This window comes from Triticum aestivum, chromosome 3A (genome assembly GCF_018294505.1).
Source record: "Triticum aestivum cultivar Chinese Spring chromosome 3A, IWGSC CS RefSeq v2.1, whole genome shotgun sequence".
In the NCBI taxonomy this organism is placed as follows: domain Eukaryota; kingdom Viridiplantae; phylum Streptophyta; class Magnoliopsida; order Poales; family Poaceae; genus Triticum; species Triticum aestivum.
Window position 1 is genome coordinate 751,139,752 of NC_057800.1, and position 144,179 is coordinate 751,283,930.

The window sequence follows — 144,179 nt, forward strand, 5'->3', positions numbered from 1 at the left end:
GCTCCTTTTTAACTCTCACATACAAAGTACTCCTCCCCCCCCCCCAGACTCTCTACAAATTTTCAAGTACCAATCATGCAATCTTCGCATCATCGTTGATAGAGATCTTTCATCTTTGACGAGAGGCTTCCCGTACTCGTATCTTTGTATCTGGACCTCCATGAAATCATAATGTACATTGTCGGGCACGTAATCTCCAAGATTGCTATAACCGGGCACCATCCTTGGATCATTATTGACGATGTCGCTAGGCACCTTGAGCGGGGGGCACGATTGCTTCGCTTGTTCGCCGAGCTGTGCAATTTGTTTCCAGATCGTCGTTCTTTCAGCCTTTGAGCACTGACAGTACTTCCCGACCGCTCCGCTTCGACAAATTCCTTTCCAATAATGCGCTCATAGTTTCCTTTCGGCGGAGACTTGGGTGGTTTTGTCAGGGAAGCCAGAGTGCGCTTCACTTTCACCGGATCTACCTTCTCCTCCGGAGGTGGATGTTTCTTTGCTTTCACCCCTTCAAAGAAGTTCCTCACTTCTTCTCGCGCGATCTTGGCATTCTCCTCCGGGGTCCTCTCGTATGGTAACTTCTCTGGAGTCTTCAGAGAAGGACCGAATCTGTATGTCCTCCCGCCTCTGGCTGTACTGCTAGACGCCGGTAGAGCAGACGGAGCGGTTGTCTTCTGTACTTGCTTACAAGGCGGAGGAGAAGGACTACGACGCGTCGGAGCAGCCGGAGCGGCGGCAGGTCTCTTCCGCCCTTGCTGATGAGCCGGAGAAGGAGGAGGCTGGCTGCTCGGGCGCGCCGGTGCAGGCGGAGAAGGAGGCAGAGTGCCGCCATGCGCCATTGTCACTCGCCGGAGGAGGAGGCGGTGGAGGAGGCGGAGTGCCCTGACTTGCCGGAGGAGGAGGAGGAGGCGGAGGCGTCCAGTTCGGAAGGTTGATGAGCTCCTTCCGCCATAGGCATGGAGTCTTCAGAGCAGAACCCAGCCTAGTCTCCCCTTCACCGGTAGGGTGGTCAAGCTGGAGGTCCTCAAATCCCTCCGTTATTTCATCCACCATCACCCTAGCATATCCTTCTGGAATCGGCCGGCAGTGAAAAGTTGTGCCGGGTTCAGTAGGATAAACAGAGCCAACAACCGCCTTGACCTTCAAATTCATCCATTGCATCATAGGGTGGCAATTTTGAGACTCCATGATAGCATCCACGGGATAGCTGGCAGGAGCCGTCAAGGCATGGTCCGGCTGAAGCAGCTCGGTGGAAGCTATGCTGCTTCTCCGCTGAGATGGCGGGGTAGCTTCGCGGGAAGCTTCGGCAGTTTGTTTGCTGCGATTTGCTTCTCGTTCCTCTATCGCTTGTACCCTTGCTTGTAGCGCCTGCATTTGGGTCTGCTGCACTTTTTTCCTCCTCTCGTGGCATTTGTAACCGCCTGCGTCCAGAAACCCAACCTTCTACGGAATGGAGCCTGGCATGCCTCGTGTCCGTCCAAGGTGCTCAGGATTCCTGAGGGCCATTGTGAACTCGTCGTTCTCTCTGTCTGGAAAGAACGTCCCTTGCTGCGCTGCTTCAATATACTGCTGAAGCTTCTTGACTGGTATGTCCATTTGATTGTTCGTCCAAATGCACTTCCCTGATACAGGGTCCAAGGTTCCGCCAGCCCCGAAGAACCAAGTCCGACACCCGTCTGGCCAGTTAATTGTCTCTGGTTCGATCCCTTTATCAACCAGATCATTCTCAGTCTTGGCCCACTTAGACCGGGCTACGAGGTAGCCACCTGACCCCGTGCGATGGTGATGCTTCTTCTTCGCAGCATTTTGCTTGTTTGTCGCCGACATTTTCTTACTCTTTTTTTATGTCTTGTGGGCCACAAATGCGGGCCAGTGATCTCTGATCTTCTCATATCTGCCCTTGAATTCTGGTGTCTCTTTATTTTCGACAAACTTATTCAGCTCTTTCTTCCACCTCCTGAATAGTTCTGCCATCCTCTTAAGAGAAAAAGACTTGATTAATTGCTCTTTAACTGGCTTCTCCGGGTCATCCTCTGGTGGTAGGGTGAAATTTGACTTCAGCTCAGTCCAAAGATCATTTTTCTGCATATCATTGACATAAGACACCTCAGGGTCTTCTGTAGCCATCTTTAACCATTGCTGGATGCTGATCGGGATCTTGTCCCTAACCAAAACCCCGCACTGAGCAACAAATGTGCTCTTTGTCCGGAGGGGTTCAATCGGTTGGCCGTCGGGCGCGATTGCTATGATCTCAAACTTTTCATCCGAGCTCAACTTTTTCTTCAGGCCTCGTCTCTTTACCGAAGTTGTCCTCGATCCGGAGGGCTAGAAAAAAGAACAAAGACTTAATTAATATGTGTACATACCAAAACAATGAATGCATCAATTAGCTAGTCAGCAGAAGCTTAACTAATATATATACCTGGCCGGACTCGGTTCGGTCACCGGAGACGTCATCACGGTCTCCTTCTTGCACCAGCATTGGGTCACCGGAGCCATCCTCACGGTCTCCTTCTTGCACCGGCATTAGGTCACCGGAGCTATCATAATCATAGCCAGCTGCTTCCAGACCATCGGTGTCGTTGAGAAACAACGAGCAGACGGCATCACTTCCTCGTGCGATTATGTCCCCCAACAAGTCTTCTTGTACTTCGTCTCGGGCGGTGTCCATAGTTTCTACAAATATTGACAACATGGCAATTATTATTCAAACATGACAGATGGATATATTAGTGGCAAACGTAGAACTAATATTAATTAGTGGCCTCGATGCTGCTTCTCTACGGTTTGGGGTGGCCTCGATGCTGCTTCTCTAGGGTTTGGGGTGGCCTCGACAACGCTTCAAGGATAAAAAAGAAGAGGAAGAAGAAAAAAAAGAGGACAAGAAATAATAGAGGAGTAAGAACTCCTCTATTCTTTCTTCTCCTCTTTTTTTCTTCTTCTTCCTCTTTTTTTTATCGGGAACGAGGGTCATCGAGGGTCACTGAGCGGTAGAGGAAACCCTAAATAGCAAGTATCGTGGGTGTGAGATACATGTGGTCGTCGGTGTCGGACACTACATCCACGTCCCACATGTGACGTGGGCGCCGAAGCCCGCGTCACTTGTGGGACGTGGATGTAGTGTCCGACACCGACGGCCAAATGTATCTCACATCGACCGGCAGCTATGGTCCCGGTTCGTGGCATGAACCGGGACGAATGCCTACCTATGGTCCCGGTTTGTGCCACCAACCGGGACCAAAGGTCTCTTTTCAGCAGCCCAAAGGGAGGGAAACAGAGGCCTTTGGTCCCGGTTGGTGGCTCGAACCGGGACCATAGGTGGGCATTCATCCCGGTTCGTGCCACCAACCGGGACCAATGCCCCCCTATGGTCCTGGTTGGTGCTACCAACCGGGACCAAATGTCCTGTGCTGGCGCTGTGCGGTCATAAGTTTAGTCCCACCTCGCTAGTTGAGAGGGGCTCGAAGTGGTTTATAAGCGCTGCTACGCCCACCCACTTGAGCTCCTCTCAACTGCAGGCTTACGGGCCTAATCTGTGCACTGCTATGCCTGTTGGGCCTGCTGGGCCTTCTGCGGGCCTGAATCCTGGCCCATGGAAGGGTTTCTAGTCGTATTCAGGCCGTGGAGGCCTAGTAGGTGGCATTTTTTTGTTTTCTTCTTTTGTTTTCTTTTTTGCTTTTTATATTTTTATTTGTACTAAATACTTATAGTTTTTTAGTGATTTCTTTTTGCTTTTAGGTCACAAAAATTATAAACTTTCTGTTAGTGCCATTAGTTTTAAATTTTGATTTTTTTTCTTCTTTTGTTTTCTTTTTTGCTTTTTATTTTTTTATTTGTACTAAATACTTATAGTTTTTTAGTCATTTCTTTTTTCTTTTAGGTCAAAAACATTATAAACTTTCTGTTAGTGCCATTAGTTTTAAAATTTGCATTTTTTTGTTTTCTTCTTTTGTTTTCTTTTTTGCTTTTTTTTATTTGTACTAAATACTTATAGTTTTTTAGTGATTTCTTTTTTCTTTTAGGTCACAAAAATTATAAACTTTCTGTTAGTGCCATTAGTTTTAAAATTTGAATTTTTTTGTTTTCTTATTTTGTTTTCATTTTTGCTTTTTATTTTTTATTTGTACTAAATACTTATAGTTTTAAAATGTATGTGAATCACTAGTTTATGAATAACTTTACTATAAAGTTAGATTTTTGTGTGATTCTTTTTCCTGCTACTTAATAACTTTACTCTATTTGGTAATTTTACATTATTTTTAATATATGTTTTAATCCAAAACAAATTTTGTTATTTTTTGCTATTAAATTCTTTTTGCTATTAATGTGTTGAACAAAAAATACTTTCTGGATTTAAGTTGCATAAATTTTATATAAGTTTAGTTTCTAAAATACTAGAGGTTTATAAAAACTTTTTAGTTGATTCCTTTTGCTTTTTTGAGCTATAAGACCCTGAAATTGAAAAGCATTTCAAATGAACTCCGAAAAGGTTGAAAGTTGGCATGGTATCATCATTTCACCCACATAGCATGTGCAACAAAGTTGAGATGGTTACGGCAAAAACTGGATGCACATCGTGTACAAAACGGACAATCTCTTTCGAAGTATGAGGGTTTCGGACGAAAGATCATCTGTTACAAAGGGATTTCATTTTCTTAAACTTATTTGAACTCCATATTTTTTTTGTGATCAAAATGCACCACTAAAAGACACATCATCAATTTTCAACCCTTTCTGACTTCATTTGTTATTTTTCATGCATTTACTGATTTTTTTGACCTATAAGACCCTGAAATTGAAAAGCATTTCAAATGAATTCCAAATGAACTCCAAAAATTATAAACTTTCTGTTAGTGCCATTAGTTTTAGAAAAATTATAAACTTTTTGTTAGTGCCATTAGTTTTCAAATTTTAGTAGTTAAAATTTGAATTCTTTGAAATTTGTGTGAATCACAAGTTTGTGATTAACTTTACTAAAAAATGAACATAAATGAACCTATAGAGAAAATTCGACCTAAATTCATAGTTTTCAAATGAACTCTGAAAAAGTTGGCATAGCATACTCGTGTGTTACAAAGTTGGCATGCTATCATCATAATAGTTGCGGGAGAAAGTCTTCACTTTTTCTTCGCTTGTGTCATTTGCTTATTGCGCCGTAACCATGGATAATCTTCATCGTTTATCAGGATGCTTAGGTCAGCCTTGACATTGAAGGGAGGAATTTCATGAAACTTTTCATAATCTTCAGACATGTATGTCTTGCCGTCCACTCCCAGGATGTCCCTTTTTCCTGAAAGAACTATGTGGCGCTTTGGCTCATCGTATGATGTATTCGCTTCCTTATCTTTTCTTTTTCTCGGTTTGGTAGACATGTCCTTCACATAGATAACCTGTGCCACATCATTGGCTAGGACGAACGGTTCGTCAGTGTACCCAAGATTTTTCAGATCCACTGTTGTCATTCCGTACTGTGGGTCTACCTGTACCCCGCCGCCTGACAGATTGACCCATTTGCACTTAAACAAAGGGACCTTAAAATCAGGTCCGTAGTCAAGTTCCCATATGTCCACTATGTAACCATAATATGTGTCCTTTCCGCTCTCGGTTGCTGCATCAAAGCGGACACCGCTTTTTTGGTTGGTGCTCTTTTGATCTTGGGCGATCGTGTAAAATGTATTCCCATTTATCTCGTATCCTTTGTAAGTCAATACAGTCAAAGATGGTCCCATGGACAACAAGTACAACTCATCACAAACAGTGTTGTCACCTGTGAGACGTGTTTCCAACCAACTGCTGAAAGTCCTGATGTGTTCACATGTAATCCAGTCGTCGCACTGCTCCGGGTGTTTGGAGCGCAGACTGTTCTTGTGTTCATCGACATACGGGGTCACCAAGGTAGAGTTCTGTAGAACAGTGTAGTGTGCTTGAGACTAAGAATATCTGTCCCTGCATATTATTGAGTCACTTCCAAGAGTGCCTTTCCCAGTCAGTCTCCCCTCATACCGCGATTTAGGGAGACCTATCTTCTTAAGGCCAGGAATGAAGTCAACACAAAACCCGATAACATCCTCTGTTTGATGGCCCATGGAGATGCTTCCTTCTGGCCTAGCACGGTTACAGACATATTTCTTTAGGACTCCCATGAACCTCTCAAAGGGGAACATATTGTGTAGAAATACGGGCCCCAGGATGACAATCTCGTCGACTAGATGAACTAGGACCTGCATCACGATATTGAAGAAGGATGGTGGGAACACCAGCTCGAAACTGACAAGACATTGCGCCACATCACTCCTTAGCCTTGGTACGATTTCTGGATCGATCACCTTCTGAGAGATTGCATTGAGGAATGCACATAGCTTCACAATGGCTAATCGGACGTTTTCCGGTAGAAGCCCCCTCAATGCAACCGGAAGCAGTTGCGTCATAATCACGTGGCAGTCATGAGACTTTAGGTTCTGAAACTTTTTCTCTGGCATATTTATTATTCCCTTTATATTCGACGAGAAGCCAGTCGTGACCTTCATACTGAGCAGGCATTCAAAGAAGATTTCTTTCTCTTCTTTCGTAAGAGCGTAGCTGGCAGGACCTTTATACTGCTTCGGAGGCATGCCGTCTTTTTCGTGCAAACGTTGCAGGTCCTCCCGTGCCTCAGGTGTATCTTTTGTCTTCCCATACACGCCCAAGAAGCCTAGCAGGTTCACGCAAAGGTTCTTCGTCACGTGCATCACGTCGATTGAAGAGCGGACCTCTAGGTCTTTCCAGTAGGGTAGGTCCCAAAATATAGATTTCTTCTTCCACATGGGTGCGTGTCCCTCAGCGTCATTCGGAACAGCTAGTCCACCAGGACCCTTTCCAAAGATTACGTGTAAATCATTGACCATAGCAAGTACGTGATCACCGGTACGCATGGCGGGCTTCTTTCGGTGATCTGCCTCGCCTTTGAAATGCTTGCCTTTCTTTCGACATTGATGGTTGGTCGGAAGAAATCGACGATGGCCCAGGTACACATTCTTCCTGCATTTGTCCAGGTATATACTTTCAGTGTCATCTAAACAGTGCGTGCATGTGTGGTATCCTTTGTTTGTCTGTCCTGAAAGGTTACTGAGAGCGGGCCAATCGTTGATGGTCACGAACAGCAACGCCTTTAGGTTAAATTCCTCCTGTCTGTGCTCATCCCACGTACGTACACCGTTTCCATTCCACAGCTGTAAAAGTTCTTCAACTAATGGCCTTAGGTACACATCAATGTCGTTGCCGGGTTGCTTAGGGCCTTGGATGAGAACTGGCATCATAATGAACTTCCGCTTCATGCACATCCAAGGAGGAAGGTTATACATACATAGAGTCACGGGCCAGGTGCTGTGATTGCTGCTCTGCTCCCCGAAAGGATTAATGCCATCCGCGCTTAAAGCAAACCATACATTCCTTGGGTCCTTTGCAAACTCATCCCAGTACTTTCTCTCGATTTTTCTCCACTGCGACCCGTCAGCGGGTGCTCTCAACTTCCCATCTTTCTTTCGGTTCTCACTGTGCCATCGCATCAACTTGGCATGCTCTTCGTTTCTGAACAGACGTTTCAACCGTGGTATTATAGGAGCATACCACATCACCTTCGCAGGAACCCTCTTCCTGGGGGGCTCGCCGTCAACATCACCAGGGTCATCTCGTCTGATCTTATACCGCAATGCACCGCATACCGGGCATGCATCCAGATCCTTGTATGCACCGCGGTAGAGGATGCAGTCATTAGGGCATGCATGTATCTTCTCCACCTCCAATCCTAGAGGGCATACGACCTTCTTTGCTGCGTATGTACTGTCGGGCAATTCGTTATCCTTTGGAAGCTTCTTCTTCAATATTTTCAGTAGCTTCTCAAATCCTTTGTCAGCCACAGCATTCTCTGTCTTCCACTGCAGCAATTCCAGTACGGTACCGAGATTTGTGTTGCCATCTTCGTAATTGGGGTACAACCCTTTTTTGTGATCCTCTAACATGTGATCGAACTTCAGCTTCTCCTTTTGACTTTCGCATTGCGTCCTTGCATCGACAATGACCCGGCGGAGATCATCATCATCGGGCACATCGTCTGGTTCCTCTTGATCTTCAGCAGCTTCACCCGTTGCAGCATCATTGGGCACATCGTCTGGTTCCTCTTGATCTTCACCAGCTCCCCCCGTTGCAGCATCACCGTATTCAGGGGGCACATAGTTGTCATCGTACTCTTCTTCTTCGCCGTCTTCCATCATAACCCCTATTTCTCCGTGCCTCGTCCAAACATTATAGTGTGGCATGAAACCCTTGTAAAGTAGGTGGGAGTGAAGGATTTTCCGGTTAGAGTAAGACCTCGTATTCCCACATTCAGTGCATGGACAACACATAAAACCATTCTGCTTGTTTGCCTCAGCCGCATCGAGAAACTCATGCACGCCCTTAATGTACTCGCAGGTGTGTCTGTCACCGTACATCCATTGCCGGTTCATCTGCGTGCATTATATATAATTAAGTGTCCAAATTAATAGAAGTTCATCATCACATTAAAACCAAAGTGCATACATAGTTCTCATCTAACAACATATAGCTCTCCAGAGCATCTAATTAATTAAACCATACATTGAAACTATGTAAAACATTTCAATGCGAAAACAAATGCGATCATAATCGCAACCAAGGTAACAATTGATTCAACGGCATAATGATACCAAGCCTCGGTATGAATGGCATATTTTCTAATCTTTCTAATCTTCAAGCGCATTGCATCCATCTTGATCTTGTGATCATCGACGACATCCGCAACATGCAACTCCAATATCATCTTCTCCTCCTCAATTTTTTTATTTTTTCCTTCAACAAATTGTTTTCTTCTTCAACTAAATTTAACCTCTCGACAATAGGGTCGGTTGGCATTTCCGATTCACATACATCCTACATAAATAAAATCTATGTCACGTTGGTCGGCATAATTTTCATAAACGATAAATGAACCAATAGTTATAAAGATAATATATATACCACATCCGAATCATAGACAGGACGAGGGCCGACGGGGGCGGATACCAAAACCATCGCACTATATAAGATGCAATAATAAAAGTAAGAAAATAATACAAGTATCTATGTAAACATACAAGTAAGAATATTTTTCCTTTCAGAAAGAAGATAAGAACAAGAGGCTCGCCACGGTGGTGCCGGCGATGAGCTTGGCGCGGGTGATCGACGGCGGTGATGACGGGGATGGGGCGTGACGGACTGCTAAACCTAGACAAATATTATGGAAAATGGAGCTTGGAGGTCGAGCTTGGAGAGGAGAAAGCTTAAGTAGTGTGGCTCGGGCATTCCATCGAACACCTTGTGTGCATAGGAGGTGAGCTAGAGCACCACCAAGCCCTCTCCCCCTCGGCCAGAAAAAAACAGAGCAGTGTGCTCTGCTCTTACACGAGGGAGTATATATAGGCACCTCATTGGTCCCGGTTGGTGGCATGAACCGGGACTAAAGGGGAGCCTTTGGTCCCGGTTCAAGCCACCAACCGGGACCAATGGTGGTGGGCCAGGAGCGAGGCCCATTGGTCCCGGTTCGTCCCACCAACCGGGACCAAAAGGTCCAGATGAACTGGGACCAATGGCCCACGTGGCCCGGCCGGCCCCCTGGGCTCACGAACCGGGACCAATGCCCCCATTGGTCCCGGTTCTGGACTGAACCGGGACTAATGGGCTGACCCGGCCTGGACCAAAGCCCTGTTTTCTACTAGTGGTTGTTCCTCGGTCGTCGCAGCTGATAGCCTGCCCAGAGCAACCTCTGCATGGTCCAGAAGGCTCCCAGCCCGCAGCAGCCATCCGTGCATTGAATCAACCACATCACACAGAGGTTGAACCGCCTCCACCTTCTGTAAGGAAGCCATGCCTTGTAGTTCAGAGCATAACTGCTCGGCTTGCACAGCAAAAACACACTTAAGCGCCACCTCAACCGAGGTTGTAGAACCAGCAGAAGAAGAAATAACCAATGCCCAGGAGTCACGTCGGATGGCCTTGGATGGAAGCGTGGCATCAGACTGGGCATAACATGAAGGTGGATGAATATGATGGATGGTGTTCAGACGGGACAATGACAAAGCTGTACAGGGTTATCGAGCAAGGTCAGCAGACGCCAAGTGTTTCGACACTCACGGGCCCGATGGTTGTTCCCCAAGCAACGAGAGCACCGAGAGGGATCCCTGCACTCCACCACACCATGTCTAGTAACAAGGCACCTGCAGCATCGACCATGCAGCCACGCGGGGATGGGCTGAGGGGATGAAGCTGGAGCTGGAGACCCTCGGTTCAGGCCGGGTCAGCCCATTAGTCCCGGTTCAGTCTAAAACCGGGACCAATGTGGGCATTGGTCCCGGTTCGTGAGCCTAGGGGGCCGGCAGGGCCACGTGGGCCATTGGTCCCGGTTCATCTGGACCTTTTGGTCCCGGTTTGTGGGATGAACCGGGACCAATGGGCCTCGCTCCTGGCCCACCATCATTGGTCCCGGTTGGTGGCTTGAACCGGGACCAAAGGCTCCCCTTTAGTCCCGGCTCATATCACCAACCGGGACCAATGAGGTGCCTATATATACCCCCTCGCGCAAGAGCAGAGCACAATGCTCTGTTTTTTCTGGCCGAGGGGGAGAGGGCTTTGTGGTGCTCTAGCTCACCTCCTATGCACATGAGGTGTTCGATGGAATGCCCGAGCCACACTACTTAAGCTTTCTCCTCTCGAAGCTCGACCTCCAAGCTCCATTTTCCTCGAGATTTGTCTAGATTTAGCGGTCCGTCACGCCCCGTCCCCGTCTTCACCGCCGTCGATCACCCGCGCCGATCTCATCACCGACACCACCGTGGTGAGCCTCTTGTTCTTATCTTCTTTCTGAAAGGAAAATATTCTTACTTGTATGTTTAGATAGATACTTGTATCATTTTCTTACATTTATTATTGCATCTTATATAGTGCGATGGTTTTGGTATCCGCCCCCGTCGGCCCTCGTCCTGTCTATGATTCGGATTTGGTATGTATATTATCTTTATAACTATTGGTTCATTTATTGTTTATGAAAATTATGCCGACCAACGTGACATAGATTTTATTTATCTAGGATGTATGTGAATCGGAAATGCCAACCGACCCTATTGTCGAGAGGTTAAATTTAGTTGAAGAAGAAAACAATTTGTTGAAGGAAAAATAAAAAATTGAGGAGGAGAAGATGATATTGGAGTTGCATGTTGCGGATGTCGTCGATGATCACAAGATCAAGATGGATGCAATGCGCTTGAAGATTAGAAAGATTAGAAAATATGCCATTCATACCGAGGCTTGGTATCATTATGCCGTTGGATCAATTGTTACCTTGGTTGCGATTATGATCGCATTTGTTTTCGCATTGAAATGTTTTACATAGTTTCAATGTATGGTTTAATTAATTAGATGCTCTGGAGAGCTATATGTTGTTAGATGAGAACTATGTATGCACTTTGGTTTTAATGTGATGATGAACTTCTATTAATTTGGACACTTAATTATATATAATGCACGCAGATGAACCGGCAATGGATGTACGGTGACAGACACACCCGCGAGTACATTAAGGGCGTGCATGAGTTTCTCGATGCGGCTGAGGCAAGCAAGCAGAATGGTTTTATGTGTTGTCCATGCACTGAATGTGGGAATACGAGGTCTTACTCTAACCGGAAAATCCTTCACTCCCAACTGCTTTACAAGGGTTTCATGCCACACTATAATGTTTGGACGAGGCACGGAGAAATAGGGGTTATGATGGAAGACGGCGAAGAAGAAGAGTACGATGACAACTATGTGCCCCATGAATACGGTGATGCTGCAACGGGGGGAGCTAGTGAAGATCAAGAGGAACCAGACGATGTGCCCAATGATGCTGCAACGGGTGAAGCTGCTGAAGATCAAGAGGAACCAGACGATGTGCCTGATGATGATGATCTCCGCCGGGTCATTGTCGATGCAAGGACGCAATGCATTAGTCAAAAGGAGAAGCTGAAGTTCGATCGCATGTTAGAGGATCACAAAAAAGGGTTATACCCCAATTGCGAAGATGGCAACACAAAGCTCGGTACCGTACTGGAATTGCTGCAGTGGAAGGCAGAGAATGCTGTGGCTGACAAAGGATTTGAGAAGCTACTGAAAATATTGAAGAAGAAGCTTCCAAAGGATAACGAATTGCCCGACAGTACATACGCAGCAAAGAAGGTCGTATGCCCTCTAGGATTGGAGGTGGAGAAGATACATGCATGCCCTAATGACTGCATCCTCTACCGCGGTGCATACAAGGATCTGAACGCATGCCCGGTATGCGGTGCATTGCGGTATAAGATCAGACGAGATGACCCTGGTGATGTTGACGGCGAGCCCCCCCAGGAAGAGGGTTCCTGCGAAGGTGATGTGGTATGCTCCTATAATACCACGGTTGAAACGTCTGTTCAGAAACGAAGAGCATGCCAAGTTGATGCGATGGCACAGTGAGAACCGAAAGAAAGATGGGAAGTTGAGAGCACCCGCTGATGGGTCGCAGTGGAGAAAAATCGAGAGAAAGTACTGGGATGAGTTTGCAAAGGACCCAAGGAATGTATGGTTTGCTTTAAGCGCGGATGGCATTAATCCTTTCGGGGAGCAGAGCAGCAATCACAGCACCTGGCCCGTGACTCTATGTATGTATAACCTTCCTCCTTGGATGTGCATGAAGCGGAAGTTCATTATGATGCCAGTTCTCATCCAAGGCCCTAAGCAACCCGGCAACGACATTGATGTGTACCTAAGGCCATTAGTTGAAGAACTTTTACAGCTGTGGAATGGAAACGGTGTACGTACGTGGGATGAGCACAGACAGGAGGAATTTAACCTTAAGGCGTTGCTGTTCGTGACCATCAATGATTGGCCCGCTCTCAGTAACCTTTCAGGACAGACAAACAAAGGATACCACGCATGCACGCACTGTTTAGATGACACTGAAAGTATATACCTAGACAAATGCAGGAAGAATGTGTACCTGGGCCATCGTCGATTTCTTCCGACCAACCATCAATGTCGAAAGAAAGGCAAGCATTTCAAAGGCGAGGCAGATCACCGGAAGAAGCCCGCCATGCGCACCGGTGATCACGTGCTTGCTATGGTCAATGATTTACACTACGTAATCTTTGGAAAGGGTCCCGGTGGACTAGCTGTTCCGAATGACGCTGAGGGACACGCACCCATGTGGAAGAAGAAATCTATATTTTGGGACCTACCCTACTGGAAAGACCTAGAGGTCCGCTCCTCAATCGACGTGATGCACGTGACGAAGAACCTTTGCGTGAACCTGCTAGGCTTCTTGGGCGTGTATGGGAAGACAAAAGATACACCTGAGGCACGAGGAGGACCTGCAACGTTTGCACGAAAAAGACGGCATGCCTCCGAAGCAGTATAAAGGTCCTGCCAGCTACGCTCTTACGAAAGAAGAGAAAGAAATCTTCTTTGAATGCCTGCTCAGTATGAAGGTCACGACTGGCTTCTCGTCGAATATAAAGGGAATAATAAATATGCCAGAGAAAAAGTTTCAGAACCTAAAGTCTCATGACTGCCACGTGATTATGACGCAACTGCTTCCGGTTGCATTGAGGGGGCTTCTACCGGAAAACGTCCGATTAGCCATTGTGAAGCTATGTGCATTCCTCAATGCAATCTCTCAGAAGGTGATCGATCCAGAAATCGTACCAAGGCTAAGGAGTGATGTGGCGCAATGTCTTGTCAGTTTCGAGCTGGTGTTCCCACCATCCTTCTTCAATATCATGACGCACGTCCTAGTTCATCTAGTCGACGAGATTGTCATCCTGGGGCCCGTATTTCTACACAATATGTTCCCCTTTGAGAGGTTCATGGGAGTCCTAAAGAAATATGTCCGTAATCGCGCTAGGCCAGAAGGAAGCATCTCCATGGGCCATCAAACAGAGGATGTTATCGGGTTTTGTGTTGACTTCATTCCTGGCCTTAACAAGATAGGTCTCCCTAAATCGCGGTATGAGGGGAGACTGACTGGAAAAGGCACTCTTGGAAGAGACTCAATAATATGCAGGGACGGATATTCTTGGTCTCAAGCACACTACACAGTTCTACAGAACTCTACCTTGGTGACCCCGTATGTCGATGAACACAAGAACAGTCTGCGCTCCAAACACCCGGAGCAGTGCGACGACTGGATTACATGTGAACACATCAGGACTTTCAGCAGTTGGTTGGAAACACGTCTCAGAGGTGACAACACTGTTTGTGATGAGTTGTACTTGTTGTCCAGGGGACCATCTTTGACTGTATTGACTTACAAAGGATACGAGATAAATGGGAATACATTTTACACGATCGCCCAAGATCAAAAGAGCACCAACCAAAACAGCGGTGTCCGCTTTGATGCAGCAACCGAGAGCGGAAAGGATACATATTATGGTTACATAGTGGACATATGGGAACTTGACTACGGACCTGATTTTAAGGTCCCTTTGTTTAAGTGCAAATGGGTCAATCTGTTAGGCGGCGGGGTACAGGTAGACCCACAGTACGGAATGACAACAGTGGATCTGAAAAATCTTGGGTACACTGACGAACCGTTCGTCCTAGCCAATGATGTGGCACAGGTTATCTATGTGAAGGACATGTCTACCAAACCGAGAAAAAGAAAAGATAAGGAAGTGAATACATCATACGATGAGCCAAAGCGCCACATAGTTCTTTCAGGAAAAAGGGACATCCTGGGAGTGGACGGCAAGACAGACATGTCTGAAGATTATGAAAAGTTTCATGAAATTCCTCCCTTCAATGTCAAGGCTGACCCAAGCATCCTGATAAACAATGAAGATTATCCATGGTTACGGCGCAATAAGCAAATGACACAAGCGAAGAAAAAGTGAAATTATGATACCATCCAAATTTCAACTTTTTCAGAGTTCATTTGAAATGCTTCATGTCTTATGGTTCGAAACTTTGATACTTCGAAAGTGATTGTCCATTTTGTACACGAAGTGCATCAAGTTTTTGTCGTAACCCTCTCTACTTTTTGGAACATGCTATGTGGGTGAAATGATGATACCATGCCAACTTTCAACCTTTTTAGAGTTCATTTTGACATGCTTTCCAATTTCAGAGTCATTTAGCTCAAAGAATGAATTAATAGCAAACAGAATGAACTACAAAACTCTTATGAAAATAAAAACAATCAATTAAAATATTATGTTATGATCAACTAAATAAAACTATAATATTCTTCAATAGCAAAAGAATATAATTTTTGTGACCTAAAATCAAACTATAAGTATTTAATTGTAAGTATAAATAAAAAATAGATAGCAAAGAAGAAAAAAAATTCTTTTTATAGTAAAGTTATTCATAAACTAGTGATTCACACAAATTTTTAAAAATTCAAATTTAAACTATTCAAATTTTAAAACTAATGGTACTAACAGAAAGTTTATAATTTTTGTGACCCTAAAATAAAAAAGAAATCACTAAAAACTATAAGTATTTAGTTGTAAGTATAAATAAAAAATAAATAGAAAAAAATTCTATTTTTATAGTAAAGTTATTCATAACTAGTGATTCACACAAATTTTTAAAAATTCAAATTAAACTATTCAAAATTTAAAACTAATGGCACTAACAGAAAGTTTATAATTTTTGTGACCTAAAAGCAAAAAGAAATCACTAAAAAACTATAAGTATTTAGTTGTAAGCATAATAAAAAAATAAATAGAAAAAAAATTCTATTTTTATAGTAAGTTATTCACTAAACTAGTGATTCACACAAATTTTTAAAAATTCAAATTAAACTATTCAAAATTTAAACTAATGGCACTAACAGAAAGTTTATAATTTTTGTGACCTAAAAGCAAAAAGAAATCAACTAAAAAATGTAAGTATTTAGTTGTAAGTAGAAATAAAAAAATAAAAACCAAAAAAATGTAGAAATAAAAAAGAAAAAACCAAAAAAATGCTCTACTGGGCCTCCACGGCCTGAATACGACTAGAAACCTACATGGGCCAGGATTCAGGCCCGCAGAAAGGCCCAATAGGCCGCAGCAGTAGCAAGTTTAGGCCTGAAAGCCTGCATTAGAGGGAGCTCGAATGGGGAGGCACACCAGCGCTTATAAACAAGTGCCGGCACCCTTCAGCTAGCGATGGTGGGACTAAACTTTTGGGCGCGGGGCAGCACAAGGCCATTGGTCCCGGTTGGTGGCACCAACCGGGACTAAAGGGGGCATTGGTCCCGGTTCGTGGCACCAACCGTGACCAATGCCCCCCTTTAGTCCCGGTTGGTGCCACCAACCGGGACCAAAGGCCGCCGCTTCCCGCCCTTTGGGCTGCTGAAAATTGGCCTTTGGTCCCGGTTGGTGGCACCAACCGGGACTAAAGGGGCATTAGTCCCGGTTTGTGCCACGAACCGAGACCAATGCTCTTGCTACATATACAACACTTGTCAAAAATTTCATTCAGTTCCTCATCGTCGTCGTCCGCGCACTCGTCGCAGCCCCGTCGTCGCCCGCGCCCCGCGCCGCCCCGTCGTCGCCGCACCGCCCCGACGTCGTCGCCGCCCCGCCGTCGCCCGCGCCCCGCGCTGCCCCGAGCCCGCCGTCCTCGTCGCCCCTGCCCCGTCGCCCTAGGTGCCGCTCACCCGCGCCGCCCCGACGTCGTCGCCGCCCGCCGTCACCCGCGCCCCGCGCCGCCCCGAGCCCGCCGCCGTCGTCGCCCTCGCCGGCCGCCCCCGTTGTGAGCGCCGCCGTCGAGGCTCTGTTTTTATATATGTTTTTTCATATATGTATTAATTTTTTTGTTTATAGCTATATGATGAATGGGTGTGTCTATATATGTATGTATGAATATAATGTTCATAGCATTTTTTTTGTTTATATATGTTTTTTCATATATGTATTAATTTTTTATTTAGTTTGTTAGTAGATATCGATTTTAGGTTAGTATTTTAATTAGGTTAGTGTAGAGGAAAAAGTAAAATAAGGAAAAGGAAGAAAAGAGGAAGAAGGAAGAAGGAAGAAGAAGAAGAAGAAGAAGAAGAAGAAGAAAAGCAAGGAGTGGAAAAAGGAAAATAAGAAGAGGAAGACTTCTTTTTTTTCTTTGATCTTCTCCTCTATTTTGTTCATGGATATATGCTAAAGAAAACGAGGGGGTGATAGATGATGATGAGGGGTAGAGAGTGGGACGAGAGGTCGAGAGGTGTCGAGGGGAGAAAAAAAATGTTATCAGGGACGAGGGTCGTCGAGGGGTCGAGAGAGGGACGAGGGGTCGAGAGAACTAAATAAGAAGAAGAAGAGGAGAGGAAGAAGAGGAGAAATAAATAAGAAGAAGAAAAAAGAAGAAAAAGAAGAGGAGAAGAAGAAAGGAATAGTGGAGAAGAAGAAAAAATAGAACCACTATTCCTTTCTTCTTCTCCTCTTTTTTTTCTTCTTTTTTTTCTTCGATCTTCTCCTCTAGTTATTCCTTTCTTCTTCTCCTCTTTCTTCTTCTTCTTCTTCTTCTTCTTCTTAATTTTTATCGGGAACGAGGGTGTCGAGGATCGCCGAGGGGTCGAGGGTCGGGAACTAGGGTAGAGGGTCGAGGGTCGTTAAGGGGTCAAGGGTCGAGGGTTTCAGGGTCGAGGGTTCGAAGGTTCTATAGGGTCGAGGGTCGAGGGTTCCAGGGTCGTCTAGGGGTCGAGGGTTCCAGGGTCGTCGAGGGTTCCAGGGGTCGAGGATCGCCGAGGGGTCGAGAGAGGTTTCCTAGTGTCAAAGTATTGAAGAAATCCATGCCTTCATCATTAGCCGAAAGTAACCAGGGCATGTTGGTACGAAGTTCTGCAAAGTTGTTCTGGAATGGAGTCCCGGATAGAATAATCCGCCTTTTGGTACGAATTCAGCAAACGCCTTCCAAATAGCGATATTCGGAAGGCTCTTGCTGAACTTTGTACCAAAAAGCGAATTATCCTATCTGGGACTCCGTTCCAGAACAACTTTGAAGAGCTTCGTACCATCATGCACATGTTACTTTCGCCTAATGATGAAGACATGGTTTTGTTGAATCCTTTGACACTACGCAACCTCCCAACCCCTCGGCGATCCTCTGGAAAATGAGAGGAAGAAGAGGGTCGTCTAGGGGTCGAGGGTTCCAGGGTCGTCGAGGGTTCGAGGGTCGAGGATCGCCGAGGGGTCGAGAGAGGTTTCCTAGTGTCAAAGTATTGAAGAAATCCATGCCTTCATCATTAGCCGGAAGTAACCAGGGCATGTTGGTACGAAGTTCTGCAAAGTTGTTCTGGAATGGAGTCCCGGATAGGATAATCCGCCTTTTGGTACGAATTCAGCAAAGGCCTTCCAAATAGCGATATTCGGAAGGCTCTTGCTGAACTTTGTACCAAAAAGCGAATTATCCTATCTGGGACTCCGTTCCAGAACTACTTTGAAGAGCTTCATCATCATGCACATGTTACTTTCGCCTAATGATGAAGACATGGTTTTGTTGAATCCTTTGACACTAGGCAACCTCCCGACCCTCGGCGATCCTCTCGAACATGAGAGGAAGAAGAGGATAAAAAAAGAAGAGGAAGAAGAAAAAAAAAGAGGAGAAGAAAGAATAGAGGAGTTCTTCTCCTCTATTTCTTCTCCTCTATTTTTTTCTTCTTCCTCTTTTTTTATCGGGAACGAGGGTCGTCGAGGGACATAGATGTAGTGTCGTCGTTGTCGATATATACCCCGTCCCGATAGCTTACTATGATTAGGTAGCTAGTTATATGTTTGGCACTAATATATCCATCTGTCATGTTTGAATAATAATTGCCATGTTGTAAATATTTGTAGAAACTATGGACACCGCCCTAGACGAAGCAAAAGAAGCGTTGTTGAGGGACATAATCGCAGAAGGAAGTGATGTCGTCTCGTTTTTTCTCAACGAAACCGATGGTCTGGAAGGAGAGGGTGAACAAGCTGGCTACGGTGACCTAATGCCGGTGCAAGAAGAAGAACATGAGGACGGCTCCGGTGACCCAATGCCGGTGCAAGAAGGAGACCGTGATGACGGCTCTGGTGACCGAACCGAGTCCGGCCAGGTATATATATTAGTTAAGGCTGTGCTGACTAGCTGATTGATGCATTCATTGTTTTGGTATGTACACATATTAATTAAGTCTTTGTTCTTTTTTCTAGCCCTCCGGATCGAGCACAACTTCGGTAAAGAGACGAGGCCCGAAGAAAAAGTTGAGCTCGGATGAAAAGATTGAGATCATAGCAATCACGCCCGACGGCCAACCGATTGAACCCCTCCGGACAAAGAGCGCATTTGTTGCTCAGTGCGGGGTTCTGGTTAGGGACAAGATCCCGATAAGCATCCAGCAATAGTTTAAGCCGGCTATAGAAGACCCTGAGGTGTCTTATGTCAATGATATGCAGAAAAATGATCTTTGGACTGAGCTGAAGTCAAATTTCACCCTACCGCCAGAGGATAATCCAGAGAACCCAGTTAAAGAGAAATTAATCAAGTCTTTTGCTCTTAAGAGGATGGCAGAACTATTCAGGAGGTGGAAGAAAGAGCTGAATAAGTTTGTCGAAAATAATGAGACACCAGAATTCAAGGGCAGATATGAGAAGATCAGAGATCACTGGCCCGCATTTGTGGCCCACAAGACATCGGAAAAGAGTAAGAAGATGTTGGCGACAAACAAGCAAAATGCTGCGAAGAAGAAGCTTCACCATCGCACGGGGTCAGGTGGCTACCTCGTAGCCCGGCCTAAGTGGTCCAAGACTGAGAATGATCTGGTTGATAAAGGGATCGAACCAGAGACAATTAACTGGCTAGACCATTGCCGGACTTGGTTCTTCGGGGCTGGCGGAACCTTGGACCCTGTAACAGGGAAGTGCATTTGGACGAATGATCAAATGGACATACCAGTCAGGAAGCTTAAGCAGTATGTTGAAGCAGCGCAGGAAGGGACGTTCTTTCCTGACAGAGAGAACGACGAGCTCACAATGGCCCTCGGGAATCCTGAGCACCCTGGACGGACACAAGGCACGCCAGGCTCCATTCCGTGGAAGGTTGGGTTTCCGGACACAGGCGGTTACAAATCCCATGAGAGGAGGAAAAAAGTGCAGCAGACCCAAATGCAGGCGCTGCAAGCAAGGGTAGACGCGATAGAGGAACGAGAAGCAAATCGCAGCAAACGTACTGCCGAAGCCTCCCCCGAAGCTACCCCGCCATCTCAGCGCAGAAGCAGTGTGGCTTCCACCGAGCTGCTTCAGCCCGAGCATGCCTTGACGGCTCCTGCCAGCTATCCCATGGATGCTATCACAGAGTCTCAAAATTGCCACCTTATGACGCAATGGATGAATTTGAAGGTCAAGGCAGCTGTTGGCTCTGCTTATCCTACTAAACCCGGCGCAACTTTTCACTGCCGGCAGATTCCAGAAGGATATCCTAGGGTGATGGTGAAGGAAATATGCCCTAGAGGCAATAATTAAGTTATTATTTATTTCCTTATATCATGATAAATGTTTATTATTCATGCTAGAATTGTATTAACCGGAAACATAATACATGTGTGAATACATAGACAAACAGAGTGTCACTAGTATGCCTCTACTTGACTAGCTCGTTAATCAAAGATGGTTATGTTTCTTAACCATGGACAAAGAGTTGTCATTTGATTAACGGGATCACATCATTAGTTGAATGATCTGATTGACATGACCCATTCCATTAGCTTAGCACACGATCGTTTAGTATGTTGCTATTGCTTTCTTCCGTGTGCCGGAGGTTATGAGATTATGTAACTCCCGTGTGCCGAAGGAACACTTTGTGTGCTACCAAACATCACAACGTAACTGGGTGATTATAAAGGTGCTCTACAGGTGTCTCCAAAGGTACATGTTGGGTTGACGTATTTCGAGATTAGGATTTGTCACTCCGATCGTCAGAGAGGTATCTCTGGGCCCTCTCGGTAATGCACATCACTTAAGCCTTGCAAGCATTGCAACTAATGAGATAGTTGTGGGATGATGTATTACGGAACGACTAAAGAGACTTGCCGGTAACGAGATTGAACTAGGTATTGGATACCAACGATCGAATCTCGGGCAAGTAACATACCGATGACAAAGGGAACAACGTATGTTGTTATGCGGTCTGACCGATAAAAGATCTTTGTAGAATATGTGGGAACCAATATGAGCATCCAGGTTCTGCTATTGGTTATTGACCGGAGACATGTCTCGGTCATGTCTACATTGTTCTCGAACCCGTAGGGTCCGCACGCTTAAGGTTACGATGGCAGTTATATTATGAGTTTATGCATTTTGATGTACCGAAGTTTGTTCGGAGTCCCGGATGTGATCACGGACATGACGAGGAGTCTCGAAATGGTCTAGACATAAAGATTGATATATTGGAAGCCTATATTTGGATATCGGAAGTGTTCCGGGTGAAATCGGGATTTTACCGGAAAACCGGGAGGTTACCGGAACCCCCCGGGAGGTACATGGGCCTTAATGGGCCTTAGTGGAAGAAGAGGAGAGGCGGCCAGGACTGGGCCGCGCGCCCCTCCCCCTAGTCCGAATAGTACAAGGAGAGAGGGGGTCGGCGCCCCCCTCCTTCTCTCTCTCTGTTCCCACCTCGCGAATCCTATTCCAACTAGGATTGGGGGAGAAGTCCTACTCCCGGAGGGAGTAGGACTCCTCCTGGCGCGCCCTATGATGGCCGGCCGGCCTCCCCCTCTTGAACCTTTATATACGGAGGCAGGGGCACCCCTAGAGACACAAGTTGATCCACGTGATCATATTCTTAACCGTGTGCGGTGCTCCCTTCCACCATAATCCTCGATAATATTGTAGCGGTGCTTAGGCGAAGTCCTGCGACGATAGTACATCAAGATCGTCACCACGCCGTCGTGCTGACGGAACTCTTCCCCGACACTTTGCTGGATCGGAGTCCGGGGATCGTCATCGAGCTGAACGTGTGCTAGAACTCGGAGGTGCCGTAGTTTCGGTGCTTGATCGGTCGGGCCGTGGAGACGTACGACTACATCAACCAAACGCTTCTGTTGTCGATCTACAAGGGTACGTAGATCACACTCTCCCCTCTCGTTGCTATGCATCACCATGATCTTGCATGTGCGTAGGAAATTTTTTGAAATTACTACGTTCCCCAACAGTGGCATCAGAGCCAGGTTTTATGTGTTGATGTTATATGCACGAGTTGAACACAAGTGAGTTGTGGGCGATATAAGTCATACTGCTTACCAGCATGTCATACTTTGGTTCGGCGGTATTGTTGGACGAAGCGGCCCGGACCGACATTACGCGTACGCTTACGCGAGACCGGTTCTCCCGACGTGCTTTGCACATAGGTGGCTTGCGGGTGACAGTTTCTCCAACTTTAGTTGAACTGAGTGTGGCTACGCCCGGTCCTTGCGAAGGTTAAAACAGCACCAACTTGACAAACTATCGTTGTGGTTTTGATGCGTAGGTAAGATTGGTTCTTGCTTAAGCCCGTAGCAGCCACGTAAAACTTGCAACAACAAAGTAGAGGACGTCTAACTTGTTTTTGCAGGGCATGTTGTGATGTGATATGGTCAAGACATGATGCTAAATTTTATTGTATGAGATGATCATGTTTTGTAACCGAGTTATCGGCAACTGGCAGGAGCCATATGGTTGTCTCTTTATTGTATGCAATGCAATCGCGCTGTAATGCTTTACTTTATCACTAAGCGGTAGTGATAGTCAGGAAGCATAAGATTGGCGAGACGACAACGATGCTACAATGGAGATCAAGGTGTCGCGCCGGTGACGATGGTGATCATGACGGTGCTTCGGAGATGGAGATCACAAGCACAAGATGATGATGGCCATATCATATCACTTATATTGATTGCATGTGATGTTTATCTTTTATGCATCTTATCTTGCTTTGATTGACGGTAGCATTATAAGATGATCTCTCACTAAATTTCAAGATAAAGTGTTCTCCCTGAGTATGCACCGTTGCCAAAGTTCGTCGTGCCCAGACACCACGTGATGATCGGGTGTGATAAGCTCTACGTCCATCTACAACGGGTGCAAGCCAGTTTTGCACACGCAGAATACTCAGGTTAAACTTGACGAGCCTAGCATATGCAGATATGGCCTCGGAACACGGAGACCGAAAGGTCGAGCGTGAATCATATAGTAGATATGATCAACATAGTGATGTTCACCAATGAAACTGCTCCATCTCACGTGATGATCGGACATGGTTTAGTTGATTTGGATCACGTGATCACTTAGAGGATTAGAGGGATGTCTATCTAAGTGGGAGTTCTTAAGTAATATGATTAATTGAACTTAAATTTATCATGAACTTAGTCCTGGTAGTATTTTGCAAATTATGTTGTAGATCAATAGCTCGCATTGTTGCTTCCCTGTGTTTATTTTGATATGTTCCTAGAGAAAATTGTGTTCAAAGATGTTAGTAGCAATGATGCGGATTGGATCCGTGATTTGAGGTTTATCCTCATTGCTGCATAGAAGAATTATGTCCTTGATGCACCGCTAGGTGACAGACCTATTGCAGGAGCAGATGCAGATGTTATGAACATTTGGCTAGCTCAATATGATGACTACTTGATAGTTTAGTGCACCATGCTTAATGGCTTAGAATCGGGACTTCAAAGACGTTTTGAACGTCATGGACCATATGAGATGTTCCAGGAGTTGAAGTTAATATTTCAAGCAAATACCTGAGTTGAGAGATATGAAGTCTCCAACAAGTTCTATAGCTAAAAGATGGAGGAGAATAGCTCAAGCTAGTGAGCATGTGCTCAGATTGTCTGGGTACTACAATCATTTGAATCAAGTGGGAGTTGATCTTCCAGATAAAATAGTGATTGACAGAATTCTCTAGTCACCATCACCAAGTTAGTAGAATTTCGTGATGAACTATAATATGCAAGGGATAACGGAAACAATTCCCAAGCTCTTCGTGATGCTGAAATCGACGAAGGTAGAAATCAAGAAAAACATCAAGTGTTGATGGTTAACAAGACCACTAGTTTCAAGAAAAGGGCAAAGGGAAGAAGGGGAACTTCAAGAAGAACAGCAAGCAAGTTGCTGCTCAAGTGAAGAAGCCCAAGTCTGGTCCTAAGCCTGAGACTAAGTGCTTCTACTACAAAGGGACTGGTCACTGCACGTAGAACTGCCCCAAGTATTTGGCGGATAAGAAGGATGGCAAAGTGAACAAAAGTATATTTGATATACATGTTATTGATGTGTACTTTACTAGTGTTTATAGCAACCCCTCAGTATTTGATGCTAGTTCAGTTGCTAAGAGTAGTAATTCGAAACGGGAGTTGCAAAATGAACAGAGACTAGTTAAGGGTGAAGTGACGATGTGTGTTGGAAGTGGTTCCAAGATTGATATGATCATCATCGCACACTCCCTATACTTTCGGTATTAGTGTTGAACCTAAATAAGTGTTATTTGGTGTTTGCGTTGAGCATGAATATGATTTGATCATATTTATTGTAATACGGTTATTCATTTAAGTAAAAGAATAAATTGTTGTTCTGTTTACATGAATAAAACCTTATATGGTTACACACCCAATGAAAATGGTTCATTGGATCTCGATCGTAGTGATACACATATTCATAATATTGAAACCAAAAGATGTAAAGTTAATAATGATAGTGCAACTTATTTGTGGCACTCCCGTTTAGGTCATATTGGTGTAAAGCGCATGAAGAAACTCCATGCTGATGGGTTTTTGGAATCACTTGATTATGAATCAGTTGATGCTTGCGAACCATGCCTCATGGGCAAGATGACTAAAACGCCATTCTCCGGAACAATGGAGCGAGCAACTGACTTATTGGAAATAATACATACTAATGTATGCGATCCGATGAGTGTTGAGGCTCGCGGCAGGTATCGTTATTTTCTGACCTTCACAGATGATTTAAGTAGATATGGGTATATCTACTTGATGAAACATAAGTCTGAAACATTTGAACAGTTCAAAGAATTTCAGAGTGAAGTGGAAAATCATCGTGACAAGAAGATAAGGTTTCCATGATCTGATCGCGGAGACGAATATTTGAGTTACGAGTTTGGTCTTCAATTAAAACAATATGGAATAGTTTCACAAATTCATGCCACCTGGAACAACACAGCATAATGGTGTGTCTGAACGTCATAATCGTACTTTATTGGATATAGTGCAATCTATGATGTTTCTTACCGATTTACCACTATCATTTTGGGGTTATGCATTAAAGACAGTTGCATTCACGTTTAAAAGGGCACCATCTAAGTCCGTTGAGACGACACAATCTGAGCTGTGGTTTGGCAAGAAACCAAAGTTGTCGTTTCTTAAAGTTTGGGATTGTGATGCTTATATGAAAAGGTTTCATCCTGATAAGCTCAAAACCAAATCGGAGAAATATGTCTTCATAGGATACCCAAAGGAAACTGTTGGGTACACCTTCTATCACAGATCCGAAGGCAAGACATTCGTTGCTAAGAATGGATCCTTTCCAGAGAAGGAGTTTCTCTCGAAAGAAGTGAGTGGGAGGAAAGTAGAAAACTTGATAAGGTAATTGTACCTTCTCCCTTATTGGAAAGTAGTTCATCACAAAAATATGTTCTTGTGACTACTACACCAATTAGTGAGGAAGCTAATGATGATGATCATGTAACTTCGATCAAGTTACTACCGAATCTCGTAGGTAAACCAGAGTGAGATCCGCACCAGAGTGGTACGGTAATCCTGTTCTGGAAGTCATGTTACTAGACCATGACGAACTTGCGAACTATGAGGAAGCGATGATGAGCCCAGATTCCGCGAAATGGTTTGAGGCCATGAAATCTGAGATATGATCCATGTATGAGAACAAAGTTTGGACTTTGGTTAACTTGCCCAATGATCGGCAAGCAATTGAGAATAAATGGATCTTCAAGAGGAAGACGGACGCTGATAGTAGTGTTACTATCTACAAAGCTAGAATTGTCGCAAAAGGTTTTCGACAAGTTCAAGGTGTTGACTACGATGAGAGTTTCTCACTCGTATCTATGCTTGAGTCTGTCCGAATCATGTTAGTAATTGCTGCATTTTATGAAATATGGCAAATGGATAAACAAAATTGCATTCCTTAATGGATTTATTAAAGAAGAGTTGTATATGATGCAACCAGAAGGTTTTGTCAATCCGAAAGGTGCTAACAAAATGTGCAAGCTCCAGCGATCCATCTGTGGACTGGTGCAAGCATCTCGGAGTTGGAATATACGCTTTGATGAGTTGATCAAAGCATATAGTTTTATACAGACTTGCGGTGAAGCCTGTATTTACAAGAAAGTGAGTGGGAGCACTACAGCATTTTTGATAAGTATATGTGAATGACATATTGTTGATCAGAAATAATGTAGAATTATTCTGTAAAGCATAAAGGAGTGTTTGAAAGGAGTTTTACAAAGAAAGACTTCGGTGAAGCTGCTTACATATTGAGCTTCAAGATCTATAGAGATAGATCAAGACGCTTGATAAGTTTTTTCAATGAGTACATACCTTGACAAGATTTCGAAGTAGTTCAAAATGGAACAGTCAAGGAAAAAGTTTCTTGCCTGTGCTACAAGGTGTGAAGTTGAGTAAGACTCAAAGCCCGACCACGGCAGAAGATAGAAAGAGAATGAAAGTCATTCCCTATGCCTCAGTCATAGGTTCTATAAAGTATGCCATGCTGTGTACCAGATCTATTATATACCATACACTGTGTTAAGAGAGGGGGTACAATAGTGATCTAGGAGTAGATCAATGGACAGCGGTCAAAATTATCCTTACTGGAATAAGGATATGTTTCTCGATTACGGAGGTGACAAAAGGTTCGTCATAAAGGGTTACGTCGATGCAAGTTTTGACACTGATCCAGATGACTCTAAGTCTCAATCTGGATACATATTGAAAGTGGGAGCAATTAGCTAGAGTAGCTCCATGCAGAGCATTGTTGACATAGAAATTTGCAAAATACATGCGGATCTGAATGTGGCAGACCCGTTGACTAAACTTCTCTCACAAGCAAAACATGATCACTTTTTGGGTCTTAATCACATAGCGATGTGAACTAGATTATTGAATCTAGTAAACCCTTTGGGTGTTGGTCACATGGAGATGTGAACCAATCACATAAAGATGTGAACTATTGATGTTAAATCACATGGTGATGTGATCTAGATTATTGACTCTAGTGCAAGTGGGAGACTGAAGGAAATATGCCCTAGAGGCAATAATTAAGTTATTATTTATCTCCTTACATCATGATAAATGTTTATTATTCATGCTAGAATTGTATTAACCAGAAACATAATACATGTGTGAATACATAGACAAACAGAGTGTCACTAGTATGCCTCTACTTGACTAGCTCGTTAATCAAAGATGGTTATGTTTCCTAACCATGGACAAAGAGTTGTCATTTGATTAACGGGATCACATCATTAGTTGAATGATTTGATTGACATGACCCATTCCATTAGCTTAGCACATGATCGTTTAGTATGTTGCTATTGCTTTCTTCATGACTTATACATGTTCCTATGACTATGAGATTATGTAACTCCCGTGTGCCGGAGGAACACTTTGTGTGCTACCAAATGACACAACGTAACTGGGTGATTATAAAGGTGCTCTACAGGTGTCTCCAAAGGTACATGTTGGGTTGACGTATTTCGAGATTAGGATTTGTCACTCCGATCGTCAGAGAGGTATCTCTGGGCCCTCTCGGTAATGCACATCACTTAAGCCTTGCAAGCATTGCAACTAATGAGATAGTTGTGGGATGATGTATTACGGAACGAATAAAGAGACTTGCCGGTAATGAGATTGAACTAGGTATTGGATACCAACGATCGAATCTCGGGCAAGTAACATACCGATGACAAAGGGAACAACGTATGTTGTTATGCGGTCTGACCGATAAAAGATCTTCGTAGAATATGTGGGAACCAATATGAGCATCCAGGTTCTGCTATTGGTTATTGACCGGAGACATGTCTCGGTCATGTCTACATTGTTCTCGAACCCGTAGGGTCCGCACGCTTAAGGTTACGATGACAGTTATATTATGAGTTTATGCATTTTGATGTACCGAAGTTTGTTCGGAGTCCCGGATGTGATCACGGACATGACGAGGAGTCTCGAAATGGTCTAGACATAAAGATTGATATATTGGAAGCCTATATTTGGATATCGGAAGTGTTCCGGGTGAAATCGGGATTTTACCGGAAAACCGGGAGGTTACCGGAACCCCCCGGGAGGTACATGGGCCTTAATGGGCCTTAGTGGAAGAAGAGGAGAGGCGGCCAGGGCTGGGCCACGCGCCCCTCCCCCCTAGTCCGAATAGGACAAGGAGAGATGGGGCCGGCGCCCCCCTCCTTCTCTCTCTCTCTTTGTTCCCACCTCGCGAATCCTATTCCAACTAGGATTGGGGGAGAAGTCCTACTCCCGGAGGGAGTAGGACTCCTCCTGGCGCGCCCTATGATGGCCGGCCGGCCTTCCCCTCTTGAACCTTTATATACGGAGGCAGGGGCACCCCTAGAGACACAAGTTGATCCACGTGATCATATTCTTAACCGTGTGCGGTGCCCCCTTCCACCATAATCCTCGATAATATTGTAGCGGTGCTTAGGCGAAGCCCTGCGACGGTAGTACATCAAGATCGTCACCACGCCGTCTTGCTGACGGAACTCTTCCCTGACACTTTGCTGGATCGGAGTCCGGGGATCATCATCGAGCTGAACGTGTGCTATAACTCAGAGGTGCCGTAGTTTCGGTGCTTGATCGGTCGGGCCGTGGAGACGTACGACTACATCAACCAAACGCTTCCGTTGTCGATCTACAAGGGTACGTAGATCACACTCTCCCCTCTCGTTGCTATGCATCACCATGATCTTGCATGTGCGTAGGAAATTTTTTGAAATTACTACGTTCCCCAACAGATGGTGGATGAAATAACGGAGGGATTTGAGGACCTCCAGCTTGACCACCCTACTGGTGAAGGGGAGACTCGGCTGGGGTCTGCTCTGAAGACTCCATGCCTATGGCGGAAGGAGCTCATCAACCTTCCGAACTGGACGCCTCCGCCTCCTCCTCCTCCTCCGGCGAGTCAGGGCACTCCGCCTCCTCCACCGCCTCCTCCTCCGACGAGTGACGATCAGGGCCCTCGGCCGGCTCCTTCTCCAGCACGTGGCGGCACTCTGCCTCCTTCTCCGCCTGCGCCGACGTGCCCGAGCAGCCAGCCTCCTCCTTCTCCGCCTCGTCAGCAAGGGCGGAAGAGACCTGCCGCCGCTCCAGCTGCTCCGGCGTGTCGTAGTCCTTCTCCTCCGCCTCGTAAGCAAGTAAAGAAGACAACCGCTCCGTCTGCTCGGTCGGCGTCTAGCAGTACAACCAGAGGCGGGAGGACATACAGATTCGGTCCTTCTCTGAAGACTCTAGAGAAGTTACCATATGGGAGGACCCCGGAGGAGAACGCCGAGATCGCGCAAACCGAAGTGGATGACTGGTTTCAAGGGTTGAGAGCAAAGAGACATCCACCTCCGGACGAGAAGGTAGATCCGGTGAAAGTGAAGCGCACTCTGGCTGCCCTGACAAAACCACCGAAGTCTCCGCCGAAAGGAAACTATGAGCGCATTATTGGAAAGAAATTTGCCGAAGCGGAGCGGTCGGGAAGTACTGTCAGTGATCAAAGGCTGAAAGAATGATGAGCTGGGAAACAAATTGCCCAGCTCGGCGAACAAGCGAAGCAATCGTGCCCCCCGCTCAAGGTGCCTAGCCACAACGTCGCTAATGATCCGAGGATGGTGCTCGGTTATAGCAATCTTGCAGATTACCTGCCCGACGAAGTACATTATGAACCCATGGATGTGCAGATACAAAGATACGAGTACGGGAAGCCTCTCGTCAAAGATGAAAGATCTTTATCAACGATGATGCGAAGATTGCATGATTGGTACTTGAAAATTTGCAGAGACTCTGGGGGGAGGAGTACTTTGTATGTGAAAGTTAAAAAGGAGCATGACCTCGTTGGAATTGAACTGTTGCATGTTCCATTTGAGGAGTTCTATCAGTTTTTCAATCAATTGGCCCTCGATAAAACAACGGTCGCCTGCTACTGTCTGTAAGTAGTACTACTTCTGTCATTAAGTTTCTCTATATAGCTTAGCTCTTTTATTGCATGTATTTATAATCATCCTCGCTATATTATGCAGATTGAAGATCGCCGAATTGAAGAAAAGACAAGTCGGTGATATTGGGTTCATTAACACATATCTCATAGATGCAACTCAGGTTAAATTTCATGCCGCAGCTACCGAGGCCAACTTGCTACCATCGTTCGTAATAAATGAAAACAAACATATAATACTCTTTCCTTACAACTTCAAGTGAGTGTTACTGTCTTGTGCGTATTCGGTTTCCCTTATATATTAGTCAAGGTTATAGTAATGTAATTGATGAGTTATGCATGCGTGTGCAGTTTCCACTATATTCTCCTAGAGATTAAGCTTGAGCAGGGACTAGTAACCGTCTTAGACTCAAGACGAAAAGATCCCCAGGACTATGCAGACATGACTCAAATACTCGAGAAGTAAGTTAAATCGATCATTATCCACCATATCAGCAACTTTGTTCATTTCCTGATATATCAAGTAATTGTTTTCTTTGTCCGGCAGGGTTTGGAGAAAAATCACCAGAAAAGCTCCGGGACTGCCGAAGGAGCTGCAATTTAGACACCCGAAAGTAAGTACTATAGTAGCATTTTAAGCGCATCTACTAGTCATTTAAGCGCTAGTTTCATCAATACCATTTGGCATTCTTGCTTATCAGTTTGATTAACCTCTGTTTCTTGTAAAGTGGTTGTGGCAGGAACAAGGGAATGATTTCTGTGGATACTATGTTTGCGAGTCCATCCGCCACACGACCTGTGAGCGGGGCTACACTGACGAACAATATGAAGTACGTAAATAACAACATTCACAATTTTATTTTATTACCATCATTTGTGTTGAGTTTCATTCATTCATATATATATGTATTGACCTCCTTCTTTAAATTAGATGTTTCGGAAGCGGGATGAACTCCTAGCACCAGCTCGCATGCGAGCAATTCAAGAGGAATTGGCGGCATTCTTTCTTGACCACGTGATCCCTGAAGACGGAGAATTCTATGTGGACCCTGAGTCAATATGATTATATTTGTAAGAGATAATTATTGTATATATGTAGCCGGTAGTGTCAGATAGATATACGAGAACTTGTTGTTCGACCAATCTCTCAGAGAAGGAGAGGTGGTCGATATCACTTCTCTCTGTATGCATATATGTTCATGACGATCTTCTGTTTCCTTCGATTGCTTACTAGCTAGCTAGCGTGTCTAGTCCTCTCTATACGTATGTATAGTACGTAGCGTCGACCAAGCACCGACATAAGAGAGGACACTTCTCTCTATTAATTATAGCTAGCTAACACAATATATGAAATACCTAAATTAACCCCCCAAAACCCCCCAAACCCCCCCCCCCTTTAAAAAAAACAAAAACCCCAGCCACAGAAATGCTGACGCGTGGATGCCTATTGGTCCCGGTTGGTGCCACCAACCGGGACCAAAGGGTCTCCTGCCTGGGCTCTGCGCACTGCCCACGTGGAGGCCCATCAGTCCCGGTTCTGGATTGAACCGGGACTAAAGGGTCGGGGCATTAGTACCGACACTTTAGTCAGGAACCGGGACTAAAGGCCCTTACCAACCGGGACTATAGGCCCTTTTTCTACCAGTGGCTGCTCCCATCGTCATATTAAGCCGCTCTTCGTGATCCTTATTGACTCGCTGCAATGCAGAAGGAGTTCGACGCTCTTCAGCATAATCGCACATAGCAGCTCATTCCTCACCCCTTCACTCCAATGTCAACAGTGGCAATTGGTTTTTTCGCCACAACACTCGTCCCGACGGGTCTCTCGAGCGAAATAAGGCTCGTTGGGTGGTCCGTGGCTTTCGTCAGCGTGCCGGAGTTGATTTCACTGACACCTTCACTCCGGTTGTGAAACCGGGCACGACCCGCGCTGTTCTGTAGCTTGCCGTGTCACGAGTTAGGCCGGTGCATCAGATGGACGTTTCTAACGGTTTCTACATGGTCATCTTGCCGAACGGGTCTACTGTCAGTAGCCTACTGGGTTCGTCGATGCTGCTAATCTGGATCATGTGTGTCTACTCTCCCTCTCTTTGTACGGGTTGGGTAGGAGCCACGCGCATGGTACCAGCGCATCACCGTCTTTCCTCAGCAGCTTTGGTTTCGAGCTACTTGCTCCGACGCCTCACTATTTGTGTATCACCAGGGCCATGCGACTGCTACCTGCTCCTCAAAGTCGACGACGTCATCCGGACGGCCTCCTCGACCGAACTCATTCGCCAGCTCACCGCGTGTGTCAGCACCGAGTTCGCCATCAAGGATCTTGGTCCTTTGCACTACTTCCTCGGGATTGAGGTGGTGCACTGTGCCGATGGATTCTTCCTTCATCAACAGCAGCACGCGCAGGAACTGCTCAAGGGGGCAGGCATGCTTAATTGTAAGCCTGTCCCCATGCCTATCGACACGAAGGTCAAGGTCTCCGCACTTGATGGCTCACTGGCATCGGATGCCGCCTTCTACCGCTCCATCATCAGCGCTCTCCATTACCTGACGCTTACTCCGCCAGACTTGTAGTACACCGTCTAGCAGCTGTGCCTTCATATGCACTCCCCACGTGATATGCACTGGTACCTAGTGAAACGGATTATGTGGTACATCTGCGGTACTATGGCATGGGCCTCACGTTGCGACCTCGTCCTTCACCGACCTCGTCGCCTACTCAGATGCTGATTGGGTAGGCTATCTCGACACACGGCGCTCCACCTCCGGCTATTGCATCTACCTCGGGCCTTCTCTTATATGGTGGTCATCTAAATGATAACCCATGGTATCCCGCTCCAGCATCGAGGCCGAGTATCGCGCCGTGGCGAGCGCCGTCGCCGAGTGTTCCTGCCTTCGACAACTTCTCCAAGAGTTGCTACTTGACGTATCCAAGGCCACCATCGTCTACTGCGACAATTTCTCTGCCATCTACCTCTCCGCCCACCCCGTTCATCAACATCGCACGAACCATATTAAGCTCGATATTCACTTCGTGTTTGAGCAGGTGGCTCTTGGGCGTATCCGCGTTCTTCATGTCCCCACCGCTCAGCAGTTTGCCGATGTCATGACCAAGGGGCTACCAAGGACTACATTCAGAGAGTTTCGGTCCAATCTATGCGTCACAAGTGATGTACATATATATCGACGTATCATGACGTATCGACTGCCGATGCTTAGGATCTTTTCTGACGGCCCCGACTCTTATTTTCTTGTATAGTTGAGCCCGTGGGCTACTCTTGTACATATATATGTGTATTGTGCACCCGATTTATATCGTGTGTTGCATTGCCGAACTACAAGAACTACAATTGCGTTTTCCAGTAGCGCTGGCTTGGGGACAAGCCGATATACAAGGAAGGGAGAAATGTCACAGCTGACCAGCCGGACTCAGTGGAAGAATAGGCTAGTGAGGGTGGGACCACAACACACGAAACTGGGGAGAGGTCCTGTGTTTTGATTTTCGGCCGCAAAATGTGTATTTCGGCCGAATTTCGGCCATCTCGGCCTGAGGCGAAAAATATATTTAGGCCGAAATTGCTCAAATTTAGCAAATTTTGGACAAATTTAAGTCAAACTACAGTCAAAATTTGGTCAAATTTCAGCCGAAATTTTTAAAAATGGCCGAAATTCGGCCATCTCGGCCTAGGGCGAAAAAAAGCTCAAACCGAAAATCAAAACACAGGAGAGGTCAAGACCGAGTCGCGTGCTGGCTCCTGTGGTGTGTGTGTGAGGCGTGTGTGTGTGTGTGTGGCATTTATAGGCCAGCAAGGACCCAATTGTAAGGCATCCATCAAGACGAACAAAACATATCGGAGAGAAGTTCTTCCTCCGTAATTATCCCCTTCCTTCCACCCAACCTGCCTCCTACTTCTTTTCCTCCCTCAGATCGCTAGGGTAGATCACGTGCGTAACAGCAAGCTCCACAAGCAGAGGTGAATGGTGGTTCTTTAACCCATGTCTAGCTCACTCACGAGACGTTAAGCGCGAGGAAAAAAATTGTTTACTGATGTTCCAGAGATTAACTTTTTTTTAGAAAAGCTTGCTAGGCCGTTATTTATTAGCTAAAATGTTCATAGAAATTACAATCGGGTCATGCGAAGAACCCAACCACAAATGCCTCCCTATAGGGAGAGAAACACCAAACCTAGCAAGCCTATGAGCCTCATAATTCGACTCTCGAGGTTTAAAAGAAAAATTACACAACAAAAATAGCATAGATGTCTGTAAGATCTCTCTAATAATAGTGCTGTAGTCTCCTCCGACTCTTTGATGAATATGATGCACCACCTTCTTACAATCTGAAGAGATTTGAAGGCGATCCGTTCCAAGATCCTGCGCTAGGGATATCCCCTCTCTGCATGCAATCGCCTCAAGCGTCGTAGGGTCTATCATGCCATGAATGACCAGCAAAGATGAGCCCAAAAAAGTTCCAGCACGAGCTCGATCGACACACAGCAGCTGCCGTACCCACGTTCTAATCCGAAGATACTTCGGCATCTACATTGATTTTTACTAATCCTTTCGCTGGTGGCATCCACGTGAAATCTTGACGAGGTTGCTGTGGGACTGTCCTCAATTGTGGTGGTGACGCCGGATTCAATTGGTCTAACTCAGCTATGAAATTGAGAACAAACCTGTGTGTCATAGGGACTTAGGTGTATTCCTTCATGGATCAATTGCCTCCGAGCGTACCATATTGCCCGCAAACAACCTTGTCACCTCCCCATGGTTCAGACTTTTCATCATGGAAAACAACCAAGCTCGTGATGATGGTTCTGATAGCAATCATGTGATCAAGTAGGTCATGGTCTACAAGAGACCAAACACAACGAGCCATGTTGCACTCGAGAAGGCTATGTATCCAAGAATCCCGAGCTCCACACGCAAAACATTCTTCGTAGTGTGACATCTTCCTCTTGTTTCTCACATCTTCAGTTGGTAAGGAGTTTCTAGCCAAGCGCTAAAGAAAAAAATTTAGCTTCGCCGGCACCTGTACTTTCCATAAAGTTTCCCAGCAACGCTCATTATCTGCATTATTTGAGGGCCCCGCTCTATCCTCCAGCCAGTCCTCATGCCTACTTTTTGTTGCGACGATCATTCTGTCAACAGACCGGACAGAATAAATTCCATTCTTTTCGAAACCCCATGACCAAAAGTCCTCCATATTCCTAGTACAAACCGGGATCCTCAAGATTGCTGCTGCATTATATGGCAAGAACACCTGCTCAATCAGTGTAGTGTTCCAACATCCATTCTCATGGCCATTAATTCCGACACAAACTGAGCTGGATCAGCAGTTAATGCAATAATGGGCCTCATGTTTTCCTTCCAGAATAACCAATTCATGTTCCGGAGATTAACTGCAATTGTCATGCTTCATTAAGCGTTGGGGCCTACCAAGGCAGGTGTTGCCCACCGGTCAGCCCTGCACGTAAGGGCTTTATTACACAGGGCCGGCCGAAAAAAATTCAGGAATTTCAAAAAAAAATCATGAATTCGCAAAAACGCAATCAATTTGACAAATTTCCAAACAATTTTTGAAACTTTAAGCATTTTAATTTGTGAACAAAATCTGAAAAAGCAAACATTTTTTGAAACCGCGAACCTTTTGAAGAAAAATGCAACGTTACACTTTTTCATTTCTGTTTTTTTTCCTTTAGTTTCTGTTTTCTCTCTCTTATTTTGAAAAAAAATCATGACTTTTTCCAGTTTTGTGAATTTATTTCCATATTCTCATTCTCTTCCAATTTTCCATACTTTTTCAGTTTGCGGATCATTTGTTAAGTTGGGAACATCATTTTCAATATTGAACTTTTTCCAAAGTTGTATACTTTTTCAAATTCACAAACTTTTTTCAGGTTCATGAACTGCTTCCAAATTTTAAGAACTTTTCTCAAACTCATGAACTTTATTTTAAAATTTGAACATTTTTCAAAATCGTGAACTTTTTCCATATCCTAGAACTATTTCAATTTCATGTACTTTTTCCCATTTAAAAACGTTTTTCATGTCCTCGAGATGTTTTCAAATTTTATGAACCTTTTTTCAAATTCATGAACTTTTTAAAGTTGTGTAACTTCTTCCAAATTCATGAAACTTATTTCTAATTTATGACCCCTGTTTAATTTTTCCAAATTTACATGCCTTTTTCAGATTCAGGAGCTTTTTCATGTTTTGTAAAACTTTTCAATTTTTTTATTTTGTAGTTAGCGAGTTTTTTTAGACTATTTTCTATGTCAACGGTCAGCCTTCCAGCCAAGCGATGGAAGGACGGTGAGCGAGTGAGCTGCTCCCATAGCGAGGCGCGCGTGACTGCTTGGTTCAGCCGCACAACACTCAGAGCGCTGAATATGTAGGCGATTCCTAAACACCCCTTCTTCGCTATCGGCAATAACCACGACCACATACTTCCGATAGGAAGGCAATAACCCTGGTTTAGTTGGCGAACCCTGGTTTTAGGATGCTTCCAGAAGCTAACCGAATAGGTTTTTTCTAGTTCATTAGTCAGTTTTCCTGGCGGTTTTATTCGGTTTTCCTTTTTTTAATCTTTTTTAGTTATTTTATTTCTCATTCCTTTTTGTTTTCTTAAATGGTCAGAATATTTTTAGATACATGATTTTCTTTTGTTAAATTTGATGAAGTTTTTTCAAATTTGCAAACACTTTCTTTAATAGATGATTTTAAAAAAAGCATGAACTTTTTCTCAAAATTGATACACTTTTTTGCAATTCATGAACTTTAGTTTCAAAAATCGATGAACTCTTTTTCAAATTCGTAAACTTTTTCACAAAACCGATGATGTTTTTTAAAAATTAATAAGCTTTTTCAAAAAAATGTTCAACTATTTTTATATAGATAAACTTTTTGAAAAAAATTGATGATATTGTTCCAAAATCAATGAATCTTTTTAAATTGATGATTTTTTTAAGTTTGTAACGTTTTTCAAATTTGATGAACATTTTTAATTCATGAACTTCTCATTTTTTGCGGTTTTTTGGATATTGTTTCAAAACAATCATGTTTTGAAGTCAATGGTTGACTGGCCAACTAGTCAACTGTCGACCGGTCAACCATTGATCAATAGCCTATGTGCTGACGAAAAAAATGTCTACTAGCTAGGATTCGATCCGAAGAGCTCCTGTTGAGGACGGAACATAGCTGCCAGTCGAATGGAGACAATAGTAGTGAAATATTTGTAGAGCGAAGTATATAGAACAAAAGAGAAGTAGTATAACTCAACATTACCCAAATAATTTAAGAAACACATACAATTTATTAATTTCCATTTTATTTCTAAAATGTGAAAGAAAATTGAAAAGACGAACAATATTTGAACAAATTTTGGAGAACGAAAACAGAAAATTGGAATTCTGAACAAATTTCAAGAATACACAAAAAAATCGAAACTCCGACCTTTTTGAAAGGACGAATAAATTTAGAAATTACAAAAAAATAGAAACATGACCAAAATTTGAAACTCTAACCTTTTCTGAAAACGCGCTTTTTTTCTAAATACCAAACAGTTTTTTGAAAATATGAATTATTTTTTAAAACGTGAATAAAATTTTGAAATTCCAAACATTTTTTGACAGGATTTTCTTTGGAAATTCCAATTTTTTTTAACATTGCGAGCAGTTTTTAAAACTGTGCACAAAATTATAAAATTTTGAATGTTTTAATAACATAAATAAAATTCCAAAACTCCAAACATTTTTTGAAAAAATAAATATTCTAAAATTCCAAACACTTTTTGGAATTGCGAAAAAGTATTGAAAATGTGCAAAAAAATTGAAATTTTGAATTTCTTTTTCAATTGTAAATGAAGTTCACATTTTAAGACATGAACAAATTTTGGAAATGCGAACAAATTTTTAATTATGAACACTTATTGAAAATATGAACAAATTTTCAAACTAAACATATTTTAAAACATGACATCTTTTTGTGGTGAACAAATTTTGAAGCTCCGTACTTTTTTCAAATCATGAACAAATTTTGAAATTTTTTGGAAAAAAGGAAAAAATGAAAACACAAACAAAATTTGGAGTTTTTTACTCTTTTTTTAAAAAATGAACAATTTTGAGATTCAAGATTTTAGAAAAAGGAAAAATGTGAACTTGAAAACTAAAACAAAAAATGAAAACAAAGAAATGAAAAAAGAACAGAACAAAATGAAAAAAAGATATAAATAGAAAAACATAAACAAAAGAAAAGCATAAAACTGGTATAAAATAAAAACCGGTTCCAAAGAAGAAGGGAAAGACAGAATTCCATAGAAGAAAGGAACGTGACAGAAAAAGAAGAATACAAAATATCTAATTGTAGACTAGTATTACAAGTGTTTCGAAACATTGAGTTTGCTCACATACTTCCTCATGTACAGTCAAATCAAAAAATAGTCAAAAATATATTTCTGGCAACAATCAATGAAAAATGGTTTACATACTTAAAAATTCGTGGGAAAAGACATTTCTAATGCTCTACAAAAAATGATGCTCAAAAAACTATTTTTGAAAGCATTGATTTTGTTTTTGCCGCAACATTAGGGATGTTTTTTCTTCACAACAATGTGGACGCCCTATTCACCTTTGGTGCTAGATCTGTATGGTGGCAGGCAACGGCAGGCATCCGATCTGATCGGGGCCTCCACTACCTAGATACGGCCTACTGTAGTGCCAACCATGTGGTCGGCTCCATCCTGCAGCGGTATTTCTCCTTCGGACCTAACCGTGGCAGCACCAGCTGTTGGGGAACGTAGTAATTTCAAAAATTTCCTACGCACACGCAAGATCATGGTGATGCATAGCAACGAGGAGAGAGTGTGATCTACGTACCCTTGTAGATCGCAACGGAAGCGTTGACACAACGTAGAGGAAGTAGTCGTACGTCTTCTTTCCGATCCGACCGATCCAAGCACCGTTACTCTGGCACCTCCGAGTTCTTAGCACACGTTCAGCTCGATGACGATCCTCGGGCTCCGATCCAGCAAAGCGTCGAGGAAGAGTTCCGTCAGCACGACGGCGTGGTGACGATCTTGATGTTCTACCGACGCAGGGCTTCGCCTAAGCACTACAACGATATAACCGAGGTGGAATATGGTGGCAGGTGGCACCGCACACGGCTAAGGAACGATCACCAAGGATCAACTTGTGTGTCTAGAGGTGCCCCTTGCCTCTGTATATAAAGGAGCCAAGGGGGAAGGGGGCGCCGGCCAGGGAGAGGGCGCAGGAGGAGTCCTACTCCTACCGGGAGTAGGACTCCCCCCTCCAATCCTATTCCAACTAGGATTCCCAAGGGGGGAAAGAGAGAGAGGGGGGCCGGCCACCTCTCCTAGTCCTAATAGGACTAGGGAGGGGGGAGGCGCGCAGCCCTCCTTGGGCTTCCCTTTCTCCTTTCCACTAAGGTCCATGAAGGCCCATATGTCTCCCGGGGGGTTCCGGTAACCTCCCGGTAATCCGGTAAAATCCCTATTTCACCCGGAACACTTCCGATGTCCAAACATAGGCTTCCAATATATCAATCTTTACGTCTTGACCATTTCGAGACTCCTCGTCATGTCCGTGATCACATCCGGGACTCCGAACAACCTTCGTTACATTAAAATGTATAAACTCATAATAACTGTCATCGTAACGTTAAGCGTGCGGACCCTACGGTTCAAGAACAATGTAGACATGACCGAGACACGTCTCCGGTCAATAACCAATAGCGGGACCTGGATGCCCATATTGGCTCCTACATATTCTACGAAGATCTTTATCGGTCAGACCGCATAACAACATACGTTGTTCCCTTTGTCATCGGTATGTTACTTGCCCGAGATTCGATCGTCGGTATCCAATACCTAGTTCAATCTCGTTACCGGCAAGTCTCTTTACTCGTTCTGTAATACATCATCTCACAACTAACATCTTAGTTACAATGCTTGCAAGGCTTATGTGATGTGTATTGCCGAGAGGGCCCAGAGATACCTCTCCGACAATCGGAGTGACAAATCCTAATCTCGAAATACGCCAACCCAACATGTACATTTGGAAACACCTGTAATGCTCCTTTATAATCACCCAGTTACGTTGTGACGTTTGGTAGCACCCAAAGTGTTCCTCCGGTAAACGGGAGTTGCATAATCTCATAGTCATAGGAACATGTATAAGTCATGAAGAAAAGCAATAGCAACATACTAAACGATCGGGTGCTAAGCTAATGGAATGGGTCATGTCAATCAGATCATTCAACTAATGATGTGACCTCGTTAATCAAATAACAACTCTTTGTTCATGGTTAGGAAACATAACCATCTTTTATTAACAAGCTAGTCAAGTAGAGGCATACTAGTGACACTCTGTTTGTCTATGTATTCACACATGTATTATGTTTCCGGTTAATACAATTCTAGCATGAATAATAAACATTTATCATGATATAAGGAAATAAATAATAACTTTATTATTGCCTCTAGGGCATATTTCCTTCACCAGCTTGCCTCTAGAGCTACAGATTTTGGTGGCCACCATTGTGTCGTCGTGAGTATTCCTCCCTCCATATCTGATGGTTGCTGCTGGCGGCTCAGACTATCACGGTTGCGGGATGCAACCATGAGGCCCCTTTGTGGAGTTTGGCAGCTCTCAGTCCAGCAAGTTTGGCTTTGGCGGTGAGGCGCAATATATGGATGTCGGCTTTGACGTAGAGGGTATGGTTGTGTAGTTGCTAGGATCATGGAAAAGTGGTGGCTACAACACATGATTGACTTTGATTTGGTGGATCTTCTCGACTACCTGGTCTTGAGCTTCGGGGTGAAAATTCTAGGTCTGACCTGATTTGGTTATGCCCGGCAACAATAATGTTTTTGCGTCATTAACTTGTTGAAAGCATTGTTTGAATATAGTTTGATTTGTTATTCAAGGTCAAAACCCATAATCTCGCCCCCGGTAGTTGGATCTGATGGCGGTGGTGTTTGAGCATCGTTCCTTTCCTGAAGGTGTTGGTGTTGAAGAACCTCATTGTCTTTGTTGTGTCAAAAGATGGTTGGTATGGTTGTTCCTGTAGGTTGTCAATCATTATTTCGATCACTTCGGGGGTTTTTCTTCACTTAGGAATTACTTTGTTCTTTATTGACTTTGCTCTTTGCGGCGTGTTTATTTGTCTGTGCACACGCACATGTGTGCGAGTTGGTGCTTCCAGTGTGCATCTTCGTTATACAGAGCCCAGATGTGTAGTCATTGTGTTTATCCACTTAATGCTTCATTTTGAGTTAATAAAGTCCATTGTTAAAAAAGCTCAATGAAACAAAAATTGATGTCACTATGCAACATTCTAGGCGGACAAGGTTCTCTCCTAGTAGGTAGTTGGTGAGGTGGCGAGCTACTAAAATGTGATGACATTTAATACTAGATTTGATCATATCACATTTTATGGTGAAAACTCCCAAATTTATGTTGGCGTCGATATAAAAATATATAATTACATTAAACGGATACCATCTTAAAGATAGAACTAAATTGTGCAAACTAAGGATGATGATACGAGCATATCTTTTTGATACTTTTGACCATGTTTGCCCACTACCAGAGAACCCTTCGCTGAAGTGAGGCTACACAGACCATTCATACAGTTACGTGCATTAGTTGGGTCAAACCCCGTGATAAGAGAGTACCTTGGTGATGGGGGGGGGGGGGGGGGGGGGCTTTAATTGTATTATTGCCATAAGGAAAAAAATATAGTTGACTGACTACCTTAGTCGCGAGCTGACAGTAAAGATAATATACTATTTACAGTATGTGAATTTGCTTAATGCAATAGTATGTTTTTTTACTTAGTATTAGAGATGCATGCAACGGTCTTTGAGTGAAGTATTAGCTATAGATGAATGCAGACGGATGTTGGTCTACAGAATTATGGATGTACTGCCTACATAGTATCATGACTACGATTTAGTTATAAGAAAAAAAATCCTTTCATTATTTACATGTCTATATGCTTTTTAAATGATGTTTACATTTTTAGAGATGCTACTAGTGAAATTATGAATCCCAGTTTACTTTTCTTTGATAAGAACAACCTTGCTCTTTCATATACATTACCTTTAATTTTGTGCAATTAATTCTTCAAACACTTCAAACAACTCTAGAATTGGTGGTGACACAAGTCAAGTTTGTTAATAATGTGCAGGGAAGATCATTTGCTCGAATGCACTTTTCGTGAATTTGATATGTCTTAATTGAGGAAAAAATTGTTCACATTATGTATCCTTGTGCTTTTGGTCCCAATATCGTATAAGGCGGGCCATAGTGGCAGTAACTTAGCTTGTAACATAACGCACTCGAAGACAAGTTTGCTTATGTGGTAAGTAGTTAATGAGAAGAGAGGTGTTTGTGGTCACATAATATATTACTATAGCATAATGCATCCCAAGGCAAAATGAGTGTGCATCTAAATAAAGGAAGGCGTGCATGATATCATCCATACGGTACTACCCACTATAAAAATAATAACGCGGACTAGTAATATATGGATATTACTAACATAGTTTACTTCCCAATATGACTAGCCCAAGGATTAAGAAAAGCACGTGTATCTATAGTTACCTGTTGGTGTTAAACTACGCTGCACACCCTGACACCCAACAAGGTTGTCAGCCCCTTAAAAAAACAAGGTTGTCAGCCAGTGAGTAGTTGGTAGCCGCATAACTGTTAATTGAGTTGAAATGATCCACTATTTAATTAGGGGTTTAATTTCATCAGACATATTTACTGGTGCACGGTCTAGAGTATCTCCAAGGTTTATATTGCAATATATATGGGAAATATAATAGCATTAAATGGATATGATCTTGAAGATATAACCAGGGTGTACAAATTAAGGGCAATAATATAGTAAGATCTTTCCAATCTTCTTTCAATAAACCAAGAGTAAATATTCTCTAGCTACAAGTCTATATATAAAGATAACACTATGTATACTTCTCGACGTCCAAACATAAACGAGAAGAAGATTTGTGTTAAATCCTATGGAGGGGAAAACTATTCTTCTATGCCTTATGGTGCTTTTTCTGCTAGGAAATTCCACTCATGCTGGTACGAAATCGATCTCCCTATGTTTTCTTTCTCATGTCAACTAGGAGAGAGAATAACCTTGTCGATTGAAACTAAATTTTCCATGGAACTTTGTAAATTTGAACTTATTTTAATGATGTGTATTCATTATCTTGCCATATAGCATGCCAGAATTCCTGGGGACGTCACGCTAAGTCATCTTACTGTGTGGCCGTCAGTGTTACCCAACAGAATTGTAACTGCCTTGTATGTGACTAGAGTTGCACTCTGCTATCACGTCAAACAATGAAAAATGTTGGGATCCAGTAATAAAATCTTCTTGTAACATTCATGTGAGAATCTATATTGATTACAAATTTTGGATGTACTTATGATTTGATTTCATTTTGCCATGTGTAATCCATTATGTTTTGCACAGCCTCGTGATCATAAGTTTAGACATAACAATATAAAACTTGATCGAACCAAGTTTACTCTAGCTGAACTCCTAGCCATGGAGCTCCAAGAAAACGAGGTTTATTTCTATAAATCATGAACATTTCTTAAAAAATCTCAAGTTTTCTTTAAAATCATGAACCGTTCTGGAACGAAAATGAATTTTTTTAAAACTTCTTAACATTTTTAAAATCACTACGAAAATTGAAAATGTGAACTATTTTGAGATTCTTGATTATTTTTTGAAACACAAACATTTTAAAATTCTGAACATTATCATAAAATAAAGAAAATTAGAAAAATGTTATCTTTTTTGCAAAAAACAATGCTCTTTAAAAACATGACAACATTTTGAATATGAGAAAAAGATGATTTTTTTGAAATAGGAACATTTATTGAAGACCGGAACATTTTGCGTAATTCCTTGAACATTTTCTTAAAATGTGAAAACTTTTTGTTCTGCACAAACTTTGGAAACCATATTTTTTAAAAAAAATTGAACATCTGCTGGATATGTGAACGAATTTAGAAATTTCAATCATTTTAAAAAATAAAGAATTTTCTAAAAACCTGAAGAAACTTTAAAAAATGATTTTTGTGAAATCTAAAACAATTATTCAATGTTTGATTTTTATTTGAATTGATAATATTTGAAAAAAAAATAAAAATAGAAAAGGGAAGAAAATAAAAAATAAACCAAAAACTAATAAATATAAAACATATTCTAGGATTTCCAAAGTTGTTCCCATGTGCCTTAAATAGGCCAGCGCAACCTAGGACTCTCTGCATGCTATCGGACGTACATGTATCACTTCAAGAAATACACAACATTCATGGATCCTACCCCTGCGATGTACATCACCTGATGGGCCGGCCAACTCAGGTGATGATACCTTCCTATCATGAGCTTCTAATCGGCGCCTTCAGCGCCGATTTTCTTTTTTTAGCACAATACAATCAAAATCGCTCACATATACTAGCATATACTCACCCTATGAAGGGACGGCCCGCTGGTGCTCGCCTAGAGCGAGACGTCCTACCATCTTGCTGGATAGGAGAAATAGCTCTCGCGGCCTATAAATCTCTCACATGCCAACCCACTTGTGCGGCCTGGGCTCTAACTGGGCCAGGTCCCACTTTCTACCCCTCATAATATTCGCAAGACAAAAAACAATTGCTTAGAAATCATTGGCAGAGAGAACAAAATGCAACATACTCTTTTTGTGGACATGCGGTGCATAAATATCATTTAAGCACATCCATACAACAATAACGTTTTCTCTCTAGTTATAGGCTAAAACAATACACTAATTCGGCGTATTGTGTCATAAAAAGGTTCATGAATTTTAAAAAATGTTCATGGATTTCGACAAAATGTTTGTGAATTTTTTTAAAAAAAATTCTTGAATTCAAAAAATCTTCATGATTTTGAAAAAGGTTTATGACTTGTAAAACTGCAGACAAATTCGAAAAATTTCAAAATTTAAAAAGTTGTTCATGAAAAATTATTCACGAATTTGAAAGAATGTTCTCAGACTCAAAAATTGTTCAATATTTTGATTAAATGTTCACGATTACAAATTATGAGTTCCACGAAAAAATAAATTACTGGATGAGTAAGTTTTGGATACGGTGAACATATTTGAAATTAACGTTCATTTTGTTATATTTGATGAACAATTATTTAATAGTTTGAAGAAAATTATCGATGAACAAGTTTTTTTCTATGAACAAATTTATAATTGTATAAAAAATTAATTAGATGAACAAAATATGTTCATTATTTTAAACAAATGTTTACAATGAACTATGGGAAAAGGAACGAAAAAATAGAAAAAAGAATAAGGGAAATTAATTAATTAATAAACATAAGAAAATCAAATGAAAATGAAAATGCAAAAAAATAAATAGAAAAATAACAAAATGAAACAAAAAACAGTCTATGTAGGTTTTATAAACCTTCCTAAAACCGGAAGAGTGATCTGCACTACTTGAGCTGGCCCAAAACTGCGAGTTTGGTCAACACCTGTCGACCAGCGCGTTTGGCCCAAATTCACACCCTCAAAGCCCCACCCGAGCGCCGCCTGACTTGTGCAGTGCCCACATAACGTGCTCGTGACTTCTAGTTTTAGGAAGGCTCCGTTTCCTTCCTTGTTCTTTAGGGCATGTACAATGGTGTTATCTTAAGAATGCCACGTAGGATAAATAATAAGGTGGAGGAGAAAGAACTCATAAGAAAAGGCTTGTCTTCTCTTATTTAAGATAAGACAAGAGATGATCTCTTAGCATAATTTGTCTCGCCATGTTTTAAGAAATGGCTAGTTATTAAAGATAAGGCTAAGATATAACCCATTATAGACATATTTTTTTGTCATCTCTAAATTACATGCAAGACTTCAGATAAGACTATTTTATCAACCATTGTACATGCCCTTATTATTTCTTATTTTTTCCCTTTATATGTTTTTCTTTTTATTACTTTATTTATTTTATATTCTTGGTTATTTTGAAAATTACTTACATTTTTATAGTTCAAGATAATTTTCAAATTTGTGAAAATATTCTAGATTTCAAAAAAAATCTAAACTTGTGAATTGTTTTACAAATCCATGAATAGTTTCTGAAATCCAAGAATTGTTTTTTAAATTCAATTCAATTTTAAATTTATGAGTACTTTTTATTTCATGAACATTTTTCAATTTGACAAACAAATTTCAAATTCACAAACATATTTAAATTACTTAAAACAATTCCTGAATATTTTTAAAAGTTTATGAACACTTTTTTGAGGATTGAAAAACACTTTTAATTCCTAGACATTTTTAAATTTTAGATAACTTTTTAAATAGAAACCGGCTGAAGTAAATAACATGACCAAAAACCGATAAAACATCCAATGCACAGTACGCTGACAAGTCATGGGAGGGTATACCGGGCTAGCCTACTATCGTTGGCGCTGGTGAGGGGTTAGTGTTCCCTCGCCTCCCACCACAAAGCATGTGGACTAGGAGCAATCTATCTGGCGCCATCCTACAATCCACCTGTGCGGCCCGGGTTCTAACTCGGCAGGCCCCCCTCTTTACCTCTCGTCATGCGTGCATGACAAACTAAATGCAAAGAAATAATTTTTCGAGAAGATAAAATGCAAAATACTTTCTTGCAGATTCATATGCATACAACAATGCTCTAGTTCTAAGTTAAAAGTTGAAACACAAACACTTGCTCGGCATATAGGTATGAACCCTAGCAGCTGCACTGGGCAAAGAGTTTACCGAGTTTTCTAGGCACTTGGCAAAGAAGACAATTCCAGTAGTGTGAAAGATGAAGAATGTACGCTGCAATTCCAAACAACACTGCTGACTCCCCCCATTTACTTCATTTTATTAAACCAACATGACAAATACAAGGTGAAACTTCAGAAAATTCTTGCAAACTGATTGCGATATCTTAATTTACTGGCCTGGAATAAACATCGAGTATGAAATTAAGCTGCTACTCCCTCCGTTTCTAAATATAACCCCTTTTTTATGAATTTCAATACAGACTATATACATCCTATTTTAGAATGCGGATTCACTTATTTTTCTCTGCATGTAGTCTATATTTGAATCTCTAGCTCCTGCTACCTCCAGCGCCATTTGGAAGCACGAACTTACAAACAAATGGTTCAGTTAATTGTAACAGAAAGAAGAACGGAAACATAGTTCACAGTTCATACACATGCTACTAGTCCATTCTCTGCTAATTTAATCATGGGCACTCGATATGAAACCTTCTCATGCGGGAGACAGTTGATATTTAACCAACGCCAAATTCACATTGCAGTGCCAAAGAAACTAAACGGGAGAAAAGAGCTACTCAACACTTGGCGGACCAAGCCCTTGATCCACGTGACTGAAAAGAAGGGAAAAGGGCTACTCAACACTTGGCGAAATCAAAAGGATTAAGGAACAGTTTGGATCATGGCATGAGTTGCTTGCCTGGTAAAAAGTAGTGCCTGAAAGTAGCCTGAGTGAGTAGGTATTTTCTGCCTGATCAGGCACGCCTAGAGGTGGAGCGTTTGGTTGGAGGCCTCCAGCCTTGGTACGAGAAGAACAAGTGACAGATGAAAAAGGTGTACTAGTATAGAATAAGAAACGCCAGATCGCTAACTAATTGATGGGATTAGCAATCCCAGGCAGCTGCTGCTCCCGCCAGGCGTGGGGAAAGGGACGCCTGGCCAGGCTAATGAAGCAGCTAGGGTGCCAAGCCAGGCTAACTACGTTGGTCGTGCATCCAGGCCAGGCTACTTTACACATTCTCAGGACATCAACCAAACACACCCTAGGCACATGTCAGGGAGGCTTTCGGCCATGCACAAAATAGCGAGGACAGGAACCAAACAGCCTCTAAGAACATGCAGGCTTCCCATCTTCCTTTGCCTGAAATTGATAAAGCGGTGCATACAAAAATTGTATCTTCCTATTCGTATGTTTTGTTGATTTCAATGTCGGGATGGTATTTTTTTAGAAGAATGCCGAGATGGTTGGGATGGTCTTCGGCTGCGGCCCTTAGAGCCGCAACTGCTTCGTCCACCACGTCATTGCTGGCTTCCATACACAAAAGGTTCACATACACAGCCTCGAGGGAAGGGAGATGCCCCATGCTTAAATTATAGTCGGCACGGCCGATCCAAATAGCTGGGAAGTCGAAGCAAAGTTCCTTAAGCCTTGGCCCGGCTCCTTGCGGAAATATAGATGGCGTAGACACAATTCCTAGAAAGTAGCACTCAGTCGCACATGGAAATGCATCAGTGGTGACAACAGACATTTCCACCACATGATTCTCTTCTGAGAAGTTGCCCTCAACACGTAGATCGAGATAACGAAGGGCACACAACATCCCAAGAAATTGAGTGTCCTCCGATCGCACTTCACTCACTGTTATTGCTAGATAGGACATGAACGGAAGCAATTAATGAAGGATTAATCCATGCGGACAATGCCTACAATGATCAACCAATAATTCGTAATCTGCGGATTTGTGGAGAGGGAACCCAGCCTACGCGCATGAGATCAACGCATCCACCTTTGACATAATTCTGTAGAACTTCCAACTTGTGCAGATTAATTAGGGATTTGGCCAAAGTTCTACAGGTGCTCCCATCCAAATCACCCCACAAAAACCGGAGCACCCTCAGCTTGGTCAGGTGGCCCAACTCTTTCACAAGATGGTGATTGAAACCACACGAAGAAAACTTGCCCACCTCTAGACCAAGTAGCACTTCTAGGGAAGTCAAGTTACCTATCCCAGATGGGAGCTTCACACCCCGGCCAATATGTAGGTACATCAAACGTCTTAGCCGAATAACACTTGGCGGCATTTCTTTTATACTCATTCCACTAATATCCAAGACTTGCAAAAACTGTAGCTTTCCAATTTCCATTGGAAAGTCCTTAACCCCGTCACCGTTCAGTCGTAGGTACCTCAAATTCAAAAAAGTCCTGGTATCCAGAATAGGACAATCTCCTAAATCCAACACACGCACAACTTGAAAACTTGAAATTTTCTGCAGCTGATCAACAATATCATTCGTGAAAACAGTAATAGATCTTACTTGTGTCATACTGATGGTAGCCACATCTACCTTGCTATTTTGGATTGACAATCTGCGGACCTTGCTTTGCGAGTTAGGTACTTTTCTCTCGGTGCCATCCAATATAGTGACAAAGTTCTCTTCGCTTGCTAATGAACATATAAGATCTAGCACCATGTCATGTACACGACAAGCTTTTGCCTTTTCTTCATTATCAAGGCCTATTGGCTGGATCATACTTCTATTTACTAGCTCATTGAAGTAGTAGTCACCGAGCTCATATAAGCTAGTTTCTTCTTCTTCACTATACACAAATCCTTCGGATATCCATTTCAATATTAGCTTTCCTCTAATAATCTCGTGATCTTCTGGAAAGATGCTTAGATATAATAAACATGGCTTAAGATAAGAAGGTAGATCATAATAACTGAACAATAGTATCTTTTTCATCTCAATTACACTACGATCCTCTGTGAGTCCACGACCAATGGAGTTGAGCACGGTGTCCCATTGGTCCTTTGGTTTCATCCGATGATTATTAGCTAGAAGACTTGCTATGGTAATAACGGCTAATGGTATTCCACCACATTTCTTCAAGATGTGTTTAGATACTTCCATCAACTCATGAGGACATCCTTTATCGGAAGAAAATACTCTTTCATAGAAGAGCCTTCTTGAGACATCATCAGAAAGAGGTTTCATCCTATAAATATCACCAGCAGAAGAGCAACATGCTTCAGAGACACTGAAGATACGGGTTGTCATGATTACTCGACTTCCAAGACTATTCTTGGAGAAAGCGCACTTGATTAATTGCCACACATTTTCATTCCATATGTCATCAATTACAATGAGGTACCTGTACGAATATATTATGTGAGTTAGTTCACAACCCAATAAAGGAAGATATATGTAAGGTTTTTTTATATGTAGAGACTATGGATTATATATTTATATGTAGAGTAAAATGGACCATAGTAAACTCAACGAATTATATGAACACTGTAAATCTTCAACTCATCAACAATACCCTTTTAGAATGTAATTGCACCAATACTTCATGGCCATTATTTTACTAAACAAAATGGCTATCGATCTATAGCATGAAAACATAAGCATACCTTTTGTCATTAAGAAATTCAATGAGTTCGTCGATGAGATGCTTTTCTTCTCGTGACGTATTATGTATGTTTGAATACATTTTCTTGTCGAGCTCAAAAAGGATATTCTTCAAGATTTTTTTCATGTTGGGATTCCGAGAAACCGAAACAAAAGCACTACAATCAAATTGCACTTTGATCTTGTCATACACTGTTTTAGCAAGGGTTGTCTTTCCTAACCCACCAAATCCAACAACAGAGACTGTCTTCAACGGATGCTTCGACCAATTGAAGTAACTTGTTGATCAACTCGTCTCATGGTTCTTCGATGACGACAAGCTCTCTCACATCTGTGCACAGAGCTATGGTGCGAGGATCAATGCTAGCACCAATGCGGGTGTTCAGTGTCTCGAGCTCGTACCTTTGGCACAACTCAGCCAGCTGCTTAGCCTAAGTAACTGCTTCTTCTAGAGCATCGGAGATTCGATGAAGATCTTTGCCCTTCTTGAATAACTTGCCTGTCTTCTTAAGCAACTTCTTCACTCTGTTCTTTGGGTTGGCAGATAAATCATCCACACACACAATGAAGACATCCACGATGTCTTCCATTTGGTAGGCCAGGTCCCTTACCATTCCTGCCCAGATCTTGACCCCCTCATCGAGCTCCTCGGGCGGCACTTTCGCCACCTTGCCAAGGGCAGCCTGCATCAGCAACATCTCCTTGCTAAGAGACTCGACGCCTTTCCTCACACGCTTCTCAAGGGCGAACTTGCCTGCGAGCAGGTCCCCCAGCTCCAAGAGGAGACACTACCAGAATCGCCCCCTATGCCGACGGCCAGGGCCGTCGGCATAGGCCTGAGTCCCGTCGGGATATGCCTATGCCGACGGCCCCCGTCGGCATAGGGCCGTCGGCAACATATGCGTCGGCACAGCCAGGGAGGCCGTCGGCATAGAAAAGCCGTCGGCATATATGATACGCCAACGGGGGCCGTACATCTAAGCCGGCGGCCCTGGTCGTCGGCAACTATCACGCCTAACGGCGGCCGCCGTCAAGTCTGCCCAACGAACAGTCGCCACGTGGCACCACTATGCCGACGGCCTAGCCGTCGGCTTAGTCAAAAACTATGCCGACGGCTCGACCGTCGGCATAGGTGTGCCACGTGGCGACCAGCCGCTGCTCTAGGACCAGGGCTATGCCGACGTCCTGGCCGTCGGCATAATGTGAAACTAAGCCGACGGCCAGGCCGTCGGCATAGTCCTTCATACAGAGCTCTCAGTAGCTGACACGTGGGCGCCTATGCCGACGGCCTAGCCGTCGGCTTAGTGTGCCGACGGCTAGGCCGTCGGCATAGGCGCCCACGTGTCAGCTACTGGGAGCTCACACTAGTTTGCTTTTGCTTTTTTTTTCTTTTTTCTGTTTGTTTTCAGATCAATTCAATTCAAATAGCAGCACATATCAGCAGATATATATGATGAGATAGACATATAAAACACAACGGGATATCATCCGGCACCATCACAACAATATATGCATAAGCATCATCACACACAAGTCTCTAAATGAACATCATCACAACCAACATAAGCATATAGAGAAGCACACAAGTCATCTAAATGATCATCACCACACACAAGTCATCTCAAGCATCATCACCACACAAGGATCATCGAGCACCGCGGAGGTCGTCACCGCCAAGACGGCCAAAGCCCAGGTCGTCACTGCTAGCGGCAGCGCTACCGCCAAGACCGCCTCCGCCTCCGTGGATCGGAGTGGTCGGGCTCCGTGTCTCCGGAGTGCTGCGAAGGCCGCCGCCAACGGTAGATCCACATGTTCCCTGGATGTTGAAAAGACATATGCACGGGATATATGACTGTGTTGAAAGGCATGACATGCTTTGGGTGAATAGATTGGGGATGAACTAACTGGCGAGGGGCCAGCATTCTGTGCCACAAACTCCTCAAAGCTCATCAGCATTGGTTGTGCTGGAGGGCATTGTGCTGGAGGGAACTGAGGACACCTGCCGGCCGCCATATCCTGAAAAGCCTGGTGCATCTGGCTATCCCTCTGCACTTGGTGTTCATAAAGCCTCTGATGCCACGCCATGGTCTCCTGGCGTGTGTACTCCATGTAGGCCTACGGTATGACATGATGGAACTCATAAAACTACTAAATGCGGAAAATGAAGTGAGCAATGAAGATAAGAGGGAAAATACTTACAGATTGTTGCTCCTGAAAGAGGGACAGTGTACTGGTCACTGGCTGGCTCGTGCGCTGGCTCAGGCTCGGGTCGATCCGACGAAGCTGTGTGTAGGAGATACTAGGAGTGATCACAACATCGAGAACTGCCTCCCGACTGTGCTCCTTGGGCCCCATGCTCACCACCGCCCTGTCGTCCAAAGGCGCCGCAATGGGGTCAGGTGTGTCAGGATGCAACTTCAGATACGCTTCGGAGTAGGCCTGCTTCCTCCCCGCGGTCTTCTTGCCGTAGTACTGGGGCTCGCCAGGCTTGGAGTCCTTCCGCATATGGGCGATCTCCCACGCCTGCATGTCTGAGAGCGGCCGCTTCAGTTTCTCCTCCTGCACCACCAAACAGAGATTAGTCATACATAAGAAAGTGATGGTAAATAGAAGAAGAAGAATGTTTAATGGGGTTAGTCATACATTAACTGCCTTGTGGAGATAGTGGTTTCGGTTTCCCTGAGCATGTACTCCCTCCATCCCTCGGTTAGCCTTATTTTTGGTTCTCACAGCCTCCCAGGCTCCAGCCTCATCACACCGAAGATCCACCAATGCCGCCCAGGACTCGTCTTTTCCATAACACCAATTTGGACACACCTACATAATAAAAGCATAATGGCATGTAGGTGTGTCCAAATTGGTGTTTATAGAAGCATAAAGCATAAAGCATAATGTACCACAAGGTAATGAAAGCATAATGAAAAATCTTTTATACTTACCGCCAAGAACTCGGGCCTCTCCAAGGTAATGGCCATCCTCCGCGCTTCTTCCTTGGTCATCTTCACACCAAGATAGTCGTGGTAGTATGTGGAGATGGCCACATAGCGCACCTCATACTGCATCTGGCGGGCCTTCTTCTTGCATTGGCGCAGCACGATCTGGTCTGCTCTAGCCCTGTGCTCCGGAAGAACTTGGTAGAATGTCTACAATCATGCATGAAACAAGAATGGAAAAAGCCATGAGTTAAATCATTCATGAAACTAGAATGGACTTGTGCTTTTGAAGAGAACTCACCCAGAAAGTAGTGATCACGGCCTTGGAATGGGTCTCATGGTCCGCGTGGCGGGCCGCTTCCCAGTGGTCCCAGCTCGTGGCCAAAACCCGACGGTCTGGCTGCCTGACTGGATCAGGACAGTACAACCCCGGCCAATATAACTTCAGCAAGACGGTGATGAGGCCGTTGGGAATACGGACCCCTTTAGAATATATCCAGTTGCTGCAAAAGAATGAACTATTAGCATGTGACAAGCAAAATAAATAACAACCGGAATAAGCATGTGACAAGCAAAATAATGAACCACTTACTCTTTTCCCGTGGGCTCAATGAGCCACTTCTGCTCCTCAGTAGCAGGAACCTGCTTTGGTAGCTTTGCGTTGCCACGCAGCCACCCCTTCTTGTCAACCCCCTTCCCGTCACCACCATCATCCCCGCCACCACCCTCCTCCTCGCCTGCCTCCCCCTCCCCAACCTCCTCCCCAACCTCCTCCTCCTCCTCCTCGCCTGCCTCCTCCTCCACCTCCTCCACCACCACCTCCTCCTCCTCCTCCTCCCTAGAGTGTACCTCACTAGAGGAGGGTACCTCACTAGAGGAGGGCCTCGAAGACAACACCCCTAAGTCGGTGAGGGTGCGCTCTTTCTGGCCGCGACCCCCTGTAGTGGCTCTCCCCCCAGCACCTCGTCCTCTAGAGGCTCTCCCCCCGCCCCCTCCTCCTCTAGGGGCACCTCTCCCTCGACCTCCCTGTGAGGAGTCATCGTCAAGTAGCCGAGGGGGAGGATTACGTGCTCGACCACTCCGACTAGGCAGGCCGACGACCTTGCGTAGGAAACCCACGCCGTCGGCCTTCCCCTTGCCCATGTTCCACGAACCTGCATTGAAAAGAGAAAAATAAATTAGTAAATTAATGAAATGAAGGAAAAGGCATGATGATAAACACATTAATAAAAATGCATAAAAGGGCATATTCCTAAACTATAGAAAAAAATACTTGAAACGTACATCTGCTAGAACCCATATGAATCATCACTGTTGTAACCTCTTTCTCGGTCCGTCTCATCATCACTATCAATCATATCATCTTCGTTATCCGACGGAGGTGGAGGCTCTTCCTCGTCATCAGCGTCTTCGTTTAACTTTTCTAGCATAAGTATGTCATTTTCATTGACAATGGTCTCACCATCATTCCGTGCATCGTCGACGTTTGGGTCCACATCATCATCACCCAATGGTCTAGCGTCATCGTTTCTAACCACATCATCATCATCATCCAATGGTCTAGCGTCATCGTTTCTAACCACATCATCATCATCATCATCATCATCAGGTTGCTCTTGATAGAACACTCCCTCGTATGTCATGGGGTTAATGTTGTAGTAATCGTCTTCATTCGGGTCTGGTAGCTTACCATGTGGCGACACCTTGAACACAACTTCCCAACCCTTTAGATACACTTTCTGGCATGGGTAAGGCAGATAATATACTTGTGTAGCTTGGGTAGCCGCAATGAAGAGATCGGCTCCGGCATAGACGGTTGATGGTTTAACTTCAACCAAACCAATGGAAGGCGTATGTTTTACCCCCTCCCGCGGATCGAACCATCGGCATTTGAACACAGGCAGACTTAGGGTCTCACGCCCCTAGCGGAATTTAACCTCGTATATATTTTGTACCCTTCCATAGTAGTCTATCACAAATTCTCTGTTGATCGGCTCTAGCTTTTACGTTATCCTTCGTCTTATCAGGAATGTTGAGGATCGTGTGGAAAAGGGACGCTGCCACATTCTTTTCGGTGTGCATCACATCAATATTATAAGGAAGTTTGAGGTCCTTGAAATAGGGAAGCTGCGGGGGTAATGTGCGTCCAGTTGTGCGTCTCACCATATCCCTCGAAGCCTTTGGCTTTGGCTTTGCCTTTGCCTTTGACTTTAGGCTTGAGAGCTTTTAGCTGAGCAAGAACATCTGCCCCCGAAAATGTTGGAATCTCAGTTACTTCATGAACAACCCGGCCTTTCGTGAAGTTCTTCTTGTCTTCCCTGTCTGGATGGTCTGGAGGGAGGAACTGTCGATGCAGGTCAAAGGCTACATACTTGCCACCCTTACTCAGTCAAATCATTCGCAGAGCCTGCATGCACACTGGGCATGGCATCTTACCACTTGTACACCATCCGCAGAATAGAGCATAGCCGGGAAAGTCATGCATGCAATAGTGCAACCAAACTTTCATCAAGAAATTTCTCTGCAGATCCCGGTCGTATGTCAACCTCGGAAAGTACCAAGAATGGTGCAAAGCATCCACAAGCGGCTGCATAAACACACCCAATTGCTTCCCCGGGTAGTCAGGCCCCGGAATGATGAGCGACAAGAACAGGGTCTTCCATTGCATTAGGGCACCGGGAGGAAGATTGAGCGGAATTACAAACACAGGCCAGCAGCTGTATGGATTGGACGACATACCATATGGATTCAACCCACCACCTGATATGGCTATTCTGACATTCCCAGCCTCGGCTGCTTCCTCGGGGTATTCTTCATCGAATGACTTCCATGCTTCCCCTCCCGATGGATGTATGATTTTTTTTTGGATTGTACCTTATACCTTCCTTGTGCCACTTCATCATTTTGGCAGACTCCTTCGTGATGAAAAGGCGCTGCAGTCTTTTTATAAAATCAAGATACCGAAGAACCTTAACGGGGATGGTTAGCTGCTTTTTCTCACCATCCTCACCGACCACCTCAATGTACCAAGACGAACCGCACTTCCTACAGTACTTGTCATCCGCATACTCGTGCCTAAACAAAAGGCAATTCTTCGGGCAAACATCTATTTTCTCATAATCCATAGAGAGTGCCTTCATGATTTTCTTTGTATCGTACATGCTTTTCGGCAGTTCATGACCCTCAGGGAGGCTGCTAGCCCATACTCCCAGGAATGCTTCGAAGCATTTCTGGCTACAGCCGTACTCAGCCTTGACTGCAATCAGTTGCGAGATGGCATCCAACTGAGATATTTTCGCACCCACATAAAGAGGTTTCTTCGACGAGGCCAAGACCTCCAAGAAGGCCTTTGCGGTTGCCTCCGGCTCCTCCGGTTCATTCTCTGAAGGTGTCGCATTTTCCGTTTCTGCAACAATGACATCATCTAGCATGTCCCTGACCCCGTCGTCCTCATATCCATCGATGAGTTGTCGCATCACCTCCTCTCTACCACGGTCCTGCTCGGCTATGTTTATCGGCGGCATGTCAAAGTTTGGCATATATCCGTGTGTGCGAAGGTGCTCACTCATGTCCGTCTGATTTCTACGGTGACGTCTGGCACATCTCGCACAGGGGCATGGTGGGATAATTCTCATTGGACGACGGAATATCTCCTTTAAATACACATCGGTTTTCGCGATCCACTCTGATGTTACTCGATTCCGACGGATAAAACCACTGTACATCCACTGATTATCTGCCATCCTCTGCTTTTTTGCAAGCCACACAACATAATTAAGGATTCACTTAAATTAATCACATCAAATTTTTAGTTTCTACCGCGTTGAATCCACCTACATCTCTAATAGGTAAAGATGGGTCCTAATCCCACCCAAGGATGTGTAGATTGAGTACGTTCTCCATTCTACCCCGTTCCGAGACAAAATTTCGGCAGCACCTCCCCGTTGTTCTCCAAATACACGTCTCGGCAAAATGCCGAGAGAATGTGCATCCAGAGAACAACAGGGAGGCGCCGCCGAAATCTTGTCTTGGAACGGGGTAGAGCATGAACAATGTACCCAATCTACACATCCTCGGGCTGTCCGTGGAAAGCGCTGGACAATCCGAAAGAGCTGCGGTGATAAATATGCAATTGAATGCATATTTATCGATGCAACCCTTTCGGACGGGAGACCTAGGTTACGCGATTTGATGTGAAAATTTAATCTAGTTAAAAGAGGCTAGGAGGTGAAGGTGGATTCGTAGCTCACCCTCCGCTGTAGAGGAAGTAGTCGAGCAGCGGCAGGATCACGGACCAAACCCAGACGACGAAGGCTCCAGGGAGATGAAATACCACAAAGCCTGTAAATTTTACCGAGTCAAAAAATTTGACGGCACCACATCACATAAAGCATTGACACTTCAAACTATGAAAAAAATCATATTGCTAATGACATCTAGTCAAGGTTTTAGATCATCATGATACTTCAAATCCTAATTTTCATCAAGTGTCAAATTTTGTTCTTCAATTTATTTTAGCAAGATCATCATGATAAAATAACTACTCATCAGATACCAATTTTGTCAACATCACAAAATGAAACTATAGCTATTTGACAACATCTCAAATATACCAATTTTGTTCTTCAAATTTGACAACATGCATCTATCACATACATTTGACAACATTTTTTTAGCAAGATCATCATGATAAAATAACTAACAAATATACATCAATCCATCCATTCATCCATACAACATGCATCTATCACATAACAAGCAGTAAAAATGCAAAAAAATGAAGAAAAAAAAGCTCACCGGGCCAGCCGGGACGACGAGGCAGGGCGGCTGGGGCAGCGGGCGAGCAGGGGGCGGCGGTGGAGGGCCGAGCCAGGGGCGGCCGGGGCAGCGGGCGAGCAGGGGCGGCGGTGGAGGGCCGAGGTAGGGGCGGCCGGGGCAGCGGGCGAGCAGGGGCGGCGGTGGAGGGCCGAGGCAGGGGCGGCCGGGGACGGGAGGGCCGGGCGCGCGGGCCGGCAGGAGCTGCGGCCGGCTTGCGTTCGGGGGGAGGCTGGTGCGGCGTTGGGGTCGGGGGAGGCCGGGGCGACGGGGGAGGCAGGGGTGGAGACGACGAGGACGGCGGGGAGGGGGGACGGGCGAGGGAAGGGGAGAGTGGCGCGGGTGGAGCGGCGGCGGGCGGGCGGCGGGGAGCAGCGGCGGGCGGCGGCGGCAGCGCGGGTTGGGCTCGGGGGCGCGTGGGATCTGGCCGGGGACGAACGAGTGGAGGGGGTTGACTGGATATGGATAAGGCAACTATGCCGACGGCTAAGCCGTCGGCATATGTAGTGATGCCACGTGGCACCTATGCCGACGGCTTAGCCGTAGGCATAGTTTTTTTATTTTATATAATTTTTTAATGTTTTCTTATAGTTATATATTTATTCTTTTTTATTTTATATAGATTTTTAAATTTTTTATAGTTATAATTTTCCTTTTTTATGTATTACTATTTCATATAAATTTTTTATTTTTTTAAACCGCTCAGCCCTCTCCTCTCCCGGAACTTATGATTTTATCGCGCTCCGAGTATTTAGTAATATTGACGCCGCATCGTTACCGCAGAACGTCTACTACCGTGTCATCGCCGTCCGTGAGGGGGGGCCACGCCCCGGAGACGCGTCCCGCCTCTTCGGACATGCCACCACACCACCCCGCATGTATGAGGGCCCGGTGCGACGCTCCGGTGGCATTGCTACCCCCAGTGCCCCCGTCCCGCCTAACCCTGTAGCGTTTGACCACGGGATCAAGCCCTTTGACTTTGCACGGACGGGCTTTGACCAGTGGACCTCCCCACCCGGTTGTGTTAGGTCAGCCCATAGGAACACTTTGGAGCAACATCCGGGCCAGACCCACAGCAAGATCCCCTCCGTGTAGACCCCACGCGTCCGTTTCCCCCCTCCAGGTGCCGGCGGCGGCGCCGTCTGTGAGGGGGGCACACCCCGGACACGCGTGCCGGGCGTTTGCAACCGCCACAACACTTCCAGACTTGTGAGAGGCCGCCTACGCAAGATTTGGCGGCATGCTAGCCCCCGGAGGCCGCCGGCCACAGCCGTAGATCGGGACCCGTGCAATGTTTCGGTGGCATAGCTATACCCCGAAGGCCACCCCGAATCCCAGTTGACCAGTAGATCTAGCCCTTTGACTTTCGTCGGACGGGCTTTGACCGGTGGACTCTTCCACCTGGTTGCGATAGGTCAGCCCATAGCAACATCCCCGAACACGGTCTGGACCCAACCCAACACTAGATTCCCTCTGGTTCCACCGCACCCGCACCATCCCCCCCTCTAACTGACGGCTATTCTGCCTTCCGTGGAGGGGGGCCACACCATGGAGCCCCAAGACGGGCGTCTACGCATGCCAGAACACTTTCACACATGCATCGGGACCCGTGCTATGTTTCGGTGGCATAGCAACACCCCGAAGGCCACCCCGAATCCCAGTTGACCAGTAGATCTAGCCCTTTGACTTTCGCTGGACGGGCTTTGACCGGTGGACTCTTCCACCTGGTTGCGATAGGTCAGCCCATAGCAACATCCCCGAACACGGTCTGGACCCAACCCAACACTAGATTCCCTCCGGTTCCACCGCACCCGCACCATCCCCCCTCTAAGTGACGGCTGCTCTGCCTTCCGTGGAGGGGGGCCACACCACGGAGCCCCAAGACGGGCGTCTACACATGCCAGAACACTTTCACACATGCATCGGGACCCGCGCGATGTTTCGGTGACATAGCTATACCCCGAAGGCCACCCCGAATCCCAGTTGACCAGTAGATCTAGCCCTTTGACTTTCGTCGGACGGGCTTTGACCGGTGGACTCTTCCACCTGGTTGCGATAGGTCAGCCCATAGCAACATCCCCGAACACGGTCTGGACCCAACCCAACACTAGATTCCCTCCGGTTCCACCGCACCCGCACCATCCCCCCTCTAACTGACGGCTGTTCTGCCTTCCGTGGAGGGGGGCCACACCACGGAGCCCCAAGACGGGTGTCTACGCGTGCCAGAACACTTTCACACATGCATCGCGACCCATGCGATGTTTCGGTGGCATAGCTACACCCCTCGAAGGCCATCCCGAATCCTAGTTGACCAGTAGATCTAGCCCTTTGACTTTCGCCGGACGGGCTTTGACCGGTGGACTCTTCCACCTGGTTGCGATAGGTGAGCCCATAGCAACATCCCCGAACACGGTTTGGACCCAACCCAACACTAGATTCCCTCCGGTTCCACCGCACCCGCACCATCCCCCCTCCAAGTGACGGCGGCTCTGCCTTCCGTGGAGGGGGACACACCATGGAGCCCCAAGACAGGCGTCTACGCATGCCAGAACACTTACACACATGCATCAGGACCCGTGTGATGTTTCGGTGGCATAGCTACACCCCGAAGGCCAGCCCGAATCCTAGTCGACGAGTAGATCTAGCCCTTTGACTTTCGCCGGGCGGGCTTTGACCGGTAGACTCTTCCACCTGGTTGCGATAGGTCAGCCCATAGCAACATCCCCGAACACGGTTTGGACCCAACCCAACACTAGATTCCCTCCGGTTCCACCGCACCCGCACCTTCCCCCCTCCAAGTGACGGCTGCTCTGCCTTCCGTGGAGGGGGCCACACCATGGAGCCCCAAGACGGGCATCTACGCATGCCAGAACACTTTCACACATGCATCGGGACCCATGCGATGTTTCGGTAGCATAGCTACACCCCGAAGGCCACCCTGAATCCCCCCTCTAACCAGATTCCCTCCATGTCGACCGTTTCCCCCCTCCGTGACACGGCGGCAGTGACGTCCGTGAGGGGGGCAATCGATATACCATCGGGGAATGTTTTTTGTTTAGATAAGGCACATTTATGTTGTGAAAAAACACAAAATAATAAATATATAAACTAAAAATAAAAAAAATAAAGGTATGCCGACGGCAAGGCCGTCGGCATAGCTGCGCACACGGAGCTACGATCCCACGGATCGATGACATGGCATTGCACGTGGATTGATGACATGGCAGATAGCATGGGCTAGGACTATGCCGACGGCTATGCCGTCGGCATATCTCTGCCACACCACAGGCCCTCACTCCCTCGGATCGATGACGTGTCGACGGCGCGGATCGGTGATGTTAGCAATTCTATGCCGACGGCCGCCGTTATCCCCTGTCGGCGTAGTTTTGACGCCGTCAAACGGTCGCCGCTAATCGGGTAGGTGGGCCCTTTCTATGCGGACGGCCTCTTCTATGCCGACGGTGCCCGTAGGCATACCGCGAGCTGTCCCAACGGCCGTAATATGCCGACGGCCCCCGTCCGCATAGATACACATATGCCGACGGCTATTCTACGCCTACGGCCTGCCCTTGGCCGTCGGCATATGTCCATTTATGCCGACGGGTGCCGTCGGCATAGATGAGGCTGTCGGCAACTAGATAATTTCTGGTAGTGAGAGGGCGGATGGCTAGCATGGCGACCTCCATGGTTGGACCTCTCGCAGTATGTTTATTCCATTGGTTTGTTGTTCTAGAGGAGACGTTCTTCAGAGTTGAGATAAGGCCTTCTCATCTGCAGCGCTGTGCGGTTGAGAATTCAGCCAGTGGAACATGTGGTCCTTTGCAGCCCAATGTTATCTCCCCAGCCTGGCAGCTGCACTATTCTCCCTATAAACGAGAGACAGTGACATGGAGAAAGAGCAGGACGGGGACATGCTGACCGAACCGAGCCAGAGCTGGCTGGTCCATGCGTGCGCCGTGTGTAGCCCGTCAACGAATTGCTATCAGAACAAGAAGAAAATGAGGCCAAGAAAGCATGTACTAACAAGTGTTTGTAGAGCTCTGCTGTTAGCTAGTCTTTTTTTATTTTCTGTTCCTTAGATATTTGGTGGTCTTTTGTTTGTCGAGAATGATTGTGGCATGCCTGTTTTCATCACTATTTGTATCTTCTATCTATCTATCTATCTATCTATCTATCTTCTATCTATTATATACTTAAAACAAGAGACAAATAAGCTACCACGTTTATCCACATATGCTAATATTTTTTGCACCGTTTGATCTTAGTAATAATGGCTGGGATTAAAAGTATTTACGTAACATGCTAACATGTATTTACCAACTTATTTGGACTAGCATGTTGTCACGTCTGTGCATATGCATGTATGGTACATGTAAAAAAACACAATCTGAAACACGTACCGGAAAGAGAATCACCGGTTGAGAAAAGGAATCAAACACACGGACTGTGCTTTTCTTCTTTATAAAAAACTGTAGACTCTGCCTTTAAAGGGAAAAGGACGACGTAAAAAAAAAACTCCAAAAGCCTCTGAACGTAAGGAGATTGAGGCTGAAACGACATATGGTCATCCAGCTGTTGTGCATTGCCAGGACCGGTCAACTACTTGGATTTTTTTTTAAAACATTAATTTTTATTGGGGAAAAAATGCATTAATTAGTCCACGTACTAATTGGAGATAGTATGCGAGAGCAAATGTAATAGGATTTTGGGCCGGACTGAGTTGTAATCCACATACAAGAACAGCGCATGCACATCCAATAAAAAGGAGTTATTTACCCAAAACCACCACATTATGGGCTAGGGTAACAGATCGGTACCACATTAGTGGCAGGGCACACAAAACCACCAACAATGGGTCTAATTTGTAACGCGAAGCACTGACGCTGCGTTTTAGCCCAGAAAACAGCGAATCCGACAGGTGGGTCCCGCCTGTCGGGCTGACGTGGTGCGTGTTGACGGACGCCGTTAGACGGCGAGAGACGGCCGTTTCGGCGCGTCCGTCTACTAGGTCAAGCCGTCCGTTCCCTTCCCCCGCTCGATTCAATCCACTCGATTCGGTCCTTCCCCGCTCCGCTCCGATGGCGACCAGCTCCGGCGGCGACGGCGCACAAGGAGTCGACGGGAACGGCGACGCCGCACTCAGCGGCGAGGGCGGTGGTACTACTTTAGGGCAGAAGCTGTTGCGCTCGCAATGCGGGGTCATCGGCCCCCACACCGATGGCGGCTACGACCTAGATCCAGAGTCTGCCGCGGCGGCGGGCCTGTCGCCGGAGCATGGTACAGAGGAAGCAGCTTCGCAGATTGGTCCCGCGGATGTGCTCCCGTTCGCCCCATCTTCAACTAGGTAATCTGAATCTTTCAAAATCTGTTCTTTCAATCTTTCCTCCTTACTGCAGGATCTGTTTTATACATTGATTTGTTAGTCATTTAGAAGTGATTGTATTCCTAAATATTTGTCGAATATCACATCTTTAGTTAGGGTTCAGTTATCTGAGTAGTACTGTATGGTTCTGAATTTTTGGAGAAAATCACACTGTAGTGTTCATTTATGGTATTGCTACACTACATTGTAATGCTTTACACTGCATTGTAACCAGTCTGAGCTATATTAGGCTTGAAGATATTGTCTTGTTAAAATATGTCTATTTTAGGCCTGAATTGCTTACACTGCATTGTCATGTTACTGTAATTTAAAATTTTGCTTACACTGATAGTAATGTTAGTACTGATTTGCCATGTTAGTATAATTTAAAATAGTTCATTATAATTGTCAGATATAATGGTCAGTTATGTTAATACAATTGACTTGTTAATATTCATTTGTATGTCTATTTTAGGCCTGAAGATTTATGGTCAATCTATTTCCAGTTTCCTGGAGAGAAGTATGCTCTTGTTAAGATGTTTGAAAGAGAAATCACTTATGGTAGTTTGGTCAATGTAATGGTCAGCAATGGATACTGTAAGGATGACAGTCTTTGCTACTTGAAAGAGGAAAATATAGGGCTGCAAGGTATTTGTGTCATTAAAGGCAACATTGAAGTAGTTCACATGCTGAGACAATTTGAGAGCACCCAGACATTGTCACTGACAGTTAGAAAGGGAAAGGTAGTTATTGAACCACCAGTTGGAGAAGATCAACATGCACAGAAAATAGAAGAAGAGGCACCTGTTGTTTTTGCTGTTGCTGAATCAGGTGTTGTGCACAAATCAGTTGCTCCTAACTGTCAGTTACATCTTGGGACACAGGAAAGTGTAAATATTTTGCCACTCAAATCAGTTCCTCCAAACTGTCAGTTCCATCTTGGGACACAGCTTAACACTGAAGTAAGTGTCAATTATGCTGATTTTCAGTTTGACTCAGATGAGGAGGACAATGCAGTTAGTGAGGAAGCAATTCCTGTAGGCATGGACACTGATGAGGAGGACAATGCAGTTAGTGAGGAAGGTTCAAGCAGTGATGAAGATTTTGTAGTTGATGTTGACCACTTACATGCAGGAGAAGAAGAAGATGACTCAGATTCAGTGCAGTATGTAGAAGAACAAATTGCAAATAGGAGGACAGAGGAACCTGAGCTAGATGAAACTCTTTCTGAAATAAAGAGGAAGAGAGCTGAATACATGTCAAGTACACACTGTGAGGGGGACACAGATCCTGAAGACATATATGACATGGAGCAGGAAGAAGATGATGAGGAGGCCCAAGAGATGCCAGTTCCTGAGCCTGTTAAGAAGAAGGCAAAGAGGCCAGGTCCTACAAGTAGGTCCCACTCTAGTGCTGGTCCAAGCATTAATCCTGATTGGTTTCCATCTTCAGAAGAGGAAGATACATGCTTTGAAGCAGATGATGATGGAAATGAACCAATGTCCTTTGTTATCAGCTCTGGCAGAAGGAGTAGGGCTAAGAAAAGACCACCTAGGGTCTGGTATGATGAGGACAGGATGCATCCAGAACAGCAATTCCAGCTAAAGCTCTGTTTCAAAGATGTTTACCAATTCAGAGAGGCCCTTGTCAATTTGCATGTGAAACAACTTAGAAGATATAAATACCACAGAAACTGCAGTGATAGGGTAATTGTTTGCTGTGAGGGAGATGGTTGTCAGTTCTACATGGTAGCAGCACAGATAACAAATGAGCCCACTTTCTGCATTAAGAAGATGAGGTTGGAGCACACATGTCCCACCCAGTCTGAGAAAACTAGGATTAGTTCAAGGTGGCTTGGCAACAAAATGCTTGAGACCATCAGATCAGATCCCAACACTACTGTACCTGCTATTTGTTGACAAGGCAAAGAGGCAATTTGGGCTTGAGATTCCTAGGATGATGGCATGGAGGGCTAAGAAGAAAGCAAAATAGATTGTGCTTGGTGATCACAAGAAGCAATATAAGAGACTGAGAGACTATTTGGAGACTGTGAAGCTTACAAATCCTGGATCTAGGTGCATTGTCACTACTGTTAGTGGCAAAACCAGAGAAAATCCTACTGCTGGACCAAGGTTCCATGGTCTATTTTTCAGTTTGAATGCATGTTGTGAGGGCTTCTTGAATGGATGTAGGCCATTCATAGGTCTAGATGGCTGCTTCATCAAATTGACTAGTGGTGCACAGATACTAGCAGCTACTGGAAGGGATGCTAACAACAATATGTACCCCATTGCCTTTGGAGTGGTTGGAGTTGAAGATACAGTTAACTGGTCCTGGTTCTTGACACAGCTAAAGTATGCTCTAGGGGGAAGTGAAGAGGGCAAGTTTGGAAAGTACACATTCATGTCTGATAGACAGAAGGTTAGTTCATTTGCTTGTTTATGTAGTTGTTCATTTAGTTCATTATATGTTCATTTAGTTGTTCATTTAGTTCATTTACTTGATCATTTACATGTTCATTTAGTTCATTTACTTGCTCATGACTAGTTGGTGGGTGTCGAGTCATAACCCTTCTTGTCGACACTTAGGCATAATAGAGCCTAGGGTGACCCATGTGGTATCAAAGAACATATCCATCATCAAAGTGATGCCATCATGACTAGTTGGTAGGTGTCGAGTCGTAACCCTTCTTGTCGACACTTAGGCATATATAGGAGTCCTAGGGTGACCCATGTGGTATCAAAGAACATATCCATCATCAAAGTGATGCCATCATGACTAGTTGGTAGGTGTCGAGTCGTAACCCTTCTTGTCGACACTTAGGCATAGATAGCCTAGGTGACCAATCTAGACTAGTTGATCATCAAAGTCATATAAAATCATATTAACTCATATAAAAACATTTTAAATCATTTTAAAATCATATAAAATCATTTTAAATCATATAGAATCATATTAACCCATATAAAATCATATAAAACATTTAAAATCATTTTAAATCATATAAAATCATATAAAATCATTTAAAATCATATTAACTCATATAAAATCATATAAAATCATATTAACTCATATAAAATCATATAAAATCATTTTAAATCATATAAAATAATATTAACTCATATAAAATCATTTAACATCATTTAAAATCATATAAAATCATTTAAAAATTATTTCAATTCACTTTCATGCAGGGTCTACTCAATGCAGTGACAGCAGTATTCCCAAACTGCCATCATAGGTACTGTTTGAGGCACATCTATGCAAACTTTCAGAGAGCAGGATTTGAAGAGATGCATGGATGCAGCTGCCTATGCTTACACTGAACATGACTTCAATTTGGCCATGGAAAGCATGAAGGCTGAGTGCACTGCTGCTTGGGAGTGGATGTCAAGAATTCCTGCTAAAGCTTGGTCTAGGCATGCAATGGACACTAATTGCAAAACTGATTTGGTGGTGAATAACTTAAGTGAAGTTTTTAATAAGTACATTCTAGATGTAAGGAACAAGCCAATTGTCATAATGATCAATGGGATCAAGGACAAGTTCCTAGTGAGGTTCCACCAGAAGAGAGAGGGTGGAAAATCTGCTAGATGGGAGATTGCACCAACCTATGCAGAGAAGTTGGAGGTGAACAAGAAGTTTGCAAGGGATTGCAAAGCACTGATAGCTGGCCAAGGACTTTTCCAAGTCACTAGTGGAGACAAGACCTATGGTGTTGACACAAACATATAGATATGTGGGTGCAGGAAATGGGACATCACTGGAGTTCCTTGCAACCATGCTTGTTCTGCCATCTATAGGTCTAAACAGCTGCTAGAGGATCATATCAATGTTTTCTTCAAGAAATCTATGTACTTGGAGGCATATAAGCCAGTAATTTACCCTGTTCCTGGTCAAGCTAGCTGGGTGAAAACTCCAACACCTGACATTGAACCACCACAGTTCAAAGATGACAAGAAGGGGCCAGCAGAAGAGAAAAGGAAAAAAAGGGAAGTTTGAGCCACCTCAAGCAAAACAGACTTCTAGGATGGCTACTATAACATGTGGGAACTGCAAGCTGCAAGGACACAAGTACACAAGTTGTCCTAAGCCATTAAGGCCTGATTTGCAAATCAGGAGGAACAAGCACATGGTATTTTCATTTTGAAATTACTTGAGTGTTCATTTCTATTGACTGATTATTATAAAGTTGTCTAATTTTTTAATTACAGGCAAACAGGACTGTACCTGAATGGCACCATGGTGCAGCTTCATCAGCTACTGGAAGTGCTAGGGGTGCACCATCATCATCTACTACAAATTCCTCTCCTGCTGCTGCAAGAGGTGCAAAGACTACTGCTGGAAGGGGTGCTACTGGAAGGGGAGCAGCCTCAGCTCCTGCTACTGGAAGGGGAGGAGCCTCATCTGCTGCTGCTGGAAGAGGAGCAAGGTCTGCTTCTACTCTTGGAAGGGGTGCTAGAAGGGGTGCTACTTCATCTGCTGCTGCTGGAAGAGGAGCAAGGTTCAAGCCTCCAAGAAGTTCTGCAGAAGCTTCTACTAGCCAGCCTGCAGGCAGTAGGCCAAGTAGGACAAAGTACATGAGCAAGAGGATGGAGGGGTACTTCTATGCTAGTGGGAACTACTAAATGCTCAAATTTGAAGTCTGTATGCAAGTGCATGTGTGCTAAATCAGGCATTACATCACTTTAATTATGACATTTTACGAACCTATGTATGGCATTATGGCACTATGGCACTATGGCACTCAGAACCTATGTTTGTTAAACCTTTGTATGGCATTATGAACCTATGTATGGCACTGTGAAGTTATCCTTGTTTCTCTCCTGCTGTTAAAATTCTCTGCAAATATATGTTCCGTGGAGTTGTTCTGTGCAAAGTAAATGTTCTCTTTAGAATATATTTTCTCTGTGTGCAACATATTTGCTGTGATGTGTGCAAAATATTTTCTGTGATTTGTGCAATATATGATGTGTGCAAAATATCCTCTGTGCAAAACAGATCATGCCAAAACAACCACAAATATTTTCTGTGCAAAACAGATCATGCCAATATTATGGCAAAACAACCACAAAGTAAATGGTAACAAATCTATATGTTCTCTGCAAATATTATGGCAAAACAACCACAAACATTTCAGTTGATACAAACAAAATACATTAATAAGTAGGGCATTGATCCAAAGATGCAATGATAATAAGTTGGACATTAGTTCTTGGGAGTAAACAACACAAGTCTTCAGAGTACACAACACAAGTCTTGGACATAAAGATACATAAAGCATTACAGCTTATTAAGTGCATAAGAGCACATTCAACTACAGTGCTACCCTAAACCACAGCACAATACATAGTTAAAAATCATCACATATCTCCTTCAACTTCTTGATCTTGTCCTTGTACCCATGTTTCTGTTTTAGCAGATCTGCAATGATGTACTCCAGTTTTTTCTTCTCTTGTTTCAGTTGGTCCCTCTCTGTCACAACTTGGTCTCTCTCTACAACTAGCTGGTCCCTCTCTTTCTCTGCCTTTGCCCTAAGTACCTGATGAAGATTGGTACAACCATGGTCTGCCAGCTTCTTCTTCTCCATCTCCTCTTTGAGATCACTTAGAGCCAACCTAACATTGCCCAACTCTGTGATAGCATCCTCCTTGTCAGCAACCATTTTAGCAAAGTCCAGTTTGAAAAACCTAAGATCTTCCTCCATCTTCCTCTTTTCTCCAACTAGTTTGAAATTTCTTTCAGCAAGCTCAACATTTTCTTTGTGCCTGTCCTTCATATCTTTGTCATACATGCTCCACAATTCAGTGAGGGAGAACTGCATAGCCACTGACCACTCTTGGTCTATCCACTCCAGATAGTTGCACTTTAGTTCTGCCTACAATTAAATAAATATATTCTCAATAAGATTGTATGCACAAATTATGCACAAATTATATAATACTATATGAAATATTACACTGAATTATATGAAATTATAATTTACTTCTATCCACTGAATTATATTCTATGCATCAAATATTACATCATTAATTAATAGATATACTTATATATTGTGAAAATTGTATGCACAAATTCTGGGAAGAAACAATTATAATTTCATATATAATTTTTTTAATCTATAAAATTGTATATGCATATATTACAACAACTGAAGCAACACAAGATTTGAGTACTGAAGCAACAACTATCCAGAAACAAATCTTTGATACAAAAAATTGGATTAATGACAAGTGAATGGACCAAAAACTAACTAAGCTAATCTACTTACAGTGAGTACTCACTTACAGTACTAACCAACATACCTTCTCCTCAGCACACGCAAGAAAACGTCTGCCTGTGTCCATAGATTCAAATGCAACAAGCCTGATGCAAGGTTGTTGATGCAGACAACGAGACGACAGATCGTGAGCAATGCCACTCCATTCATAGCAAGAGATTTTCCTAGGAAGCTAAACAACACACAAATTGCACAAATGAGCGACCTGGTAAAAAAATCCCCAAATGATGAACCCTAACCGTAGCGGGATGAACCCTAATCCGTGGGGGAGGCGAGAGGCGAACACGCATACCTGGCTAGTCACTTCCTCGCCGTCCGAAGAAGAGCTCGAGGACGTCTCGCTCCAAGAAACCATGGCGGAGCGGCGAAAGGCGGCGACTCGACAGTGCCGGCGCCGGCGGTGGTCGGGGTCGAGAGACTAGAGAGCGAGAGTGATGAACAGGCTGGCCTGGTTCGAACAACGACCGGTGCGGCCACTTAAACGGGCGCGCCGAAACGGCCGTCTCTCGCCGTCTAACGGCGTCCGTCAACACGCGTCACGTCAGCCCGACATGCGGGACTCACCTATAGGATTCGCTGTTTTCTGGGCTAAAACGCAGCGTCAGTGCTCCGCGTTACAAATTAGACCCATTGTTGGTGGTTTTGTGTGCCCTGCCTCAAATGTGGTACTGATCTGTTACCCTAACCCATAATGTGGTGGTTTTGGGTAAATAACTCAATAAAAAGGCACGAACATGTGCAAAGCCTTCTTCAGCAGCCGCGTGCCACTTGCATGCCGATATGGTTAGGCCAACTCGGGACGTGGAGTTTCTACACCCAGGAGCAAATGCTCCTGGTGTGAACAGTAAAATAAAAAAAATTCAAAAAAATGTCAAAAAATTCTGAATATTTTTTGTGGCATACTTATGCAAATGTTTGTTGTGCACGTAAAATTTCATCGCGAAATCACATTGGTGGAAGGTGTGGTAAAAAAACAAAATCGATGCTCTGAAAATGTTACTTACAAAAGCATTTTGGAGCTCTGATTTTGTTTTTTTTGGCACGACTTCCATGTATGTGATTTCGTGATGAAAATTTTCATGCACAAGAAACACTTGTGAAAGTATGTCACAAAAAAATTTCAGAATTTTTTGAATTTTTTTTCAATTTTTTGGTTTTACTGTTCACACCAGGAGCATTTGCTCCTGGTTGTAGAATGGTACTTTCGGGCCAACTCCTATGCATACCTAATATACTTCATCTTTCTCGTGCCAAAACTTGAAAACTTGAAGCACATTATTTATTGTGAAGTATAGACAAAACAAACTATCTTACGAAAATCATCCTGAGCCTAGACAAAAAGAACTAAATTCTATCGCATGAATACATCACATAAGATAAGAATAATTAAACAATTTCTTCCATACTCTTTTAATATAATTTTATTTTTGGTATGAAAGTGATTGCTCTTTCTTAAGGAAAAAGCCATAGCAATTACTCCCTCCGTTCCGAATTACTTGTCTTCGATTTGTCTAGATACGGATGTATCTAGCACTAAAATGAGTCTAGATACATCTGTATCTAGACAAATCTAAGACAAGTAATTTAAAACGGAGGGAGTACTCAATAAAAATAACCGCACAAATTTTAGTATGGACGTTTCAGCCATTAGTCTTACTCTTCTAATTTGGTTAAACTAAAAACTAAAAATAATATAAATCCATTTTAGGTACGAAATTTGAAATGAGAGATAAAGTACTATTACAAATTTTCTTTCTACACATAGTATATAAATCTATCTATCTATGTATTTTATAATTTAAACAGAAGGAAAGTAATGATTCAGATTAAGCACATAAACGAAACGGCTCAGATTTAAAGGAATGTTAGTGTAGGCATCACAATTACATCATGTGATAGACAAACCCACGAGGCTACGATTGCACAAACACAACAACATGTACGTGATGTATAAAAAAACATGTACGTCCCTATTAGCAGCCAATCAGAATCCTCCTATAAAAAACGCAATCGGAATCCCCACAAAAATATTCCGAATAGGAACCAAGGCAACTTGAGTCCTCCCGTAAAAAAGGCAATCAGAATCCACACAAAAAAAGTCAATATGGAAACATGTGTTCCTATCCTATACGGAGTAGGAACCAACCAATGGGACTATAGCTAATAATTTGGGAAGGTCTTTGGCATAATACCCACCGCGGAAGGAGAAAAAACGAAAGCTAAAAATCAATTAGCCGCATGTTGTTGGGTCACAAGATATGGTATATATGTGCGTTGGTTATTGTACGTGAGAAACTCAAAATTGCTTGAAAAAACGCGAGGAACTAAAAAAAATGAATGTATGGGAGCTTATATAGTACTCCCTCCGTCCCATAATGTAAGATGTTTTTTGACACTACAATAGAGTCAAAAAACGTCTTACATTATGGGACGGAGGGAGTAGAAATGAGTTTATGGAAATGAACTAATATAAATGAGCAAAAGGCGAATAAGCCATGTAATTTAAGTGTGCTATAATGAGATCAAATGTAGCACGAATATTTAAGAGCATTCCTATAAATACTTAGAGGGGTCCAGTAAAAGTAACAACAATTTATTATTTCTAATTATTTAAATTATAATATCATTATAATTTTATATACCAATACAAATCTATAAAAAGTTGCCAAAGTTATGCATCAAAATATAAAAACAACAGATGCTACAAGATATAGGGAATAGAGGTGGCGCTGGCTTCACCACCGATACGAAACCTAAATTCATTTTAGGTAAATACGAGTCCAACTCGCCACCTAAGGAGCGCAAGTATTCAACCACATATATTGACTAGCACCACCATTTTTTATAGGGTGGATAATAATTAACTATAGCAGTTTAAATTTAATAATACAAAATATGGTAGTATACCCAGTGTCCAGTACTAAGCACAACAAACTGATCAGAAAGCACACATGTTAGAAGAAAATCGGAAAGTGCAACATTCACACACAACTCATTATACCGCCGACATCACCACCATATTGGCAGGTAAATATGAGTTGGGCATACATGCCGCATGAATCGTCCTTTTTGAAATTCAAAGTAGAAATTAATTTTTTTAAAATTGGGCTAGCCCTTCCGTGAAATATGATATATAATCATGTATATGCATTGTGTGCCATTTTTCACATGTAAATTTTCATGAAAAAACTATGTAATTAGTAGTTGGGTTTATATCTTGAGAAATATATGTAAATGCGAAAAATTTATTAAGCTATGAAGTGATCCAGAGAAAATCCTTAATCTATGAACGCACAAATACCAATATACAATGATAACCAATCATATCAAGGTCAACAAGTGTGGATGCTTATATTTGGTAGACAAGATATTGCAAACCGGTAAAGAAATGGTCAACATGATTAAGCTATGAAGCAACTGAATGAAAAAAAAAAACTTTAAGCACAAATACCAATATACAGAGGTCACTGGTCATGTTGATGAGCATGTGTGGATGCATTTGTAGGTAGTCAAGAAAGTCAAGGCAACTAAGAATACAACCAGTGATTGATTTGGGCAGAACAAGAGAACATTTGGTATACATAGAAGCCATCAATCTTAAGTTCCAATTATTCGAACTCCAAAGATATATTTGTGCAAAGATACATAACAAGGGATGAGGTGAGAATCGAAGGTAGGAAACATGAAGATTGGTACAGAAGTCTGTATATTATATTGTGCCCGTCTTCTGACCTCACATCAAGGAATTTTGTCAAGAAACTACAATGCACTCAATATTCTGAGCATGTTTCGTCCAAACTTGCCTTTTGACTATAATCTAATGATATGGAATATAATGGACTAGCATGTTGTCACGTCTGTGCATATGCATGTATGGTACATGTAAAAAAACACAATCTGAAACACGTACCGGAAAGAGAATCACCGGTTGAGAAAAGGAATCAAACACACGGACTGTGCTTTTCTTCTTTATAAAAAACTGTAGACTCTGCCTTTAAAGGGAAAAGGACGACGTAAAAAAAAACTCCAAAAGCCTCTGAACGTAAGGAGATTGAGGCTGAAACGACATATGGTCATCCAGCTGTTGTGCATTGCCAGGACCGGTCAACTACTTGGATTTTTTTTAAAACATTAATTTTTATTGGGGAAAAAATGCATTAATTAGTCCACGTACTAATTGGAGATAGTATGCGAGAGCAAATGTAATAGGATTTTGGGCCGGACTGAGTTGTAATCCACATACAAGAACAGCGCATGCACATCCAATAAAAAGGCACGAACATGTGCAAAGCCTTCTTCAGCAGCCGCGTGCCACTTGCATGCCGATATAGTTAGGCCAACTCGTATGCATACCTAATATACTTCATCTTTCTCGTGCTAAAACTTGAAAACTTAAAGCACATTATTTATTGTGAAGTATAGACAAAACAAACTATCTTACGAAAATCATCCTGAGCCTAGACAAAAAGAACTAAATTCTATCGCATGAATACATCACATAAGATAAGAATAATTAAACAATTTCTTCCATACTCTTTTAATATAACTTTATTTTTGGTATGAAAGTGATTGCTCTTTCTTAAGGAAAAATCCATAGCAATTACTCAATAAAAATAACCGCACAAATTTTAGTATGGACGTTTCAGCCATTAGTCTTACTCTTCTAATTTGGTTAAACTAAAAACTAAAAATAATATAAATCCATTTTAGGTACGAAATTTGAAATGAGAGATAAAGTACTATTAAAAGGGCAACCTGGTGCATGTAGCTCCCGCTTGCGCAGGGTCCAGGGAAGGGTCCGACCACTTTGGGTCTATAGATAAACCCACGAGGCTACGATTGCACAAACACAACAACATGTACGCGATGTATAAAAAAACATGTACGTCCCTATTAGCAGCCAATCAGAATCCTCCTATAAAAAACGCAATCGGAATCCCCACAAAAATATTCCGAATAGGAACCAAGGCAACTTGAGTCCTCCCGTAAAAAAGGCAATCAGAATCCACACAAAAAAAGTCAATATGGAAACATGTTTTCCTATCCTATACGGAGTAGGAACCAACCAATGGGACTATAGCTAATAATTTGGGAAGGTCTTTGGCATAATACCCACCGCAGAAGGAGAAAAAACGAAAGCTAAAAATCAATTAGCCGCATGTTGTTGGGTCACAAGATATGGTATATATGTGCGTTGGTTATTGTACGTGAGAAACTCAAAATTGCTCGAAAAAATGCAAGGAACTAAAAAAAATGAATGTATGGGAGCTTATATAGTACTCCCTCCGTCCCATAATGTAAGATGTTTTTTGACACTACAATAGAGTCAAAAAACGTCTTACATTATGGGACGGAGGGAGTAGAAATGAGTTTGTGGAAATGAACTAATATAAATGAGCAAAAGGCGAATAAGCCATGTAATTTAAGTGTGCTATAATGAGATCAAATGTAGCACGAATATTTAAGAGCATTCCTATAAATACTTAGAGGGGTCCAGTAAAAGTAACAACAATTTATTATTTCTAATTATTTAAATTATAATATCATTTACAATTTTATATACCAATACAAATCTATAAAAAGTTGCCAAAGTTATGCATCAAAATATAAAAACAACAGATGCTACAAGATATAGGGAATAGAGGTGGCGCTGGCTTCACCACCGATACGAAACCTAAATTCATTTTAGGTAAATACGAGTCCAACTCGCCACCTAAGGAGTGCAAGTATTCAACCACATATATTGACTAGCACCACCATTTTTTATAGGGTGGATAATAATTAACTATAGCAGTTTAAATTTAATAATACAAAATATGGTAGTATACCCGGTGTCTAGTACTAAGCACAACAAACTGATCAGAAAGCACACATGTTAGATGAAAATCGGAAAGTGCAACATTCACACACAACTCATTATACCGCCGACATCACCACCATATTGGCAGGTAAATATGAGTTGGGCATACATGCCGCATGAATCGTCCTTTTTGAAATTCAAAGTAGAAATTAATTTTTTTAAAATTGGGCTAGCCCTTGCATTAAGTATGATATATAATCATGTATATGCATTGTGTACCATTTTTCACATGTAAATTTTCATGAAAAAACTACGTAATTAGTAGTTGGGTTTATATCTTGAGAAATATATGTAAATGCGAAAAATTTATTAAGCTATGAAGTGATCCAGAGAAGATCCTTAATCTATGAACGCACAAATACCAATATACAATGATAACCAATCATATCAAGGTCAACAAGTGTGGATGCTTATATTTGGTAGACAAGATATTGCAAACCGGTAAAGAAATGGTCAACATGATTAAGCTATGAAGCAACTGAATGAAAAAAAAACTTCAAGCACAAATACCAATATACAGAGGTCAGTGGTCATGTTGATGAGCATGTGTGGATGCATTTGTAGGTAGTCAAGAAAGTCAAGGCAACTAAGAATACAACCAGTGATTGATTTGGGCAGAACAAGAGAACATTTGGTATACATAGAAGCCATCAATCTTAAGTTCCAATTATTCGAACTCCAAAGATATATTTGTGCAAAGATACATAACAAGGGATGAGGTGAGAATCGAAGGTAGGAAACATGAAGATTGGTACAAAAGTCTGTATATTATATTGTGCCCGTCTTCTGACCTCACATCAAGGAATTTTGTCAAGAAACTACAATGCACTCAATATTCTGAGCATGTTTCGTCCAAACTTGCCTTTTGATTATAATCTAATGATATGGAACATAAGCAGTGGAAAACTAAATTAGAGGATATATAAGTAAGAGGCCATAAAGTTGGAAAATAAAAATAATCCCAAATATACCAGTATATGTCGTCAATCTAGCCGTGTAAATGCGCGGGTGACTCCGCTAGTTTTTATTAAATGAACAGGGTGGGTAATATATGTTGTTGAAGTTGGTTGCGGTACATGGTACTGTGGACTGAATGTTACGTGGCCTGAAAAATTTATATGTGCCTGTTCAGTGCACAGCTAGCAACGAAACTTGGTCAGAAACATAGAAAAACTAGTAAACTAGAGAACACCCCACACGTTGCTACGGGAATAGTTTGCAATATATTTCAGTGATTTGATTGTATGAAATAATCATAGTTGAATTAACGAAATATGAACTCAAAATAAAAATAAAAATTATATATGTATTTGATGATTGTTTAGCCAAAAAAACATTTTGCATATAAGTGGCATAAGATAATGAAAAACTTATTACCATGAATGTTGAGTGGACCTTTAATGAGGTGGCATGTGTGGTAAGATGAGATGTGTGCATTGGATTCACTAATAATGGAGAAAAATAAATCTCATGCTAGCTGTGGTAGGTCTTTGATGAGATAGCGTGTGTGCATGTTAAGTTAGTATCATGAGTTAGTATAACCGTATCATACTAGTGTATGATACTGCCTCTTAATGCATAGTATTATAGATTAATCTTTTAGATGATCTTATTTATTGTCATGCAAGAATCATAGTAGTACAATATTTTATTATGATAATATATTATGCTATGAAATTTAACCCTTTCTTTCTTCGTTTAAGTCTGTCACCTCGGCAAAATAGCGTAGTTGACATGTATGCTACTAGATGTGATACATCCATTACAATGTACAAGCAGTGAATAGAGATAGTGGAAATAAAATATTTAGGTATATACGATTAATGGGACTGCTCACTGCTTTTTAGGAACATGCATGCAAGATGGTCTTTCTTATTCCAGAATAGAATTCTGAGAGCAACTCCAACGCGCCGACCCAAATGGACGGCGCTTTTGTCCGTTTGGGTGGCCGCCTGCTCGGCGTCCGCCCTATTTGAGATTTGGGTCGGCAGTGCGTCCAACGCGCCGACTCATATATGCCGGCGTGGGCGGCTGGCCGCCCTTTTTCAACAAATAGCACAAATTTTGCATTATTTCACACACAATTTTTGCATTATTTCACAAGCAAACATATAATCCACAACCAAATAAATAGCATAGTTTCAACCAAATAAATAGCATAGTTTTACAAGCCGAATAAAAATAAAATAGTCTCACATAGTTTTGCAAGCCGAATAAAAAAGATACATCTATTGGTTGTCAACATGAACCCACATATGCTCAACCAAATCATTTTGCAGTTCTATGTGAGTTTTCCAATCACGCATGTCACAATGAAATTGGGTGAACTGTTCAAACGTTGCCGCTCCTCCATGCTCAGGCACAACATTCTCACCCTAAAACTGAAACCCTTGAACATAGAGACGTTCCATGCTCATCTTGTATGATCATATTATGCATGATCACATAAGCAGTCATCACCTCCCACAGTTTCTTCGTGCTCCAAGTCCTAGCAGGATACCGAACGATGCCCCATTGAGATTGCAAAACACCAAAGGCACGCTAGACGTCCTTCCTAGCACTCTCTTGTTCTTGGGAAAATCTTTTCCTCTTTTCTTCGACAGGGTTGGGAATTGTCTTCACAATAATGATACACTAAGGATATATACCATCATCCAGGTAGTATCCTTTGTCGTAGTTGTGGCTGTTGATGGTAACATTCACCGGTGGGTTGTTGCGTTCGGCTAGCCGAGCAAACACTGGCGAGCGATGAAGCATGTTGAGATCATTGTGTGATCTGGCCATGACAAAGAAAGAGTGCCAGATCCAGAGATCTTGAGATGCCACGGCCTCAAGTATGACAGTGCAAGCCCTGACATGGCCCTCATACTGCCCTTGCCAAGCAGAAGGGTAGTTCTTCCACTCCCACTGCATGCATTCTATGCTGCCAAGCATCCCTGGGAAGCCCCTGCTGGCATTCATCGCTAACAAACGGGCTGTACCTTGAGGAGTCGACTCTCTCAAGTACTCAGGGCCAAACACAACAATCACAACCTTGAGAACTTGTACATGGAGTCTAGGCATGTAGATTTGCTCATACGGACGTACTCGTCAATGAGATCATCGGGCACTCCGTATGCAAGCATCCGGACGGCTGCAGTGCATTTTTGGTAAGAGGAGAAGCCAATCTTTCCAAGAGCATCCTCTTTGCACTCGAAATAGTCATCGTAGCCGACCACCCCCTCTCTAATACGGTTGAAAAGATGCCTACTCATATGGAAACGGTGGTGGAATTTCCGATGTTTGAACAACAGGTTCGTTGTGTCAAAGTAGTCCTTCCAAAGAAGGAAATGCTCACTCTCTCGGTTGCCATTCGGCGCCGGAAGGTGTCCGGAATGGAGCCATGGAACAACGGCCGCTGGCTATTGAGGTGGTGATGGACCAACACGGCAGCCAAGATCTCCTCCTCATCATCGGACGAGGAATCGTCGGAGTCGCAAAGAAAATTGTGAAAAAAAGAACTCGTCGGCGGAGTCCACTTTGTACATTGGCAAACCGTCGAACAGCTTGCGGGCGTCGACGAAGGAGCCAGCCGGCGAAGGGAGTCGCGCCGCCCTCGGACCAGCTAGCTGCCCTGGCGGCATCCGACGAGCTTGCCGGTGTCAGGGTGAAGGAGCTGGCGGGCGGCGAGGCGGCTTCTTGGTCGCGGCTGTGTTCGGGAGTGGGATGGAAAGCTTTTGGATCCTCGGTGGCAAGACGGTGGTAGCAGCAATGTGGGAGGTGGTGGCATTGTAGAGGGGATGTTGCGGCACCGGCAGCTGGCAAAGGCACCGGAAAAATGGGCGGCGACATCGGCGATGAAGGAGACGGGCGAGGGTTTGCTGTTGGAATGAAAGAGGATGGCCAATGTGCCACCGACTAGCGGACGCGGCGCGCGTCCGTTTTGTGTCTGCGCCTATATAAATGAGGGTAAATAATGGGCCGAGAATGGGTCGACAGACGGGCGAAAAGCGAACATGCGTCCGTTTAGTCGGCGTGTTGGGCCGACTTTTCTATTCGCATCGACCCAAACAGGTGCGCGCGAACGAAATGAGTCGTCGCGTTAGAGTTGCTCTTAGTGAGCTAGCTAGGCAACATGGCATGTGTGTCTCATTGATATCTAGGCATGCAAGACGTCGGTGTCCGCGCGTCCGCGTCTGTCCGCAACAGCAAATTTAAAGAACGCATAAAATTTAAAGCAATAGGGGCTAGTACATTTTGGGCGGATATAAGCAAGTGTGGCATCCGTGCTGTATTTCTTACCGTCCATCATTTCCATTTCTATGTGGTTTCCAGCGCAGTTCGAACAACAAAGAATATCAATAGGGATGCAGGCGGACATCATTTTTATCTTTTTAGAAACACACTCATATCATATTCAGACGAAGAAAAAAAATCTTGTCAATAACATTTCGGCTCTAACTACACGGAAACCTCTCTAAACACATCAATAGATCTCTCCGCATCCCTTCATAATAAAGGGTAGGATGATCTTTTTCAAAAATATGTCGCTGACGCCGATACACGGCCTGTATACATACCGCCTATACATGGTGCCCTCAACTTTTTCTCTCTTTCTTTTTAAACTTCAAAAAAAAGTATGCTTCACATGAATCGTACACTTGACCTCTACGTCGAGAGAGAACCACACTAACCAATTAGAACATCTTAAGGCTCATGCTTATTTTTCTTTTTATTCCTTTTCTTCTTCTTCAGTTTGCGGAAGCCCACGGTTTTGCTGGGCCGTCATATTGTTGAACCAGTCTTTCCTCAATTATTTCTTTCTTTTAGAATATCCATTTTTTGTTTCATATTCATTTTTTTCATTTCCTTATTATTTTTCAAAAATGTTCACACCTTTATTTTATTTCAAAATTTTAAAAATCACCTTTTCAAATTTGGTTCATGAAATAAATATTCGCATTTTCAAAAATTGTACAGAAATTTCAGAAAAATGTTTGTGTCTTTCAAAACTGCTCAGAATGTCAAAATACACTTTTTAAAAAGAGCAAACAGAATTTTGAAATGATTTTTTTTATTTTTCGATTTTTCGAAAACACTAACAAATTTGGAGTTTAAAAAATTATAAAAATATGAATAAAAATTCGAAACCAACTTGCTTTTCAATTTCTTCGAACATTTTTTTGTATTCGTGTAGATTTTCAAAAATGGGATTTTTTTTGAAATTCTTAACAAATTTTGAAAGTGCGAACATTATTTGAAAATCCCCGAACATTTCTTTGAATTTGTGAATAGATTTCTCGTGGTCATGTATGACCAATTCAAGGCACCATGTCAAGTTGTTTGGGTTTTCGAGTATTGCATTTTTTGAAGTTTTCTCAGTGAAAAATGGCCGATAACTTGCCAAAAATCCAAACAGCTTTTCATGGTGCCTTGAATTGGTCAGTTGGTCTATTTGTAAAAAAGAATTGGTCAGTTGATGGAAAAAATAGTGTCATTTGACGGAAGTCGAAAAACAACGTGTTTTGAACCGTACCTTCTGGCCTACCTAAACACTCTTCTTTTGAACATGGTCTATTTTTGGGCATCGTTGAAATGGCCCCAACTTTTGCAAGTAGGTGAGCACGCCTATGGTAGGTGTCCATGCCTGGTTTGAATGACTTTTTACATAGTATGCAAGTTACGACACGTCCGACCATTTATCGGTCTTTTTTGACAGAGGAAACTCCAGAAAATGCAAAACTTGTCAAAAACCCAAACAACTAGATGCCGTGCTTTGAATTAGTCATACAAGACAATGTAAAAGAAATTTGGGCCATTTAAGGGATGTCGAGAAATTAGGTGCCCCCAAACGGACCCCTCTGCTTACCCGAACACTCTCCGTTGAATATGCTATTTTTCTACAAATCTCGGGACTGACCCCACTTTTGCAAGCAAGTGGGCATTTTATGCATACATGCCTGGTTTGAATGATTTCCGACACCATATGCACATTGCGACACATCTGGTCTGTTATTGGACAATCTTGAAATGACCCCAACTTTTGCAAGTAGGTGGGCATGCCCATGTTATGCATCCATGCTAGGTTTGAACGATTTTCAATACTATATGCAACTTGTGTCACGTTCGGCCATTTATCAATCTTTTTTGACCGAGAAAACTCCAGAAAAATTTGCGGAAGGGATAATGTGCTAGCATCTGGCCCAAGTTGAAGCAATTTTTTGATTTCTTTCGATGCAAATACTATTTTCTTTCGGAAGCATATTCTAACATCTCTGGAAGCAATGTTTGATTTCTGGAAACAAATATATTTTGCTGTTGGAACGAATTCCATGTTACATTAGAAACAAATTTCCGGTTCATGTATTGTCTATGCATAGCAAATATAATACATTGCTATGTTGTACATAAATTTTCACTCAATAGAAGCAATTATCAACTGGCTTGGAAGAAATTTCTCAGCAAGTAATGTGACTAGTTACATGTTTTTTCTGCTTCAAACAACTTGTGTTCATGCTTCCATGGAAACATGCTTCGAGTACATTTTGTTCTTCTGCAACATATAACTTGCTTTCATGGTTCAATGGAAGGATGCTTCGAATTTGATCACCTGGTCTGATCTTGTCAATGACTTCAACCTGTTGTTTCACAACACACACTCAGTCGGCACTCGACAATGGCTACCAACTTGTTTAATGGATTATATTAAGCACGCAAGGAAGCAAGGACACGGATAGCCTATGATTTTGATGATCATATCAGAATTAAGCAAATATTTGGGTATTGGTAACATGTTATACGAGCCAATGAAGCATGTTAATTTCAGTCGACGCATAATCAAAAGTTTTAATTGCATTGGAAGCAAATTTTGGTAACACTGGATACAATTTTCGCTTCATATGGAAACAAACTGCATGGTGCGGAAGCTTATTATGCCAGATTGGTTATTATGCTTTAAAATCTAGAAGCAGTTTTCTACTATGATTTATTTTGCGTCCTTAAATCATGGATTTGTTTCCTCCAACCATGTGATTTGTGGCCAGTTACTACTTTCCTATAATCACGTACGGAAAAAGAAAAGCAATGCTGGCGCAGGTCCCATCCCTTTCCATCGGTCGCTCGGAGATAAACTTTCAGTATCTCCTAATTTATATTGGCATAGAAATAGAAACATATAACGAGATCAAGTGGTTACTATCTTACAAGATATACATAACCTATTTTCGCAAACTAATTATTACTAATAAATATCTCCTAAATTTATATTGTCACATATATGGACAGATATAATAACATCAAATATATATATATACAATTAAAGATGGGATCAGTTTTTACCAATTATAAGGACGATATAGTTGGATAGTTTTGATCTTATTGATTGAAATGCAGGTAAATGTTCCCTAGCCACAAGTCTATAAATATGACGTCGTGTATTCTTCTGGACACCTAAACAAGACGAGAAGGAGAAGTTTGTGTCTTATCTTATGGAGGGAAAAATCATTCTCCTTTGCCTTATGGTGATTGTGCAACTAGGCATAGGCAATCCCATTCATATTGGTACGAAATTGATCTCCTTTCTCCTACATGTCTATATTTTCAGCAGACCTGCACGAATTTCATTGCAATGTTTCACAATTTGGACTTACCTCAATGATGCATGTTCTTGTCTACAGATGATTGCGTGAAGGTGATTGCTTTTACAGCCGCTGAATGCTCAACATTAGATTGCCGGAGATCCTGCCAGGATTCCTGGGAAGAACACGTCTATAGAGCTTATTGTAGGGCTGGCGAAACTCAGCAATATTGTTACTGCTTTATTTGTGATGAAAAGTGATTGTTGCTGGTACCCATCACGCCAATCAATGGACAGTGATGTGATTCAATAATAAAATATTCTTGTGACAATGTGTATTGATCGCCAATTTTGATTGTTCTACTTTGTTTTTCTATTACGAGATTTTTCCAATAATAAAACAGCCTTGATTTTTTCGTGATTACGAGATTTCCTTTGTTTGCATGGCCTCACGGTTACAACATGAATGAACAAAGATTACAGTATCGACACTCCCAATTCTAATGGTTTTCTGATGCGATGAGAGCGGCTGCTTCGTCTTCATCAGGGACTTATCACCCGGCGACTTCACTTGGAAATACTATACTATTAGGAGCTTGAGAAGGGATTACAGTTTACCAATATTACCACTTTTATTTATTTTGCTTTTCTCAAGCACTTTTGAAATGAGCACAATTTCCGGCCAAAAAATTGACCCTTTCACATTCTGACATGGCTCTGTCACATTTCAAACAAGGAAAACAAGTGTAAGCCATATTTATAATGTACAAATTCAGCTGCATTATAAAATTTCAGCAATCCATTTAAATTATTTCTAGATTTGACACCTTTTTTTTGCATCTCTGGCGCTGAGCCCAATTCTCATCGCTGTCGATAGTGTCAACCTGTTCTGTCATGAGAGCAGCAGAAATCCCGCATGGCAGTACCTCAGCACCATCAATGATCGCAAGACTTTGCGCTGATACTTATTCCTTCTTGTTTCCGTCTCGTGCTTGTCTGCCGTCGATGTTGGTGGTTCGACACTAACCTCTTGGCTTATGGAATTAAATTAGGTCTTGAAAATTAAAAACACCTAATACCCATGGTTTTTGGAGGTCTAATTAACTTTTAGGGATGGATTAAAGCTGGTCTAGCATCCAATCGATCCTCGTGTCTTCCATGTTCCAACCACAGCTGGTATGTACATGTACGATGAACTACTATAGCACAAAGTTCCAAGATCCAACCGTCGACACAGGTCAGCAAGACGGATCGGACCCCTGTTTATTTCGTTTTATCGAACCAACATGACAAATATAAGGTGAAAGTTTACAAAATCATCGTACAAACTGAACGGGGCATCGAGTCTGAAATTAAGCTGCTAGAAACAAATCAGCATAGAGTCTAAAATTAAGCTGCTAGGAACAAATCAAGCAGGGCAGCGAAGGATTAATAGGCAAACCAGCCAGCTGCAATAATTCATCATCATGGGCAAAATGCCCTACAAACTTGGTGGTTCCTGAATTGCCTGCCGGGAGCAAGAAGGGAATTCGGACATGAGCGGACAAACATAATGAGCGCTTCATCTCGTTCGCTGCGCAAGGAAGACGGATCAAACGTAGTGCTGTAGACCCTCATCGTCCGATTCTTCATCGAAGCGGTCGAGTCGTAGACGTCGACGAAACTAATCTGCAGTTAGCTCCTCCCACCTGCAACGCCATTTGGAAGCACACACGTGCATGCATGCAAATGGTTCAGTTGAGTGCATGTAACAGGACGAAGAAAGAAAACAGAGTTCGTACTTCATACTAATTAACATTGCAACCCAACAGGATAAGGATTAAGGAAACACACTAGCTAGGGAAAATGGTGAAAGAACAGTCGATTGGTTGTACCTGATGATGCTGCAGGAAAAGATGAATCGAGCCCTTGATCCACCTGAAAATGAAGAAGAAAAAAGTGGGGAAATGATTACTGAACACTATGAAAAGTAAGGAATGAAAAACACTAGTTGCAGAAATCCGGAGAGAGGAATGGGCACTTGGGAGCACTAGTTGCAGAAAACGGGAATTCAATCCTATTCAGTTTAGCTGCACATCAGTCAGCTGATGCGAATTCGGCGTCAATAGTTTAGAGCCGCATCTGCTTCCTCCACCACCTCATCGCTGGCTTCCCTATGCAAAAGGCAAACCCAGACTTCCTTGAGGGACGGGAGGTGCCCCATGCTCAAATCATTGTCGCCACGGACGATCCACCTAGCTGGGAACCACAAGTGAAGTCCTTTAAGCCTTGGTGCGGCTCCTCGTGGAAATTTAGATACCATGGAAGCAGCACACTTCAACACATGGAAATGCATCAGCAGTAACAACAGACTTTTCCATTTCCGTTACCACCAGCCCAGGTCGGGACCCATATCCATCAACGCTTAGACTGAGATGACGAAGCGGCAAGCTTCTACTTTCTCTTCCTCATCAATACCTATCGGCTGTATCATACTTCTGTTTACTAACTCATTGAAGTAGCTGTCACCGAGCTCATATAAGCTAGTCTCTTCTTCTTCACTATAAACGATACCTTCAGATATCCATTTCAATATCAGCTGGCGTCTCATAATCAGATGATCTTCTGGAAAGATACTGAGATACAATAAGCATGGCTTAAGATAAGAAGGTAGATCATAATAGCTGAATAATAATATCTTCTTCATCTCCTTTACATTGCGATCTTCTGTGAGTCCACGGCCAATGGAGTTGAGCACGGCATCCCAGTGGTCCTTTGTTTTCATCCGGTGATTATTAGCCAGAAGACTTGCTATAGTGATAATGGCTAATGGTATTCCGCCACATTTCTTCAAGATGTGTTGAGATACTTCCGACAACTCATGAGGACATCCTTCACTGGGAGAAAATACTCTTTTGCAGAAGAGCCTTCTTGAGACATCATCACAAAGAGGTTTCATTCTATAAATATCATCAGTAGAAGTGCAACATGCTTTAGCGACATTGACATTGCAGGTTGTCGTGATTAATCGACTTCCGAGACTCTTCTTGAAGAAAGAAAGCTTGATTATTTCCCATGATTCTTCATCCCATATGTCATCAATTATGATGAGATACCTATATTAATAATCAATAAATGAAGACAGATATAAGGTATTTTATAAGGAGAGACTACAGGTTATATTTACGGTAAAATGGACCATATTAAACCCCAAAAATTTACATGAAACACTGTAAACCTATAACTAACCAATTAAGTATGTGCTATTAGGATGTGTATAAACCAATACAACGTGGTTTTGAATTTACTAGATGAAACGGCTATCGATCTATAGCATGAAAAAAATGAGGCATACCTTTTGTCATTGAGGAATTCAATGAGTTCGTCTATGAGATGGCTTGCTTCTCGTGATACATTATATATCTTTGCATACTTGTCCTTGTCAAGCCCAAAAAGAATATCCTTCAATATTTTCTTTATGTCGGGATTCTGAGAAACCGACACAAAGGCACGACAATCAAATTTCACTTTGATCTTGTCATACACTGTTTTGGCAAGAGTCGTCTTGCCTAACCCGCCAAATCCAACAATTGAGACCGTCTTCAATGGATTATTCGACCAATCATCACCCTGAAGTAACATGTTGATCAACTCTTCTCGTGGTTCTTCGATGCCAATGAGCTCTGTCACATCTGTGTACATAGCCTTGATGCGAGGATCAATGCTAATACCAGGGCCGGTGTCTGGCGTCTCCACCTCGTACCTTTGGTGCTGCTCAGCCAACTGTTCAGCCTGAGCAACCGCTTGTTTTAGAGCATCGGAGATTCGATGGTGATCTTTACCCTTACTAAATAATCTGCCTGTCTTCTTGAGTAACTTCTTCACTCTGTTCTTCGGGTTGGAAGATCCATCATAGACGCGCACCATGAAGGTGTCGACGATGTCCTCCATGTGGTAGGCCAAGTCCCTCACCATTCCTGCCCAGATCTTGACCCCCTCGTCGAGCTGATCCGGCGGCACTTTGGCCACCTTGCCGAGGGCGGCATGCATCAGCTTCAGCTCCCTGTTGAGGGTGTCGATGCCTTCCCTCACGCGCTTCTCCAAGGTGAACTCGCCTGCGAGCAGGCTCCCCAGCTTCGGGAGGAGGGGACGGATGGCCAGCATGGCGACCTCCATGGCTAGACCTCTATGGGTGTGAGATTGTGCTGGTGTTTTGGCAGTGTGAGCGGAACAAGGGATGCTCTCACAGTGTGCTATTCGTTTGCTGGTGTAGAGGAGAAAATGTGAAAGTGGGTTGAGATAGGTGTTTTGCCCTTGGTTTTGGGGTGTGGTAAAGATAGATTATTCATGTGATGCAGCACAGCTTTTAGGGTATTGGTAAAAGCGGTCATGCGCAGGCACGTGAGCTGTGTCTCTCCCTCTATACAAGAACACGCGACAATGGCCTTGCACCAGTGCTACACACACGACGCTTGCTAGCCGAAATGTGCACGACACTACATCACAGACCATCCACTGGCAAGCCTGAGCAGCCATAGGCGCTTGGATCAGCTATCGTGCATGTGTCGTTCAACAAAAAATCGTCCGTCAAGTAGTTCCGATGGCCTTGGATGCTGCCTAGATTACTGGGTAGTCAGGTCGGCACTTAGTTGAATAGCACTAACTGCCAAATTGTGCAAACGGTAACATCACAGAGTAATCACAAAGATTACTACAACCGATGCACCATCACATGCACTGACAAGATAATTACTACTTGAATACTTTTTCTTTGAATACTGCTACCACCATCCTTGGATGAATCAAAGCTGCAGCTAGTTAAATGTAATGACACTATGTACGCTTTATCTGGTATGGTTAGTCCCTCCTATCTAAAAAAAGAGCACTTACGTTTTTCAGGTTCAAATTTGACCATCAATTTAACAAATAAAATGTAGATTATATACCAAAAGGTACACCATTTTTTATGAAACAAAATCGTATACGGTTAACTTTCTATCTGAAAACAATTTCAATAGTATTTATCTTAAGTTGCATGAATTGTGTACTGCTTTAAAAAAAACTTCTGATAAATTCATCTTCAATCATGGCAGTACAACGAACATCAGAAAAATAAAATTACATCCAGATCAGCAGACCACCTAGCGACGACTACAAGCACCGAAGCTAAGCCGAAGGCGCGTCACCATCATCGCCCCTTCCTCAATGGAGCCGGGCAAAACTTATTGCAGTAGATAGTCGGGAAGTCGTCGTGCTAAGGCCCCATAGGACCAGCACACCAGAACAGCAACCGCTGCCGATGAAGAATAGCATTGATCGAAAGGATCCAACCTGAAGACACACAAATGTAGACGAATAATAACCACATCCGAGCAAATCTAGTAAAGACAGATCCACCGAAGACATGCCTCGACATGCCCACCGACAATACAAGACGCACCACTGGGACGGGGGATAGGCGGGAAGAACCTTATTCCATCTACAGGGAGCCGTTGCTAACTCATGTTCCTGAGCAATTCTGTGTAATTTTTTATATATCACTACGGAAGCCGCTCCTGTGTCGTTCCCCGGGGCGTGACCCAGATCCGCTCGAGAAAGCCAAAGGTGGCTGGGGGTTGAGGGGGCGGCAACTGACTGGAACTGCTGGGGCAGAGATGGTCAGCTCGCCTGCACGCTGAGTTGTCATGCTGTCATCGCGCATCGGTGGCCTTTGCGTGGCGGCCGTTGCAATCAGCACGCGGCGACACCAGGTTGGGGCAGCATGGCCATGCGGTCGGCGCGGGATCGAGCGGATGGCTTGGCTTCTCTGCCCAGATCCTAAATGGGCAGAAGAGGTCAATTATCTCTAGTTCCAATCTGCGCCAAAGTAGGAACCCAATCTAACAATCATCAGTTACAAAAAGGGCATACATGAATGGATAGGTAGCACAGCCTGCACATGTCAAATGTCTTGAGAAGAAAGTGCATGCTCGCTCGCCAAATCATGCAACGATGGAGCCGATCTGATGCGCTGCAATGGTATTCCAGCTCCATCCACTCCACGCCCCGGTGTAATTTTCAAAATGACAAATACCAATATAGAATTTCAGCCCCATCAAAGCCCCAGTAACATATAATCAATATTGAATACCATCTGACAATCCTATTCTGTCAGACCATGCACGAATAGTTGTACCATGTCTTGCAGCGACAGGAAGCTACCTTCCATCCATGTTTGCCAGTTGCCAGTCAGCAAAGCGGAACCGGTTAGCTTAATTCCATTGGGGTAAGGTAATGTACAAGATCTACCAGACCAATCATCTATATCAACCTACGCTGCCGGAACCCCTTGGTGAAGTGAGGCTGCATCAGCTTGATGTACAATCCATTCATCTGCACCAGCGAGTCGTGCGTCCCTTGCTCCACGATCTTGCCACCGTTCAGCACCACAATGTTGTCCACGTGCTTCATCATGGCCGCCCTGTGCGCGATAAGGATCGTCGTCTTGTTCCCCATGATCAACGTGTCAAGCGCCTCCTGCACCACCCTGCTGGACTCGGACTCGATGGCGGAGCTGGCTTCGTCGAGCAGCACAATGGGCGCGTTCTTCAGCACCACACGGGCGATGGCGATCCGCTGCTTCTGCCCAGGCGTCAGGTCCACTCCACGCATCCCCACGTGCGTGTCGTAGCCATGGGGCAGGCTGCTGATGAAATGATGGGCGTTTGCAATCCTGGCAGCCTCCTTCATCTCGGATTCTGTCGCATTGTGCCTGGCATATATGATGTTCTCTCTTATGGTTGTGGAGAATATGACAGGGTCCTGAGGAACTAGACCCATGTGGCTCCGCAGCCACCTCACATTGAACAGCTTCAGATCACGGCCATCCAGCAAAACTTGGCCAGCAGTGGGGTCATAGAACCGCTCGATCAAAGAAATGATCGTGCTCTTCCCTGACCCAGATACACCCACCACAGCGATAGTCTGTCCTCCATTGACTTTAAGGCTGAAATTACTCAAAACCATCATCTCGGGTCGAGTTGGGTAGCAAAAATCAATACTCCTGAACTCAATGCTCCCGTACACATTAGGCGGTTTCAGGCCACTGGCATCATCTGGATCAATCTTGGGTACTCGGTCAATAATTTCAAAGACTGAGGTGAGGGATTTCCGACGCTTGAGGATGTATGGCGCAAGGCCAAATGGCTCCACCAGTGCAAAGGTCGCAAAAGAGAAGACGATGTACTCTTTGAGTGCTGTTAGCAGGCTGAGATGCCCAGCCTTCACAGCTACGGCTGTATACCACAGCAGAAGCGCATTGCAGGCGAAAAGAAGGAACTGAGAGAAGCCAAAGGCAAAGCCAATGCCCATCCCATGAACAAAGCTTTTTGTGAGAATACTTCCAAGCTGCAATCTGTAAAGCTCCATTATTTTGTTACCAGCACAGAATGCCACCACAGTATAGATATTCCTGACTGCATCTTCAAGAACTAAAGAAGCTTTCCTGTGCATCTCCTGAATTCCTCTAGAAAAGCCAGAAAGCCACATTTTCTGAAAAAAGAAAGGAAGAATCCGAGTATCAGCCCCATTGTACAGTTTAATAAGAGCTCAGTAAGAACTTACTCAAGAGTAATGCAACTATGGATTAAAACGTGTACTTGAACTTAAATGGGCCGGAAACAGAAAAGTAAAAGCAGTTAAAATAATTAACGATGATACTGTCTTAGTCTCCGAGACAGTAGACACACCAGTGACCATTTTGACTGCATAAGGTGGTATGCCGATTGAAATTAACTTTTTGTAAATGGTGATATGAATGAAAATATAGGTGGACTAGTATAGCGGCCTTAAAGTCCACCTATGTGGGAAAAAAATGTCCACCTATGTGAAAGATGTTATGCCGTTCCAGAGAAAATTTGGTCGACACAAAGCCAACTCTGTAATGTCATATTCTGCAACTCTGACTTCAGTTTTGAGTATACCATGTAGAAAAATATTTGTTTTTATATGGAACCAAGCTTTTATACATAGCTACTGCCAAATTAAGGATGACAGGGACATCTGCTAGTAAACTGCCTCAACAGAGCAGAAGTTGTACAGCTAAGGCAAGAACAGCAAGCCTGTGACACTAGGAAGCGCACTCATTGTTCAACAGAGCTGTGAAGTTCTTGTTCTAGAAATTTTGGTTATATTGTGCATGTTATTGTTTTAGCAGCCCAGGTATGGCAGGGGATATTAGGAGGTTGCTTCACTTGGAAGTTGGAATGTTGTTAGAGAGATGCCATCAGGGCACTATCAAGTATTGCAATTGGCTGGTAACGAGAACACCAACAGATATATCAATATCATGAAAACATGATTCCAGTTTCGATGTAACTCGTACTTGGACACAGTTTGAACCTTACCAAGAAATAACTAAACAAATCATGTAAACTGTAACAGTGTAACATAGCATAGACATTTAGTATAAAGATATATCCGTACATGCAAAACGGAAGCTTCAAAACAAATAGCCTTACAATTGTCAGGAATCAGAATGATGAAATTTGATGAGGGCTAACCTGTGCGACTGCAGAAATCACAAGGATAGGCAAGGTTGCGAGTGCAACAAGAGCAACCCGCCATTCTAGCAGCATACCAAGAAGAAGTGCCACAAAAATAGCTGATGTATCTTGGATGAATATAGAAAGCCTGTTGCTGAAAGCAGCACGAACAAAGGTTGCATCATTTGCAAGTCGCATTGACAAAATGTCCGCACTGTTCTCCTCATCATCAAACCATCCGACTTCATTGCGTAGAATTGCTGGAATGCAGTAAAGGGGCAGCAATCACAGATCAGTCTTGGGCAGTACAACGGCATTTTTTATACTAAATTACTAATACTAAGCTACGATGTTAGAACATTGTAGCATTATTCAATGCATTAGATATTGATGAGATGTGCTTCATGTAACGGGGATATTATGCCAAGAATATGTTATAAAAGGAGGGTTTGCACCATCAAGGACACAAGAATGAAACTTTCATTACATACCTGAAAACATCATCCTTCTTACACGCTCAGTCATTTTCTCTCCCATTATACCAAAATAGAAGTGTTGCAAGAAGTTAGCCAGCACAGTAATTATACCCATGCCAACAATGAATGAGCAGTACTTGTTCACTTCATCATGTACATCGCGGACACCTATTCTGTAGTATGCCACCAGTATTAAGGATATCGTATAAGCAAGAAGAGGATTAAATGAACCAAAGCAGGCAGCACCAGCACTCCCCAGCAGAGCATAAAAATACTCTGTGAGGCTAAGCTCAGCAAGCTTCCAAAATGATGGAGCCTTCATTTGATGCTTCTTTGATGGATCAGAACGAAAATTATCAAACATATCAAGAGTTCGGCTGAAAGTTTTCGAGTGGGAACGCTCATTTTTTGGATCAGAAGTCAATAATGGTGATATTGGTGATTCTGGATCTGAAGTATTTGAAGACTGTCGATGTAGGGGGACATCGATTTTGGGAAGATCAGGCAATTTCATTTCAAAACTATCCTGCCTTTTGATGGATGGAGCTCTCTCAGAAGGAACCATTGGTAGTCTGATTTCTGCCATTTGCTCTGAAGGAGGACTCTGAATGTTTGGCGACTCACGTGAGTTAGGGTTAGCATCAGAATTTCGAAATGCAAGAAAACCATGTGTTTTCTGAAGTGAAGGTGATTTTGACATGATAGGAGAAGATGACTCCTGGAAGCTGTGACTTGCTGACGAATCCCGTTCAATTTGGAAGGAGCTGGGCTCTTTGTAGTTTCTCATAGGTGTCCTGAAACAGTTTAGGAGAAAACAAGTGCTTTCGATCAGCAGACAAAACCAATAAACACTTCAAAGGACAAACAAAACCTAACAGATCTATGAAATCAGTATTGTATTATGCCAGTTGCTGCAGGCATGACAAACAAACATTTTATTCCAGCGGAGCAAAGTAAATTGTTAAGACCTTATAGTAGGCATATACAAGGAACTGAGCGACATCAATCTGAAGCTAATAGCACAATAAATAATTCAGAGCTTACAGAAGGTAAGGTATGTCAAGGAACTGAAACTGTTTCACTGAAACCCCAACATATGTTGTGTGTGAAATAAGCATTCAGAAGTAACAGCTCTTCTGCAAGCTAAGAGGCAGTTACACATATTGCTTGACACAAACAGCTCAATCAAAATATACATGTACATAACTTAGATATTTCACTTTCATCATGCAGGTCACGTGTATGAAAATAAAATTTGTACAATATCAAATGCACAGATGAGTGAGCCCAGAGGAATCAGAACAATTTGCACCTTAACATCATCCGTCCAAGATTACCATATAATATTAAAACAGAATGCCACTATTCTTTGTTCGGTATACAGAAACTAAGAGATAGATGTTACAAACAAATAAAGCAGCTAGAATGAGGAAATATCACCGTTCCGTTGGACATAAACAAATCAGACAATATAACACAATAAAGTAGGCACAAAATACTAAAGGGACTAATAAACCAGGACGGAGGTAGTAAAAAAGTAAAGATGCGACAAAGTAGCCATGTTGAAATGTAATAGTGGCAGTCGCGTACATAAGCAGATTTATTTTTTATCATATTTCTACATCAACATAGGAACTCAAATCAAAATAAAACGACAGCTGTTCACCAAAGAAGAATCAGGAAAGTTTGCACAAACATAAAATTATACTTCCAAGGAAGTAGCGGATCACTAGTTGCATATGAGATGATGCACTGACCTCTTCGGAAGTTTTGCTGCTTCTTCACACTTAAGAAGTTCAGCATAAAGACCATCAAGATTTAACAATTCTTCGTGTGTCCCCATCTCAACAAGTTGGCCTTCCTCCATCACTGCTATATAATCAGCATTCCTGATAAGGCTGAGACGTCTGGCTATAATGATAGTAGACCTCCCGAGCATCAAAACATCTAGTGCTTCCTGAACAGCTTTCTCAGCCTCAAAATCAAGAGCACCAGTAACCTCATCCAGCAAAAGAATTGATGGATTTGAGAGCACAGCACGAGCAATGGAGAGCTTTATCTTTTGTTCCTCAGTCAGCGAAAGCCCAGCACGGCCAACCTATTTCATATTAGTTTGAATTAAACAACATGTCAGAACTGTAAAAATAAATAAAGAAATTCTCGTTCCAGCAACTTCTAAGATAAAAGCAGCAAGGTACCTGGGTTTCATATCCTTTTTCTAGCGAACTGATGAAAGTATGTGCATGAGCTGTTTTGGCTGCCTCCTCAATCTGGTCAGTTGTAGCAGATCTTCCATACGCGATATTTTCCCGAATGCTCAAGCTCAACAATGCTGGTTCTTGGGTCACAAGTCCTATTTGGCTTCTTAACCACTCTAGCTTCAAGTTCTTTATATTTTCCCCATCCAAAAGTACTTCACCTGTGACACATAACAACGAGTAAACCATAAGCATAGTTGAGGTGACAAGATAATAGAAAAAATAGCTTGCAACTAATAATACCTAAGGAACCCAAAGAAAACTATAATACCTAAGGTTGGGTCATAGAATCGCTCCATGAGAGGTATTATGCTGCTTTTTCCTGAACCATTTCTGCCAACAAGAGCAACAGTCTTTCTAGCAGGTACAGTAAGGTAGAAGCCACTTAAGATGGGGATTTCTGGGCGGGAGAGATAACTGAAGTAGACATTACGAAACTCAATGTTGCCTTGTACTGAATTTAAGGTACGACCATCCTGGTTTACAGTAGAAGTTGAACGGCTTATCATTTCATAGAGTCTGTATGCAGCTATACGCCCTTGCTCGAAGGAATAGAAGTTCGTTGCTGCTTGATTGAGTCCACTACAAATAATTAAGAGCACAGGGTAAGATGATCATTAGTGCAGAAGTGTAGAAATAAGGAAATCTCTGACAATTAACATGCTTACAGTCCACTCAGAATAATAGCAAACAGGGCAACTACAATTTCACCACCATTGGCTCTTCCATGCAAAATAAGGAATCTCCCGACCCAAAGTTGTAAGGCACAGGAACATATGGCGAGCCCATATGTAAATCCGAGACCAAGACCTTGCACCAGACTTATCAGAATCCCATAGCGCAGAGTCGCTTGAAGCGAAGTAGCATAAGAATACTTTGCCAGGGTCTCATTTGTGAAGGAGTACAAAGTCCTAATGTATAAGATTGCCTGCAAAACAAGCACTGCTCAGCTGGATATACAACTTCATTTACAGTGGTTGATGGATGCAACTCTGAAAACCAAGCATGCTTTATTTTGCAACTAAAGTGACCCAGCCAACAATATCAATAGAAACAATTGACAGGTTTTATTTTCTTATCGGTTCACAGGCAAGTTAATATACCTGTTCAGCAATGCTTGCTGCCTCGCCATACGCATCCTGAATATTTTCTGCCAGCCTATGGAGAAATATGTTTGATATTCCTCCTGCAGCAACAATGAAGGGTCCAGTAGCCAATGTCAAAAGAGCTATTTGCCAACAGTTCACCAAACCAATGACAAGTCCACCAAAAAATGTAGCCATATTGTGGATGTAGTTTCCAACCTAAAAATAACACAATTCAAAACAATTCAATGGACCGTACAACAGCAATATAAAATACAAAATGAACCATAGACCATATATAAGATAATACATAGCAGTTCGGTAGACCATATAAGATAATACATAACAGTTCGGTAGACCATATGGCGAAACAGACAATCAAGCATGCAATTTATTATCCACAGTTAAGAAGGTTAATCATAAGACTGAATGAACCTTATAACAGCAAGATAAACTATAGAATGGTTCAATAGACTATAGAGCAGATATGTAACACAATTCATTATCAATAATTAAGAAGGTTCAGCAATGAAAACTCACTTTCTCGCTCAGGGCAGACTGAATGAGCAAGACATCACTCAGCACTTGACTAACAATATCACCATTGTTTCCATAGGTATCAAAGAAACTCATGTCTTGGTTTAACAAGACTTGGACATACTTTGACCTTATCACTGCTGTCTGCCTTTCCCCAGTCAAAATCCAGCACGAAACCTCTGTAAATACAGCAGACTTAATGAAATTTGCAAAATGTACAAGGACCGTTTAGTGATTTTGATAAGTTGATGCAGACTCATCTTACCTATCCATCCAGCAAAGAACACACCAATGGCTATATAGAGGAAGTATAAAGCATGCTGCAGAGCCAACAACAAAAAGGGTGACTTGTAAAACACAAAGACAAATAATCTGGTAGAGAAAAACTATTATAGGCAGACAGCAAGACAAGTGAACGATACACAAACATTTTCTGGGACAAAAGACAGCTAATATGCAGTATTTACACGTAGCGTGGCAAATTACAAAATTGATAAGTGAGCGCTAACATCTGTACAGAAAAGCATGACAAAGTTACAAGTTTCCCATAGACCGGTATGCAAAGGTTCATGCAAACGAAATTTCAAGCATGAACTTGTAAAGATTCACGAGAGTGGTTCTCTTCTTCCATATGGATTTGTAGAAAGCGTGGTTTGCATTCAAATTCACATACAAACAAGTGAAATAGAAAATTAATCAGGTAAACATAAGTAGAAAATCATAATAGCAAGTTGGGGCTCCAAATTGAGATGGTATGAGCTCAGCACAATAATGCAGTAAGAACAATTACAGAGCATAGTCAGATCATATTGGATTGAAATAAATAGCATTACTTAAACAGATGTGCCTATCATTTTTGGAAAACCATAAAAATAAATTATCAAAAGAGAAAGATATGCAGCCAGCCTCGCACAGCAAGCATGTCGGACGTCATGATCTGGTTGGAGAAGAGCCATCCAGATTGTGGTTGACACGAACTTTGGTGTATCCATTGAATTGTATGTGGAAAGCAACAAGTACTACTTTCACGTCGTCTAGCCCAAAGGAGAACATATGCGCTTGGCCGCTACTGAGTGGGGTGACCGGTTGAGCGTGCAGGCCTCAAATGGTTAAATCTACTTAAACGGTCATCCTAACTAAATTCCTTTGTCGGTATTCCATCCAGATAAAATGCTATAATTCCCTTCCTTTAAAGCAAACACATGCAGCACATTCAACCCCAGCAAATGGAATAAGTATGATGACAATAATCTTGGCATGAATAAATAACTACTGCTTACCAAACAGCAGAACATCAATTATAATCTATATTAACAGTACATATCGATTATAACTTATATTGACAGTAGCACCTAAAAAGAACAGTACAGGAATCGAACAGCACATTTTCACATTCAGTCCTAAGCACGTGATTTAAGCAGATTTCTCCGTAGCATCATCTTCAGGAATTGAAAACTATAAAAATGTATTATCAGAACAAATGAAAGATATGCGGCCAGCCATGCACAGCGAGCATGTCGGACGTCAAGATCTGGTTGGAAAAGAGCCATCCAGATCTGGCTGGACGTCATTGAATTGTATGCGTAAAGCAACAAGTACTACTTTTGGGACCTCGTGTACGCCTTACCCCTTACGTGTCGTCTAGCCCAAACAAGAACCCATGAGCTTGGCCGCTACCGAGCACAGTGCGAGCACATGGCCCCCAAATGGCTAACCCTATTAAATAGTGATCCCGAACTAAATTCTCTTATCGGTATCTCATCCACCAAATGGTTTGACCCTACTTAAACGGTCATCCTAACTAAACTCCCTTGTCGGTGTTCCATCCCGACAAAATTATACAAACTATAATCCCCTTCCTATAAAGCAACCCATGCAGTGCATCCAACCCCAGCAAATTGTGATGGCAACAATCTCGTAAAACAATGTAAGTAGCAGGCATGAGTAAAGAAGTATGACTTGGCAAACATCAGAACGTCATCGATTTACAATTTGTATGAACAGTGCACCAGGACTTGAACAGCCACATTCAGTCCTAGGCACTTGATTTAAGCAGACTTCTCCTAACATCAGAACATTGATTATAATTTATATGAACAGTACACCAGGACTAAGACAGCACATCTTCACATTCAGTCCTAAGCATAGAAGCAAATTTCTCCCTAGGATCATCCCCTCTTCTGTTTGAGCAAATTGGGCAGAACTAGAACGAAACTAGCACAAATGTTCTAAGAGAACCCAGATTGCTAACTACACCCAGGTACTGCAGGAAAACCATAAATAAATACTAGCATTACTTGAACAGATGCATCTATCACTTTTGGAAAACCATAAAAATGTATTATCAGAACTAATGAAAGATATGCGGCTAGTCACGCACAGCGAGCATGTCGGACGTCATGATCTGGTAGGAAAAGAGCCATCCAGATCTGGCAGGACATCATTACTTAAACATTGATTATAATTTATATGAACAGTACGCCAGGACTAAGACAGCACATCTTCACATTCAGTCCTAAGCACTTGATTGAAGCAAATTTCTCCCTAGGATCATCTCCTCTTCTGTTTGAGCAAATTAGGCAGAAATAGAACGAAACTAGCACAAATGTTCTAAGAGAACCCCAGATTGCCAACTACACCCAGGTACTGCAGGAAAACCATAAATATATAGCATTACTTAAACAGATGCATCTATCACTTTTTGAAAACCATAAAAATGCATTCTCAGAACTAATGAAAGATATGCAGCTAGTTAAGCACAGCCAGCATGTCGGACGTCACGGTCTGGTTGGAAAAGTGCCATCCTGATCTGGCAGGACATCATTGAATTATTATGCGGAAAGCGACAAGTAGTACACAGGCCTCAATTGGCTAACCCTGCTTAAATGGTCATCCTGAACTAGATTCTCTTGTCGGTACCCCGTCCACAAAACGTCTTAACCCTACTTAAACGGTCGTCGTAACGAAATTCCTTTGTCGGTATTTCCATCCAGAAAAAATGCTACAAATTATAATCCCCTTCCTATAAAGCAACCCATCCAACCGACAAATTATGACACCAATAATCTCGTCAAGCTAAGCAGCGCGCATGAGTAAAGAAGTGTTAGTTGCCAAACATCAGAACATCACATCATCGACTACAATTTGCATCTACAGTACACCAGGACTCCAATAGCAACTGACAGTAGCAAATCTCTCCATAGGATCATCTCCTCTTCTGTTTGAGCAAGTTAGGCGGAACCATCACAAATGTTGTAACCGAATCCAGTACCCAGCTAGCTACCGAAACATGGAGCCGGCATGGCAGTGAGAGTGAGATCTGCGGCTGCTGCGGGGGGGAAGACGGGGCGTGCGCGCACCTGCTTGATGTCGCGGAAGAGCTGGTCGGTGTGGCGGCCGTGGAGGGAGTTGATGGCGCGGCCGAAGAGGTGGAGGTAGACGACGAGCGCGACCCCGTGGGCGGCGGCCGCGGCGCCGCCCGCGGCCATGAGCGCCCAGTCGAGGCGGTCGGCGCAGGCGAAGAGGCGCTTGAAGGGCACGGCCGCGGGCGGGGGCTCGGGGTCCTCGCCCTCGGCCCCCTCGTCGCCGTCCTCGGGGCCCGCGCCGTCGGGGTGGCGGGGCGGGTCCCCGACGCCGAATGCGTCGGCGGCGTAGGGCGAGGGCGACTCCGGCGGCTCGGAGGTCTCGGAGACGGGCGTGAGCGGCTGCACGTGCGGCGGGGACCAGCCGAACAGCCCCCGCGACACCATGGCCGGCTAGGGTTCGGGCTGGGCGAGTCCGTGCCGGGTGGCTGGCCAACGGCTACTGGGTGAGCGGCGGCGGTGGCGGCGGGGGATTTGAATGGGGCGGGTGGTGGTGGGCGGTCGGTCAAACGGGAGGGGCGGGGGGAGATGCTGGCGGAATGAATGGCGAGGGCGACGGGGGCTTCAGGTTCCCTGTTCCTGTTGGAGGCCTCAGTGACATCTTTGAGCCAACGCTGCAGCGCCGTAGGGTTCAACGCGCGGGAGTCGGAGATGTAGCTGCAGCGCCGTAGGGAGGCATGCCACAGCTACATCCTGGAGGAGTTCCAGCTGCAAGTGGCCCTCTGCTCCACGTTGATCTACAACACTCTGCACACTCTGCACGGCAATGAGCCACCGCCGACCAACGGCAGCACGGAAATACTTGTCCTCAAAATGAATAGAGGGTCCTCAGGTTATGATTACTGTGAGTTGGCTGGGCTTGCATACAAATAAAGTAGATTCCAGCACTAGAGCCACACAGCTCCTCCAGCACACATACTACATACATATACAAGATACAACCCTCATATGCTTCAGATTACACTACGGAATAGATCGATCGATCGATCGAGTTCGGCACGGAACCAAGATGAAGATCCGCCAACCCGTTCAAAACCAAGTCCACCACCAGGGAAGGGAAGGGGGCTGCCACCAAAACAGACGGGCAAATTCTCTGGTCAGGCCCGCCTCAGCTATTAACTCACACTGAATTATCGACACAACAGGTGTCACAAGGGAATCGGAATTGAATCGATTCAACTGAATCCAAGGAAACATGCAGAGTTAACCGACACCGAATTGTCGATGACGCGAGGATGAAGTGCTGCTAGTAGGTACCTTGATCTTCCCTGCGGACAGAAGCTAACTCCGGCAAAACATCAAGTGCTGCAGCAAACTGAAAAGAGATACAGTTAGCACAGACGGCGCGCTGACAAGCCTTCCTGCATAACAGACCGTGCGATATGTGCATAAATATAGGCTGGCTGCACGCGCCTTTGCAACCCCAGCAATAACCATGCTGTTTTCATTCCAATACTCTGCATTTATACGTTTGCCCGCCTGTTACTGGTTCTGAACCAGACCGCGGTGTGCGGCGGATCTGGTTCGAGGCCGCCAGCAGGAGCGGAGTTTTTGTGTTTCCAGAAACAGCAAGGCACTCTCGTTATCAAGAGCACCACGGCAATAAAACTCTTCCTTTTCCCCCCAAAAGGAGAGGAGAAAAAATAAACTTGCGTGCGCCCATGCTGGAAACATGGCATTTCTTTGGCCTCATGTGCACAGGATAGGAGGCTAAGGTTGATGATGATTCCTTTGAGCATAAGATGGCAAAAACTGGTGCGCTTTTGAGCTGGATGTGATTGTACATACATATAGGATCCATTCGGCACACTTCACGCGTGGAAGAAAAGGCTGTTGATACATAAACGGTGTGTGGAGGACAGCAGTATGCATACCTGAAGACGAAACGGATGATGCGCTCCAAAGGACTTTCTTCGCATTATGCCCAGACAATGCTGCCGCTCGGGGTTCGGTTAGCACCAGGACAAATGGAAATGAGCTCTGCGAGGAAAAAGGCAAAAGCTTCGCTCGCAGATAAGAACAAAAGATACACTTCAGCCACAAATGTCAGTATCTTCAGCCACAAATACTAATATTACCACTGTTAATGATGAACTCTGTAGTTTGCCGGTGACGGCCTGAAAGAGTGAGTGTGGTGGGTAAGAGCACCCACACGAACCACCCACAATGGTAAGCTCTAACAGCTGTATTATGATGAGCAGTAATAAAACAGGTAAAATCACAAACAATTAATCCTCATACGACTAGAGAGATGTAAACAAACTATATTTCTACATTGCTTAGCAAAGGTCGGATCTCTAGGGGAAAGATTAGACCATCTGGAGTCGAAACGTCACTCCACGGTCCACATGGCATCTTACGGAACAAACTTCTCGTATCTTGCATGATGATTTGTATGCTTAAATAGGAATAAGACAAACGGTGGGAAACAAACACTGTTGAATGGTTTGCATTGCTCATGGTAGATTATTATCAACAACATATGTATATTTGGATAATGGGCCAGGAACAGAAGAGTTCCTCTAACTAAAAAGGCCAACATGGCAGACAAGCAAAAGAGAAAAACAGTACCAATATCAGCAATGCCATGTTTTGGACAAGGTAAAACAGCACATATTTCCAAGTTTTGGACAAGGTAAAACAGCACATATTTCCAAGTTTTGGACAAGGTAAAATAGCACATATTTCCAAGTTTTCGACAAGGTAAAACAGCACATATAATATAAGAGACTTTTTTCTGACATACAAAATGACCGCCGCTTACTCACATTATGAGCTTCCTTGATGAGACGGCCAAGACACATGGCATACAAGACAGGAATGGCTAATCCCAGACCTGCCCTTGTATGCAAAGGTAACTGTCAAAAGTATAGAAGCTAGGAAATGCTATAGAAACTAGCTAGTGCCAACAAAAGTCTGATGCAAAACGGCGGGCAGGTCAACAAAAGTATAACGGAGTCGCAGCATCAACCATCTCAACTGGATTTAGAAGTTCCTTCTGCCTCCTCCGCTGTTTCTGTGATCCCCTGAAGAAGTTCCTTCGGAATTGCAGCTGGGTCTACCTCATAGCTATCTTTGGGGACGTTTGGAGCTTCTTCCCCTGACAACCTATAGAAGGGGACCTGATGTGAAAACCGAAACATCTCCTCTTTTGGAATCCTCTTGATGACGTTCTTGTTCTGGTGACGCTGAAAAACTGTCCGAAATCCAGTAACCTTAACCAAGGGAATTACAGAGATTCCATGATCTTCGTCATAATCATCCAGTACCTCAACCAGATCATAGACATGCAGCACATTGTCTGGAGTATCTCCATCCCATTCAGGGGACCAGTTTCGGTACAAAGCCCAGATATCGCCTTCCCGTGGGTAAACTTTGACCACCCCACGTGGGCCTTTCTCCCATTTAATCTGGTGAGAGAACATGTTGACCACGTCACAGATTTCATGTTTGGCAATCCTGAAATCACCACACGTCTTTGCAAAGCCAGAAGAAACCCAACTCAATGGTCCAAATTCACTATTCGTCTTCGACTCGAGGTAACTTATTTTGACCTTAAACGGGTTCAAGGAGATAACTTTCTGGATAAATGTGTAGAAACGAGGCATGCCATCATCATCGTCGTATGAAGCCCAAATTTGATCACTCTGAAAACATTCCTCGGTACGATCCTTATCAAAATCATGGAAATCAGGATCAGGAACAGTATAAGACACAGCGTCCTCGTCTTCATTTCCAGCAGCTGTGCTATCAGCAGAACCATTGCTATTAGCAGAACCATTCTCCTCTGGATCCACACAAACATCTTTCTTTGCAGTAGAATCAACTGTTGCTTTGCTAACCTCAACATATTTCTTGCTCGCTGGACCATCAACGGTAACTTGGATTGGCCTACTTCGTATCTCACTTAGCTTCTCCTTCAAATCGCTCTTCATCTTGTCAATCAAAATTCTCTTAAGATCTGACTTAGAGAAAATCTTAGTTACGCTGAGCCGAGTAACAGGCCTGGGCTTCCAAGTGGGCACACCATTAACAATCTGAAACTCAAAGGCACTGTTGGTTGAAAATGGTATAGTTCCAACTGGCATTCTAGCAAATTGGGCCCATGGACCTGAGGGAATGGATGAACCAACTCCAGCATCAGTTCTCATCTTCTTTCCAAATGCAGTATCGCCCATTCCATGGTTCGTTGACACATCTGCTTGCCTTTTTAGAGGATTGTGCTTCCTCTGAAAAGCTTCTTCCCTTCTTGCTACTGCCTGTGCCTCCTCCCTGTCTCTCTTAACTTTCTCATATGTCTGATGAACCATATTAGCAGCTTGAGCCGCAGCAGATGACGATGCAGTAGCACTGGCTGCACCAGCTGCCCTTGAGAATGGACCCCACTGAAAATTTCTCCCAGTGCTTGCATCTTGAGGTGCACCACTGATGTTTGAGCCCCGTACTGCATGAACATCCTCAGTTGGTGGCACCGGTACCTCTTTTGCAAGGAATGGGTCGCGGCAGCTAGGGCAGAGAAGAGTATGATTTATATACACTCTGAGATATTCAAAATTCATCTTGCATTTGTTGCATGAGGTCCAAAATGTGTCCTTCATTGCTGGAGGTGGAGCCTGATGATGAGGAGGCGGGCGCTGTGGGGGTGGGGGCGGGCGCTGGCGCGCTGCAGATGTTGTTGGCCCTGTCTTTGGCTTGTTTGCTCTTGGCTTGAAAGCAGGTGATTTGGCTGCGAAATTCTCGAAGCCATTGGTTGCACCTTGAGTTGCACTTGTCCTATTTGATTGGGCTGTCTTCTGTTGTAGTACAACTACTTTCCTTTTCTGATCATACAACAGTCTCTTGGTTTTATCAGATAACACAGTCCATGCCTCTTTAACCAACTGGAAAGCACCCTCAGCGCCCACTGATTTGTTCTTGTCAGGATGGAGTAGAAGTGCCATCTTCCTGTACTGCTTCTTCACAGTTTCATCATCTGCTGACGTGTCCACAGAGAGGATAGAGTAATAGTCATTCTCACCAGCAACCTTCAGTTCTGATGTAAGGTAAACATCAAAGGTGATGATCATCTGCATAATGCCCTCAAGATCCGGAAAGAGAGACTTGGCCTTGAGTGCGAATTTCTTGGCACCCTGCAGGTCCTTGGATTCAAACTTCCTCTCTGCAATTTGCTTCGCCCTAAGGGCCTCATCCTTGTTGCACTCCATTCCGTCGCAGGTCAAGAAGGTACAAACAGCAGGCACGCTTTCACAGTGTACTTGGAGAAATATCAGACCTCAGAGCCACGCCCTCTCTTCCACCAATCAGCGTCGAGCACGTGACCAGTTTTAAAGCCCTGCCCAAAAAAGGGAACCGATGTTACCAAAAAAATCATATACGACAAATAGATAAAGATTTTTAAAAAAAATACAGCCCTCTCGTGAATGACAGGAATTATAAACTAGTGCATGGACGACAGATATAAATGCTCAGGATCAATTGAAAATACAAAATTGTTGTATAATAACAACCATCCTGGGGCACAATGGGTGACGACGCAGCACCGCATTAAGGGTGCAAGACCAAGTGCAGATTCAGAAATTTACAGTAACCGTCTTAGCACAGACATAACTGTAAATGCGCATAACTGAAACACTACCGTAGCATGCAACGGACAAAACGTCACGGAATGAAGGGCCAATTGAATTGAAAGATACAGAACATCATACCGACAAAACGGAGAACCAATTAAAAGATACAGGCAGGGTGCTGACAAAACCAGCGTGGCTGGAATTACAACTACACAGAGCTCAACTTAGGCCTAGTACGAAACATAGTAAATTTACTCGGAGAAATATCAGACCTCCAAGCCCTGCAATATCTTTCAGCAATCAGCGTCGAGCAAGTGACCATACAAGAAGTTTCCAAGCCCTGCCCAAAAGGGAACAAATGTTACCAAAAATGGTATAGAACGAATGGATAAAAAAAAAACTTGTACAAATACGGCCCTCCCCGGCATGACAGGAATTATAACTACACAAAACTAGTGCATGAACGGCGCACATAAATGCTCAGAATCAATTGAAGATACAAAATTGCCGTATAATAACAAATCAAAAATGGCGCACAATGGGTGACGACACAACACCGCATTAAGAGTGCAAGACCAAGTGCAGATTCAGAAATTTACAATAACCGTCTTCAGAACAGACGTAACTGTAAATGCGCATAACTGAAACACTCCCGTAGCTAGCGCGCAACGGACAACACGTCACTGAACGAAGGACCAATTGAATTGAAAAGATACAGAACATCGCAGCGACAAAACGAAGGCCCAATTAAAAGATGCAGACAGGGTACCGACAAAACTTTGCGCGCGACCGGCGAAACGGCAGAATTCGCCGGATAATTTGAACCCAAACCCTAACCCTAGCTAGCGCGCGCAGGCGAACCCGCCGAGAGGGCGCGGGGCTCCGGACAGGGCTGGCTTGATGCAGGGCTGGGGAATTCGGTGTAACTGACGGAAACTGATCTTTTTCTGCAGAATTCGTTCAGCACAGCAGAACACGTCGGGAGCCGGAGCATCAGTTGAGCCGAGCCCGGAGCTGCCGCGGAAACAAACTGCTGGAACTAATCTACGGCGCGGGAAAGGAACGAATTGCCTTCGTTTTGGGGAAAACGGGGATTTTTCGTTCGGGGCGCGGAGCAGAGCAGCGGCGGCCGGAGCGGCGGCCCGGGGCGGATCTAGGCGGCGGGCAGGGCGTGCGGGGTTCGAGGAGGCTGGTCCGGGACTACTAAGCGACCAGCCGCCGGAGGAGCGGAAGGTGGCCGTACCTCGGAGACAAATGCCCGAAATTCAGGGGCGCCGCCGCTGAAGCCCCGGGGCGTGGACGGGGGGTGGGTGCTCGGCGGCGGCTCGGGGGTGCGCTTGCGGCGCGGGGAGGGAGGGAGGGAGGGGGAGGAGCGAGGTTATACCGGCGGAGGGGACGGAGGAGGATCTAGATTCCCGGGGACATTTCTCCTCGGGTGTGTTGGGCCATGGATTTGTTTTTTTGATTGATTCAAGGGAACCTACCCAACCCTAGCTTAATCTAGGGGCAGTTCTTAACCCAACCCAAGGGTCTGGTTAGGATTTAACCATGGGTGAGTCAAGTGTGGTGGGTGGGGGTTGGGTGGGTGGGACACTCTAGGGGGTGTCTTTTGGTTGCCCACAAAAGTTCAACCAAGCCCGGTGTATGTTGGATCTTTTCGATGCCGGGCTGTTTGGTGGCCCACAAACACTATTGGGCCTGCACAGCACGGTCCTTCAAGCATCCATGAGCCTGGCTCGCTAGAAATTGCCGACTCACTAGAAACAGCCGAATCGGCAGTTTCTAGCGAGCCAGGGGCCCGAGCAATGCGAGGAAGCGCACGAGGGTGGCTTGCTGGAAATGCATTAGCAGTTAATCACCTTATCCCCTCGTCTCCTTCCTCCTTCTCTAATTACTCACACTGATCTCGACTGCTCGCGCGCCGGATCCGGCAAACAGGACCCCCTGCCGCCGCAGCTGCAGTGCTCACTGCGTGCGAGGCCGCCGAGGCGCCCGTCGCCGTCGTGCTCGAGCTGCTCATGGCGCGGCGACTGGGAGTGTGCGGGCGTGAGGCGAGCTGCTGCAGCGGAGGGCGAGTGCGCCGGCGCGACGAACGTGGGGCTAGCTACGACGCCAGTGATGGTGTCCCGGATTAGGGGGTGCTAACCTAGTCGGCACATGCTCCTTGGTTGGGACGATGGGGCCTTCATTCGTATTCAAGATGGACTCCGGAGGCAGTATGCAGGAGGCGTGATTGATACTACCTCCATCGAAGACTTGTCGTATACTCCAAGATTTCTCCTGCCGCCTTGTGCCTAGGTACCGACCTTGTAACCCTAGATACCCTACCTGGCGTATATATAAGCCATGGGGTTTAGCCTGCAAAGGGAAGATTAATGCAGTATCATTCACCTAGCCCTAGAGTTAGACCACATATTACCATCTCGAGGTAGATCAACTCTATACTCGATACATCTCCGTTAATATAAACAAGAGCAGGACGTAGGGTTTTACCTCCATCAAGAGGGCCCGAGCCTGGGTAAAACACTATCTCTCTGTTCCTGTTACCATCCATCCTAGATCCACACGTCAGGACCCCCTACCCCAAGGTCTGCTGGTTTTGACACCGACACTGGTGCTTCCATTGAGAGTTTTGATGTGGGATCAACAGAAGGATCGATGGCTCGTTCGTAGATCAACTGTGCAACGGCCGCAGGAGCATTTATGCCCCTGGCCAGCTTTTCATGTTCGGTAGCATAATCTTCTGCGCCGACTCGACAGGCCACCTCGCTTCCGTCGAAAACTACGCCCCAGGTTGGATTGTGACCTTCGGTGGCCTCGAACACATCGTAGATTGCCGCGACAAACTCGTCCTGTCAGGATGGGCGACCGGCCGGATTGAGAATCAACCCGGCTCCGGAGGATCGACTCCAGAACCGATCTCTATCAAGGACGTCGGGCCAGGGCATGTGGTGTCGCCGGAGACCCCCGGTGTAATAACTCTAGACGATCCTCTTTCGATCTCTGATCTGGACGTAGATCCGGCTCCCGCCCCTGAAATTGCGACATGCTTAGAGTCGACATGGCGCAGGATCTAGAATCATCTTCGGATCCCCTTCACACAGAAAGCATATCAAGTTATATGCTTGGCCCACTTCGGGTCAGCCCCACTTATAGCCAAGCAATAAATTCCAAAGAGCTCTCTCACCTCAATGAGATGCTTGACCGTATCCGGAGCATGTCTATCTCAGACGGCAAGGCTTCAGTTTATGATCAGATCGGACTTAAAGCCAACGATCGAGAAATTTACATCCCACCCACCACCCACCTAGTCGCCACAATCGATGATTTAACCAACGTGTTAGACTACGATGAGGCCACGGACATGGATGAAGATGCTGATGGCCCCACAGAAAACACCTCGCCTCTAGTAAACAATGGCAGGTGGACTGTGGCATCAACTTATGATGTCTACATGGTTGGCACCCCAATTCCCCTCCAAGACGTAAGCGTAGACAGAGAAGGGCCAACAATGGGGAACCTAGTGGTAATAACTCTACCTCCGATAATGGTGACGCAGCAGTCAGTGATGCTGACAACCCTGAGGAGGACCTTCAAGCCTCCCCAGTATAGAATGGCACACCTGAAGGGCATCTTGAGAATTTAGATCCCGGCGACCTCTTTGAAGGGGTCGACGATAACTATATGTCGGAATCCTAGGAAAAAGAGAGCCTTGGTACTGAGGACTACGTTGTCCCCGAAGACCCCTTCGAATAATAGCGCTTTCGGCGGCGCCTTATTGCCATGGCTCGGAGCATGAAACGCAAGCAGCGGCTCCTACAAGCAAACTCGAACGCACTAAATGAAAAGTGGGTCGAAGTGCTCTCTGCCAAGCAAGAACTAGAAGACTGGCGTCATAGTGCACCGAATTCATATCCACGCAACTGTCTGCTGGCGGAGTTCGATGAGGAGCTAGCCGTTGATGAGCCTGACCGACCCCCTAAAGGTCGGGGCAGGACAATGCGGGAAAACCTCAACACTCGGCCACCTCCACGCCGCTATGGCAAGGACCCTGTGGATTACCTAGACCCTCACGACGTTTGACGTCACATTGAGGCAACACAGGGCACCCTCCTCAGTCCATCTATGGATCAAGAGGGTGCGCGCCCGCCGGGCCAGATGGCTACAACGCCTAGATGGACAGGAACAGTCGCGCCCGAGATCAAGCCTACACACGATGAAAGAACATGCGGTGCCCCCATGTTTGGTTTTGGTAATTGATGACAATCTCTATGGACTAATGGTTGTCTTGAGTTATATTTGAAGGATTTGTCCATAGGATTTTCTTGAAGTCCATGTGTTGGTTTCAAGGAGTTTATGAGTTGACCAAGGTGCTATTAAGGAATTATCCAAAGATTGGTCATGCGAGTGTTGAGCTTATTGCAAGCATGTCTTGAAGAAGAAGGTTGTGTGATCATTCATGTTTACCTTCAATACATCATCCAAATGAAGAGTTGCAAAGATTTAAGGTTGATCAAGACTAAGTCAATAGTGAATCAAGTTGGTCAACTCACAAAACATAGAAGATGTACCGAGAGGGATCAAGTGATCCCATGGTATGGTAAGCATTGTCCATTGCACTTTGTGTACTAACCCATGGTCTATGTGAGAGTTCTATGTGGGGTTAGGTACGTATCCATGGGCTTGCATCAAGAGGAAGATATCATACAACCCATGGAAAGGATGACATCAAGTGGTGATCGTCATCAAGATTGCCGTGTGCAAGTTCAAGTGGAGCATCACGAAGAGATCAAGTGCTTGAATCTTGCCATCCATTGTGGTGTCAATGGACTTGTGAAGATGAGCCGAAGAGTGGCTCACCCATAGTGGACTATGGGGGAGCAATGATCTAGTCTTCATCGAGCCAAACAATCAAGAAAGGTGGTCCATCTTGAGGGAGTCAAGATCGTCATCATCTAGCTCAAGTGGACCATGTGCAAGGCAAAGGTTTGCCCTTGATAGGTTTTTTATTTTACCGGTCTCATGGTGGTAGTAGGGAGACTGGGTTATATGATCATTTGTCGTGCTATCAAGGGCGGCTCTCAAGTTGGTAGCTTGATCGTATCGTTAGTAGAGAGATCAAACCCTTGCATCCTTGCATCATGTTTCTTGGTTCTTATTTGGTTCTCTTTGTGAGTCTTAGAGCTTATGGTCATCTTGATGACAAGCTTGAGTTCATCGAAAATGGAGTTCACATGCGTCTTCTATGATGTTTTCGATGTTGGACGTTTTACCGGTCTTTTCCGAGGAAGGGTTCTCACCTTTTTCCTTTGGGACTTTTCTCATTTGCTTATTCTTGATATTTCTATCAAGATTGTGTTAGCCCATGTCGTTAGCTTTCCAAATAACTTGGTTTCGTTGAATTCGGAGTCCGTTTGCAAAAGTTGTGGCTGTTTTGGTAAAGGCTGCAGTGGTACTACCGCGACTAGAGCGGATGTAGTTTTTTACTACCGCTCCAGAGCAGTACTACCGCAGCTCCTGAGCGGTAGTACCGCCCCAGAGCAGTACTACCGTGGCTCCTAAGTGGTAGTACCGCTCCGGACCAAAATCTCGTGTTTTGCTCAGCGGAAGTAGGCACAGAAGTATTTTTTTAGTACCGCTCGCAAGTAGTAGTACCGCTACCATTTGCGGTAGTACCGTGAGGTCGAGCGGTAGTACCGTGAGGACGAGCGGTACTACCGCTCCAAAGGTTCTTTTGTCCTTTTTTCCTCCTTGCAGTTGTGTTTCGAAGGGGTACTGCCGCCCTAGCGGTAGTACCGCTCCTTGGAGCGGTAGTACCGCTCTGTGCGGGCTGTGAGCATAACGGTTGGATCGGGAGCTCCTATAAAAGGGGGTCTTCTTCCCCATTCAACCTTATCCTTTGAGCTCGTGTTCTTACCCCATTGTTGACCTTCTTCGAGCTTGCTAACTCTCAATCCCTCCATGGATTCTTGCTAGTTTTTGAGGGAAAAGAGAGAGGAGATCTAGATCCACATTTCCACCAATCACTTTCTCCTCTATGTGAGGGGAACCCCTTGGATCTAGTTCTTGGAGTTCTTGGTGTTCTCCTTCTTGTTCTTCCTCTCATTTTCCTCCCTAGCATTAGTTGCTTCGGTGGGATTTGAGAGAGAAGGACTTGGGCACTCCGTGTGCCCTTGCCATTGCATTTGGTGCATCGGTTTGAGTTCTCCATGGCGATACGTGGAAGTTACAAGTTGAGAAGCTTATTACTCTTGGGTGCTTGGTACCCTTGAGCTTGTTCCTCTTGGGTGCTTGGGCGCCCTAGACGGTTGGTGGTGTTCGGAGCTCAATCATTGTGGTGTAAAGCTCCGGGCAAGCGTCGGGGTCTCCAATTAGGTTGTGGAGATCGCCCCGAGCAATTTGACGGGTACCGGTGACCGCCCCCAAGGGTTGCCAAAGTGTACGGGTTCGGTGACCGCCCCCAAGGGTTGCCATTTGTACGGGTTCGGTGACCGCCCTCAAGGGTCCCTTAGTGGAATCACGGCATCTTGCATTGTGCGAGGGCATGAGGAGATTACGGTGGCCCTAGTGGCTTCTTGGGGAGCATTGTGCCTCCACACCGCTCCAAACGGAGATTAGCATCCGCAAGGGTGTGAACTTCGGGATACATCATCATCTCCGCGTGCCTCGGTTATCTCTTACCCGAGCCCCTTTACTTATGCACTTTACTTTGTGATAGCCATATTGTTCTTTGTCATATATCTTTCTATCACATAGTTGCTTATCTTGCTTAGCATAAGTTGTTGGTGCACATAGGTGAGCCTAGTTGTTGTAGGTTTTGTGCTTGACAAATTAACCGCTAGGTTTATTCCGCATTTGTTCAAGCCTAAACCGTAATTATTTTAAAGCGCCTATTCACCCCCCCTCTAGGTGACATCCTCGATCTTTCACACGGCTCTAGCCCGACCTCCGATGGGACATGACCCGGTTACGAGGTCTAGCCTACCCCATCCATTTCATATATAGGGTCATGGAACACCAGTTTATAGAAGGGTTTAATCCTGATACGTCCATTTTGCATTATATTTTTATGTTGATATTTATTGCATTATGGACTATTATTTCACTTTATGATACAATTCTTATGCATTTTCTCTCTTATTTTGCAAGTTTCACATAAGATGGAGATTGCGGGCAGCTGGAATTCTGGACCGGGAAGGGCTATATCGAAGGCATTTTTCTGAACATCTCCAAATGAGCTCAAAATTGACGGAGACTTATTTTTGAAATATATTAAAGTTATTGGTGAAAGAAATACCAGAGAGGGACCCACCAGGCAGCCACAAGCCTAGGGGACGTGCCCCACCCCCTAGGTGCGCTCCTCGAGCTTGTGGTGGCCCTCGCAGGCCTCCATTGCCCATCTTCCCCTATATGATGCCATTTGCCCTAGAAAAAAATCAGAGGGAAGGTTTCGGGATGAAGCGCCGCCGTCTCGAGGTGGAACCTGGGTAGGAGCACTTTTGCTCTCCGACGGAGAGATTCTGCCGCGGAAACTTCCCTCTGAGGGGGGAAATCGAAGCCATCGTCATCACCAACGATCCTCTTGTCGTGGGAGGGCAATCTTCATCAACATCTTCACTAGCACCATCTCATCTCTGTTATTCAATCTTTGTCTCAAAACCTCAGATTGGTAACTGTGGGTTGTTAGTTGTGTTGATTATATCTTGTAGTTGATGCTTGTTGGTCTATTTGGTGGAATATCATATGTTCAGGTCCATTATGCTATTCAATACCCCTCTAATCTTGAGCATGAATATATTTTATGAGTAGTTATGTTTGTTCTTCAGGACATGGGAGAAGTCTTGTCATAAGTAATCATGTAAATTTGGTATTCATTCGATATTTTGATGAAATGTATGTTGTTATTTCCCGTAGTGGTGTTATGTGAACATCGACTACATGACACTTCACCATCTTTGGGCCTAAGGAAAAGCATTGTGGAGTAGTTATTACATGATGGGTTGCTAGAGTTACAGAAGTTTAAACCCTAGTTTATGCGGCATTCCGTAAGGGCTGATTTGGATCCATATGTTTCATGCTATGGTTGGATTTATCTTAATTCTTATTTCGTAATTGCGGATGCTTGCGGAAGGGGGTAATTATGACACCCCTGTAATTAAGCTACAATTATCTCTGACTAATGATGCCATGTCACCACTTTTTGTTAAGCTTAATTGCCTCTTAGTTGAAAACCAATTCAAATTCAAATTTAAATGTAAGTTGAATAATTAAATTTTTCAAAAGGTAAATAAAAATGTAGGTTGGTTTGTAAATATTCACTAACTAATCGTCATGTAAGAATCAATATTTTACAAAATTTTGGAGATACGGGAATACCAACTATACCTTCCTCCATTAAAAGAAATTATGTGAAAATTGCTTCGTGTGATTTGGGAGCTAGTGTTAATGTTATGCCTTTCTCTTTACTAGTAAGCTTGCAAGTGCAATGCACGTCTCGACTAATGCTCTTCCAAAGATACGTGCACTACAAAACACACCCGTATAAGTGAACCATCCCAAATGTGAATTCGAAGATCCAACTAAAGACACTCAAAACGCTTGAAGATAAAGCTAGGCACCATATTTTGGCTCACTATCATCATGTATGTTGAGCAACAATGAAAAGTTTTTCAAAGGAAGAACAATGGTGGGCATGCGGTCCAATACAGCTGACAAAAGATACTACAAGAAGAAAATAAATATAATTTAAATGAATCTACTACCATTATAAAAGGAAGAGAGGGGGCAGATCCAAACAATCAGAGCCATCCGTTAGTAAGATCTAATAACCCTTAATCATTCTATGTTTAACGCACCAAGCCACGGAGTTAAGCCACTAACCCTCGATCGCTAAGCCCTACCCCAATAAAACTGCTGCGCACAACACCACGCCCACACGACCTTTTCCCCACTCCTTCTCCTCCCAGGGACGCCAGCGTTCAGCCGCCGCATCTCGCGACATCCACCGATTCTCCGCCGCCACCCTCGGCCCCGCGCCACCCGCCGATCCACACATCCTCCACCGCCGCTCAGCTTGGTCTCCGTCGACGCCGCTTGTCCTGCTTCCCCGCAGACAAATCCGAGCATGAGCAGCCCCCCACCGGTCCAAGAATGCTGGAACAGCCCCTGCCGATGCTGCCTGTCGGTCTGCCTCAACTGCCCACGCCAACCTCTCAATCCCTCCACTGCCCGCTGTGTCTCCCACGCCCTGGCGACCCCTCATCCAGCGTGCCTCCGTACCGGGACGCCGCTGCTCCTCATTCAGTGCGGTGCTCCTCAGCAGCCGGCGGCCCATCCTCCTTTGCCAGCGTGACTGTGCGCCGGGCCACCGCTGCTCCTCATCCAACACGGCGCCCTGCCGCCACCAGCAGCCCTTGCTCCGTCGCCAGTGTACATGTTAGACTGAGAAAATATTTTGCAAAATAGTCACTTACCAAATCACCATCTAATATTGACAACAAGTAAGCATCTGCAGCAGCTATCTCAATCCCTTCATGCATTTATCTATTTGTAAGGACAAAACATGGATTGGATCATGGGTTTTGCAAAGTGAAATTCTAGCAAATCTGCAATCAGTATATACATATAAGTAAGAAATCAATAAAACTAACACTTCTAAAACAAAAGAATAATGGTAGTAGATAGGAACACATTTTAACATCTCATACAAGCCTGTTGATTTATAAAGGATGATTAGTTGAGTATGTGTTGTTCTAAACAATTATATTCTGTAGAGTGACATTTTTTTACAGAAGAAATGGACAATGTACGCCCGCCTACTCCTCCCTGGGGATCTACCGGCTCCACCAGATACTCTTGTGCTGGCTGGTAAGCACGTCCCTGCTCTCACTGACCATCCTCACAATCTTCCTCCGCACCCATATCATCGACACGAGCATGTTGCGCTGAGTGTTGTCTTTCTTCGGTTTGATCTCCTGCACAGGGAAAGAATACCACAACTGATCAGTGTATAGCAGGCCAGCATTCTAAAAACAAAATAAAATGTATTTGACAAAAAGAACTTATCCAACAACTCCAGTGCATGCTGGCATACATACCCCAAGCTTTTGAAGTCATGCTTATATGAAGCATCCTCCCTCCTCCGTCCCCAATTTTGCCATGAGGCCGATGATCCATCAAGCCACCTCACTGTAATCAGAAGCAGTACTTTCAGTTGCAAGAGAAGAAGTATCTACAGCATAGGAAAGGAAGAAATTGAACTTTATCAAAATAATAAGAAGGAAGGAAACAAACAAAAGATATGGTTAAAAGCCAAATATGTCCAAGTAGGCAGTTGTGTCCTCTATGAAAAAAAAGTCAGACCTGGATATGTCCAATTTTAATATATCTCAAAGCCAAACAAACAGAAGCATCCATTTTTCCTTGTTACTGTCAACGCTGCATATTCGTACATTTTCCACTGTCATGTAGGCATCACTAATACGTAACACATGAGAGACGATAATCCTCGAATCCGATCTGATCACCAACTGTAAAAAATAAATGAGCAGATAAGCATCACATTCATACCATTAATCCATCAAACTTTAATTAGTACGAAGGAGACATGTGGTCACCACAACCTTAGCATATACATGCGGGGACAAGTTACAAAAAGTATCTTGTTATGTTAAATCAAGGAAACCAGAAAGAAACATTTATGGATGAGGTGATAAAGAATAGTTGAATGATGCAACATGGTGCACAACTGCATGTTTACATGGGAAAAATGAATAAATGGAAATGTATTCAAAATACAATAAGTTCGAGCCTCTGTATTAAAAGGGAACTCATATGCTCCTCACGAGCTTTGCTGGAGAATGTTTCAATGGATTTATAAAGAACTTTATCGTTTCTAAAAAATACAAGATTAGTTTGGAAAAACAAATACAAAGATGACCATTTAAAAGAATGCATATATATACACGTACGCACTTAGTTTATCCATTGATCGGATTAAAACTCCAGTAAAAAAAACATGGATCCAATCCAGAGTTTTCGGCCATCCGCCCTCATCGGCTCCTCAGATCAAGAATACAATCTTTGACCATACCTTCGCTATAAATATCAGTTGTTCATAATTTAATCTTGGTTTGGCTGGAAACATCAACAAATGTTGTAGCTAAATATTGATGCTTTATGACTGACCATGGTAGGAGCTTAAACTGAAGAACAAAAATTATCAGAAAAAGGCAAAAAAAGTAGATCAAATGAGCATTGAAAGTATTTCTACTTGTTCTTGTGTGAGTACCATCTAATCTACACATTCACGGTAGTAAATTATCTAGGTAACAGAGACAAAATTTTTGCCTCCCAGAATCTAACCAGAGACCAATCAAATACACAGAGAGGATCCCAGAGTTAATAATATTACGACATATAATCTTGTCCATCAATTTTTGTATTACATGTTAGTACAAAATTTACAAAAATCTGGTATTATAAAACTATTATTTTCATGAAAAAAATGATGATACAGTTTTACCTAACAAATTTGAATGATCTCGTTTCTAAAGGAAACAATCTGAATGCTTGTTTGTATGTCATAAACCAAACTTAGACTGCCTACTATCTAATATGCCATCCATTTACTAACAAATATATCAGTTCATAACCAGCCAATGGGCAATACCTGATAACATCATGGTAGACATTGATGTAGGCACCAACATTGAAACCAAGAGTTCATTCACGCAAGAGATAGCGGTGCCAGGAATAGCCGTATTTGAAACTGTGAAGATCCTACACACTACCCCAAATATACGACTTGTTAGCCGGATCGCCTCTTGCTCCTCCAACAGAAATCACCTTCCCTTCTACGTTTCCCCATCTCATACCTGCAATACAAATAACCGCCTCTTTGTGAGGCAATGCCTGGAACACTTGAAGGGTAGGAAAATAAACTATACAGGAGGACGGTTTACTTACATGTCAATGACACCCGAACCGAGCCCAACGGACAGGGCATCAGCTCCATGGATAGTCACTGAAGCACGGCGATGATGTTGCTGATCTTGATGATGGAATCTAGCGGTAGCGCCTACTGCGTGAGGCTGGAGATGAAGCGCCTAGCAGATCGCCTTGGCTGCTGGCTGCTGGCTGCCTGCACTTCGCGCGAAGTGTGCATCTGAGGCGGGGGCATCATAGGAGGACCAGCAGGGGCCCTGCTCATCTGCTCACGCTTGCGGCGGCAGGGGTGAACCGCGCGCGGCACCGGAGACGGCGGGGCGGCGGCGAACCACGCGGGGCGCAGAGTACGGTGGGGCGGCGGCGAATAGCGCGGGTCGCGGAAGGACGGGGGTGGCGAACTGCGCGCGGGCGTGCGCCGTGATGGGAGGAGGAGCAGGAGGGGGCGTGCGTGCGTGCGTTGACATTTTTTCTTTTCTTTTTCCAACGCGTGACTTGGATCAGTTATTGGCTTAATGCGTGGCTTGTAACGTTAAACACGGAAGGATTAGGAGCCATTAGATCTCATAAATGAATGGGTTAGATTGTTTGGTTCTTCGTCCTCTCTTCCTTTTCTAGGGGTAGTAGACATAAAAGACTGGATTTGAATAAACTCACACCTACTGAAATATCTTTGCAAATGGCTCATAAATCAACTGCCATACCTATCGGTATTTGTGAGAATGTGCCCGTTGTTGTTGCTAATGTTACTATTTTGACTGACTTTGTTATACTTGAGATGCCTGAGGACGATAACATGTCGATTATCCTTGGTAGACCCTTCTTGAATAATACAGGAGCTGTTATTGATTGCAATAAAAGCAAGATCACTTTTCATATCAATGGTAATGAGCATACGTGCACTTTCCGAAGAAACAATTCCAAGTGAATGGTATCAATCTTACTGAAAAATCTTCGACAATCACTATTGGAAGTTTTCAACTACCTCTACCTACTATTAAAAGGAAATATGAAATGCTTATTGTTGGGGACATTCATATCCCTGTTGAGGTAACTTAGTGATTTATGAAAGTTCTTCAGTTTCATATTAATCGAAAGTGGTTGTTAATAAGACTTGATCAACCTTATTAATGGATCATTTATGAGAGGTATGAAGTTGCTGAATTTAGTGAGCACTACCTTCTGCCCCTACCTTTTTTTTCCTGTTTTCTTAGTTAGATAAAATAAAATGCCATGCTTTGTCTGTTTTCTGAGTTTTCCTTGCAATAAAAAATGACCCAACAATAAAAATTCTCAGAATGCTTTGAAAATTTAATACAATATTTTTATGAATATTTAAGAATTTCTGGTGCAAATAATATCAGAGGGAGGTGCACCAGGTGGGCACAACCCACCTGGGCATTCCAGGACCCCCAGGGGCGCCCTGGTGGGTTGTGTTCCCCACGTGGGACCCCTCACTACTTCTTCTTCTTCCCACATCACCAAATTCCTCCAAAAATATCACCATTGCTCTCTCTCTCTCTCGTGTTCTTGCTCCCAAAACCGCGGATTTCGATCTCTTTGCTCGAAGCTCCATTTCCGAAACTGTTTCGGGGAATTGTTGCTTGGTATGTGACTCCTCCGTGTGTCCAATTAGTTTTTGTTTTAGTGGTTTATATTTTGAATAATTAGCTACTCTCGGTGCTTTTGTAGACGAGCTTGCATGTTGAACTCTTAGAGTTCTAAGTAGTTTGAATGCTTGCTATGGCCTCTATACATCCTTATGAGTAGTTGCTATCATTCTTATGAAGTTTTGTTAACAAATTTTTGTGATCCAAAATTTTCAGAAAATTGTAGGTGAACATTATGAACTTCTTTGGACGGAGGTCTTCGAGGAGGAGATCCTCGGAGGCAACCTCTAGTAGCAGCTCCGTTCGTCGGTCTTATGTTGAACCGAGTGAAAAGTCCATTCGAGATGCCGCCACCAAAACATGCTTATGGCCATGCAACGATTATATGATGAGTGTGGGCATTAAGGAGGAATTTGAGCAATATATTCACAATGCCGACTCGGTCCCTACATTTCAGGTAGGTGCGACCAACACCTCATCCTCACTGAATCATTTGTCAAAGGATTTAAATTCAATCCCCGTGAGTCTAGGGTGTCATTTAAACTGTATAAAACCCATTTACCATATCTTTAGAGAGATTCGCCCACCACTGCAAAATTCCATTCCGGGGTTCGCTCGATGAACCGCCAAGGTCTGAGTTTGAGATATTCTTGACTAGTCTTTACTATGGTGAGACTAGAGGAGTGACAAAAGGTAGAATAAAGAGCATTCATTTTCCTGCAATCTAGTACTTTGCATTATTTAATGGAAAATGTATTGTAGGCAAGAAAGATTGTAGTACACTTTGTGCTCCAGATTTGAGCCTCATACACACCGCTCTCAACGGTGACAAAAGTTATAATCTTGGAGCGATTGCTGCATGTTGGTTGCAACACAATACTGGTTATGGACATTTTTAAGGTGGAATTTATGCCACACGATTAGCGGGGGAGCTGGGTGTTTCACCTTTGCCCTATGATCCCGTTTTAACCACGCAGTACCTAGACTTCGATGCTATGAAACGTCATAAGATCCTTAGAGGAGATCCCCATAATTTCACTTATAAATTGATGTTTAACAAGGACTCCGTGGTGGAAACATATTTGCATGCACCTGCTCTTTAATGTTCACAACAGGGGAAGATATTATGTTCTTGAGAGCGAGGCCCGAGCTCATAACGCAGTGGTTGTGGCTGCACGGCAGGCTGATGCATCAGCACCGAGAGCCTCCGTGAGCTACCACTCCTACCATTACGCAGGCTAGTGACTGATTACCAAGTTAGGCCAAAAGCCTAAGCTTGGGCGAGTATGTATTCCCACCAACATTACATTCATGTTCACACATTCATTCCAGTTGTCGGTGTTCACACTTTTTCATTGTATTATCCATGTTAAATTTATTTTCTCGTTTTCTTCTTGTGTGTTTGAAAAACATTGAGAAAATCCAAAAATATATTCCTTGCTTCTTTTTGATTTTTCTTCCTAGTTTAGAGTGTTGTAGCACTAAAAAAATCCAAAAAGATTTCCTTGTTCTTCTTTTCCTTGTTGGGAGCTTTCCCGTGTAAATAGTTTTTCTCGTTTTTGTTTTTCCTTTTTTTTATCTTGCTTGTTTATGAAAAACCAAAAACTCCGAAAATATTTTAGTGTGTTTCTCCGAATTTCTTTTCTTTTTGTTGAGTCATGCCAAGGAGAAGATCATGATGAAATTGTTGAGTGGTCTCTTATGAATTATTGTTGATGTAACAAAGAGCCCACATTACATTGTCTTCTCCTTTTGAATAAAATGTTTGCAGATTCCAGCTTAGTCCATGACACTCTTGCACTATTATTATTATTTTCAAATCGCTCGGTCATGCAAGTGAGGCAATAATGACGATATTCGATGAACTGGCCATGGCAGAGAGAAACGGGTATGAACTTGACTTGTTCTGTTTTAGTAAATATGTTTAACCTACTATCCATGATACAACCTATTATGATCAAACATGTTTGCAATGGCAATTAGAGATTACTAGTCATCAACCCATGCTGCAGCAAGGGCTAGTTAATTAGGGAGACATGCAATAATAGAAGTACCAATGGCATTTATTAATTGAAATGTCATTGTTGATCTTTGCTAAGTTACCACTGTTGTTACTACTGTTACAACTGCTACAAAACTACTGCTACTATTGTTACTATTACTATTGCTATCACTGCTACTGCTATCAAACTATCATATTACTATGTATTGATCAATTTGCTGCAGATATTTAATCTCCAGGTGTGGTTGAATTAACAACTAAACTGCTAATACTTACAAATATTCTTTGGCTCCCCTTGTGTCAAATCAAGAAATTTGGGTTGAATACTCTACCCTCGAAAACTGTTGCGATCCCCTATACTTGTGGGTTATCACACAGTCGCCGATAGGATGAGTTTCTCCCCCTTTATTCTGGCATTCTTCACTTTAGTCCACATATAATACCCGTACCTTTGATACCGATGCATATATAGTATAGTTTTGATGTAAGTCTTGCGAGTACTTTGGATGAGTACTCACGGTTGCTTAGCTATCCCCTTTTCCTTCAAACTAGATGTTCGCAACAGATGATGGCACCACAGATGGAGGTTCCTCCAGCAGAGCGTACTACGCGTGGAGACCAAAGACCAGGAGTAGTTGGGAGTTATAAACCAGGAGCGTACTACCTGTACAACTCTAGGAACGACGACGAGGAGACCGACGACCAGGAGTGTGCTACGTGTAGACAAGAATTATAAACAAGTGCATGAACGACACACGTAAATGCTCAGGATCAATTGAAGATACAAAATTGTTGTATAATAACAACTGTCCTGGCGCACAATGTGTAACGACACAACACCGCATTAAGGGTGCAAGACCAAGTGCAGATTCAAAAATTTATAGTAATCGTCTTCAGAACAGACATAACTATAAATGCACATAACTGAAATACTCCCCTATAGCACGCAACAGACAACAATTCACTGAACGAAGGACCAATTGACTTGAAAGGTATAGAACATCATACCGACAGAAAGAAGGACCAACTAAAAAGATACAGACAGGGTACCAACAAAACTTTTCACGATCGGCGAAATGACAGAATCCACCATCATGATTTGAACCCATACCCCAACCCTAGCTAGCGCGCGTAGGCGAATACGCCGAGAGGGCACGGGGCTTCAGACTGGGCTGGCTTGACGCGGGGCTGGGTAATCTAGTCCATCTGACAGAAAATGATCTTTTCTGTAAAAAAATGTTCAGGACAGCAAAACACGTCGCGGGCGGAGCATCAGTTGAACTAAGCCCAGGGTTACCGCTGAAACGAACTGCTATGACTACTCTACGGTGCAGCAACGAATTGCCTTTGTTTGGGGAAAATGGGGATTTTTCGTTCAGGGCGGAGCCGAGCTGCGGCAGCCCGAGGCGGATATAGGTGGGCGGGACTCGAGGAGGCTGGTCCGGGACTAGTAAGCAAGCAGCCACCGAACCAGCGGAAGGTGCTCGTACCTCAGAGACCAATGACCGAACCTGAGGGGCGGTGCCGCTGAAGCCCCAGGGCATGGAGGAGGGGGGGGGTGCTCGGCGGCAGCACGGGGAGGGAGGGGAGGAACGAGGTTATACCGACAGAGGCGACAGAGGATGATCTAGATTCCCGGGGACATTTCCCCACCATGGATTTTTTTATTCAAGGAAACCCAACCCTAACTCCTTAATCTAGGGGGAGTTCTTAACCTGACCCAACGGTGTGGTTAGGTTCTAACCATGGTTGGTTAAGTGTGGTGGGTGGGGGTTGGGTGTGTAGGGTAGGGTGGAGCTCTAGAAGACTTCGATGTTAAGTAAGGCGTCTCCGGCGGTCCCCTCAGAACAGGTCTCGAGACACCTTTTGGGGGATATGGCCGAAAAAGGAGGTATGGTGGACCCCAAAAGTGGGAGGCACATATTTTTGAGCAAAAAGTGGGAGGCACACATGACAAATTTTTTAAGCAAAAAGCTGGATGTGTTTTTGCACGTCGCTTAGCTGGCTCCCTCCATATTGGCCCAACATAAGTAGCCCATAAATTATATGTAAAATCTGAAGGCAGCCCACAACTTGGTGCACACGAGGCAAAGGTATAATGGTCTGAACGAGGGAACGAACTACCCTGACCAAGCCAGGACAAACCTTGCTTCCTCTTGCTCGCGTGCATAAGCGCTCCCTTAGACAAGCCAAAATGTGTAGTAACATAGACTAGTAACATGCCCATGTTACTAGTCTATGTTACTACCTCTATAGTGGGGAGTAATATATGTGTGGTAACATGCAACACTTCATTTATTAGGCTATAGACATATCTTGACTTGATATGTGTGATGTTACTCATACTAGTAGTAACTAGCTATGTTACCACTTTCATCTCTTTCTTCATTTGTTGCATGCCACATCATCTATTTAACCTAGATATTTGTGATGTTACTACTGTTACTCTCACTATGGGTAGTCTTATATCCCTTTTCATCAGTTCATTAACGCCTGTGATGTGAAATCATTAAGCCGCCTCAAGAATCAATACTGACCAGGAAGGGAAAACGAGATTTATGCTGATAATAAATAATCGAATGAAAAAGGCACACTGGTGAAACAAGGCTACAAGGAGGACGGACATGAGGGATCGTAAGTGCCACAGAGATTGAAACGAGACTACAAGGAGGACGGACATGACAGATATTACGGAGAATTTTTTTACTGTAGATATCTTCATGGCACAGAGATTCGTACGTGGCACAGAGATTGTAAGAAAGGGAAAAAGATCGTACGCGGCACAGCATGCATGCGCACCTCGCTTATGCTGAAAATCAGAAGGTTGCCAAGGAATCTGGAGCGTGCGCCTGTTCAGATCATCATGGGAAAAAAGCATGCTGTTGAGATCACAGACTACTATTTTTATTTATTTACTAGTACAAATGCCCGTGCGTTGCAACGGGCGAAAAATATCGTAAAGCCTATTCCGTGTGACAGTACACGCCATTTCTTATACGCAGTTCTCATAAACATCGGTAATAAGTTTATACTGCTATTGTTTTTCGGAGTAATATGATGGAAGAGTAGTGGTGCATGGAGTAGTCTAGTAATCGGTTTTATTTATTTACTCTTCGGGGAAACACTAATATTTATTTATTTTGAAATAAATGAACAATTTTGAAATTTTTATCTTTTTATTAGAATTGAAACATGTTTTGAAGATGAACATGTTTTGACCGCATGTCTTTTTAAATATGAAATTTTAAAATTTTGTGATAAATTTTAAATATTTGTTTAAGCTGGATCTTTTGGGATTTTGTGCATTCGTTAAAAAACGTGAACATACTTAAAAGCATGATTTTTTAAAGCAAGAAGATTTTGAAACACCCTTTATCTTAAAAAACACACACACGCTCAATGTCCGCAATATAAAACATGATTGTTGGTGTCTAGACCATGTAGTATAAAGTTGAGAAAGTCATAGGGATGTCCTTTGATGGCTCCTCCTTCAGCTTACCACTATCATCAGGTGGAAAAGAAATGGTGTAAGTGTTTTTAGCGGGATATACAGACAAAATAATAGTATACCATTCGAGGTTTAATAAATAGTTCAAAATTAATTCTTCGGATTTTCAGAGGATTTAAATGCAGAAGGATTTCTTTTGGATGGAAGAGTAGTGGTGCATTCAAGTGGGATTATTTATAAAGAATTATTTGTTGTTAATATTCAAAATCAAACATGTTTTTACTATGTTGATTATTTTTTCAGAAAATGCTGGTTGTTGGGTTTACAAATTATGTTTGGTTCTTTTTCTTTTGCTCTATTTAAACTTGGCCCAAAGACCACGCACCCCCATCCCATCATCACCATAAAAAAGCAAAATTTTCTTTGTTGCCCATCACTGTCATGCGGGTGGAGGCCACGTACCCAATTAAAAAAAAGTGGAGGCCACGTACACCGTCACGTGTATGTCTCGTTTTAAGGCGTCAAATTTGCTGAGCCCTTCCTTTGCCGTTGAAGCTTATCCCATTCTATCCCCTCCTTTCTCTGAGTTCCTTCTTATTCCATCGCCTCATTCTATCCCCTCCTTTCTCCTGCTCGATCTGCTGCTCCCGAGCACAACCACCTAGTCCCTGAGCTCCTTCTTCCGCCGATGACCGAAGCCACCGAGCGGGCCCCGTCGTCCCCCTGCATTCCTTTCCCCGCCATCTCCCTCTTCCCTTATTCTCTTTTCCCAGTTTACTCTCATCTCCCTCTATCTCTCTTGCTCTCTGTTGCAGGGAGGCCGCCATGGACGCCCGAGGTCCTCCGCTCCGACCCATGCCCCGACGGCCCTGCCGACGTCGTCGCCTAGGTGAGCAGTAGCTGCACTGCGACGTTGCCCCGCCTCCTCTCTCCCTCTCTATCTCTCCCCTGTCTCTCTCTTCTCTCTCTGAACCCTCTCTATTTTCTTCAACAGGAAGACCACCATGCCCACTGCAGGAACTTCGAGCCGACCCCGCAGCATGGAGACCGCCACCGCCCATCCGTTGTCGGGAATCGCCGGATCCGGCCCCTCTCCGGCCTGCCTCGCCGTCCTTCGTCCGTTCCCGATATCTTCCCGGCGCCAGGAGCTCAGGCGAGCGCCGCCACAAGACCCTGCCTCCTCTGCCCCGTAGCTCTCCATGGAGGTCGTCGCCTCTCCATCTCAATCCACGATGGTCTCCTCCAGGGGCCCGCCATGGAGGTTGCCGCCTCTCCTGTCTCGATCCGTCTGCCGCCGGATCCACGGCGGAGCAGCCGAGATCCGCCGCCCGTTACGCGACGCCTCGGCCCGCCAAGGCCAGCGCCGAGGCCGACAAGGCGCGCAGGAAGGCCAAGGCCCTCACCAAGCAACGGGAGGGCTTGCGGGCTAGGCTCGCCTACCGCAAGCGCACCCGCAAGCTCACCTCCATGCCGGCCAAGGCCACCGCCGCGACGCTAGTTTTTTTTTAAAACGAATAGTTTCCCAGATCCACTTAATAGGGATTGCGGGTTGATTTTGCAGAAATAGAGGGACGTTTTTGTAAATTGGTGACGACGTACGACCAGAAGCACTCCGTGCTTTATTAGTAGGGAAAGATTTGCACCGATCACAGGCTACTAGGCCACGTCTATCGTGACGCGGTAGCATGCCATTATTATTCTCCAGACTGTATAAGAATAAGGGTCGCGCTAACTGCCACACGTGTGGCAGGAAGGAAGACGCATCACACGTCTCTAATGTAAACAGATTGCCATGTCATCGCATGCATGCATGCAAGAATCTTTTTGAATTTTCAGTTTTTAAAATATTTTATCTTTTAAACGAAAAATCCGATTGAAAATCCGTTTTCACCATTAAATCCCTCGCGATGAGATCTTCGAAACTAGATCCTATGTTGATATGTTTTGATGAAATTTTTTTTGGATTAAAAGTTGCCATGTCTATTGCATATGAATTGCCATGATGTTTACACTGAAGTTGTCATGATATGTTTCAGCTATTTCCTTCTACATTTAAAAGTAAATTTTGATATTTATAAAATGGGGAATTAAGAAACTAGACTTGTCATGAACCATAAACTAAAATTGCCATGATACATGCACGTAAAATCGCCATGGTTCATACAAAAAATAATTTTCATGGTCAAAGTACTGGAGTTGCCATCATCAAAATACTAAAATTGCCATGATCTACAAACTAAAATTGCCACATGGCAACTTTAGTTTAAGCCCTATGACAACTGCAGTGTAAACATCGTGGCAACTTCTGGCAAAAAAATATCGTCGAAACATATCAACATGGGGTCTAGTTTTGAAGATCTCGTCGAGACGGATTTAATGGTGAAAACGAATTTTTAGTTCGCTTTTTTATTTAGGAGATACAACATTTTTAAGCCGAAAATCAAAAAAAATTCTGCTGATGTCATCTATTCATACGTGGCAAAATGAGTGGTGATGAAGGCGTGTGGACGATGTGCAAACGCCCACACGTGTAGGCGTTAACATTTCCGAAGAATAATAATAATTTGCTAAAGACATGTATTTTTTCTCTGGCCATTTACAAGCGTAATAATGCTTTTGTTTCTTGCTTCAGACAGTCAAATAGATATCTTCATGATTATTTTGTTACCAGTTGCAGCGCATGGGCCCTTTTGCTAGTATAGTAAATGGGGGCGGAGACAAGGGGGGCGAGCAGGGGCTAGACCCCTGCCAATCGCTCGGGAGCTTCTGTTCGGCGCCTTAAGCGCCCGAACAGGTAGCTGGCAACGAAAAAATATGGCTGTTTCAGGAATCGAACCTGCATCGGTCACGAACGCAAGGCTAGTTCGACTTTAGCTGACCACCTAAGCAATTGGACACTAGTGGTTTTCATTAGCGCTAACAGTACATGAAACAGTATGGCCACGCTATTTATTTATCATTCAATTCTTTTATTTCTTTTATAAATCGTGAATTTAAAAGCGTTTGCCGATTTTGAGACAAAAAGTTCACAAACTTAAAAAAAGTTCAACGATTTTGAGAAATAGTTCATCATTTTGAAGAAAAGTTCACCGATTTTGGAAAAATCTTTATGAAGAAGTTTTAAAAGTTCATCATTTTTGAAAAAAAAAATCATCAGTTTTGACCAAAAGTTCATCATTTTCGAAAAAAAGTTCATCGTTTTCGAAAAAAAGTTCATCGGTTTTGAAAACAGTTCAGCGAGTTCAAAAAGTTCATCAATTTTGAAAAAAGTTCATCGGTTTAAAAAAAGTTCATAGTTTTCGAAAAAAAAGTTCATCATTTTCGAAAAAAGTTCATCGGTTTTGAAAAATAGTTCAGCAAGTTTGAAAAAGTTCAATGGTTTTGAAAAAAGTTCACAAAATTGATGAAAAAATTCATCACTCTTGAAAAAAGTTCATCAAACTTGAAAAAAGTTCATTGAATTTAAAGAAAGTTCATCAGAATTGGAAACGTTCAACGAATATGAAAAAAAGTTTATCAAAATTGAAAAGGTACATTGGATTAGAAAAAAGTTCATAGAATTTGAAAAGGTTCATCAATTTTGAATAAAATATGGATACATTCGAAAGAAAATCATTGAATGAGGAAGAAGGAAAAATACAAAAAATAAAAAAAAGAAAGAAAACAGTCGGAAAACAAAAAAACGAAAGGAAAGATGATAAGAAAAGAAAGTGATGCAATATAGCGCATAAGGTTCTTGTGGCGGGGTGGTTACCACGTTGCGATGGGAGCCATGAAATCTCCGGTTCGAGTCCCAGCTCTCGCGGATTTTTTGCGCCTTGAATACTGGGGTTGGACGGGAGACGAGCGCGAAATGGGCCGAGCCCAGATAAGGCGGCTGCAGGCGCCGCAAACCGGCGCCTGCAGCGCTAAATAGGAAAACCCCAATCGCTCGCCCTCCTCAATGGTTTTTAGCAGGCTGTGTATTGTACATTGCTAATGGCCGCAACTAATTGCATCATTAGCCCATATAAAAAGTATATTCATTGAACCAGCTACACCGAATATAGAAGACCAAAGCCCAATAACCCAGGCATACGGTCGTGGCTTTGTTTTCCCTCTGGTGTATGGATAATGTGATCGATCTGATCGGATTGGTCTACAGCGTATTCTCTGGACGACCTAGGGCGTTCGCCGCTGTCGCCGGCCGCCCCTAGTGCCACCCGCCGCCGTGGGTGTCCTGCTTGGGCGTTTATCATTGCCGCGGCGGCCATCCACTGGTCGCCTCGACGACAATTCCATCCACCATTCTACACTACAGTTCGCTGTCCGCATACAACTAGATGGAGGCAGATCAGATCATATGGATACAGCTTGATGCCGCTAGCGAGGTCACCAAGATTGAATATATTAGCCGCAGGTACCACGACGCACCAGTAGCTATTACTTATTAGTATATATTTTCATGAATTATGATCTTAGTCTGATTTACTAGCATTGTATTTAAAATCAAGCTTTTGACATCTTGGACATTTTTGGATCCATGATATGAGTTATTTGACGTGTCTACCATATGCACACTGGTGGATTTTTATTATCCTGTAGTCTTTTCTAGTCAAGAAAGGGTTCAATTAGGGTATCAACTTGCCCATTTCAAGCTTAGCACAACTTTATATTAAAGTTAGTTGAAAGTTGAGACACTTAATTTTGGACGGAGGGAGTATATTGGTAATAAGGAAAATAGCCAATTCACATTATCAACTTGTTCAACGCTGGTGGCTGTCGTAGAGCTAAGTTATAGGAATGTAACATTCTTTTGTAGTTTCAAACATATGTTTTAAAGATTTCTCATCAGCGCCATCACGAGGCTCAATATACTATGATGTTCCATGACTTTTTATGAGCATTGTCTTTTCGCCCCCCTCATGTCCAAATCCTGGCTCCGCCCCTGATAGAAAATATAGCTAGCATATATTTGTGCACTTGTACATATGTGTTGTTATTTCGTATGCCGGGTGTGTATGACTAAGATCTCACATTCCACGTACATGCCTATAACACATGGATGTGCAGAGCATTTCTCCTCTGGTGTCTTTGGCTACCACCATGGATTTGTTTTTTTTATTCAAGATAACCCAACCCTAGCTTCTTAATTTAAGGAGAATCCTTAACCCAACACAAGGGTGTGGTTAGCTTCTAACCATGGTTGAGTTAAGTTGGTGGGTGGGGGTTGGGTGGGTAGGGTAGGGTGGAATACTCTTGAAGGCTTCGATGCTAAGTAAAGGTGTCTCCGGCGGTCCCCTCGCAACAGGCCTCAAGACAACTTTTGGGGGATAGGGCCAAAAAATGAGGTGCGGTGGACGCCAAAAGTGGGAGGCACACATTTTGAGCGAAAAGTGGGAGACACATTTTTGAGCGAAAAATGGGAAGCACACATGACACATTCACACATTCCTCCGTCACAGCCCATTCCCATGGGTGCGCTTTGGACCCCCAAAAACTGGCCTAAGAATTTCAGCCCTGCGCCAGCTGCCAAGCCTCCTTGTTTTCCCTTCGGTGACCTCTCATGTTCCGTCCTCTCCTTCACCCCCGGTACCCGAGTCGTCCATTCTAGTGATGTCGGGCCTCGTGTCATCCTCCCCTGCTTTGCCATGTGTTGTCACCTTCATGCCTACATTGTTGTCTCTGCTTCCGAATTGCCATGTTCACTTCCCAGCATATCACTACCATTCTTGATCATGACCGTTTTCGCTCTCTAGCTGGTCGCTTCTCAATCAAATTGCTAGCCTTCGCCTATACTAAGAGAGAATACTGCTTGTGCATAAAAATGTTCAAATCAAAGTTATTCCAGATGATTCCACTATATCTACCTATATGCAGTGTTACCCTACCGTTCCAAGTAAATTTGCATGTGCCAACTCTAAAAATTCAAACGAACATCTGTTGCCCGGACCGCTCATGGAGCGACAAGGGGTGGTCAGTATCTTCCATGCTAAGCGGGTTATTCTCATGATGAGTGTTTATTCACTCGTCCTTGCACGAGAGGGGCTGGTAATCGGGATGCCCAGTCCCATGATAAAAACTTGCAAATAATTAAACAAAACTCCCCCGGACTGTTTTTGGTATGGAGGATACCTGAGGATTCGGCTAGCCATGACTTGTGTTTGTTGGTGGAGGGGGAGTAAACTTTACTTTTACCGCTTGGGAACCGCCACTAATTTGTTTAGCATGGAAGATATTGAAAATTTCGGTCGTAATGTTGACAGGAAAGGTATACCTCCCAAAATTATATTTATCTCTGATTTATGCTTTGAGCTCTGGCACCTCTACAAATCCCTACTTCCCTCTGCGAAGGGCATATCTATTTAATTTTATGTTATTCTACTTTTATTGTTGAGTCATTACTTCTCAAATAAGCACCGGTCTCGAGAGCATTATTGTCATCCGCATGCATTGTGTATAGTTAATGTGAGTGCATCATTACTAGATCTTTTCTACCATGAATTACAATATTTAGTCGCTCCTTGAACTCTGGAGGTGCTTTGCATTTATGTTTTTGGTCTCAAAAAGGACTAACGAGATACCACTATTGCCATATTATATCATGATTGTTTTGACAAAGTGTTGGCATTTGTGATATTTTATTATTGCTCTCTAGTTGATTATGCCGTTGATATGAGTGAATATAATTTCTGAGAGTTATTGTTTGCATGGTTAGTTATGATCTTTGTTGAAAACCTGGGCATTATTTAAGCATATATATGGACATAAGAACAAAAGAGTTCATAAAAGTTTTTTCTGTATCACTTTCAGCTTATCAACTGGATTATTTGAGGACAAGCAATGGGTTAATCTTGGGGGAGTTGATACATCTCCGTCGTATCTACTTTTTCTAATGCTTTTGCTCTTGTTTTGGACTCTAGTTTGCATGATTTGAATGAAACTAAGCCGGACTAACGTTGTTTTCAGCAGAACTACCATGATGTTGTCTTTGTGCAGAAATAAAAGTTCTTAGAATTGGATGAAGCTTTTTGGAGAACTATTTTGGAATAAATACAAATTATTGTAACCAAGACCCACAAGACGGGGGGGGGGGGGCAGCTTCCCACTAGGCACCAGGGTGCGCCACCCCCCTCTGGTGCGCCCTGGTTGGTAGTGGTGCCCACGAGGCTCTGCTGACCCTAACTCCAACACTATAAATTCCTATTTTTGGAGAAAAAATAGGAGAGGAAGTTTCATCGCATTTTACTATACGGAGCCGCCACCACCTCTTGTTCTTCATCAAGAGGCCAGATCTGGAAGTCCGTTCAGGGTTCCGGAGTGGGGAATGTTCTGTCTTCGTCATCATCAACCATCCTCCATCACCAATTTCTTGATGCTCACCGCGGGGAGTGAGTAATTCCTTCATAGGCTTACTGGACAGTGATGGATTGGATGAGATTCGTCACGTAACCGAGTTAGTTTTGTTAGGGCTTGATGTTGCTATAACTTTGCTATGCTTAATGCTTGTCACTAGGGCCCGAGTGCCATGATTTCAGATCTGAACTGTTTATGTTTTCACCATTATATCTATGTTCTTGATCTGATATTGCAAGTTATATGCACGTATTACGTGGTACGATCCGTATACTCCAAGGTGACAACAATTGGGATTCTTTCCGGTGTCTACCGTAATTTGAGGAGTTAATGTATTCACTATGTTATAATGCTTTGTTCCGGTTCTCTTTTAAAATGAGGCTTTAATATCCCTTACTTTCTTTATGGACCCCGTTCCCACGGGAGGGTAGGACAAAAGATGTCATGCAAGTTCTTTTTCATAATCACGTAACTATTTACGGAATACATGCCTACATTATATTGATGAACGGAAGCTAGTTCCGTGTCACCCTAGGTTATTAACCTTATATGATGAATATTATCCAACATTATTACCGATCCAATGCCTATGAGCTTTTCACATATTGATCTTTGCTAAGTTACCACTGTTGTTACTACTGTTACAGCTGCTACAAAACTACTGCTACCATTGTTACTATTACTATTGCTATCACTGCTGCTGCTATCAAACTAACATATTACTGTGTACTGATCATATTGTTGCAGATATTTAATCTTCAGGTGTGGTTGATTGACAGCTCAACTGCTAGTACTTAGAAATATTCTTTGACTCCACTTGTGTGGAATCTATAAATTTGGGTTGAATACTCTACCCTCGAAAACTGTTGCGATCCCCTATACTTCTGGATATCATGTAGTCTTCGATAGGATGAGTTTATTCCCCTTTATTCTAGCATTCTGCAATTTAGTCCACATACACTACCCATACCTTCGATATCGATGCATATATTGTATAGTTCTGATGTAAGTCTTGCGAGCACTCACGGTTGCTTTGCTACCCCTTTTTCCTTCAACTCGGATGTTCGCAATAGATGACGGCACCACAGATGGAGGTTCCCCCAGTAGATCGTACTACGTGTGGAGACCGAAGACCAGGAATAGTCGGGAGTTATAAACCAGGAGCGTACTACCCGTAGGACTCCAAGAACGATGACCAGGAGACCGACGACCAGGAGCGTACTACGTGTAGACAAGAATTATAAACTAGTGCATGAACGACACACATAAATGCTCGAGGTCAATTGAAGATACAAAATTGTCATATAATAACAACCGTACTAGCGCACAATGGGTGATGACACAACACCGCATTAAGGGTGCAAGACCATTCAGAAATTTACAGTAACCGTCTTCAGAACAGATATAACTGTAAATGTGCATAATTGAAATACTCCCATAGCATGCAACGGACAACACGTCATTGAATGAAGGACCAATTGAATTGAAAGGTGCAGAACACATCGTACCGACGGAACGAAGGACCAGCTAAAAAGATACAGACAAGGCACAGACAAAACTTTGCGCGCGATCGGCGAAACGGCAGAATACACCGGCATAATTTGAACCCATACCCTAAACCTAGCTAGCGCGCGCAGGCGAATCCGCCGGGAGGGCGCGGGGCTCCAAACAGGGCTGGCTTGATGCAGGGCTGGGTAATCTGGTATCTGGTAGAACCTGATCTTTTTTGTAAAAAAAAATGTTCAGGACAACAAAACACATCAAGGGCGGAGCATCAGTTGAACTAAGCCCGGGGCTACCGCTAAAATGAACTGCTATGACTACTCTACGGTGCAGCAACCAATTGCCTTCGTTTGGGGAAAATGGGGATTTTTCGTTTAGGTCGGAGCAGAGCAGCGGCAGCCTGGGGAGAATATAGGCGGGCGGGACTCGAGGAGGCTGGTCCGGGACTAGTAAGCAAGCAGCCGTCAAACGAGCGGAAGGTGCCCGTACCTCGGAGACCAATGACCGAACCTGAGTGGCAGCGCCGCTAAAGCCCCATGGTGATGAGGGAGGGTGCTCGGCGGTGGCTTGGGATTGGACTTGCACACATGGAGGGAGGGGAGGAACGAGGTTATACTGGCGGAGGGAACGGAGAGGAGACACGGCGGAGGCGACAGAGGACGATCTAGATTCCCGGGGACATTTCTCGTCGGGTGTCTTGGGCTACCACCATGGATTTGTTTTTTCGATTCAAGGAAATCCGACCCTAGCTTCTTAATCTAGGGGGAGTTCTCAACCCAACCCAAGGTGTGTGGTTAGGTTCTAACCATGGTTGGGTTAAGTGTGGTGGGTGGGGGTTGGGTGGGTAGGGTAGGGTGGAACTCCAGAAGACTTAGATGTTAAGTAAGGCGTCTCCGGCGGTCCCCTCGGAAGGGGTCTCAAGACACCTTTGGGGGATATGGCCGAAAAAGGTGGTATGGTGGACCCCAAAAGTGCGAGGCACACATTGTTTAGGCAAAAAGTGGGAGGCACACATTTTTTGAGCAAAAAGTGGGAGGCACACATGACACATTCACACATCCCTCCTCACAGTTATACCTGGCGATAGGATACCCGGCCCGGCCGGCCCAACCCGGCCTGGTCTTTCCTGTGGGTCGGGCCTGGTCTTGAGTTTTAAGCCCGAAGGACACGTTGGCCCGGGCCTGGGCTTGGGTTCTTTGTGTTTTAGGGAAGGGGTCTGACCCAAGGCCCATCGGGCTTTTTCAATGACAGGCCGAGCATGGCCCTGAAAAGTAGGTCCGACCCTACGCCTAGGTTTTCTGCCTCGGGCTTTCTTAGCCTTGGCTGGCGGATGGCCAGGTATACTCACAACCCATTTCCGTGGGTGTGCTTTGGTCCTCCAAAAACTCATCCCAGAATTTCTGTTGGGGAACGTTGCAGAAAATAAAAAATTTCTACGCTTCATCAAGATCAATCTATGGAGTCATCTAGCAACGAGAGAGAGGAGTGCATCTACATACCCTTGTATATCGCGTGCGGAAGCGTTCAAGAGAACGGGGTTGAGGGGGTCGTACTCGTCGTGATCCAAATCACCAGAGATCCTAGCGCCGAACGGACGGCACCTCCGCGTTCAACACACGTACGATTGGGAAGACGTCTCCTCCTTCTTGATCCAATAAGGGGAAAGGAGAGGTTGATGAAGATCCAGCAGCACGACGGCGTGGTGGTGGATGCAGCAGCGATCACGGCAGGGCTTCGCCAAGCTTCTACGAGAGGGAGAGCTGGTGCGTGGGGAGAGGGAGGCGCCAGGGACTTTGGTGCGGCTGCCCTCCCTCCCCCCTCTTTATACAGGCCCCCTGGGAGGGCGCCGGCCCTAGGAGATGGGATCTCCAAGGGGGGGCGGCGACCAAGGGGGTGGCTTGCCCCCCAAGGCAAGTGGAGGCGCCCCCCACCCCTAGGGTTTCCAACCCTAGGCGCAGGGGGCCCCAAGGGGGGTGCACCAGCCCACCAGGGGCTGGTTCCCCTCCCACTTCAGCCCATGGGGCCCTCCAGGATAGGTGGCCCCACCCGGTGGACCCCCGGGACCCTTCCGGTGGTCCCGGTACAATACAGGTGACCCCCGAAACTTTCCCGATGGCCGAAACTGCACTTCCTATATATATTTCTTCACCTCCGGACCATTCCGAAACTCCTCTGACGTCCGGGATCTCACCCGGGGCTCCAAACAACTTTCGGATTACTGCATACTAATATCTCTTCAACCCTAGCGTCACCGAACCTTAAGTGTGTAGACCCTACAGGTTCAGGAGACATGCAGACATGACCGAGACGCCTCTCCGGTCAATAACCAACAGCGGGATCTGGATACACATGTTGGCTCCCACATACTCCTCGATGATCTCATCGGATGAACCACGATGTCGAGGATTCAATCAATCCCGTATACAATTCCCTTTGTCAATCGGTACGTTACTTGCCCGAGACTCGATCGTCGGTATCCCAATATCTCGTTCAATCTCATTACTGACAAGTCACTTTACTCGTACCGTAATGCATGATCCCGTGACCAGACACTTGGTCACATTGAGCTCATTATGATGATGCATTACCGAGTGGGCCCAGAGATACCTCTCCGTCATACAGAGTGACAAATTCCAGTCTCGATTCGTGCCAACCCAACAGACACTTTCGGAGATGCCCGTAGTGCACCTTTATAGTCACCCAGTTACGTTGTGACGTTTGGCACACCCAAAGCACTCCTACGGTATCGGGAGTTGCACAATCTCATGGTCTAAGGAAATGATACTTGACATTTGGAAAAGCTCTAGCGAAACGAACTACACGATCTTTGTGTTATGCTTAGGATTGGGTCTTGTCCATCACATCATTCTCCTAATGATGTGATCCCGTTATCAATGACATCCAATGTCCATAGTCAGGAAACCATGACTATCTGTTGATCAACGAGCTAGTCAACTAGAGGATCACTAGGGACTTGTTGTGGTCTATGTATTCACACATGTATTACGATTTCCGGATAATACAATTATAGCATGAACAATAGACAATTATCATGAACAAAGAAATATAATAATAACCATTTTATTATTGCCTCTAGGGCATATTTCCAACAATCTCCCACTTGCACTAGAGTCAATAACTAGTTACATTGTGATGTATCGAACACCCATTGCGTTCTGGTGTTGATCATGTTTTGCTCTAGGGAGAGGTTTAGTCAACGGATCTGCTACATTCAGATCCGTATGTACTTTACAAATATCTATGTCTCCATCTTGAACATTTTCACGGATGGAGTTGAAGCGACGCTTAATGTGCCTGGTCTTCTTGTGAAACCTGGGCTCCTTGGCAAGTGCAATAGCTCCAGTGTTGTCACAGAAGAGTGTGATCGGCCCCGACGCATTGGGTATGACTCCTAGGTCGGTGATGAACTCCTTCACCCAGATAGCTTCATGCGCTGCCTCCGAGGCTGCCATGTACTCCGCTTCACATGTAGATCCCGCCACGACGCTCTGCTTGCAACTGCACCAGCTTACTGCCCCACCATTGAAAATATACACGTATCCAGTTTGTGACTTAGAGTCATCCAGATCCGTGTCGAAGCTAGCGTCGACGTAACCCTTTACGACGAGCTCTTCGTCACCTCCATATACGAGAAACATTTCCTTACTCCTTTTCAGGTACTTTAGGATGTTCTTGACCGCTGTCCAGTGTTCCATGCCGGGATTACTTTGGTACCTTTCTACCAAACTTACGGCAAGGTTTATATCAGGTCTGGTACAGGTCATGGCATACATGATAGACCCTATGGCTGAGGCATAGGGGACGACACTCATCTTTTCTCTATCTTCTGTCGTGGTCGGGCATTGAGCCGAGCTCAATTTCACACCTTGCAACACAGGCAAGAACCCCTTCTTGGACTGATCCATATTGAACTTCTTCAATATCTTATCAAGGTATGTGCTTTGTGAAAGACCTATGAGGCGTCTCGATCTATCTCTATTGATCTTGATGCCTAATATGTAAGCAGCTTCTCCAAGGTCCTTCATTGAAAAACACTTATTCAAGTAGGCCTTAATGTTGTCCAAAAGTTCTATATCATTTCCCATCAAAAGTATGTCATCCACATATAATATGAGAAATGCTACAGAGCTCCCACTCACTTTCTTGTAAACGCAGGCTTCTCCATAAGTCTGCATAAACCCAAACGCTTTGATCATCTCATTAAAGCGAATGTTCCAACTCCGAGATGCTTGCACCATCCCAAAGATGGAGCGCTAGAGCTTGCATACCTTGTTAGCATTCTTAGGGTCGACAAAACCTTCCGGCTGCATCATATACAGTTCTTCCTTAAGGTGACCATTAAGGAATGCCGTTTTGACGTCCATTTTCCATATCTCATAATCATAGTATGCGACAATTGCTAACATGATTCGGACGGACTTCAGCTTCGCTACGGGAGAGAATGTCTCATTGTAGTCAATCCCTTGAACTTGTCGATAACCCTTAGCAACAAGTCGAGCTTTATATATGGTAACATTACCATCCGCGTCCATCTTCTTCTTAAAGATACATTTGTTTTCTATTGCTCGCCGATCATCGGGCAAGTCTGTCAAAGTCCATACTTTGTTTTCATACATGGATCCTATCTCGGATTGCATGGCTTGAAGCCATCTGTTGGAATCTGGGCCCGCCATTGCTTCTTCATAGTTCGAAGGTTCACCGTTGTCTAACAACATGATTTCCAGGACAGGGTTGTCATACCACTCTGGTGTGGAACGTGTCCTCGTGGACCTACGAAGTTCAGTAGTAACTTGATCCGAAGTACCTTGATCATCATCATTAATTTCCTCTCCAGTCGGTGCAGGCACCACAAGAACATCTTCCTGAGATGCGCTACTTACTAGTTCAAGAGGTAGTACTTCATCAAGTTCCACTTTCCTCCCACTTAATTCTTTCGAGAGAAACTCTTTATCCAGAAAGGACCCGTTCTTGGCAACAAAGATCTTGCCCTCGGATCTTAAGTAGAAGGTATACCCAATGGTTTCCTTAGGGTATCCTATGAAGACACATTTTTCCGACTTGGGTTCGAGCTTCTCAGGTTGAAGTTTCTTGACATAAGCATCGCATCCCCAAACTTTTAGAAACGACAGCTTAGGTTTCTCCCCAAACCATAATTCATACGGTGTCGTCTCAACGGATTGAGACGATGCCCTATTTAAAGTGAATGTAGCTGTCTCTAGAGCGTATCCCCAAAATGATAGCGGTAAATCGGTAAGTGACATCATAGATCGCACCATATCCAATAGAGTGCGATTACGACGTTCAGACACACCGTTACGCTGAGGTGTTCCAGGCGGCGTGAGTTGTGAAACGATTCCACATTTCCTTAAGTGCGTACCAAATTCGTGACTTAAATATTCTCCCCCACGATCTGATCGTAAGAACTTTATCTTTCGGTCACGTTGATTCTCTACCTCATTCTGAAATTCCTTGAACTTTTCAAAGGTCTCAGACTTGTGTTTCATCAAGTAGACATACCCATATCTACTCAAGTCATCAGTGAGAGTGAGAACATAACAATATCCCCCGTGAGCCTCAACGCTCATTGGACCGCACACATCAGTATGTATGATTTCCAATAAGTTGGTTGCTCGCTCCATTGTTTCGGAGAATGGAGTCTTGGTCATTTTGCCCACGAGGCATGGTTCGCATGTGTCAAACGATTCATAATCTAGAGACTCTAAAAGTCCATCAGCATGGAGCTTCTTCATGCGCTTGACACCAATGTGACCAAGGCGGCAGTGCCACAAGTATGTGGGACTATCGTTATCGACTTTACATCTTTTAGTATTCACACTATGAATATGTGTAACATCACGTTTGAGATTCATTAAGAATAAACCATTGACCAGCGGGGCGTGACCATAAAACATATCTCTCATGTAAATAGAACAACCATTATTCTCGGATTTAAGTGAGTAGCCATCTCACATTAAACGAGATCCAGATACAATGTTCATGCTCAAAGCTAGCACTAAATAACAATTATTGAGGTTTAAAACTAATCCCGTAGGTAAATGTAGAGGTAGCATGCCGACGGCGATCACATCGACCTTGGAACCATTCCCGACGCGCATCGTGACCTCGTCCTTCGCCAGTCTCCGCTTATTCTGCAGCTCCTGCTTTGAGTTACAAATACGAGCAACCGCACCGGTATCAAATACCCAGGAGCTACTACGAGTACTGGTAAGGTACACATCAATTATATGTATATCACATATACCTTTGGTTTTGCCGGCCTTCTTGTCCGCTAAGTACTTGGGGCAGTTCCACTTCCAGTGACCACTTCCCTTGCAATAAAAGCACTCAGTCTCAGGCTTGGGTCCATTGTTTGACTTCTTCCCGGCAACTGGCTTACCGGGCGCGTCAACTCCCTTGCCGTCCTTCTTGAAGTTCTTTTTACCCTTGCCTTTCTTGAACTTAGTGGTTTTATTCACCATCAATACTTGATGTTCCTTTTTGATCTCTACCTCTGCTGATTTCAGCATTGAATATACCTCAGGAATGGTCTTTTCCATCCCCTGCATATTGAAGTTCATCACAAAGCTTGTGTAGCTCAGTGGAAGCGACTGAAGGATTTTGTCAATAACCGCATCATCCAGGAGATTAACTCCTAGCTGAGTTAAGCAGTTGTGCAACCCAGACATTTTGAGTATGTGCTCACTGACAGAACTATTTTCCTCCATCTTACAGCTGAAGAACTTGTTGAAGACTTCATATCTATCGACCCGGGCATGAGCTTGGAAAACCATTTTCAGCTCTTCGAACATCTCATATGCTCCGTGTTGCTCAAAATGCTTTTGGAGCCCCGGTTCTAAGCTGTAAAGCATGCTGCACTGAACGAGGGAGTAATCATCAGCATGAGACTGCCAAGCGTTCATAACGTCTTGGTTCTCTGGGATGGGTGCTTCACCTAGCGGTGCTTCTAGGACATAATCTTTGTTTGCAGCTATGAGGATGATCCTCAGGTTCCGGACCCAGTCCGTATAGTTGTTGCCATCATCTTTCAGCTTGGTTTTCTCTAGGAACACGTTGAAGTTGAGGTGGACATGAGCGTTGGCCATTTGATCTACAAGACATTTTGCAAAGTTTTTTAGACTAAGTTCATGATAATTAAGTTCATCTAATCAAATTATTCAATGAACTCCCACTTAGACAGACATCCCTCTAGTCATCTAAGTGAAAACATGATCCGAGTCAACTAGGCCGTGTCCGATCATCATGTGAGATGGACTAGTTATCATCGGTGAACATCTTCATGTTGATCATATCTTCTATACGACTCATGCTCGACCTTTCGGTCCTCCGTGTTCCGAGGCCATGTCTGTACATGCTAGGCTCGTCAAGTCAACCTAAGTGTATTCCGTGTGTAAATCTGGCTTACACCCGTTGTATTCGAACGTTAGGATCTATCACACCCGATCATCACATGGTGCTTCAAAACAACGAACCTTCGCAACGGTGCACAATTAGGGGGAACGCTTTCTTGAACTTATTACGAGGGATCATCTTATTAAGCTACCGTCGTTCTAAGCAAATAAGATGCAAAACATGATAAACATCACATGCAATCAAATAGTGACATGATATGGCCAATATCATATTGCTCCTTTGATCTCCATCTTCGGGGCGCCATGATCATCTTCGTCACCGGCATGACACCATGATCTTCATCATCGTGTCTTCATGAAGTTGTCACGCCAACGACTACTTCTACTTCTATGGCTAACGCGTTTAGCAATAAAGTAAAGTAATTTACATGGCGTTTCTCAATGACACGCAGGTCATACAAAAAATAAAGACAACTCCTATGGCTCCTGCCGGTTGTCATACTCATCGACATGCAAATCGTGATTCCTATTACAAGAACATGATCATCTCATACATCACATATATCATTCATCACATCCTTTGGCCATATCACATCACACGGCACATGCTGCAAAAACAAGTTAGACGTCCTCTAATTGTTGTTGCAAGTTTTTACGTGGCTTCTATAGATTTCTAGCAAGAACGTTTCTTACCTACGTAAAACCACAACGTGATATGCCAATTTCTATTTACCCTTCATAAGGACCCTTTTCATCGAATCCGCTCCAACTAAAGTGGGAGAGACAGACACCCACTAGCCACCTTATGCAACTAGTGCATGTCAGTCGGTGGAACCTGTCTCACGTAAGCGTACGTGTAAGGTTGGTCCGGGCCGCTTCATCCCACGATGCCACCGAAGCAAGATAAGACTAGTAGTGGCAAGAAAATTGACAACATCTATGCCCACAACTGCTTTGTGTTCTACTCGTGCATAGTAACTACGCATAGACCTAGCTCATGATGCCACTGTTAGGGAACGTTGCAGAAAATAAAAAATTTCTACGCTTCACCAAGATCAATCTATGGAGTCATCTAGCAACGAGAGAGAGGAGTGCATCTACATACCCTTGTAGATCGCGTGCGGAAGCGTTCAAGAGAACGGGGTTGAGGGAATCGTACTCGTCGTGATCCAAATCACCAGAGATCCTAGCGCCGAACGGACGACACCTCCGCGTTCAACACACGTACGGTTGGGAAGACGTCTCCTCCTTCTTGATCCAGCAAGGGGAAAGGAGAGGTTGATGAAGATCCAGCAGCACGACGGCGTGGTGGGGGATGCAGCAGCGATCACGACAGGGCTTCACCAAGCTTCTACGAGAGGGAGAGGTGGTGCGTGGGGAGAGGGAGGCGCCAGGGACTTTGGTGCGGCTGCCCTCCCTCCCCCCTCTTTATATAGGCCCCCTGGGGGGGCGCCGGCCCTAGGAGATGAGATCTCCAAGGAGGGCGGCGGCCAAGGGGGTGGCTTGCCCCCCAAGGCAAGTGGAGGCGCCCCCCATCCCTAGGGTTTCCAACCCTAGGCGCAGGGGGGGCAAGGGGCGCGCACCAGCCCACCAGGGGCTGGTTACCCTCCCACTTCAGCCCATGGGGCCCTCCGGGATAGGTGGCCCCACCCGGTGAACCCCCGGGACCCTTCCGATGGTCCCGGTACAATACCGGTGACCCCCGAAACTTTCCCGATGGCCAAAACTGCACTTCCTATATATAATTCTTCACCTCCGGACCATTTCGGAACTCCTCGTGACGTCCGGGATCTCATCCGGGACTCCGAACAACTTTCGGTTTACTGCATACTAATATCTCTTCAACCCTAGCGTCACCGAACCTTAAGTGTGTAGACCCTACGGGTTCAGGAGACATGCAGACATGACCGAGACGCCTCTCCGGTCAATAACCAACAGCGGGATCTGGATACCCATGTTGGCTCCCACATACTCCTCGATGATCTCATCGGATGAACCACGATGTCGAGGATTCAATCAATCCCGTATACAATTCCCTTTGTCAATCGGTACGTTACTTGCCCGAGACTCGATTGTCGGTATCCCAATACCTCGTTCAATCTCGTTACCTGCAAGTCACTTTACTCGTACCGTAATGCATGATCCCGTGACCAGACACTTGGTCACATTGAGCTCATTATGATGATGCATTACCGAGTGGGCCCAGAGATACCTCTCCGTCATACGGAGTGACAAATCCCAGTCTCGATTCGTGCCAACCCAACAGACACTTTCGGAGATACTCGTAGTGCACCTTTATAGTCACCCAGTTACGTTGTGACGTTTGGCACACCCAAAGCACTCCTACGGTATCCGGGAGTTGCACAATCTCATGGTCTAAGGAAATGATACTTGACATTTGGAAAAGCTCTAGCGAAATGAACTACACGATCTTTGTGCTATGCTTAGGATTGGGTCTTGTCCATCACATCATTCTCCTAATGATGTGATCCCGTTATCAATGACATCCAATGTCCATAGTCAGGAAACCATGACTATCTGTTGATCAACGAGCTAGTCAACTAGAGGCTCACTAGGGACTTGTTGTGGTCTATGTATTCACACTTGTATTACGATTTCCGGATAATACAATTATAGCATGAACAATAGACAATTATCATGAACAAAGAAATATAATAATAACCATTTTATTATTACCTCTAGGGCATATTTCCAACAATTTCAGCCCTGTGTGAGCCACCAAGCCTCCTTGTTTGCCCTTCGCTGACCGCCCACGTTCCATGCTCTCCTTCACCCCCGGTACCTGAGTCGTCCATTTCGTTGAGTCAGGCCTCATGTCATCTTCCCATACTTTGCCATGTGTTGTCGCCTCCATCCCTACATTGTTGTATATGCTTTCGAGCCGCCATGCTTGTATGCGCCACTATGTTGCACTGGCCGCCACGTAGCTCCACCCTTCCCTGCCCCGTGATCACGTTGTCGCCTCACTTCTCTCCTCTAAGCCAAGACAGTCGTGTCTCTCCTCTCTCGCCCGCTCCTCCATGCACCTTTGCACTCGCCTCCGGTGTCCGCCACTAGCCGCACCTCCCCATCCCTCATCTACCGCCACCTGTCGGACCTGACCTCCTTCTAGCTTGCTAGCCCAAGGTAAGTTTCTTCCTCCTTTTTTAAAACATATGCTACGATGTATACATGAATTTGTATGTGTTTTTCCATACGAAATCTACAATATCAATTTGTATGCAATGTGACTTTGCAATGTCAATATGCATTGTCAAATTTGTGATGTCAATTTTTATATGGGTACATTTTCAGTGTTTTGTTGGCGGTAAATTTTGAAATGATGATGATGATGTGCTAGGTAAGTGGTGGGAGGTACAAGTGCAGTCCAATGATGATGATTGGTACGCTGCGTCTAAGAAATGTTGTGGTTCACTCCCTAGGCGTCGGATAGTTTCAACGGATATGTTTGCTGGTAATTTGTGCCTTTTGGCTGATTACTTCGCATATCTTCTAGCCTACCCTCAGAATTCTTTTAGAAGAACATTTTTGGTTAAAGAAGGAGCTGCGCATATCTATATCTATACCTATTTTTTTATATCTTTACCTAATAATAAAGACAATTGGGTTTCCGTCCGTACGTCATAAAAAATACCCTCAAAGTTGGCAAAAATTACCCACCAATGCCACCCGTAAGTGGCAAAAAAATGGTTCACGCATCGTGATGTTGGTTCTGGTTCATATATGCCGAGATCCCCTTATATGACACAAAGATATGCTGAGCGCAGTGGCCAGCGCTGCATGTCTCCACTACAAAGACCAGGTTCGATCCCCAGCCTGCCCACCTTTTTTCTCTCGCAAGCGCGTCTACTCCTCCCACACATGGTAATGGGCCGGCCCATTTGCAGGTTGCAACGCCCCTGTTTTCTATTTCATTTT

At 44.0% G+C, this 144,179-nt stretch overlaps 4 protein-coding genes, 1 long non-coding RNA gene and 1 pseudogene across 6 annotated transcripts; 1 reads left to right on the forward strand and 5 right to left on the reverse strand.

The window, feature by feature from the left end:
• Window positions 1–48,181: 48,181 nt before the first annotated feature.
• On the reverse strand, window positions 48,182–51,659 carry LOC123057388 (disease resistance protein RGA5-like; annotated as a pseudogene).
• Window positions 51,660–84,481: 32,822 nt separating this feature from the next.
• On the reverse strand, window positions 84,482–87,475 carry LOC123059721 (disease resistance protein RGA5-like). Its single transcript, XM_044482211.1, has 3 exons — window positions 86,554–87,475; window positions 85,094–86,314; window positions 84,482–84,907 (listed from the first exon to the last, which is right to left on the reverse strand). Exons 1-2 carry the CDS (start codon window positions 87,372–87,374, stop codon window positions 85,624–85,626), a joined length of 1,512 nt encoding a protein of 503 aa, XP_044338146.1. The 5' UTR covers window positions 87,375–87,475; the 3' UTR covers window positions 84,482–84,907; window positions 85,094–85,623.
• Window positions 87,476–89,249: 1,774 nt separating this feature from the next.
• On the reverse strand, window positions 89,250–99,981 carry LOC123063740 (ABC transporter B family member 20). Its single transcript, XM_044487651.1, has 11 exons — window positions 99,436–99,981; window positions 96,342–96,396; window positions 96,080–96,255; window positions 95,558–95,758; window positions 95,123–95,382; window positions 94,726–95,036; window positions 94,395–94,615; window positions 93,954–94,294; window positions 92,212–92,990; window positions 91,739–91,980; window positions 89,250–90,728 (listed from the first exon to the last, which is right to left on the reverse strand). Exons 1-11 carry the CDS (start codon window positions 99,823–99,825, stop codon window positions 89,499–89,501), a joined length of 4,206 nt encoding a protein of 1,401 aa, XP_044343586.1. The 5' UTR covers window positions 99,826–99,981; the 3' UTR covers window positions 89,250–89,498.
• A 220-nt stretch (window positions 99,982–100,201) lies between these two features.
• LOC123063742 (uncharacterized) lies at window positions 100,202–101,306 on the reverse strand. The gene is made up of 2 exons (XR_006430542.1): window positions 100,696–101,306; window positions 100,202–100,503 (listed from the first exon to the last, which is right to left on the reverse strand). It is a non-coding gene; the product is annotated as an uncharacterized lncRNA (long non-coding RNA).
• Window positions 101,307–102,142: 836 nt separating this feature from the next.
• LOC123063741 (uncharacterized) lies at window positions 102,143–106,512 on the reverse strand. 2 transcript variants are annotated; one of them, XM_044487653.1, is made up of 3 exons: window positions 106,390–106,512; window positions 105,278–105,345; window positions 102,143–104,770 (listed from the first exon to the last, which is right to left on the reverse strand). In XM_044487653.1, the coding sequence occupies exon 3, from the start codon at window positions 104,640–104,642 to the stop codon at window positions 102,414–102,416; it is 2,229 nt and encodes a 742-aa protein (XP_044343588.1). In that variant the 5' UTR covers window positions 104,643–104,770; window positions 105,278–105,345; window positions 106,390–106,512; the 3' UTR covers window positions 102,143–102,413. The 2 variants fall into 2 exon arrangements, with proteins under 2 accessions (XP_044343588.1, XP_044343587.1); XM_044487652.1 differs by having other exon boundaries at window positions 106,249–106,431.
• Window positions 106,513–124,565: 18,053 nt separating this feature from the next.
• Window positions 124,566–125,909, forward strand: LOC123059722 (serine/arginine repetitive matrix protein 1). The gene is made up of 2 exons (XM_044482213.1): window positions 124,566–124,900; window positions 125,006–125,909. The coding sequence occupies exons 1-2, from the start codon at window positions 124,837–124,839 to the stop codon at window positions 125,518–125,520; spliced, it is 579 nt and encodes a 192-aa protein (XP_044338148.1). The 5' UTR covers window positions 124,566–124,836; the 3' UTR covers window positions 125,521–125,909.
• Window positions 125,910–144,179: the final 18,270 nt, after the last annotated feature.

What these genes read in the sequence shown, in the direction of transcription:
- LOC123063740 (XM_044487651.1), bottom strand. Translation starts at nt 99,825, where the DNA reads ATGGTGTCGCGGGGGCTGTTCGGCTGGTCCCCGCCGCACGTGCAGCCG. An exon ending in AGTCTGCCCTGAGCGAGAAA is followed by an intron (nt 95,759 to 96,079) that starts GTGAGTTTTCAT and finishes TGTTATTTTTAG; the next exon opens with GTTGGAAACTACATCCACAA. An exon ending in CAGCAAGCATTGCTGAACAG is followed by an intron (nt 95,383 to 95,557) that starts GTATATTAACTT and finishes CTTGTTTTGCAG; the next exon opens with GCAATCTTATACATTAGGAC.
- LOC123059722 (XM_044482213.1), top strand. Translation starts at nt 124,837, where the DNA reads ATGGACGCCCGAGGTCCTCCGCTCCGACCCATGCCCCGACGGCCCTGC. An exon ending in CTGCCGACGTCGTCGCCTAG is followed by an intron (nt 124,901 to 125,005) that starts GTGAGCAGTAGC and finishes TTTCTTCAACAG; the next exon opens with GAAGACCACCATGCCCACTG.
- LOC123063741 (XM_044487653.1), bottom strand. Translation starts at nt 104,642, where the DNA reads ATGGAGTGCAACAAGGATGAGGCCCTTAGGGCGAAGCAAATTGCAGAG.
- LOC123059721 (XM_044482211.1), bottom strand. Translation starts at nt 87,374, where the DNA reads ATGGAGGTCGCCATGCTGGCCATCCGTCCCCTCCTCCCGAAGCTGGGG. An exon ending in GAATTCCTCAATGACAAAAG is followed by an intron (nt 86,315 to 86,553) that starts GTATGCCTCATT and finishes TTATTAATATAG; the next exon opens with GTATCTCATCATAATTGATG.